The 142,325-nt window shown below is 36.4% G+C and overlaps 5 protein-coding genes and 1 pseudogene across 7 annotated transcripts; 2 read left to right on the top strand and 4 right to left on the bottom strand.

The window, feature by feature from the left end:
• Window positions 1–26,540: 26,540 nt before the first annotated feature.
• On the bottom strand, window positions 26,541–32,631 carry LOC129269093 (uncharacterized). Its single transcript, XM_054906545.2, has one exon. The coding sequence runs from the start codon at window positions 32,382–32,384 to the stop codon at window positions 30,213–30,215; it is 2,172 nt and encodes a 723-aa protein (XP_054762520.2). The 5' UTR covers window positions 32,385–32,631; the 3' UTR covers window positions 26,541–30,212.
• Window positions 32,632–41,252: 8,621 nt separating this feature from the next.
• Window positions 41,253–42,324, bottom strand: LOC129270152 (uncharacterized; annotated as a pseudogene).
• A 9,255-nt stretch (window positions 42,325–51,579) lies between these two features.
• LOC129269824 (transmembrane protein 180-like) lies at window positions 51,580–69,850 on the bottom strand. Of its 2 annotated transcripts, none has more exons than XM_064105320.1 (5): window positions 69,754–69,850; window positions 58,342–59,265; window positions 57,047–57,201; window positions 55,972–56,055; window positions 51,580–55,550 (listed from the first exon to the last, which is right to left on the bottom strand). In XM_064105320.1, exons 2-5 carry the CDS (start codon window positions 59,245–59,247, stop codon window positions 55,271–55,273), a joined length of 1,425 nt encoding a protein of 474 aa, XP_063961390.1. In that variant the 5' UTR covers window positions 59,248–59,265; window positions 69,754–69,850; the 3' UTR covers window positions 51,580–55,270. The 2 variants fall into 2 exon arrangements, with proteins under 2 accessions (XP_063961390.1, XP_063961391.1); XM_064105321.1 differs by lacking the exon at window positions 69,754–69,850 and adding an exon at window positions 61,328–61,466.
• On the top strand, window positions 69,535–94,152 carry LOC129269825 (nucleolar protein 11-like). Its single transcript, XM_064105319.1, has 16 exons — window positions 69,535–70,080; window positions 77,797–77,910; window positions 78,818–79,099; window positions 79,463–79,631; window positions 80,180–80,295; window positions 81,498–81,576; window positions 82,384–82,534; window positions 83,609–83,735; window positions 84,542–84,649; window positions 85,952–86,139; window positions 88,528–88,653; window positions 89,718–89,819; window positions 91,290–91,368; window positions 91,699–91,788; window positions 92,434–92,541; window positions 93,434–94,152. Exons 1-16 carry the CDS (start codon window positions 69,952–69,954, stop codon window positions 93,560–93,562), a joined length of 2,097 nt encoding a protein of 698 aa, XP_063961389.1. The 5' UTR covers window positions 69,535–69,951; the 3' UTR covers window positions 93,563–94,152.
• A 6,345-nt stretch (window positions 94,153–100,497) lies between these two features.
• LOC135155842 (uncharacterized) lies at window positions 100,498–101,782 on the top strand. Its single transcript, XM_064106123.1, has one exon. The coding sequence runs from the start codon at window positions 100,500–100,502 to the stop codon at window positions 101,187–101,189; it is 690 nt and encodes a 229-aa protein (XP_063962193.1). The 5' UTR covers window positions 100,498–100,499; the 3' UTR covers window positions 101,190–101,782.
• A 1,433-nt stretch (window positions 101,783–103,215) lies between these two features.
• Window positions 103,216–118,977, bottom strand: LOC129269092 (serine hydroxymethyltransferase-like). Of its 2 annotated transcripts, none has more exons than XM_054906544.2 (8): window positions 118,800–118,977; window positions 111,158–111,437; window positions 110,421–110,779; window positions 109,566–109,778; window positions 108,855–108,968; window positions 107,648–107,770; window positions 106,823–107,050; window positions 103,216–106,349 (listed from the first exon to the last, which is right to left on the bottom strand). In XM_054906544.2, the coding sequence occupies exons 1-8, from the start codon at window positions 118,840–118,842 to the stop codon at window positions 106,180–106,182; spliced, it is 1,530 nt and encodes a 509-aa protein (XP_054762519.2). In that variant the 5' UTR covers window positions 118,843–118,977; the 3' UTR covers window positions 103,216–106,179. The 2 variants fall into 2 exon arrangements, with proteins under 2 accessions (XP_054762519.2, XP_063961388.1); XM_064105318.1 differs by lacking the exon at window positions 118,800–118,977 and adding an exon at window positions 114,971–115,188.
• Between the last annotated feature and the right edge of the window lie 23,348 nt (window positions 118,978–142,325).

Raw genomic sequence — 142,325 nt, 5'->3', positions numbered from 1 at the left:
GCTTCACTTATTTGCGCAGAATGAACGTTTTAATTACCGGTAACTTATCTGAAGCCTACAAATATGACTCCAAAAGAGGCACAATGCTAAACACACACCCACCCACCCTCCCCCACACACACACACCCATCAATATAAGTAACAGGGCCATTATGCAACAATTCCAAATATGGTAATGGGGGTGGGGGAGAATATGTGGCCCCTCCCATCTTATTTGGGATTGGGTTAACATTTGCAGTATGAATTTCTCGTCTTCCACTTTCTCTGGGTTGGTAGAGTGGTTGATATATCAGGGTTATATCTTCCAATTTATTAATAATTTCAGCTTTTTTGTTCAGATTATGGAAACAGAAACCGATAAATTCAAAAAGATTGTTGCAAGAAGGACACCATGATCAACTGCTTGTCTTAAGACTGAAACCATGATCGACTGACTTAACGAGAATGGTGTTTTTTTTAGATGGAAACCATAACAAACAACTTTATTTCTTAAGTTTCAGTTCATATTTTGATAATTTTCTTCCTTCTATGGTGGTATTTGTTGGTGTTTTTTTGGTTTTACCCACAAAGTTTGGTTCTAAATTTCCTTCCTGTAATACAATCTCCTATTATACTTGATTATTGCCTGTCAAGGAAATAGGCCCAGCCCGCACCTAGATGTGCCAGGCATTAAGGCTTTGATACCTGTTCTGTTTGGTACCTGAATTCTTGATATCCATTTTTTTTAGTTCCTTCTCAAATATCAAGTAATTCTAACATTATTCCTAAAGATGCTGGAGGATTCGGGCCATTTGATACAGTGATTGTTATTGTTTTATTTCCATATGAGTAACGTTGTTATCGCATCTACGTGACAAACTTCCCAGTCAATGAGTTGTCTTTTGCAGGAGAAATACCAGTATAGGAAAACTTTTTTAAAACGTGAACAGGTGGTAGTAATAAATCCATGAAACTAAATTGTATCCATCATTCATAGATTGTATTATATCCCACATAGATTAGATCCTGTATAGTGATTGGTTCACATAGCATCATGTGACCAAATATATTTTAACTATGATGTTGCGTGACGTCAGACCTCGATATATTTTTCGCTATACCAATATTCTGTAGTCGTTATTTCAGAACACTGGACATTTAGCTAAACACTCGGGCGTACCGGTCAGCAAGCTGTCTCTTCTGCCGGGCAAGTCCCGTGATGCGTCGGTGCAGGCACTAATTAGGTTCCGCTGAGTGCGGTGGCTTGAGGAAAAGTAGGTCATTCAATTCAAGTAGGCCCTAAACGGACTCTGCAAGATCAGCGCATAGATTTTGGTTCTAAATTATTAAAAGTAGAATATAAAACAAATATATCAGGCATTTCCTTCGAAAGCTTAGTGGGAATGATCAATCCTTGGTTGGACTGGCAAAACTACTATATTTCCCTCGGGGCTTCTCCCCTCGGCAAAAATAGTAATTGCCAGACCAACCTCGGATAAATAATAATTCCACTCTACTTTTCAAAAGCCTGATATATTTGTTGAATGTACTTGTATGTGAATGACCTTTTCAGCCATTTACTTTATTATGGACAGTACAGAAATGGAATCTTTTTGTCGTACTCTGCTTTAATTCAATATTCATTTATTGCCCATTAGTTGAGTGAATATGAATTGGCTACATTTTTCCAATCAAAAAGAATTATTCCACTGATTACATTTAGTGCACCATTTAATAGGCATGTTATAGGTGGGGGCTGATTGACGTCACATCCGCTGGACAACGACAGCACTGACCTTAGTGCGATGAAAACAAATGTCAGAAACGGCACTGAAAATTTCAGAAAGATTTGTAAACTTCCAGATAACGAAATGGGTGAACTCGATTATCACAACGTTCAGCACAAAGTATGAACACAATGTTTGTGTATGTATTATGCATTGTAGGCATGCCAAAACGCGGTGCTGCTGTACCGGTCGCTAGTGCTTTGTTTTCATCAGCCGGTCAGTTGCGAGGGCACGAGATTGAAAATGTCCGGATGTTCGCCCCGGCCTATATTGAGTCTCTGGATTTCCATGATTTATAAAATAGGAAAAAATCCATAGAATTCAGGGAAAAAACACGAAATTTCACTGGGTTTTCAAAACAACTCTAACTCTGGGTCACATGCTAAGTATGTTTTAATAATAGCTGGATTTATAAAGTGCTTTTTGCATGAGGATATAAAGCGCTGCTATTATTACCCTGGCTTTAGCTCGAGCTACCATCACCGGCGCTCAGTGCATGCAAGGAATCACTCCTTCCGGGTACCCATTCACCTCACCAGGGTCAAGTGCAGCACAGTGTGGATAAATTTCTTGCTGAAGGAAAACACGCCATGGCTACGATTCGAACCCACGACCCTCTGTTTCAAAGGAGAGAGTCAGAACCACTAGACCGCGATGCACCCATAAAGGTCATCTGTTTCATAATGTACAGATATTGAATCTACCTGTTATAGTGTTTGTATCCTCTGACAAGAGCTGTTTAATCAGTTAACAACATAATACTGATTGGCATCATGTGATATGTTTTTAGAATTCTTGAATTTATTTGAAATTTCAAAAGTTTAAACAATATTTACCACATGTTGCTAATAACCATTCCTTTTAAATGCTATAGGATTTTTTATTATACATGTAGATAAGATAGTAAAGCTTAAATTGATTAAATGACTTGATTCCTTAAAAAAGCGTTGGAAATGCATGGGGCCATTGTGCATACTCTGGAGTGGAATATGAATCAATACATGTAAACTCTTAATTGGATATGTCATCAAAGTTTTATCTGTTGTGCCATGAAGACATGTGATTAATGAGGGAAATTTGATATTTATTATGAATGCACATTTATTGTATATTAGATGACAATGAGCACATATAATGGTAGATTGCTTACATGAAATTGAACAAATTATTAAGAGCATTAAAGCAGGTGCTGTAGTAAAAAATGCAGTCGTTATTAATACGTAAATGCAGTTGTGCTCAAAAGTTAGTGAACCCCACCACAAAATGCACTCCTTCGTGCCGAGTGTTAAAACACTACAATGTTCGGCGAGCCAAGAGAAACAAACTTTATGGAATGTAATATTTTATCACCTGACTTCACAATTCAAATATCTAAAACATGGTAGAACTTGAACACTTCATTTTCATTTTCTGGTGGGATTCACTTTTAGCACCACGTAGGGCAGTCTAAAAATTATATGCAACGCAGTTGTATTAATGCACGCATTACTAAAATGGTACTTCATGCGCACCTTGGATGCTGTACATGGGTTACACTTCGTAATTCCGAAGGTTTTTAATTCCGAAGGATCTTTATTTCGAAGGTTCGTAATTCCGAAACACGTAAATTGCCTATACCTCGATGTTCGTTAATCCGAAAACGTAAAAGGGTCCGTTAATCCGAACATTTGTGGCGTTATTCCGAAGGTTCGATAATCCGAAAACAGAATAAGATTCGATGTTCCGAAGGTTCGTTAATCCGATAACGAAATAAGGTTCATTGTTCCGAAGGTTCGTTAATCCGAAAACGAAATAAGGTTCCTTGTTCCGAAGGTTCGTAAGTCCGAAAACGAAATAAGGTTCGTTAATCATTTAGTTTTCGGACTAACGAACCTTCGGAATTACGAACCTCATTTCGTTTAGGATTAACGAACCTTCGGAATAACGAACCTCATTTCGTTTTCAGACTAACAAATCTTCGGAATTACGAACCTTCGGAAATACGAACCTTCGGAATATCCGAACCTTCGGAATAACGAAGCTTCGGAATAACGAATGTATGTGCTGTACATGTACCTCTGTACAAAAAAAGAAAATGTGCAGAAGTTGTCGTTATTTTCAATCATATTCACGTTTCATCATCATATTATACATAAAGTCCATGATCTTGATTTGAATATACCATAATTATTATTGTTATTATTTATTTGGCAAATAATCCAAAAATACATTTCAGTATAAACAATACAAAATAAGAAATATCAACCATTGGAAACGCCAGGGACAGAAAAGGTTGACTGAATTACTGTGTCATAACCATGAGGATTATGTTACCAAGGCTGTAGATCGAGGTGAGACCGAAATTCAAGAGAAATTCTATGTATATGAAGGTGCATTTTACGGCATTTATGACAACCATTAATGTGTCATGTGGCATATTAAAGATGGTTTGAAATTACAGTAACCTAAAAAAAAACAACTTTAGATTGAAGCATATATCACAGCCATTTTGAGGTCACAAAGGCTTTTCAAAATATGCAATGCAGGTGGCACTTAATGGATGCCGATATGATGACTTACTTCTTTCCTTGACCTATGAGATTTTGTACACAAAAGGCAATGCATAAATTAAAATATCCAACGATTGTGGCCATATAACAAATTGTGAAATGGCAAGGAGAGGGTAAACTGACCAATCAGAAACCCTCTTATGACCCGTCTTAAAATAATTGATTGTGTAGTGGTGAGGAGAATGAATTTGACCAATCAGAAACTGTCTATGGACAATGAGCTCTTGGCGTTTTGTAGCACTTTTCTCTCTCTCATTTTCTAGCTGCTTTGTATCCATTCTGTAGCCCTGTTGAAAAACGGATGCAATACGGTGAAGATTGTCCATTTAGTTTTCTCCATGGACTTTATATGAAACTACTGCAGATCAATAAGTTTTGTCCATTTAGCTCACTGTGATGTCCTGATGTACGAGACAAACTATTGCAATGGTCTTAATTACTTCATGCAGAGGTTGTAGAAAATGTTTTATTTCTATCCACCTACTTAAAAACTACTAATGGTAGAAAACGTGAGGTACTGTAGAGTTATAGTTTGCATAAATTGTAGGTGTACCATTGCATCACACCAATAGTATAAAGCTCTCCTGTAGAGAATATTTCACAAGTGCCGGTTGAGTTGATCTCCACTTCAAAAGTGAATTATGTAACTTTGGTGTATGAGAGGGAGACCCCTCTCATACAGTGGGCCAAGGGGTGAAATGTACTTTTGTGTGTTTCTGAAATTGAGTCTGATCATATGTTTTGGTACCATGAAAGTTCATCAGTGTCCATAAAAAATATTGAGAAATTCAAATTTTCTTCTCATCACTTCGAAAAACTTACTTTTTTTTTTGACAATCCACTCTAGACTCTATGAGCCTTTATTTTTACGTACAATTTCCAGAGTGTTGCAAACAACAGTTGAATGTCTCAATACCGTACTCGTTCCATTGTTTGTTGCTTGGTAAGAAATACAATTTTTTCAGGTTTGAATTTTAACCAAAGTTAAACTTTTGAAATGTTATAACTTTGAAAGTAAATGGGTCCATTACATGAAACTTGGACATTGGGGTACTTTGACTTTTGATATTGTCTTCATTTTATTTCTGCTTGCATGAATTTTCACAAGTAGGAAAGTGATGTAATACAGTCATCCAACCAAACTGTCCCCATTTTGTCCTCATACCTTCATACCAAAATTGCTACTTTGCCATTCATGCAGAATGTAAAATTGTGTTAAAAATAAAATTTTCTATATATTTTTTCTTTCAGTCGGTTTTGATTACTCTGAGAGCAAGTTTCGGTATGCTGTGTGCCAATTCATTTGTGAATGTAAAAATATATATATATCACCTTGATAATTATTTGTTAATAATGTGTAAATACTTGTGTGTAAAATAAATTTTTGAATGAGTGATAATCTGTCATAGATAATTGTTTGAGTGTTTGGTTTTTACCCCCATGACAATATCAATTTTAGTTTGACTTATGGAGTTGGTGGTTTGAGCAAGAAATATTGAATTGGGAGAGTATGATAATAAGATCAATATGTTTACCTTAAGGATGCATTTTCATAAGTAGATTTGATTGATTGGTTGGTGAATTAAATTGTTGATTTAGCGGTTGATTGGTTGGTTGGTAGGTCCGTTGTTTAGTTGATTCATTGATTGATTGATCGATTAAACATTGGATTGATACATACGTTGAATATATATTGGTCTATATTGAATGATTTGTTGATTTATTGACTGACTGCTGACCCATCAAAAAGTGGTTAAAATACATAAAGGAAATGTACTATCAAATGAAAGCTGAATTGCTTTCTCTGTCTTAATTTCAAGGCTTCTTTGGGGGCTATAAGCGAGCATTCCTTGGTGTTTTAACATAAAATCTGTACCAAATATTTTCGTATTTAAACATTTGAAATTGCATCGATTTCGATGATTTATTTTATTGAATTACATTTTTTAGATATGTATTTCCTTGGTTGAACTGCCATCTCTCAAAAAAGTGATTTGAAAATGATGTAATAGCTCCGTTTATAGTAGGTCCATGCTTTGGCAGAGTAACAAGCGTTGGTAAGGTCTCTGTGGGTCCGTTTCATAAAACTTGTTATAAAAACAAATTTCCAATAGCAGTTTAATTAAAGCTATTGAAATCATTCAGTTTGATTGGCTGATAGTAGCTTGTTACAGATATTATGCAATTGATACTATTTATGAAACAGTGGCGTCGCAGCTCATCGTCACTGGGTCAAACGAACCTGTCACACCCCTCCCCCGCCCCCTCCTAGTAGCAAAAAGCTAGATCCGCCACTGGTAGGTTCGTGCCTCCAAGAAAACTTGAATATTTTCACGCTTTTGCATATACTATAGTCTGCTTTGCAAACCCTTCGCTCAAGGAATTGGTGTTGGTGTGAATGTGTAGCCCACAACTTGTGTACAGAAGAAACAACCAATTGCATAATTATGCTAGTCTTGTGTGAAGATCGACTTGCATATTTCAATCAGGGTCTGTGCCTGCAGACTAGCTTGTGCACTCACTGAATTTGTTACAGGGTCTCGTTTCATAAAGACGTGTTGTTATAACACTGAAATGCACAATTTTTATTAAAAGATTACCATCAGCCGATCAAATCAGATAATTTGATTTTTTTTCCTTCTGCAAGTGCATTTTATGAATGAAAGTTTCATAACAGCTGAAAAGCTGTTTTTGCAAATTTGTAACAGGTTTTACGAAACGGGTTTAGGTGCTCAATACAGGGGTGATCAATGGGGGGGGGGGGGCTGGGGGCACAGTGCCCCCAGCCCCCCACACACACTTTTGGAAGCACTGAAAATGTGTCCTTTTTTACTCCAGAAAAATGCCCCCTTACGAATGTGTACTGTGCCTCTTTCATCGGAAGAGGACCTGTTTTAGGTGTTACCAAGTGCCCTTTCTCGTATAAGTGGGCATTTTTTTCCTCCAAAAAATGCCCCCTCACGAACGTGTTCTGTGACCTTTTTACCTGAGAAGGACCCACTTTATGTGTTAGCAAGTGCCATATGTCATATCAGTGCCAAATTTTCCTCCAAAATCCCCCTCACGAACCTGTTCTGTGCCCTTTCACCTGAGAAGAACCAGTTTTATGTCTGAGAAGGGCTTCCTTGCCTTCTTGTTAGTACCCTTTCTCGAATCAGTGCCCCTCACGAAGATGTCCTGTGCCCCTTTCACCTGAAAGGATTCGTTTTATGTGTTAGCAAGCGCCATTAGTGCCAAATTGTACCAAGAAATTTCCCCTCACGAACGTGTTCTGTGCCCCTTTCATCTGAGAAGGACCAATTTTATGTCTGAGCAAGTGCTCCCGTGTCTTGTAAGTACCCTTTCTAAGTAAGTACAACATACACCAAAAGTATGCACAAAATCCAGAATTTCAATTAACAAAATGAAAAAGCACCGCAATGATCAGCTCGGTCACTTCACTCCCTCACTTTTGAGTTTTTTTCCAAAAAGTTTATGCGTGCTGCCACCAGCGAAAAAATTCTGCATACGGCCATGTTTAAGATGCCCTTTTCGAAAGAAAATGTGCCTTTTTTCCCTGTGCCCCCCCCCCGGCCCAACTTCCAACTTCGCTCCGCCGCCCCTACCTCAATATGGTTTATGGAATTGAGACCAAGTCCGATAGGACAGGGACATGAGAGGGACCCTATCATGTCCCTGGATAGGGTTATCAAAATGATAACTTAATTTCCTGATAGAGGATCGGAAGTTGTAGTATCTTAACTTCTTCCGTTTGTTTTTAGACTGGATAGAACAAGAAGAGCAGTTCCGCGTTGTTGGTAGCAATAACCATGTTTATCTCGATTCTACGACCAATTTGTACCGGAGTCTAATATATCTTGTTTAATATCTTCATATTAACATGGTCAAATCGAATATATAGCCAAACCCCAAAACCTCAAATCTATGCTCTTTATCCTAATTATTTTCTTCATAAATTTCTGAACGGAAAACCACTATCATGGTGGCGGCGCCACAGTGGCGCCCCCTATGACCGTCCCAATGAAATTTCAAGTAGTGAAGGGGTTAAAAATAAAATAAAAAGGAGAAAAGGTATTTGAAAAATAGTACAAAAAGTAGTGGGTCGGGTCCTGTAAATCTATAATATATGATACGAAATTCACCTTATAGAGCGTGTTAGTCCACCCTCCCATATCAGAATATTTTTATCGCCGCCCCTTCCTTATCCTAACTATATCCCCGATCCTATGTCTTATGGGAGAACAAAATCATTGGAAGAAACAAAATGAAAGTTTTAGGAAGATTGAATTAATAAAAATACATTTATGACAATTTGATTATGGAGATCATTAATTGGCAATGCTTGTAAATCATTTTTTTTACCATTACCATTTCTATAAAAGTATTGCTATTGCTATATGTACTAAAGTGGATTTTTTTTCCCTTGGCATGGGATAGGGCCTACATCAGGATTTTTTCTAAGGGTGGGACCAGACGACCGAATTAAACTAATATTTTTTTCTGAATTGTATTATGGAGAGACACAGTCATGTTTCAGACCTCTTGTTTATATTCTTATTGTCCCTTTCTTATCTTTTCTGTTTTTTGTTTTCCTATATAGTTCTCTTTTTTTGTACTAAAAAAATCATAGAAGGGGCCGGGGCGGTCGCCCCTGCCCCCTGTTCTCGGAAATTAATATTGACTCTCCACATAAATACTCATTAAAATATACAGTGCGTATAAAAAAAAACGGGACAGATTTGAAAAGTCTATCAAATTTTTGTTTCAAATAATGATGTCTATATTTTAGTGTTAATAGATGCTCTAAGGTCTTATCTTTGAAATGCAATTTAAAAAAATAAATTGTATTCATGCTTGAGCGAACACATGACGTTTTTGTTGGGGGTTCAAAAAGAGGCTTGCGCCAGAATTGCAGAATATGTGTAATACAATGATCAGACTTTTTGCTAATCAGGAGACTTCCTCTTGACCTTTTCATTATCTGTGCCACAATTTTCAAATTATGCTGTCAAATTTCATTTACAAAGTTATTTTGTTTTTTCATTTAAACTTCTCTTACCTTTTAATTTTCCTTCATAAGTAACTGAGGAAAGAAGATTTTTTTTGTCAACCCAAGCAAGAAGATTTGAATTATTAATCGGGAAAACTTGTGATTATTCAAATCGTTTTATTATGTGAAACAAATTATGTTATGTACCTTTAAAAGACATGAATCAATTTTTCAATCGGTCATTAATTCCTTGACCAAGTTTAATTGCTTGACAGGAAACACAGGAAGGGATTCATGTCTTTCAATGACCATTATGTATTGAGTGAATTTGAAGGAGCTAGATATGGCAGATCGAGTAAAATGTATTAAAAAGTTGTGAGCGAGCGAAGTGAGCACGCAAATATTCCCACTTTTTTAAATTACAATATCAAAGTTTGTGATAGATTTTGACATAATATTCAGAAAATAATATCATATTTTACTTTCTATCTTTCCTTTTATTTCCTGTCCACTTTTTTCTTGGTCATGATTTTTTTTAATTAAGGGGGGGGGAGCAACCCGAGCGCCCGCCCATCTGTGTGGCTTTGTTCAAAAGGAACCATAACCTTTGTAGCACATAATGAAAGGATTTGAATAAAAAAATCCATGCTCTCCCATAATTCGGTTGTAAAGAAAAATTTTAGCTTGAAGAAGGAATATTCAAAGCTAACAGAGAGCATATTAAAAAGAAATAACAGAATAATTCAAGCAAATAAATAGATCTGAAAATGAATTTTGACCGCATGATTTGAAAATTATGGCAAAGATAATGAAAAGGTTAAGAGGAAGTCTGCTAATTAGAAAGAAGTCCCATCATCATATTACTCATATTCTGCAATTCTGGCGCAAGCCTCTTTTTGAACCCCCAACAAAAACGTCCCGTGTTCGCTCAAGCATGAACGAAACTAATTTTTTTAAATAGCATTTAAAAGACAAGACCTTAGAGCACCTATTAACACCAAAATATAGACATAATAATTTGAAACTAAAATTTTATAGACTTTTCAAATCTGTCCCGTTTTTTTTATACGCACTGTATAGGCCTACAGATTCATTGACTGAACATACGAGACATCATGTAGCCTACATGTACATGTATTTCGTAGACAAGTCTTCTTCTCGTATTTCAATGTCGTGTTGTTTTTTTGCATTGCGTTGCCCCCGAAGTAAGGAGATTCTTTATCATATCAGTATCACGATAAGTGGGAGTCTATGGTATCAGCTTGTAAACTGAGAATGTAGGGGAAGGTTTGCTAAGTGGGCTTGAAGTTGTTTTCTTCCAAAACAGCTAGGGCAGACGAATTATTTGTAACAAAAGCAACATCATATTAACTCCATTTTATCACTACTAGTATAGGGAGTTAATCATGTTAATTCCGTTGAAATTTCCATTGTCGTATATGACTTCTTTCGGTAAGAAAAATCAATAAATCTGAGAAAAATGGTAAATGGGCTTTGCGTGTTTCCATGAAAATCAGATATTTTTAATAACTTCTTGTGATTAAAAAAAAATCATATCTAGCTGAATCTGGAAATTTATCACACAGCTGCATAAGCGTTGAATGTTTATGACCTTATTTAAATAAAACAAGACAGATCATAATAGGCCCATATATATCTATACATACGGTGTTTATTATTTTTTTACTGTTACTTTGTAGAGGTTTCAACTATGCTTAATTCATTGAAGAATAAATATTTAAAAAATCAAACTTTGTTGCGTAAGATTTTAAACACTTGATTAAATCATGTACAGTAAAAACGCTGTTTGAAATTTTTTGAAAACGCCGTTTACTACATGTATATGAATAGTACAGAAGTTTGAACAAGTGTTTAGTGAAAGTCTCATTTTCAATTAATTAAACATGGATGTTTAAACCACTGTAATGTTCATACGGTAAACAACTCTGTATAAACTATTAAACAATGTTTTTTACTTTGTGAAAGAACTACTGTAAAGTTCACATAGTATACACCGTTGCTTAAGAATATTAAAAAGCATTTTTACTGTGTAAAGTCGTCTGGTCATTGGAGCTTTTATCCGCTATATAAACGGGGGATTTATTACATTAAAAATTCGGCAATGAGAAAGTTTCAACAAAATCGGACTAACAATTTCTATTAGTAGGTGATTTTTTTCCAAGTAAGTAGGGCTCACTCAAACGGAAATTTTTGTCGACATTATTCACTTAAATGCCTAACATGAATTTGTTTGATGGCTATATTGTAATGGATTTGTTAGGATATAAAGAAATGAATTATAGTAGATATAAATATGCAAGCGAGCGAAGCAAGTGAGAAAATTTCTAATAGTAGGAAGAAAATGATGACAAAAATCGTCTTTCAAGGGGTGTGTAATTGTGAAATGCAGCGAGTGAGCGTAGTGGGCGAGCCTTGAAAAGTTACTTAAGTCGTTTAAAATCATGTGCATAATTACAGAGGATGATAAAGGTAAATTATCAATAAATTAAATAACAGAAAAAAGGAAAAAGAAATATAAAGAGCAAATAAGCATTAAACAGTTCATATTTTGTTCAGTGAAAACTCATGAGAATAAAAAGGGAATCATTATTATTAAGATTGAGGGTGCTAATGAACTGATTATAGGTCATCACAGGCCACAGTATAAACTTCTAAAAAGGTGGAAATAGCACCATGATGCAAATTAAGAGAAAAATATTGCAGAAAGGAAATATTTTGATAATCTTTAAGATCATATTGGGAGGTGATGCAGCATTCCAAATTTGAAGCAAAAGTCATATTTGAAATATTTATGAGATTGTTAGGGAATTAATGTGATTTAAAGTTTTGTATAAACGGATGAAGTGTGTGGGAAATATTGCTGTTCTCTTTTGCCTCTGTTTTTTAATTAGCGGCATTGATTTGGTCAATGTCCTCAGTAACTCATGGTACACTTAACTTGAAGTATAGAGTATACCTATATTTTCTGTACAAATAATTCCCCTCTTCTACAAAGATGATCGGATAGTCATGATAGTAATGACTCCCCCCCCCCCCCCATCCACGCCAGTGTATTCAAAGGGTGTTTTGATTGGTTTATTATCAAAGTTATAATCATATTTAAAAGTCATTGGTATCATACGATTCATAAATGTGGACGTATTCAAACCATACTCTCATGATGCAGGGGATATAACATGCTAAACGTACACTGTAAAAAAAATATTGGGTAAAATTTTAACCAGCGCGAGGGTAATTATGCGTCCAACCAATTTTGGGCAGTATTTTCCCCAATGCGGGAAGCATATTGTCCAGTAAGGTTATTTAAAAAAAAAAGCAGCAATTACACACTGGATAAATAAAAATGCCCAAAATAAATCCCCAATGTTGGTTGGACACATAATATACCCTCATGGAGTATTTTTACCCAATATTTTTTAGAGTGTAGGGACTTGTCATGGACAAAATCTTGTAAGATTAGACTGAGGGGCTACCGCGCGATAAAGTTTTCATTTTGGGCAAATTTAATCACTTAGTTTGATTGCATTTAAGGATAAATCCACGCATTAACAGTGTTATTAATCATTTGATGATTAAAAAAAATATAGTTTCTGTCTTGAAAAGTGAGGGAATGATTGTACATGCCACCCCCCCCCCCTTCGAAAAGTGTGGGGGATGTATATCCCCCTTCCCCCGGGATTTACGCCCGTGGCCCCTGTAGTGCCTATATTATTATTATTTTTTAAAGAATCAGCATGGGTTCCCGGTGTTATTCAGAGAATATTTTGTCTTCTTTTCCTTTGATCACTTCCTATAGATTAGTCCATTATCCTTCCGCGTAGGGTCAGGTACTGCATTTCTTCCCCGGATTTCTTCGATTCCTGTTCCCATAGCGTCCTTTTCCGTTTTGCGATGTTCTCTTTTTTTATTGTAAATAAAACAAGGTTAACGGCAGCATTAAGAGGAAGACGTGATTTTACTGAATGAATCTGATAATAACACAGACACAGTTAAGAATTCAGAGAGGCCTAGAGCTTCATCATTTTTAGAGCGTACAAGTGGTGATTTCGAGGAACTTGTTCCCCCCTTTAAAATTGTCCTATGAAACTTTTAAACAAAAGAATTTCACCGGAAAAAAATAAGGAAAATACCTTGCAAGTATATCGACTCCCTATCCCTGTACCACAATAATGGCCCTGACCGCGGAATCGGGGTTGGGGATTATGATCAGCCCCCACTTTTTCAGTAGATGTATTCAAAGCGTAAAAACTGACCATTGTGATTTATTTCATGGTCAGCCCTTCCATTGCCTACTTCCAAAATCATTTAGTGGCCCCTAATTTGAAGAAAACAATCAACCTTTCAGTCGTTAAAGTAATTCAAGCATTTTTTGTTCGCGCGTATACATGATCCCATGATCGCGTACTAGCGGACCCAACATAAACTGGCCGCACGCCACCCTTTAATGACTTCATTTTTTGACGAAGTTAATTTGATTGTGCATGTGCATCCATTGTATCAGATTAGTGAATATATCTTCGAGATAACTGATCTGCCGAACCGTAAAAGAAATTAATTACCCAGTACATGCATATCGTGTTCTCTATGATCCCGAAGTGAGTCGATCAGGTCAAATTTATCCTAAAGTAATAGTAACAATAATAATAATAATAATAATAATGGTAATAATAATAATAATAATAATTCAATTCAATTCAATTCATTTATTTTCTCTTTCAATCTTTTTACATTTACAATGGCAGTTCAATATACATATTTACAAAATATAACATTTAAATCATTTTTTATAATACAATAATACCATGAAATCGAAAGGGACGGATACCAACTAAAAAGCAGAGCTTGTAGGGTGAAGGCCCCCTTTTATAAGTAAATTTTATGAATAAAAAATAAGATAAAATAAAGAAATGAAAATAAATGATTCAGTATACACTGTATACAGAAATCATAAAACGATTAAACATATATACAAAGAGAAATTAATAAACACATTTACATATTAAGTTCTGAATTACATTACTTTGGGAAAAAACGATAATCTAATATGAATTCAGAAGATATTTTTTAAGTTTTCTTTTTAAATTGTGTATTGAATTACATTGTATAATAATAATAATAATAATAATAACAAATAATAATAATAATAATAATAAGATAATAAAAATAATAATGATAATAATGATAATGGTAATAATAATAATAATAATGATAATAATGATAATGATAATAATAATGATATATAATAATAATAATAAAATAGAATTCATTATACAATTAATAAATTGTAAATGTTTACATAATCATTTTGGTCCGTATTCCGAAGTCCGGGGAGCGTTCCATCAACATTTTCGTCCGACAAGTTGTCAGATTTTACATCTCTTCCTCATTTTGATTGGCTGAGAAGCAGTGTTACTCTTTCATGAAACGCTCCCCAGGTTTAACTGAGGCCATGATGTAATATTAACTCTGTGTTAAAATGTAATTACAGGGGCATAACATTTCAAAATTGCGTTTACATTACAGGGGCCGCAAAACAGTTTTGAAAGTGGGGGTGGCTGACCATGCTAAAAATCACAATCAGATGGTCATTTTGACGTTTTTGTACACGGTTTTTGAGAAAAAAAGTGGAGGACTGAAACCCACTTAACCCCCCCCCCCCCCCCCCCCCGTTTCCACGGGGCCTGTGTTATTATGTTTCATGTTTCTTTACTTGGCGTTTTCCTCATATTCTAATGGTGAAGATAACTATTTCGATGATCATTCCCAGTAGTGAAATGGTATTGTTAGAAATTCCTGTCCCAATTAGATATCCAAAGCACAACTGCATGGCTATAGTCTCCATATAATTATGTTTGGTTCTTCCAAGGGCGGAAATCTCTCCCCAAGGTAGGGGGGACCAGGGGCTGGAAAATTTGACAAGAAAAAAAAAAAGGTCATCTCGTCCAAAATGCATCTTTTATCTCGATTTTGAATGATGTATTTCTTCCCATCATAAAAGATCACTGGATTTCTCTCATAACGTCAGCAAATCAAATTCAAAGTAATGCTCCTAACATATAAGATATACTACATGACATGGCCTCCACCTATCTCAGTGAACTCCTTAAATTAAAATCACCCACCCAGTCTTACGGGCTTCGTAGTTCCCATGACACAATGCTCCTCAGTCTCTCACCATGTAAAACAAAGATTACACTAGGTGACCGTGCCTTTATCAGTGCTGCACCCAAACTCTGGAATAGTCTCCCTTCCTCAATAAGAAATGCATCCTCTGTCAACTCATTTAAAACTAAACTGAAATCCCACCTCTTTCAAGAGAGTTTTTAATAAATAAGTCACTTTTTTGTTATGTATTTTGTAGAAATAATTAATCTTTACTTATTTTTCTTCGATTAATTTAGCGAACTTAAATTTACTTCAAAAATTTTTGCGTATTCTGTTAATAATTGTTTTTCTGCTTATCTGTTATATTTTGTAATGCGCAGTTGAGTATATCCAAATAGAAAAAATTGCGCAATATAAATTTACAATTATTATTAATTATTATAATGATAAAATATAAAGATAATTGAATTGCCCTTTTCATGATCCTATGAATCAATTGATTATCACGAAGATGTCATTTGAAAATTAATGGTGATCTTATCTCACGGTAATGAAATAAGACATTAATTAAAGATGTCTCTATTAACTAACCAAGGTTACTAATTATGATCTCGTATTTTATATACTTCAGCCGTCAGAGTCCAGTGGATTTTAAATTATCAACATGTCACGTGCAAAAACATTCATAAATCCATCCGAGAAGAGGCCAGCTAATTAGCATTCTGCTCACTGATACACAAGATTTGGAAGATATTATTAAGAGCCGGTACTAATTTGGTAATAATATCGCGTAATTCCTCCCCCTTTGAATGTGGCGGTATGAGGGTTTGGGGATTTATGATAGAATGGTCCGTTAACCACCTACACGGCCACTGCTTTAGAGCGTGGATATCATCAAAACCGATGAGATGATATTGCGGGCGATATTGATGCGGATTACTTGAAATTATTTCGTCAAATTGAAGATGGCTCTTCATCATGGCATCATGACAGTTCCATTGATATGAATAAGGGGTTTAAGAGCGAGATGGTTATCTGCTAATGGGGAGGGGACGCTTTGGAACTGGAATTTAACATGATAACGGGGGGGGGGGTGTACGTCTTCGAGAACTAACGCCTGAAAATGAGGGGCCTTCGGGAACGGGGGGGGGGGGGGGGAAGAAAGTCTCGGTCGATGAAAAGGTTGAAAAATATAATTTATGTTCGGGATCTGCTGAGGAGGCATGAAAAAAAAGGGTCTTAAAGGCCGCACCCCCTTCGGATAAACATGACACAGTCACTTCCTCAGGACCGATACCAAAGTAACCAATATACGCATACCAACGATCGGTTTGGAGTCGGTTTGTCGATGTGACTGTAGTGTTAATTCATTTCATTTCATTTACTGGTTTTTGCTACATTTTTCATTATCATTCTGTATTCTGGATCGTATTGTCTGATCCCGGTGCCTGATGTATGTACGTAACTTGTGCATACCTAGTTATTATAATAATGCATAAAGCATTTCCATTTATTTGAAAGCAGGATAAAAGAGCAATGTAGATTAAATGCCTTGCTCACGAGCAGAGGTGCCGCGGCCGGGATCGATCCCCTGACTTTCAATGTAGGCGCCTTAACGGTATGTCACACCGAACATGCCGACTACCAATCGACTGATGGTATTGTGTCATTGGTGTAATATTTTTGGATAGGTCTGTAGTCAGTTGATTACGATCACTTTCTATTACCCCCCCCCCCCCGTCCCCCTCCGAGTCCAACGGTGCCATCTCATAGGTTCTCACCCATGTCACATCCACCCTTTTAAGATAACGAATGCCTGCACTTTTAATTACCAAGAATAACGAATTATAAACCGCGCCGAATTATCGGTTCCATGACGTTTGCTCCGGCGACAATTGCAATTGTTCCGCTGTAAATTTCAAACACTGATGGAATAACCAACTTCAACCCTGGATTTAACACTATACACTACCCTAAATCTAACCTTTAAACCTAACTTAAAACCCTATTGCAGCCCTATAGACTAGACCCATTCTGAAAAAAAGAGTCATATATAAACTTTAAGAAGCATTTTGGGGTAAAAGTTGGAAACCGGACTATTTCACACAATTCAAATATGCTGAATCTGATAAGATCGGTTCCCAAGCTAATTTCACATGTTTTGACCACTTAATCTGCATAAACAAAATGGCTGCCAAATTGAAAATTCAGAATATTATTTCGACAATGTTCTTTAATTATATTCGCTTTCACAGACATGAATACTGCAAAATCCTTCATACATACGTGTACCTTTCTGGAAAACTTGTTATTTTTGTTTGCGGCTCAATTAATTATGCAAATTTATGCATATTTTGGATCATTATGCTATAATTTGATAATTTCAGCTCAAATGTTTATATTTTTGGTACAAATAGCATTTACATCATTATAAATAATTGTACGGCCCTTAGAATATAATATCACAGTGAATAATAATGTATTTTATTGTTTTTTTAATTTCTTATGTATTTCTTTGTATTTTGTACCTTTTGTTTTGTACATGTTTTGTTATGGGATCTGTCAAATTATTGATTATCAATGGCAGAAAATAATTAGCTTCAATGATTTAATTATGTAATCACTGTTTTATTCGCATATATCCATGGGCATAAACAGATGCACCCACTCCCACACCCTCATCTGCATACAAAGGTAAACTCCTGCACGGAGGGCCTTCCCATTTAAAAGCACACTGGTGGAGATCCAACGAATTTCATGAACCTATCTGTATTCAAGCGAATGTCACTATTAATTGCTTATATTTTTATTACAAAATGGTATCTTGAATTATGATGTCAATCAATTCATTCATATTTACAATTTTAGATGAATTATTAAATTTGAATCATAACAGTACTCTAATTCTCAACTCCTAATAGTCAATCAGTTGCATTTAATATCCTTTGTAGTTATGTTCCCGACCAACAGAATCTGATCACACACATGTATATATATTTAGTGTGTTTTTCTTCAGCAAAATGAAGTGAAAACGGTCTGCTGAAAATGAGATGTCCTGTGTTTTTCTCCATTACGCTCATCAAATTGTCCCAATATTGAACAAAAATTCTCAGAACTGAACCCACATGTAATCCATCTAATTTCTCATTTTGCCTATCAATTAGACCGTTTTCCGTGTTTTAAAAGCCAGACTGTGATGTTCTAAAGTTCCACAATAAGTCACTGCATATCCTTTTAATAACAATTTTTTTTTATCATTGGACTTCATTAACGGATTACATGTGCATCTCCATAGTATATCTTTTCCAATGTAGTACTGCACCTGTCCTATCAAGGATTGCCGCTTCATCCAACTTAGAGGCATCCAGCTTCCCCCAGCTTGATATACACCTTTACCTTCGGGGTGTTGAATGATCAATGTCAGTTATCATCGATTTGGTGTTCCATTGGATGGCTTGATTGATAGGGCATGCAGCCTCATATTATAAAAGTCATCTCTAATTGTTGAAATCAAACCAATTTAGTACAAGTATTCTGCGGAGGCAGTTCGTATCGAAGTCGTCGTGTTTGTGTTCTTGAGATATGTCCGATTCTCATGTCACAGATCCATAGAGAAAACCTAAACTTTTGTCTTAAGAGAGAATCTGCTGTCTAACCAGATCTTGTTTCAGGTGTTAAAATGCTCGGAGTGCACCTTTTCAATACCGCAGGAATTGTGTAATGTCTTCTAGGCCATTTATCGAACTTCTAATATTCACACATCTTCATAAGATAGACTATTTCAAATTGATAATGAAGATATCTTTCAGAGGATGGTGGGTTCCTGCTTCCTGGCATGTTTGGCGTTCCTGTAGGTGATTATTAATCCACTTCTTTTGATCGGTATTTAACCCAACAGCATCCAATAGCTTACCCAGCTCTGATAGGCTGCATGCGAGTCTGAGATATCACCATCAAAGTCTAGGTCGAGAATTTCTTCGATTGTAGAGCCAGGATTTCTCTTTCTATGAGGAAAGCAGTTGCCTAAGTTATGTTTAACTTGTCAACCGGTTTTGATACCAGTGAACATGTCATTCTTCTTGGGAGACTGTTTTAGAATTGATGATTCTGCACTCCAATGGCAGGTTTCCTCTTACCTTGCCAACAGAGCTGTATGAAGCTGTATTCATTACTGGCATGCAGTCTCATGTGACTACCCTTTGATATGGAGTTCCTTGGGAGTCTGTCCTTGTCCCTTGTTCTTCAAACTGTACATCACTCATCTTGGCTCTGTAATGTGGCAACATGGTCTTGGTATACACTTATATGCTGATGACATCCAGCTGTATACCTCACTTTTAATCAAAAAGGTAAATATACAGAGGTTCGTGCAGCTGCTGTTGTTGGTGCTGCCATTGAGGATTCGATTTTGGATGAAGGTCAACTTCCTGGAGCTTAACAATAAAAAGCGAAGTATCTTGTTCTGTCATCTCCATATATGCGTAATTATAATGACTACAACTCCAGTTTTAATAGGTGAGGAAGCTATATATCTCCAGTATGCAAGGCTAGATCTCTTGGCGTAGTCTTTGATATAACAATGAGCATGAAGAAACACACATCACATGTCTACCAATCTGCACATTACCTGCTCCACAGAATTGCTGAGATCAGACATTGTCATACATGTACATGAGGTGGTGTAGAAAATATCATCCATGACCGGATAACCTCTAGACTGGACTTCTGCAACTGTCTCCATGCTGGTTTACCTTCAACAGGCATCCCTAGCACTTTTTAACCATAGGACACACTGAAAATTTGTTCTGCATTGAGCAGTGACTGGGCAGGAAACCTTGTTTTGCCCATGTTTTAACCATGGAGCTAATCTGTGTTTAGCCCCATGTTTTTATCATTTCCTCTTCTGTATTCAGTATCGTTCGTCAAAGAATCTTCCAAGGCAAGGATTGGATAAAAGCTGTGGTCTTCAGTTATCACTTTGATGGTTGACTTGGGGAAAATGTATCGTTGCCAAATAAATAAATAAATCGGTAATGACCAAAAAAACTAGTAAGTGATCCAGTAATACAGACCCTTTGCATTTATTACAAAAAATTGTTCTTTGGTTAACTGCCATGATTGCAGTTCTGATGGAGCTGAATCAGAGATATAATTTTGCTACAAGGATAATAACAATGTACTGATACTTATATCCGATTAATAAACTACACTGCGTAAATCATACGTTTAATTGAATATTTGATCTGTTATAAAACATTTTAATATATCTATTTCAAGAAATTTAAGTTCAGCATGATTACAGGTTTTCCAACTTCTAAACTCTTCTTTTCTTACGGGTTCATTGAATTTGGTAATTGTCATGATTATAGGATCAGCATCAATCTTTTTATATTGTACTATACCTTGCAAGTATATTCCTTTCTATATACAGGTGTGGGTGTGGGAGGCTGGGAGCAAGTGTGTGTATTTGTTCCTGAGTACAATTAACAGTTGTGGCAAAAGAAGTTTATTAAATGATTCAATCATTGAAGCTTAATATCTGCCATTGATATTAGTTTTTTAAAGATCTCATATCAAACATATACAAAGCATATGGCAGAAAATACAAGAACACAAAAGAAATATCAAAGAACAATAAAATACATATAAAAATTGACTTGAGTATTATATTTAAGGGCCAAACAATTCTCATAATGATACAAATGCTATTTGTACCCAAAATAATAAACATTTTAGGTGTATTAATTATCAAATTATAGCATAATATTGTAAAATATGCATAAATTTGCATAATTAATTAGCCGCAAACAGAAATAACAAATTTTTCCAAATGGTACATGTTAAGTATGCAGGATTTTGCAGTATCCATATCGGTGAAAGCGAATATTATAAAAGAATTTTGTAGAAATAAGATGATAAATTGTCGATTTGGCAGCCATTTTGTTTATGCAAATTAGGTGGTCAAAACATGAAAAATTGGCTTGGGAACCGGTCTTATCAGATTCAGCACATTCAAATTAGGTGAAATAGACCGGTTCCCAACTTTTACCCCAAAATGCTCCTTAAACTCAAGTTCTCCCCATATTGGTCTTGTCTACTATATCTTAGTCTAAATAAAGCCATGAACAATTGTCGCAGTCCGAGCAAATGTCGTGTCACCGAATTCTCAAGTGTGTGTTTTTTTTTTTTTTTTTTTTTTTTGGGGGGGGGTGATCAATTCCAAAGGACCTCATGCAGAATGATTTTTTTTGTCAATTTCATGTGAAAAGAGAGTAGGTTCCGATTTCTTAAGTTTAACTGAACCAAAATGAAATTTCTGTGACACTGTAAACAATAATACTTTGAGGAAGCTGGAAACTCTTCCTTAAAATAAGGGGGAAAATAAATTATTGATCAAACATTTTTCACCAATTTCCCGATAAAATTCCCCAAATAGTGGAACCTAAGTGAAGTGACCATATATGGATATATTTCTATATAAATCTTCCTATTGTAAATGTATAAAAAATATTTCAACTTCTTAATTTGAATATCATAAGCCATTGCACCTGAGCTGTTATTGCTTCTGACGCGAATAAGTCGGTATAACATGATATAACATCAGTTGTTTGATACAAATCAGAATTTATATCAATACAATACATGCTCCTCCTCATTTTGCCGAGATCTAGGGCTCCGTAACACAAAAAGGATTTTCGATGAATTGCAAATATGAAAGAATCGCACTGATTGGTCCCTGGTCAGTATTTTAAACCTAATGCGCGTGTAACATTGATATTGATTGGTCAGTTCATTTAGCGATTGATCGCTAATCTTTGTATTACGGAGCCCAGGACGTGTCCTTATCAACATAGATCCGAAAAAAGTGGAACAATCTATCTAATGACATCAGAAATGCACCATCTTTAAAGTGCTTTAAGACAAAACTAAGAAAAAAGCTTACGTCCTGTCTATTAAGTGATTTGCTTAGTTTCAGCGTGGGGGTGATTAGTTTGACTATTAATAACGGTTTCATTTGATATAATGTGGATATAGTTGCCCTGTTCCCCCATTGTTATGTATTGCAGTAATTTATATGGAATTTTTTGTAAAGTATAATGTCTTTCTTGTCTTCATGTCAAGATGAACTCGTCACAAGCTTTTCTTACCGAGTTGCTAGCTCCATTGCATTGTTACATTTAGAAATGTATTCTGTGCGGGGTGATTAGTTTGACGATTAATTAACTGTTTCATTATTTTGCAAATGTGGAAACAGTTGCCCCGTTCCCCCATTGTTATGTATTGCAGTACTTTATAATTATGGAAGTTCTTTTTAAGTGTAATGTCTTTATTGTCTTCATGTCACGGTGAACTTGTCACAAGCTTTGCTTACCGAGTTGCTACCTCCATTGTACTGTAATTTTTATGTATATCATTGCTTATAATTTTGTTGACAAAAAGGTGAATAAATCAATACCGTCACTATTTAGCAAATTGAACGAGCGTGATAAGCGGTCATTAAAATGGGAATATATAGTTGACAATTATCAGATATGAAATGGTATTACGCAATGGTTAATATGCAGGTACCTAGAAATATAGTAACATCGATAAAACCTATTGTTGACGAACACGGAACAGAAGTTGGTTGTGAAACAATCCATGCCCCCCCCCCCCTCCCTCTCTCTCTCTTCCCAACCTCTCTCTCTCTCTCTTTTCTCTATCGATAGCCCTCCAGGACTCTCCCCATCCACTCTCTCTCCCTCCCCGTCGCCCCTCTCTCTTCTCTTTCTATAGCTCTCCGGGACCCCCCCCCCCTCTATCTCCCCCTCCCTCTCCTTAGGCTCACCTTTCACTCACTCTCTCCCTCCTTCTCTCTTAATCAACACATGAAATTACAATTGTTATCTAGTTTTTTTTAATGTATAAGTAGGTTGGCGGTTATTGTAAAGAAGTAAATTGCCAATAATGCAATATTATCTCATTAAAAGAATTTGTATTCCACTCCCTTACTTCTTCTTATTCCTCCTTTTCTTCCTTCTCCTTCTTCGTCCTCTTCTTCCTTTTCTTCACGTTTTCCCTTCTTCTCGCTCGTCACACACTTTTCTTCCTCCTATATCTCTTCCCTCTATATGCTCTCTCCATATCAGTTGTAAAGGTGTGTGCTTGATCCTTGTACTATTTCATTTTTTTTCTCTGCAGTCACCAATAAATCGTTTTATGTAAATTTTATTGTTATATATATATGTTTTATATTGTGTATCTGTAATTCTTAGTCCTGTACTTCGTCCTAAAAAACGAGTAACCTGGACTAATTTTCATTTCATGTATGCAACTTCCCTTTGTTTTGAATAAAGGCGATACTTAAAAATATATGATTCAGCTAAAAATAATTCTATATTTTTCTAAACCAACGAATTTAAAATAACTTTTGTATTTCATACAAAGATAATGAAATATAATTAGGTAATGGGGACATCGAAAATTGATTTTTGCATAATATCCATATCCGTAAACTATTAAGCAACTTTAAATTGTTACTTCTTTCTAATTGTATATCCAAAATAAATGAAAAAGGAAAGGGAGTGACCTGAAAAATATACGAATTAAAAATTAAAAACTAGTTTTAAACCACGCCTCGAAATGATAGTAAAACTGAACAAAGCAAAACAAATCCTGCAGAAGTGATCTCGAAACATAGTCTACAATAAAATTTGATGGTCAACATTATGTTTTTCATAAACCTGATGGCTGCACGAAAGGTAAATCATCTACCATCAACTCTAGAAGTCAATGAACCTGAGACCCAACATCGCCGACTTTCACGGAAAATAACGTATTTTCCGGTTTGATTCAGGATTGTGTTTCAAAAGCTTTGAGATCAATTTTCTTTTCAGGATATAGCCACTCAAACATCCTTTAGAGGCACATGGTAGAAAACTGAAGTGAGGTGTATGTGCTATAGGATGCACAGTTCAGGATGCTACATTTAGATATAAAACTTAACATTTTGAAGGAAATAGTTATAAAACACTAGAGGAATGCAATGTTACTTATGAGAAAAAAAACGAGAGGGTGTCTAATTTCTACCATTTTGTAATGCGATAAGTACGGGGATAAGTAAAACCAACAGCTAATCAATTTTTAATTGAGAATTGTTAATTTTAAATAACAATATATAAATTATTCTTTAAAGAAAGTCTATAGATCATAATATTGAGTCATCCTTAATTAATCAACCACTCATCACCTAAATGATATATTACTTGATATTCCAATGAATCTGCAATAAAAACAATCAATAAATGGACCTGTCATAATAGTGAATCAACCTGTCTGACAAAATAAATAAATTCATCACTCAGCCATAATAAATAAATAAATATATAAATATATATGTATATATATATATATATATATATATATATGAGGGTGTGTGTGTGAGAGGGTGTGTGGGATAATATATGTGTGGGTGTGTGTCATATCAGGAATCAATAAACCAATCAACCATACGTACATACGTACATACGTACATACGTCATACAGAGAAACAAGCAATTATTCAACCATACAATTTAACAATCAATCAATCACTTAATCGAACGACCAATAGTTCAATGATTCGCTCAGATAATCGATAAATCATTCAGTCATACAAACAATCAATATATCGATCCACCAAACAAACAACAATCAACCAACCAATCATTCATTCGAAAAATAAATCAATCAGTCATACAAGCAATCAATAAATCATTCAGCCATACAAGCAATCAATAAATCATTTAGTCATACAAGCAATCAATTATTCAGCCATACAAGCAATCAATAAATCATTCAGTCATACAAGCAATCAATAAACCAATCAGTCATACAAGCAATCAATAAATCATTCAGTCAAACAGCAATCAATAAATCATCCAGTCATACAAGCAATTAATAAATCATTCAGTCATACAAGCAATCAATAAATCATGCAGTCATACAAGCAATCAATAAATCATTCAGTCATACAAGCAATCAATAAATCATTCACTCATACAAGCAATCAATAAATCATTCAGTCATACAAGCAATCAATAAATCATTCAGTCATACAAGCAATCAATAAATCATTCAGTCATACAAGCAATCAATAAATCACTCAGTCATAATTACAAGCAATCAATAAATCACACAGTCATACAAGAAATCAATAAATCAATCAATAATTGATTTAATAATCAATAAATCAATCAATCATTCGTACACCCAATCAATAAATCAATTATTCAAACACCTAATCTATCTACCAATCAGTCATTCAAAAATCAATAAATCTTTCAGTCATCCAAACAAGCAATCAATAAAACAATCGATCAGTCATTTAAAAAAATCATTCAGTAAGTAAACAAGCAATCAATAAATCAACTGCAATAACAATTATTGTTCAATCACAGGGAACTCTCGTTCCAATCGTCTAGAGATGCAGGTCTGTATGCCTATCCTATCTTGTTATCAACATAATTACGTTCTGTAGCGAGTGATATTTTATTAAAGAGGTACTTGAATTTGTATCTGACTTTGTATATCGTGTTGATGATTCAAGTTTATGTATGAGGAAATAGTCGGAAATAAACTTTAACCGAATTACACTTTACCGAATAGTCAGAAATAAATAAATAAGAAGTAATATTTAGAAACTGCGGATGAAATAATAGATCAAACGATGAAGGAAATAATGAATAGTTGCGTCCCATTACATTGGTAGAAAAGTGACAGTGCCATGCATTAGTGGAATAATCCGACATGCATGAAGACAATCAACAAATAAAATTAAGCATGTTCTACATGAAACCACTGCCATCAGGGGCCCGTTGCAGAAAGAGTTGCAATCAATCGCAACTCTAAGAATCATGCGCAACTTAAATTTCCAACCAATCAACAGCGCGCATTTGGGACTTGCGATTGATTTTTTGACTTGCGTTTAGACGCAACTCTTTCTGCAACGGACCCCTGATCAATCTATCAATTATAACAAATCATGAAAAATAGACACACACACACGATATCATTCACCCATGCTCAACCACATCATTCTATTCCTACGAAGAAATTGATATTAGGCTACGCTGAACAAGCAGATTGAGATATTTTTTCAAGATTTTCGGAATTTATTTCATCACCGACATAATAGACCAAACAAGACATATGGATTATCTGATAGTATTTACAAATAGAAACAAAATAATTATTATTGCGATACAAATATCGATCGATAATTCGGCAAACAGAGAGTTCGTGTCGATTTATGACACTTCAATAAGGATGAACATTGCTCAGACTGCAAAGACACGTTATTTTCTATATAGTTCTTAAACTGTATACAAAGAATGATAATCGACGAACAAAGAAGTTTAGGAAGATTCAAAGATCCAATAGAAATAATTATTTATGCATGTACATTTATATACATTAAATATTCCTTTATGACATTAGTTCATTTCAATTCAAAGTATTTGTAATCAATTAATATCATTAGATTAATTCATTAGATTTGTAATGACCCCCCCCCCCGCCCCTCTCTTTCTTTCCATTACTCTATTTCTCTTTCCCTGTGATTATTTCTCTCTTCCTCAATCTTTTTTGATATAGAATACTGTAATTACGTTTTTGTCCATTTGCTTTGTTATATTGTACTTCATGAATTTTTGTAAATTGATCCCTTTCAGCATGTGCTGCTGGTCAATTTTATGTGCATATATATTTACATATCTTAAAGTTTCACGTATTGGCTTCAGTAAGGTAACAAAATAATGCTGATGATAATGCTCTGATTGCCAATAAAGTGTTATCATCAGCATTATTTTGTTATATGATTTCTATGGATCGTCTCTCCTGGTTTGAATATTGAAAGTAAAACGAAACCAATATACACGTCTTTGTTCTTGTTTCTCGTCTTTTCCAATCCCTACTGGAACCAGTGAAAAGGGCATATCAAATTGGAAATTTCTACTGAATCTAGTTACCAGGGCCCGGTACCACAAAGGTTAACGATCAATCGCTAAATGAACTGGCCTATCAGGATCATCGTTGCATACGCATTTTGCTCCGTAAACTGACTAGGAACCAATCAGAATTGATCTTTCAAATTAGCGATTAATCATAAACCTTCGAGTTACGCGGGGCCCTGGTCATATCACACAATTCACCTAATCGACTTATTTACTTTACATGATATGAGTAAATAATCCGACAGATTCATGTACATTATGTTCACGCCATTCAGCCACCTGCAAAGTGTGTGCGGGTTTGTAGATGTGGGTTAGGGAGTGTGTGTGTGTGTGTGTGAGGGTGTGTGTGTGTGTGGATTACGTGCGTTTATCAATCAGATGCGTTTATCAATCAGTTTGTTTATGTCTGGACCAACATTCAACCGTTCTCAATTGGATGATGTAAAAGTGCAATACAAAATATAAATACTTGCTTCGGAGCAAAATTGCCGTATCCGAGTTTCGAACCCTAGATTTCCATGCATGTAGGCTTGGTCACGGGATTCAGACCACTCAGCCTGCACGGCAACCTTCACCCGTTGGTTTCTGTCTTTTACCTGAGCGTATGTTAAATTTGATAAAATTTATCACATTGATATTTCTGATATTGTTGGGACAGTGTAACATGACAATATCTATTTCACTAAGTATTTCCGAAACTACTCTTGCTATACTTGGAATAAATACATGTATTCATAAAAAAACTAATATTACAGAAATGTCATACTTTTCACAAATATACAAATAAAACACAATCAATTTAAAAATGATTATTATATCAATTGGTCAATCTCCACTAGATTATAGTCGGGATATTTTTTTAACCGATGTTGCTGATATTTAATAATTTAATTGGTGTCCTATCACTTGAATACTAAAACCGTTAGATGAAATATAGAGTATACATTCCAACAGAAAACACGGGTCTTGTGGTCTAGTGGTTAGAGCATTGAACTTATAATCGCAAGGTTGTGAGTTCGAATCCCAACTCTGCCATTTTTTCCACTTTCATTGTCTCCACTTTGATAAAAAGGTCCGAGAGAAATATCTGTCGTCTTCAAGGTCAGCCACTATGACTGATTAAACTAGACGTAATATGTTTTCTAGGTAATTGGTTATATACCAGCTTGGCGTTCACCAGCAAAAGCTGTCCTGCCAAGTTTCTACGGGAGTTACCATAAAAAAAGAAACAGAAAACGGTAAACAGTCTTCAAAACAGTAAAGACCAGCTTTCTATTGGTTCTACAGCAAATTTGATCTGTGAATACAAAAGAATAAAAATATGTACCATTCACGGGACAAGATTTGAAATTTTAACATCTAAAGATTCCTTTAATCTACTTCTATTAGCTGATATCTCTTATTTGTCCTGTAATGTAAATAAATACAATTTATTATACACGATCGTTTTTAACTTTGTATGAAATTGATTCCTTTAGATATACGATTGATATCAATTGCAGGATCATGTACGAGAGCACTTGGTGTTATTCACAAAACTGATGCACTTAGTTACCACTGATTTTATAAACGACTTTTGATTACTATGGATGCTGAAACCGGACCCCTCTACCATCCATTTTGTTATCTGATGTAGAATCATGCAATGGAATCATGTTAAGTGCAAATGTAATGTATATATTGACGATGATTTTATCTGCCACAATTTCATTCAAACTATATATATATATACATATATATATATTTATTCTGTTACTATATTCAGACAACTTTTAGCCCATACCTCAGCTCCTGTGGCTCGTGATGTTTATAAACTCGTTTTTATCTGTCGGTTTTCGTATCAATAACAATTCACTTTTTATTGTCAATACTATGGAATTGCTTTATTTCTTTGAGGAAAAGTAGGCAGATTTCAGAAGGGAATTAATTCAAAACATAAAGATTGTCAACATTTTGGGAGTTCTTTCACGAGCCATTTCATTTACCAGCCGATAACACTAAATTATGTACATGACTTCATATCTGCATGTATGTATACACTATTTCTATTAATGAATGTTAACTTAAGCTGTACAGAAGATAATACAAATTTACAAAGACAAGCCAAGTGAAAAATATACACCATTGCAAATTATGCTTCAGTAACCTTAGTAATGTCAGATTTGCTCGTTTGGTAACTGTTTGTATTTTTCATTTCCCCCTTTCGATTTAAAATAAGCTGTTTTGTTCAGGATTGAAATAAGCTACATTAGACCTAAAATTATTTCTGGATCAACGAAAAGAATATATACAAGTACACATGATACACAATGATAAGGGCAATAATGATGACAAAAAAACTGATGTAGGTGTCTCCAATAATCGAGACTTGATACTTTGACCATTCAGCATGTTACTTAATATTATTGACGTGTAAAACGACTTGTATCTCTCACAATGTTCGCGGTTGATGTCCGTCTAAGAGGTTTAAATGCTAGTTTTTCAAGATAGACATTCATCTATCCCTTGATGCTTATAACGCATGCACTGTAAGATATAAACTTTCATTCACAGCGAAAATTTCTTTATTATTCATGTTTGTTAGCATAGTAAGATAGTATCAGGTGTGGATGATACCCAATGGAAACCAGCAAGTTGACAATTAGGAAACAGCCCATCAATCATTCCTTGTTGGTGCGCATTGTGTTGAAGATCGAACAATAGATATTTCAGTAACAACTTTAAACTCAAATTTGGTTCATGTTGGTTCTCTAATATTCATAACATTTTAAAGTACTTTCCTGGATGCTGAATTCAGAAGTTTTTGCTTTCAGGAATTGGCATAATGCGGAAGAAGATCCTCCTCCTCTTGAGGTCTTAAATAAGGTGTGTTTGAAATTGATGTTTGGTAATCATTCCCTGTGGCCCGACGGGTGTGCTGTGACTCATGGTGTCTCATGCAATCCAAGTCTTCGTAGTTCATTTCTGCCCCATCGTGTTCTCTGCTCTTGTTGCCTGAAGATGCGTCGTTTGCCAACATCTCTTGCGGAATAAACCCACCGTTTGGCCCTGGAACCAGTTCTGGTTGCCATGACATATCGTTCGCCTTTTCGTCTTTCGACCGAACGTTGGTAGAACCTTTGGCCCTTCCCGACTCGCCGTTCCGTGATTTTGTCACGCCTGTGTTTCCAACCATTTCTTGGTAGGCTAATTCAGGTCCCGATGGCTCCATAGGCACCTCGACATGTAAATTATTCGAGCGCATACCGAAAGACCCGTTCCTGATCGGGTTCTCAGATGGTTGATCAGGAAGAGCTCGAGTTGTTTGGTTTGTAGATGGCGTAGACCCTCGATGCGTCCCGTTGGTGAATGTCGTGGTTCCTGCACGATAAGTCATTTGTGAGCTCATTCTTCGAGGTTGTGCTGAACCTAATCTGTTTTGTTTCCTGTTTCTCGCAATTAACATGAGGATGAAAATGACACAGAGTAGCCATCCAACCCCAGCGAGTGCAGATATGCCGAAGAGAAAAGCTGAACTCCTAAAGATTGAAGAGCTGCCAGCTTGTGACTGGAGTGCTGTGCTTCCGTTGTTATCCAGAAGACAGTCATCTTTGGTCGGTACGTTACTGAACCGAATTTGGGTTGTTGATTCACCAGCAGGGATGTTCGCAACAGGTGTGTCCTCTACAGCCAAGCTGGCCAAACAGGTCACAGAGACACCCTCATCGGTGCTACTGATTTGATCTACCCGAAGACTGTTCTCTGTCGCTGTGAATCTCGGAGTAGTATCATCCACCATGATGCCATTGTATCGCCACGTAATTGCTATTCTGGTTCGGGCCATTGAACGGATTTCTAGACTGTGACTACAAACGAACGTGATGTTTTCACCTTGTTTCACTAGTGGAAGTTTAGGCCATATAGCTGCAGTAAGTGTTCCGTCATTAGGCATGTAATTGGTCACCACGGAAGGGAGGGTTGCTTCACCATTTCCATTACCATCACTGTAAACGGGCATTCGTGTTATCCCAACGCCAAAGACATTTGCTGCCTGACAAACAAGGTCTGTTCCATTATCTACCGGTGAGACAGGTCCTATCGTCATCAATCCATATCCAGGAAACGTAAGCTCAAAGTTCTGTTGAGTGCCCATTGATGTTTCCAAGGAGCAATGGATGTCACTAACGAACGGTGGGCTAGAATGAGCGAAAGCATGAAACACGATGTTCCCAGTGTTGACCTCTTCTGTTTTTCTCAAGATAGCAACGTAAGGTCGGTGGAAGCGGCACGATCGCTCCACACGGACTCCTGCGCCGTCATCATAGAACAATCTACAGTGAAACTGGCTGCCTAGCTCTTCTTGTCGTGCCCTGTATACAGACGTTGTTCGAGTATCAACCTCGTATCCATCAGCAACCTTAGTCCCATCTTTATACCACTGCACAGAAACAGGTGGTGTTGTGTTCTCTGACCGACAATCAAGGTTCACATCAGTTCCTACATCTACTGGTGACGCAGAACACAAAGGAAAGTAATCAGCAGGAGGGTACTTAACTGTAAGCGGCAGGTTTTCTGATTGAGATATCAACACTCCCGAGCCATCGTAGAGGATACAAGAATACCTTCCCTGGTCTGATTTAGACGTTTGTCGAATCACGAGATTCAGATTTATTTGCGTGTGAGAATCCAAGCCTCCTTCGATGGAAAATCTCTCAGCATCTTGCGGATCGGTTAGCAGGACCTGTGCGTTGTTGGCCAGGGTGTACTGTGCGACCTGCTGAAGACTCGATGAAGACCGTGGGTATCGAGACCAAACCACCTTGCCACCAGTGCTGAAGATGTTCTCATCGGATAGCTCATCACTGAAGCAGGTAAAGGATGTTTGCGTGCCTTCACTGACTGTAGCAGAGTCTGTGCTCACAAACAAATCGGCATTCACCATCAGAATCAAAGGGCTCATCAGGAATAGGGAATATACAATTCTTGACTGACAAAACTTCATCCTGACAGCAAAGATGAACAATGACTGTAATAATAAACTCTGTTTGAAATATACTGGCTTCACTAGAATGAAAAAATCGATCTCTTAGCTAGTTCTTAGTAAAATGTTCGCCGGTAGTCCATAACACAAGTAATTTCCAACTGACAGCAGCAGCATTCAATATCATTACTACCAGCTAAAATGATGATTTTTATGACCGATGTCTAACTTTATATACCTCTCACGAATACACGGGTACAAGCAATCAGGATTAATCATAATAAGCTGCTCACTTCTTTTATTGAATGGTTCGAACGATAGAGAGCGCACTCTTACTTTGAAAACAAATTTCCTTGATATTCTAAAACATCGATGTACATGTACCGGTAGATTTATGCATGCACGGAGAAATAACTAATTAACCGTTATGTCTATTAAAAAAAAACTAGATGGGCGTCACTTTCGCAATTTGATACCATGCTCTCTCGGATATGAAAATATGTTGTGAGATATCGCTGAATATCAGTTATATAATATGCCTATTTTGATTTGTTTTGCATTTGCCTTTTTTGTTCATATGGAAATTGAATAAATATTTTGAATACCTAATCTTGAATGTACTTCTTAAAGGTCAAGTCCACCCCAGAAAAATGTTGATTTGAATAAAAAGAGAAAAATCTAACAAGCACAACACTGAAAACTTTATCAAAATCGGATGTAAAATAAGAAAGTTATGACATTTTAAAGTTTCGCATATTTTTCTCAAAACAGTTATATGCACAACTCGGTGATATGCAAATGCGAGAGTCTATGATGTTCATCACTCACTATTTCTTTTGTTTTTTATTGTTTGAATTATACAATATTTCAATTTATACAGAATTGACAATAATGTAAAACTTGACTGAACTACATAATGTTAAACAATGTTAATTCCACAAGTTCAGGGAGGAATAAAGCTCGATTTCAAATGACATGGGTGAGAAAATCAGAATATTTCATATTTCAGATAATAAAATACAAAAGAAATAGTGAGTGCGTGATGTCATCAGTCCCCTCATTTGCATACTGGCCAGGATGTGCATATAACTGTTGTGTGAAATTAAGCGAAACTTTAAAATGTCATAACTTTCTTATTTTACATCCGATTTTGATGAAATTTTCAGTGTTATGATTATTGGATTTTTCTCTTTTTATTCAAATCAACTTTTTGTCGGGGTGGACTTGTCCTTTAATTCATGTCCTCTACACAGTAAAGAAAAAACGCTGTTTTAAAAAAACTATGCCTTATCGTAATTGTTTAAACAGTTTTAAACAAGTGTTTAAAATCTTAAACAATTTTTTTAAATTATGTTTAATTCTCAATAAATAAAGTACAATTATTAAACAGTTAAACAACTATTGTAAGCTTCACAAGGTAAACAGCGTTGTACAAAATTTCATCTTATACTTGGCCCTACCAAAATTTAAATCCAAACTATCCAATCTACAACTTTCCTCGCCCCTATATCCACCCCTTATTAATCCTTATATAGTTAGCTCTAACTCTTCCCTTTTCTTTACATGTAATCTCAACTTGCCTGACTTCATAGCTAGGCACCTCTTCACAAAACACACAACCATACGCACGCACCCACTGCACCTCCCCCACACACCCACACATTTTGTAATTTTGCATTTTGATGAGTAAGATAATGTACCCTCGTCATGATTTCCTAGAAACAGTCCTTAAAATGTTCTTATTTCATGTTCCTATGTTACCAAGTTTTTAGGTTCTCGCTGTGCGCTCGTATGATTAATCGTCATTAAATAAATAAATATATACATATATGTGTATATATATATATATATATATAATATATATGTATATATATATTTATGTTACATTGATATATTTCTAATGCATTATGTTTGTTATGTTATGGAAAAATATATCATATTTCTAAATTCAGTCTAATAGAAATATTAAAAATAAAATTTCCATGAAGGTTCAATTTTGGCACAATAAAGACCCTAGAAAACAACACTCACAAGTGTTCAAATAACACCCTAGAGATTGAACATAACGCCAAAGAGTGTAAAACAAACAACCAAATGTGCTATGTAATAACACCCACAGGTGTTGAACGAACGCCAAATATTTACACCGGAGTAAAATGACTGGTGTGGTCCTTCATAGGCGGCGGAAGCGGGGGGGGGGCCTAAATTTGAGGGTTGGGGGGACGGTCCCCCCCCCCCCTTTTTTTGTTGCTTGTCAAACATTTTCGCGATCCCCTCCTAAAATTTAGGTTGATAACCTTTTTTTTTTTTGGGGGGGGGGGGGGGGGCTTGTCAAATATTTTCCCTGTGTCCATCCAAAAATTTCAGATGCCCCCCTCTAAATTTTTTGGCTTCCGCCGCCAATGTGGTCCTTGACAAATCTATCAACACTACAGTTTTTGTTGTGTATAGGTCAACGTTGCAGGGCGCCCTTCCAAATGTACCATCTAAGCGATTGATGGAAAGATAATTATGTATCACCGTATCAGGACATCTACCCCCTGGACATCCACCCTCCGGACATCTACCCCCTTAGGACAAGTACCCCCTAGGATTTCTACCCCCCGGACATCTTCCCCCCGGACATCTACCCCCGGACATCCACCCCCAGACATCCACCATGGTGGATGTCAAAGGTGTGATATATTGCATGTATCACACCGATAATATTTCTGAAGCATCACATATTCATTTATTCATTTATTCATTTATTCATTTATCCATTTATTTATAAATATAATATTCATATTAATCATTTTAATTGTAGAAGATAATATACACAATCTGCATGAAATATTTACAGATTCGTTGGGGTCTACTTAACTGAAAAGCAAAGCTTAAAAGAAGTAGACCTCCTATAATTCAACGATAATCTGATTGAAACCTAGCAAATCAGCAAAACTGTATAACTTTATATAGAAATCAACACTGTTACACAAATTTAGGTACAAATACAAAATTATAAACGTTTAAATATTGAATTTAACATAAACAACACTACAACCACTAATAAGTAACAAAATTCCACGAGATATTTGATGATATCAGTATCAGATTTAAGAATGGATTTTTCAAAGAATAATTTAAATCAGTTTATTATTTTTATCATTGAATAATAATTATATTCAAGCAAAAACGTATTACTATACAATGTACTCGATGTTTTTTCCCTTTTTAAGGTTGTCCTACCATTTCCCTTCTCTTTGATTCTTTCTCTCATTGATCCGATTTTGATTGCACCTTCTCTTTTATGTTATCATTATAGCTCTCCCTTCTCATGTCATCTTTTTCGTATCTTAACTCCTATATATATGTTTCGTTAGACTATTTTTTAGGGAATCTGCAGACTTGAAAATAAGGCTTGATCTCTCATACATATGTTACTTAATTTGTAGGCCTACTCCAACAGAAGCCTCGTTCAGACTTTGGATCCTAGTTAGAGTAAAATATTCTAGTATGCATGGCTTAAAATTCAAAAGATATTTATCTTGTTTCCAGGAGTATCTTAATTGGTCATGTTGGTCGGAGTTGCTCTGTCCAGACGGGCACTCCAAACTTTCCTCTGACTGAGCTTCGTCCGACCCTTCCTCCGACCAAAACAGCCTACGTCTTGGTCGTGATAAGATAAATATCTTTGGGATTTTAATCCATGCTTGATAGAGTTTTACTCTGACTATAGTACTAGGAACCCACGTCTGAACGAGGCTATAATCACCCAGATCACTCTGCCTGTTCTGTGGTTGCGGTGCGATATACAGTAGTGCGTTACGATATAGCCATCCATAACAGTATGTTACTTCTGTGATACCATTTATACAGTCATTGGGTATATAGTATTCAACTTCATATCGATCCATTTTCATATCCTATCCAAACACCAGTACTTCATATAAAAAATTAATAACAAAAATAGGAAGTAATATATATGTAATAAGTTCTATATGACGTATATCCTAACAAATATAGGAAGTAATATACATGTAATAAGTTCTATATGACGTATATCCTAACATATTGTATAATTTAGGTATGTTTTTACTCTTGGCTTGCTTCGCGAACGAAGATTTATAAAGGCAGTCCACGTCGACTGCAGGCACGCATGTGACTCACAAGGCCAATACGTGATAGACAGGCCCGGCCACAGCGGCCGCAGTCAAAAGTCACGTTTGGTGTGGCTGCTGAGGCTTCGCGATTCTTTCTGCGGCGACGTTTCTCCCTCAGGTGATCTTTTCGGGATTCCTCGAAAGAAGAGGCAGCCTGATGGACTATATGTCGCCAGCTAGCACGGTCAGCAGCCAGAGTAGACCACTGGCAATGATCGATATGGCATGTACCGAGGGACTTCTTCAGGATGTCCTTGAAGCGTTTCTTTGGAGCCCCTCTGTCACGATTGCCAGTAGAAAGTTCGCCGTACAGGGCTATCTTGGGCAGGCGATGGTCTTCCATTCTTGAGATGTGTCCTGCCCAACAGAGCTGAGTCTTCAGCAGCATGGCCTCGATACTGGGGATCTCCGCCTGTTCAAGGACCTCAACATTTGTGACATAGTCGGTCCAGTGAATGTTGAGGATGATCCGGAGACAGCGCTGATGGAAACGCTCCAGGAGTCGCATGTGGTGGCGGTAAGTTACCCACGACTCAGAACCGTACAGTAGGGTGGTGAGGACAACAGCTCTGTATATGCTGATCTTGGTGCCCCTTTTCAGATGCTTATTTCTCCAGACCCGCTTGTACAGTCTGCCGAAGGCACTGTTAGCTTTGGCCAGTCTGTTGTCTACTTCCCTGTCAATCTTGGCGTCTGAAGTAATTGTACATCCCAGGTAGGTAAACTGGTGAACGCTCTTCAACACAGTCTCGCCAATAGTGATGTGAGGAAGGCGGTACTCTTCCCGGGGTGCAGGTTGATGGAGGACTTCCGTCTTCTTCAAGCTGACTTCGAGTCCGAAGAGTTGAGCAGCCTCCGCAAAGCAGGATGTCAAGCACTGCAGGGCTCTTTCAGTATGGGCAACGAGGGCAGCATCATCGGCAAAGAGAAGGTCTCTAAATATTTGCTCACAAGTTTTTGTGTGGGCCTGCAGTCTCCTGAGATTGAATAGACTGCCATCGAGGCGGTAGCGGATGTAGACAGCCTCGTCTTCATCAAGACCTTCCATGGCCTGCTTGAGCATTACGCTGAAGAAGATACTGAACAGCGTCGGTGCAAGGACACAACCCTGTTTCACACCGTTTGTGATTGGGAAAGATTCGGAGTGATGGCTGTTTAACCTGACTTGGCCACGCTGGTTTTCATGCAGCTGGATGATCATACTGAGGAACCTTGGGGGACAACCGAGGCGTTCCAAGATTAGCCAGAGGCCCTTTCTGCTCACCGTGTCAAATGCCTTGGTTAGGTCGACAAACGTTATGTACAGTCCTTTATTTTGTTCCCGGCATTTCTCTTGGAGCTGACGGAGGACGAAGACCATGTCTGTGGTACCTCGGTTTGCTCTGAAGCCACACTGGGTTTCTGGGAAGTGGTCTTCTGCGATGACAGGTACTAGCCTATTCAAGAGCACTCGGGCAAAGATTTTTCCTGCGATGGACAGTAGAGTGATACCCCTGTAGTTTGAGCAGTCAGACCTTTCCCCCTTATTCTTGTATAAGGTAATGATGACTGCATCGCGGAGGTCTCCTGGTAGCTTGCCCTGTTCCCAACAACAGGCAAGGAGTTCATGGAGCTTGTTGTGTAACACTGGTCCTCCACATTTCCATATCTCAGGTGGAATTCCATCAACTCCTGCTGCTTTGCCACTCTTCATCTGCTCAATGGCTTTTGTAAGTTCTTGCAGAGAGGGCGGTACATCCAGTTCCTCCTTGACTGACAGCTGGGGGATGCGGAGGGTTGCTGAGTCCTGGACAACCCGGTCAGCTCCAAAGAGTGCCTGGAAGTGCTCAGACCATCGGGTAAGGATAGATGTCTTGTCTTTGAGGAGTGTCAGTCCATCCGCACTGCGTAATGGACTCTGAACCTGGTGTCTGGGGCCATAAACAGCCCTGATGGCTTCATAGAAGCTTCTGTAGTCACCAGCATCGGCGTACTGCTGTGTTCTTGCTGCAAGTTTGGTCCACCATTCATTTTGCATCACACGAAACTTACGCTGGAGGTTGTTGCAGATGTGACGGAAGGCAGCTTTCTTCACAGGACAGGACGGATGTGACAGGTGGGCCTGGTGGGCCGATCTCTTCTTTTCCAGCAGTTCCTGGATCTCTTTGTTGTTTTCGTCAAACCAATCTCTGCTCTTCTTTATGGAAAACCCGATAGTTTCCTCAGATGACTGCAGAATGGAAGCTTTAAGCGAGTTCCATAGTGTTTCAGGAGAAGGATCCTCTAGGCAGCTGTTGTTTTCAAGCTTGGCCTGTATGCCTACCTGGAACTCAGCTTTCACTTCAGCTGACTGTAGCTTGTTGAGATCAAACTTTTTCCTGCGGGGGCCTCCCTTTCTTAGCTTAGGTTTGAAATGCATCCTGAGTTTGCAGCGCACTAGGCGATGGTCAGTATGACATTCTGCGCTGGGCATCACTCTGGTGTGAAGGATGTCGTTTAGGTCACGTCCACGCACTAAGACATAGTCAATGAGGTGCCAGTGTTTAGAACGAGGATGCATCCATGTTGTCTTGAGACTGTCCTTTTGCTGGAAGACGGTGTTGGTAATGACAAGTTGTTGTTCCATGCAGAGCTCCAGCAGCAAGCGTCCGTTGTCGTTACACTTTCCAACACCATGCCTTCCGAGTACTCCTTTCCAGGCGACATCATCCTGTCCTACTCTAGCATTAAAGTCGCCGAGAATTAACAGCTTGTCGTCTGCAGGGGTGCTTTGGAGAAGTCTGCGGAGTTCCGAGTAGAACATGTCTTTTTCTGCAGGATCGGCTTGAAGAGTCGGAGCATACACACTAAAAAGTGTTGCATGCTGCTTGTTCTTTAGAGGCAGGCGCATGGACATGATGCGGTCGGAATGACCAGTTGGTAGGTTTTCCAGCTTGGAGGCGATGGAAGATTTGAGCATGAAACCAACGCCAGCTAGACGTCTTTCCGTTGCAGGTTTCCCTGACCAGAAGAGGGTGTATCCAGCGCCCTGCTCATGTAGGCTGCCTTCTTCTGAGAAGCGGACTTCGCTTAGGGCAGCAATGTCAACATCAAGCCTTGATAGTTCATGCGCGATAAGAGCAGAGCGACGTTCCGGTCGGTTGCTGTCAGTTCGGTCAAGCATAGTTCTGATGTTCCAGCATGCTAGTTTCAGTGTTTGTACACCCTTACAGGTGGGTGTGTACCTTTTTTCTTTGTTGTTGTTCGACCGCGTGAGAAGATGCCCGTTGACCGCGGCTAGCCAACTGGGTGATGAGAGACGAGCTTTGGTTAGGCCACCTTTTCTAGGCCCCTCTCCGTGTGGAGCAAGCAGTGCTGTCCCTAGATAAGGCTGCTCGGTCGTTCAGGGTGCTGCCGAATGATGCCGTCGTCTCTGGGTCAACATCAGGCGACCAATATCCTGAACCGCCTGCATGCAGGATTGGAACTGCGGCTTCCAGTGACATCTTCCACCTGCCGATTTCGCCCCTTTCCCGTCGCTACAGGGCTTGGTAAGTTTGGTGGCGTTTTGGACATGGACATGTCCTTTATGCCTGCGCTATGGAGGTTTAAAGTGGAGTACAGTGTGCGCAGTCCTGGCCCCACCCTTTACACCCGGGGTTCATCTGCCATAGCCTAGCTAGCTGGGACGGTGACAGCGAGGTCCTCGAGTCGTAGGTTTTACATCAGACTTTCCTTGTCCTAGATGAAAGGCCTGCCAAGGCTGGAGAGTTCCATCTACCCTGATTTGCTGGATGGCCGCTGTTGGCTCTCCTAAGCCAGCGCCCTTTAAGATGGATCTTACTTTTCATTCCATCAGGGTGTCCAGCCACCCTCCACACCGAAACCCAAAAGGAAAAGGTGGGGGAGACGGTTTAGTCGCCGTCGACTCGACCCTGAAACAGGTAGTACTGGCTTCCAGGTTACCAGTAGCAGAAAACTGTCAGGTCTCCAGACCTGACAAGCCTCCTGACCTGACCTGAAGCAAGGTATGTATTTAGGTATTTAGGTATGTATGTATGTATATATATATATATATATATATATATATATATTATATATGTATGTATATATATATATATATATATATATATATTGGCAAAGAAGCTCAAAAAGCATTGAAGCTAGAGACGTAGCCTGTATTTCTTCAACTTTTATTAGTACAAGCTTTCGGCCATTTAGTTGGGCCTTCTTCAGGTATCTGAAGATGTAAAAGACATAATGGCTTAACAATTACCATGCATATATTTGGATTAATTTACTAAATATAGGTATATCTTAAAAGAAAATGTTTTACATCGGTAATGTTTAATTAGGATTATCCAATAGCTATTAAAATCAATTAGGTTTACGCAGATTTTTATTACAAACATTTTTTTGAAAGTTATGTGTGCTGTATAATACATGCATATATATGCATGGTAATTGTTAAGCCATTATGTCTTTTACATCTTCAGATACCTGAAGAAGGCCCAACTAAATGGCCGAAAGCTTGTACTAATAAAAGTTGAAGAAATACAGGCTACGTCTCTAGCTTCAATGCTTTTTGAGCTTCTTCGCCAATATATTACTCACTAAAGCACCCACGCAATGTTTAGGTCCTTGCTCATCACAATTGTATACATATATATATATATATATATATATATATATATATATATATATATATATATATATATATATAGTAGTACATGTATAACTTCACACATTTATATATATATATATATATATATATAATAAAATAGGGGACCTACCACGCAAATCAACTGAAATGGTACATTGAATTGGAAAAAAAAAAGAATTTTCTTTGATCCTATCCTGAAGTTTGTTTCTGATTGGTTAAAGACTCAGGTTCATCATTAAACCACTAATCTGAGTACAGCGACAATGGCGACGACAAAATACTGTTCCTTACCGACATGCAGTTGTGCTTTTGTTGAGCTAGACCGTACGAAATTTGGGCCGCAGGAACTCTCTTTGGCAATTCGAACTGTTGCAGATCTGCGTTCAGGAACCATATTGATAATTGGGTCATCGGTAACCACAAATGCTATGCAAGTTACTGTTGTCTCTCTGAAATCTTCATATTGTGCATTGGTGATGAAAAGGATATTATCTTCTGTCTCGGTGGTAATAGTATCATCATGTTCCCATTTGATCTCTATTTTTGCAGTAACATGCGAGTGGATGGTAAGGCTGTAGCTACACACAAACGTAGCATTTTCTCCAGGAGTGATCTCTTGTTCTTTGGGCCAAATTGTGGCCTGGAGAACTTGACCGCCTGGCATATAACCGGTCACAACGGACGGAATAGTATTTTCTCCGTCCTGGTTATCACTTTGACTGTAAACTCTCATACTGGCGTCTGCAGTTCCGAAAACATTTTTGGCCTGACACACCAGTGTGCTACCATTATCAGTTGGAACTACAGGTCCAACGGCTACCACCCCATAAACAGGAAACTCTTTATCGAAACGTTGAGGAGTGTCTGAAGATGCTTCCAGTGTGCAGTTAATGTCGGATGTGAGAGGTGGATTAGATACAGCTAGTAAATGCATGATATGTACTTTCTCCATTTAGAGATTCTCCTCCAATTCTTAAAATAGCCACTCGCGGTTTACTAAATGTACTGGATCGAAGAACCTCAACATCAGCTCCGTCCACGTAATGTAGTCGGCATTCGAATTCGCTTCGTAATTCATCTTCACGGGCCTCATAGGTCGATTTCATTTTGTAACCAGTCGGATTGGCATCTGACACCTTCTGTCCGTCCTTATACCATTGCACAGTTACATCTGGAGTAGTTTTCTCTGATGTACACACAAGTGCTACTCCGGGGTGCTACTTCTCTGGTGATGTCATTTGGTGTCGCTGTGCAAAGAGGATAATGTTCTGCCGGGGGATATTTGACAGTCAATGGAGCATATCCAGATTTAACCAACATACTCGCTGAAGAATTGAATAAAGCGCAATAATACCCAGTACTATCAGTCTGGTCAATCCGTTGAACTTTTTGAATGGTCAGATATTGTCTGAAACGTCCGTTTGATAAGATTCCACCTTCAATATTGTATCGTTCATCGGGGTTATCGACTAAGATCTCAATTCCATTCTCATTTGTCCACCGTGCTATGACTTGAGTAGATACCGAGTATCTCGTGTTTCTGCCCCATTCAATCCGACCGGATCGCAATTTGTCTTGAGAGATTTGCGATGTCGAGGAACATTCAAACACTGCAGGGGTGCCAAGGCTAACCTCAGCAGTGTTCCCGCTATAGGTCATATACAGACTGGATTTGGCATATCCGATATATGATGTGATGAAAATAATTAAAGGAGAATGAAACTCTTGGAGCAAGTTAGCTTTTGTGAAAGCAGAAAAATCAAAGAATAAGATCAACAAAAGTTTGAGTAAAATAGGACTAGCAATATAAGAGTTATGAGCATTTGAATGTCGAGATCACTAATGCTATGGAGATCCTCCCATTGGCAATGCGATCAAGATCTATGATGTCACAGATGAACAACTCTCCCCTTTTGGACACTGAAAATATACCACAAACATCTCTTTTTGCTCATTCTAATCATATGACAAACGATTCATCAATGATATAATGTTGTGAAACCTCTGTACTTGTCCTCTCATAAAGAGAACACCTCACCTTGTGATAGACTCTATAAAAGTGAGAATATAAGTGAAATAAGTACTAAAGTAACGAGGGAGTTGTACGTGTGTGACGTCACAGATCTTGGTCGCATTGCCAATAGGAGGATCTACATGGCATTATAGTGATCTCAATATTCAAATGCTCATAACTTTCTTATTATTCATTCAATCTTCCTCAAACTTTCAACAATATGTTTCTATGATTTTTCTCTTTGATATGGATTCAGCTGGTTTCAAGGGTTTCATTCTCCTCGCACAAGCCTTTGTATATGCTAGCCATCATCACCCCGGATCATCGCTAGAAGCCTTCGACGGTAATAATTATAGAGCTTTGATGTTTATGACGATTATAACTCATTCACAGTCAAAGACTCTGCATGCATGGTTCTACAGCATCCTTGCTGCTCACAGATTTTAACATTTCATAAATTCATGAATATGTGACACAGACTAGCAATAGGATGAATGTTCCCAGTTCCGAATACGCATTCAATATGGGACCAAGGAAATAGATGCAGCCTTCCTCTTACACGAGAATATGAATATTATGCTGCATATACAAGTTCAGCCCTGTCCCAGTGCAGGCGAAATAGAATAATCTCTTAAATTGAATTCCCAGATCAGTGCACTGAACAGCTGAACCATGGAGCTACGACCTACGACAAAATGGAAGAGGGTTCATCATTGCGTAGAGAGTTTAAGTATGCAGATTCAGACCCTTTATGGACAGCATTATTGTGATATATTTTCTGTTTTGTCTCAAGAGAAGACTAAAACTTAGTGGAAAGCTTGTTAAGACAAAATGAAGTATAGATTCGAGAATATGCCCACATGATCCACTTTGAACTATTTAGGGATTTATTCTCATAAATTATCTCTCATGTCTCTAAACACAGGGTTTGTACTTTGTACATGCAAACTAATCAGAACATAATCGAGTTTTTTCACGAAAGGAAACACTTCGGGAGGAGTACCAGCTAGGGGCAGGGGACATTAGTGTTCATACGCGCCATACCAGAAAAAAAAATGAGAAGAAAACGAAATCTGCACAACGCCCATGATGCTGCCAGGGTGTAAAAACCGGGGTAATTAGAAAGATTATATGTTTCTGAAGTAAAAAAGGGAAAGAAAGAAAGACTCAATTATGGTGCGCTAAAATGGAGAGGGGGGGGGGGTAGTGAACTAATTACTCCAGTGCTCCAGTCTTTTCTTCGTTACTTCGTATTATTATTTTTTTCTTATGTTTCTTAATTTTTGTTTTTGATGATGATCCTTCAATGTCAGGATTTTATATCAATAAACTTTTGAATTTGAATTTTACTGCTTGGCTCTGAATGTTCTTCATCAATATCTCTCAAATTCTCTGCCGCACCTGCACCGCACCCGCTTGATCAATGAAGAACTATTATGTACCTTTTACGAGGCCTCCATCATCATCAAGCCTAATCGCTCACGATAGCGGTCTCCTGCATTCTTTTAAAAAATCTTGTTTTGAAAAATGTATAACACATCTTGTTGATATTTATTTACAATATTTATACTATGCGACTATTATTATTTGTTATATGTATTACCTTTGTATATTGTATATATGTATTTTGTAATTCTGATACTGATGTGAATGCAGAAATAAATAAAATCAAATGAAATCAAATATCACCAAGAATCTTGACTAGACTTTCCTGAATAGAATCATCACAACAGAAATGACATTCTGTTTTGTGACTATTTTTTTTTTTCAAAAGATCATTCCTAGCCTATCTTTTCCGATAGGATCATAATTATGATTGGCAATTATTCCGCATCATGACTAATAAAATATAATATAAGATTTTCTCATAGCGCAGTTGTCTAAGATTACAAATGACCTACTGCATGCACTTAAACTTATTCAGACGCAATGGTTGTTTGAATATCCAATATTAGTAGAATATTTTGAGGTCCATGCAATATTCTTTTATAACACGGGTGTCTAAAATTATCAACATGACTGCACTTCAATATTCCAGAAATATTGTTCGAAAGTTCACTCTCAGTAGAATATTCTGAGACAATAAGTGTTCAAAATTGTTCCCAGTACAAGCATTTTGGCGCACTTGGTAAGAATTGAACTAAACATAATGTAGGCCAATATCTAGACTTTTCACAGTTCATGTTACATAAAAAGCTCAATAGATTCGTTCATAGACAAAATAGGCCTAGTTAACAGATCAGAATGCATCCACTTAATTAGTTTGCATTGCCAAAGTGAAATAAAATTCACTATTTAAATAATGTGTGGCAGGGTATTGAGGAGGGCTACCTAATTTGTTCATCAATTAATCTGGAGTTTTGAGACCAATGCCTCTCTCTCTGTGATGCTCTTCTTTCTTTCTCATTCGTCCTTCCTTTCCCTTCTTTTCCCCCTTAGATGAATAGGGGAGTAGGCGTTTATGAGTCCAGGAAAATACATTCATAGCCAGAAAAGTATTCGAATAATGCAAGGGCGTAGGCAGGGGGGGGGGGGGGGGGACTGCACGTGCATCGATCCTCCCACTGATGCAGAGGAGTTCCGACACTGGCAAGTATAGACGAGATTTGTACCCCGGACTTCGTCTGCTTTCTACAGCTGATGTTCCAAACTTAAGTTCCATCTCCCTAAGATGTGCACCCCCATACCAATTTAGTTCCACCCCCAGGATGTGCACCCCCATGCTCCAACCAGCCCATACGCCCTTGTAATGAAAGGTTTTTGTACAACAAACTTATCAATACCACCCAGCAGTGGCGTATAAATCCGGTTCGAGCAGGGGGGGGGGGGGGTGATAGCAATATATTGACCTGAAAAAAATGGGACACCTAAAACACAATGGAGTATACAACCCTGTCCATTACTCTACTACACTGTAAAAACGCTGTTTAAATATTTAAGCAAGTTGTTTTAGCCTGTCACTCTATTGTTTAAACTTTTTGAACAACTATTTAAACTTTTTGAACAACTTTTTAAACTTTTTGAACAACTGTTTAAACAACTTGTTGTTAGAGTGTGCTGCACAATGTGCTGCACTCAACACAGGTGAGGTAAATGGGTACCGGTAGGAAGTAATTCCTTAAAAAGCTGTGTGCGCTATGAACGCCTAGCTTAGCCGGGTAATATGGGAGCGCCTTGAGCACCTAACAAGGTGGATATGTGCGCAATATAAATACCCTATATTATTATTATTATTATATATATTAGAGTGACTCGGCTAGGCTTAAACAAAGTGTTTTTTTACTGTGTATCTATCAGCTAAAGACCTATCAGGATTTTTTTTTCGATGGCTATATTGCAATGGCTATGTTGTGATATAACACATATAGATGTCTATTTAATATCAATATGCGATCGAGCGAGCAAATTTTCAGTACTGTAGTTGGAAGACAGAATGGTGTCAAACCAACCAACTTTCAAAGGGTGTGTAATTAATTTATCACATCAAGAGCTGTGTATAAAGGGGGTGTATAACTTTGTACAAGATACTACCATCTATCTTTTTTTTCATGAGAGTTAAAGCTCTTTTACGATTTTCGATAGATATTGTAATGGTTCTGTAATATAAACAGATGATTAGCGATTAATATCCTAATGCGAAGCGAGCAAGCAAATTTTCAATAGGAAGACGAATGAAAACAAACGTGTCTTTTAAGAGGTATGCAATTAAGGGCAAATGAAGTGAGCGAACGTAGTGAGCGAGCCTTGAAAAAGTTGCTTCAGTCGTTTCAGATAATGTGCATAGGTATATTAAAGAGGATAATAAGGGCAACTTATCAATAACGACAACTTTACAAGAAAAGCACAAATAAACCAAGTTGTTACATCAAAAAGAGAAAATTATGATTAATCAGTCGAGATTTGTTCAATGAAAACCTATTTTCTCTCTTGATTAAGGTGAGATGAGAATGGGGTCATGATTATTGGGAATAAGGGTGCATTATGACATGGGCGGAAATCCCAGGGGGGACAGGGGGGACGTGTCCCCCCTACTAAAAATAGTAGGGGGGACACAATATCAAATGTCCCCCCTACTATTTTGGTCTTTTATGATGGTAAGAAATGCATCATTATAAATCGAAATAACACATGTATTTTGGGACGAGATGAACTTACTTTGACGATGATAACCATTTTTTTTTGCTTGCCAAGTTTTCCCGCCCCTTGTCCCCATAGGCGGATCTAGGGTGATTTACATATCTTGTTCAATATGGAGTTCGAATATCAAGTTTGGAAGTCAATATACAAAACATATTTCACCTCGGAAATCGAACTTTCATTATTCTGTGTAATTTACAAATTGGTTTTTAAAAAGTGCTCTGTAAAAATGTCAGTTTTATGGTCTGAATGTTAACATTTGCTGCTTGCGCTGCGCGCTCGCAAATTTTGATTTATCAGGTACCTATTATTTTCGTGTATTCCATAAAGACTCGACGTTTCGGGCAGGTTGACTGTCCGTCTTCACTCCTGAAGACGGACAGTCAACCTGCCCGAAACGTCGAATCTCTCTACTGCTTCTACTCATCATCTCCACTCGCCGACTCAAGCCAGCAACTCATCATCCATCCTACTACTCAAGCTGTTTCTTCAACTCATCAAACTATTCTGGTTTACAGTCCTTTTCAGGACTACTTTCAAGAAAGGAATACTCTACTCTCAAATCTCCACTTTCTCGCCTATCCAATTCCTTTTCTTCCTCTTTCCACTGTTTCTATAACACTCCACATGGTGTACCATAAACCACATCAGCGATTGTACATGCCACCATTCAAACCTTCAAACAACATCACGCTCACGCATGTTTATTCAGATACTCAACTTGTTCTCTGATTTAAATCATTGCCCAGTTTCAGATCACAATATCAAAAATTGTCTGCTCGCGCTTTGTGCTCGCATTATTAATGTAGGAAGACCCCATATTACTCATCCTTTTTATGATTTACAAAACATGAACAGAGTGGGCCATTTTTTGGTCTATAAATTTCGATTTTTTTTTCTGCTCGCGCTTCGCGCTCGCATCAATCGTTAAATTATATAGCTATCCTGTTCACGATTACAAAAACTGATTAAAAATTTCAATTCTTTCTTTAGAAAGTTCAAAATTTTTCAGCTCGCGCTTCGCGCTCGCATTTTTTGATTGTTGAAATATGTAACGCCTTCATGGCTAAGTGCAAGCAGTCGTTAACAGGTACCTTTTCAACAGGTACCAGTTAAAAACATATTTAAAAATTTTCTGCTCGCGCTTTGCGCTCACATTATTTATACTCATCCTTTTCAGGATTTACAAAACATGAATAGAGTGTCTCGTTCAGTAAATATTATAGGACTAAATCTCGAAATTTTCCGCTCGCGCTTCGCGCTCGCATTATTTGTTTACTTATATACCTATTCTGCTTGAGTTACAAAAAGTGCTTAGAATTTCCATTCTTTAGGTGAAATGTCAAAGAAAATTCAGCTCGCGCTTCGCGCTCGCATTATTTGATTGTTAAATGCTACTTTAACATGTATCTTTTCCATCTGTACATTTTTGCTCGCGCTTTGCGTTCGTAGTAATTATTAAGTTGCATACACATCTTTTTCAGGATAAAAAGAACAAGACCATAATCAGTTCAAATTTTAGGAAAAAATACATAAAATTTCAAAAAAAAATTAGCTCGCGCTTCGCGCTCGCATCATACAAATAAGGTTTATGATATTATATATTAATTTATAAGAATAAAGCTAAGAAGTGACTAATGAGGACTATCCTTTCAAAGAAACAAACAAAAATCATCTTCGAGCTGCCGATCGGGGAAAATATGGCTGAAACAAATGTCTGCCCCCCCCTATTGGCGAAGGCTGGATCCGCCCCTGTGTCCCCCCTACCTTTTGGGAGAGATTTCCGCCCCTGCATTATGAAATGATTTAAGGCCATTACATGCCAAAACATAAACTTGCAAAAACTCGGAAAAAGCACAATGATATATGTTAAGGAAAAGACTGCAGTTTCGAAAAGAAAAAATCTCTAAGATTCTATTTGGAAATGTTTTGAACAAAATTCATACTTGAAATATGTTTTAGATTGTTGCGTTATAACGCATGGGCGGCGGAACCGGGGGGAGGGGCACTTGCCCCCCAAAATTGCTCGTAGGAAAAAAATGCCCTTTTTCAAAATGTAATACCCTTTGTGAAATAAACAATACATTTAAGGTAAGAAAATCATATTTTTGGGGCTCACGCTTCGCGCTCGCATCAATTATTGTTTTGTAAGGTACTCATTCTGTCATTGGTAACAAAATGCTTGGAATGTCAAATTTTCACGTTAGAATATTATGAATTTGGGCTCACGTTTTCCGCTCACATCAGTTATTGTTTAGTAAGGTACTAATTTTGTTCTTGGTTACAAAGTGTTTAGAATGTCCAGTTTTCAGGTTGGAATATCACAAATATTTAGTACACGCTTCGCATTATTCGATTCAGTGGCGGACCGTGACCCGGAGGAGACAAAGCATTGGAGGGGCACTGCATTGTTCACAAACAATACAGTGACCCCACTGGTGTACCTAGGATTTTCCAGAAGGGGGGCAAATTTTTTGGAGGATATTTCGTCCGCGAAAAAATTGACAAGCAAAAAAAAAAAAAAAAAAAAAAGGTCTTCAACCAAAAATAAAGGATTTCTTACCACAAAAAAATTTGACAAGCAAAAAAAAAAAAAAATAGGTCTTCAGGTTCAACTGGATCAGTTGTGACTCGTCAGGGGGGCAGGGATATGTCCCCTGCATGAGTTTTGACTCGTCAGGGGGGCAGTCTGCCCCCCCCCCCCTCCCTTAGGTACGCTAGTGAGTGCCCCTCCAATGCTTTGTCTCCTCCGGGTCACGGTCCGCCACTGATTCGATTGGTTTATCAAGTACATTAAATACTTATTGTGAAAATTAGTCTGAAACAATGCATCATATATATTATAGATACATTTCGATTATCTCCATTAGATGTGAAGATACTTCTTGACTGTAATTTCTCATTAATATGATATATATAACAATATCATATTCCGCATGTTGATTACAGATGAGAAAAGAGAGACAAATATGTAATGCATTCATTCCAAGAAAAGGTTAATTTCCCTTTAAAAAATATATAATTTTTGTTGGAACTGAATGCATTATCTCTTTGTCCATATATATATATATATATATATATATATATATATATATATATATATAATCAACAAATAATTGAAGAACAGCCGAATATCAAGTTTTTATACTAGTCTAACAAACTTTTGTATATAGGGAAACAAGGGAAACAAATTTCACATCTTTTATATCAATGATATGACAAAATAAATCTTCACCCTTCAGAGGGGTTAATGATGGTGAAGGGGCATGATGCCCCTTCTGATCTGGGCCCCACCGCATAAAAGTTACTCAACTATGGCATCCAATGGTAACTTGCACTTGATTGACCGTTAGGCATTGTTACCATGGTAGTTACTATTGGTTACCATAATAGTAACTTTTATGCAACAGGTCCTCGGAATAACTTCCATGTGACCAACTTCCCAGTGCACCGGTTGATTGGGCAGAGGGACCTTCAGCATAGTTACAAGTTTGCTATTGTCTTCCTGGCCGCCAACTGATGCATGGGAAGGGGGGGGGTGGGCTGCTACCAAATATTGAATTTGTATAAAAAGAGTTTCAGAAAAAATGTAATTCAAATCTAGAGGGCTGGTATTCGAATCATATCTAATTTTGTGGAATTATTACGCATGGATGTGAAAGAGCAACTCATCAGCTTTCCATTGATGCCCTATTTGTGCCATTTGTGTCATGCATGACAAAATTAAATGATGCTGAAGACAACAGGTGCAGATACCAATTTTTCCAAGTTTTTGTTTTATGAAACGCACTGTACATGATGTAATTTATTTCAACTTTGAAATCCTTTCATCAATCACAGTGGAATACTTGTCAGTAAATTCTGATTTTAAGTTATAACATTTAATATGTTTGAACTCAAACCGAATGAAGGGTCATCTTTATTGCTTTAGCCGATCGCAGTGTTTCTGATAAATGGTATGAGGGTAGGAACATAGCATTAGAAATCCATGGTCCAGGGAGCGAGGGGTGCTGGGGGGGGGGGTACTTCAGCACCCCAAGGTTTTTCAGGGGGTGTTGCGTATGTAATTTACCATAGACAGCACAAACCTGAAAATCAGATTGCCAAGCAAAAAAAAAAAGGGGGGGTGGTTATTGCTCCCTAATGAAAGAGATTTGGGCGCAATAACCATTTTCTTCTTTTATTTTACTTGTCAATTTTTTTCTGACAATCTCCTGAACCCCCCCCCCCCCCCCCCCCCATTTATAAATCGTTCCCACAGCCCTGCAAGTATCTAGATCCAATGACAGAGTGACAATCAAATGATATTGCAAGATTTATTGTAATATTCACTGCTTACAAAACAAATGCAGCCTTCCACATGAGGAGTAATTTATCAAATAATCTGTAATTTATGCAACCCCCCAGCTGCACACTATAAAGGCCTTATGTAAGTTGTGTAATGCTGAGTTGTGTAAAACTGAAGATGTCACAATATCGCAATCACCTCTCAAAAGTACCATGCCTTCCAATTGAAGCAAAACGAGGCAAGAACTGAGGAAATGCTGCTAAAATTTAATTAATATAACTAATATAATTTCTTGATCTTTTTAATCATTCTATTCATGATTAATCAGTGTCTAAAAAGCCACTTAACAAACTCAATCCTTGTACAAATTACGATCATTCTGGAACTTGGGAAACTACTTCATAGTGTCATTAATACATGTATGTAATCTAACATCAAATGTAAATAGAAAATATACATAAAGATGAATATTTAAATATCTTTTTGTAAGATATGAAATAGTTAAAAGTATTGATGTATGAAAGACTTTCAAAAAAGTATAAGTTAATATTTCAGTATAGAATTTTTCAGAAAACATTACACAACAGCATTGCATGCTGCATCGATGAAAACCAAGTATGAGGAACAAATCTACCTTTGACTATAGAACATACTAGTAATATCAGCATTTCAAACAGATCTTAGTGGTTTCTTTTTGTTCAGCTTAACAAATATCACTATCAAGAAATTATCAACAGCTAAGAAACCATGAAAACTCAAGGAGGAATGGAAAAGATAAGTCTGGATATGCAACGTTATCAAAACATAATCTGGAAAATATACCCATTCACTTGGTGTACAAGAAGTTGGTTTACAAGTACTTCTCAAAACCTCTAATACCAAATTAACTAAATCCGTTTAGCCTACTCTCAATTTCTGTGCGGTCTTCTCCACTTCAGTCTATATGCAAATGAGTCTAATGCCCAGATCCACTTCATATAATTATTGTGCGTTTTGTCAAAATAAAAATTTAGTTCAACAGCTCACCTAATCATATAGACTAATGGGGAGTTGCAAGAAACTCACAATTGATCGCAATTCAATATTAGGTCAAAAAATCAATTGAAAATCATGCATTTCATTGCAAATTTGCAATTGATTGATGGTCTCCTTCTTGCATCAACAAGTATAAATTGATTTGCATTGGTTAAAATTGATTTATCATCTGTAAATTTGCAATTGATGGCAAATATTTTCTGGCAACAACCCCCAAGTACTGGTAAACTACGTCAATACTGAGCAAAATCAGACTTTGTCTACTTATTATTTTGCACTTTGTTAAAATGAAATTTAAGTTCATATGCAGTTCATTGAAGCTCGCAAAATAGCCAAGGTAAGTTAGGATTAAAAATAGTTACATGTCTGAACGGATAAACTTGCAGAAGACTGTTGTCCATTACTCAAATATGTGACCCACCACCCCTTAACCACCAATATGTCACCAGGTAAGGTTCTCTGTAAATAGCCAAAATAGTAATTTTGTCTCCTAAAACAAAAAAAAAACAAAAAAATAGCTCATCTGAAAGAGCATTTTTCTTCTTTATACTGTAAAAACTTGAAGTCGTGAAGTTGAATAAAGGAAAAGATACAAGAGTTTTTTGGACACTACTTTTTCGGACTGATTGGAAGTTTCACTGAGATTACACAGTATGCACATCTCATGCTTGAGTGAACCCCAAACTTCGAACCTTGTTTTCTACATATTTTTAAAGCTCTTGCTGAAGTTCCTCTGCATGCAATCAAGCACTTGTAATGGTTATTGTTGGTCAGTTTTAACATATCAAGTATCATTTTGAAGCTTAGGAAATGAATTTTCAAGCTCAATAAAAATCTCAATATTCATTTTGGTCGACGTATTGTTGGTTTTGGGGTGGCAGGTCACATATTCACCCAAGTCAAAGCATTTTCTGAGACCGGGGCCATGTAACATATAGCTTTAAGTGATTGACCATGTGAATGATTTTTATGATCGATCATACACAATAGTCAATGCAATCAATAAACTGAAATCAGGGCCCCATCTTACAAAGTGTTACAATTGATCCAATCAATCGTAACCCTATGGAAATCCATCATTTTTTCTACAGGAAATTTGCACAATGTCCTTTGTAAACAAAGAGAAGCGCAGTAAATTTTCAAGAAAACAAGGAATGCATGAATACACTGTACATCATAGTTAGAAAGTATTTTGAACATGCATGATAGATGTTGAGGTTGCTGGCCGTCCATAGTTGATGTGATTGGTCGGATCAATCGTAACTCTTTGTAAGACAGGGCCCAGACCTACGCAATCAATCGTAGAAATCAGACCTATAATCAATTGCTAAGTTTTATGCTACAGGGCCCAGGTGGAAGTAACATAAAAAGATCAGATTGATATTTACAGTCGATTGTAACTTTGGTACATGGTTTGGCAGTGAACTAGTTACGCTTTATAGTACAATCGACTTTTAATAATAATAACAATAATAGCTGGATTTTTATAGTACTTTTTGCCTGAGGATACCAAACGCTACTATTATTAATCCAGCTTTAGCTCGAGCTACCATCACCGGCGCTCGGTGCATTCACGGAATAAATCCTGCCGGGTACCCATTCACCCCACCTAGGTCGAGTGCAGCAGTGTGGATAAATTTCTTGCTGAAGGAAACCACGCCATGGCTAAGATTTGAACGCATAGCCCTCTTTGGAAGGCGAGAGTCGGAACCACTAGACCACGATGCGCCCACAAAAATAATGAATAGTTCATAACATTTTAATGAAACGGAATATGTTTCAAGGTAATCAAACCACATCCTCGGCCTGAAAATTGTAAACAGAGTCGTTGGTATCTATACACTTTACACTTAAAAGATGTAGATCTATATGATCTTAATTTAACTTCATATTTACCTGATAGCCAAACTGTATAATACCAACGACTCTGTTTATAATTTTCAGGCTGAGGATGAAGCTTAATAAATGAAACGTGTTCCATTTATCAAAACGTTCTGTTCTCTTCATCATTTTTGTCTTCAAGTTAATACTGCGTCATTCTTTTGGAAATTGTATCTGTTATGTTACAGGCCCCATATAATACAAAAACGTGTAATATACCCTTTCAAAGTTGAATCTCTTCTCCCAAGTTTAACAGGGTTCTGTACTCCCAGGAGATTCAATCATGCAATGGCAAACTTTATCTAGAAGATGGAATGTTAATATTCTACCATAGATATGTTGACCACACCCTAGTTTTGATCAAACCTGAGCATATTTCTGTTGTAAAAGACAAATCATGCAGTGGCAAACTTTATCAACAAAGAAATGGTGTTGCTATGAGCTCACCATTAGGTCCTGTACAGGCACATATTATCCTAACAGAATTAGAAAAACCTGTTATTACCCCCCCCCTTTTATATACAGATGGAATGTTAAAATTCCACTGTAGACATGTTAGGAGATTCAAATTGGGGCGAAATTACCTGTACATGACGCAAGCACCCCTGATTTGTCTGGGGCTGCGACATTGACCATAGGCAGCACCCCTGGAAATCAGGTTTGTATGCTCAACAGTAGAAGTTTGACCGAAATCCACTTCATTTTGGAGCGAAAACCTTGTCATTTTTTTTCTTCAAATGTAGCATCCCCTCTACAATAATCGTTCCCAGGGCCCGGATGTAAGCTGAACTATGTTTCGACGTGCTTGGCAACGGTAATATGACTACTACGGATGGTGTAGTTTCTCCAGACAAGGAGTTGTAGTGACCCGATGACGATTGGTATGAAACAAGCCAGTATAAACATGGTTCCTTTGAGCTCGGTGGTGTGTTGGAGTGAAAGTTTCTCATCCTGTAGTTCTTTGTAACCATAGCGATTGAGGATGTTCACTACCATCATAGGGGCTAGGGAGGATGCTGGCTTGGTGAAGAGTGCATTGTAGCCGAAGACGCTCGATGACAAAGGACTCCTAGTTACACAAATAAGAGAGTGAAGCAATCAATCAATAAATGAATTAATCAATCTGGGGGGGGGGGGGGTGTTTCACAAAGGGAGCCGAGCTTAAATGCTAACGCACACAATATGTAACATGCAATCTTATTTATTAATACACAGTAGTGAGCGTCCTAACATGATTTGACCAATGTGGTGATACCTTTAAATTTTTTTAACCCCGGCTGAGTCAGATCAAAAGACGTTAAAAGATGGGAGTTGCTGAAGGGATAGAGCAAAGTCAATATGGCGCTGCACAGAGGCTGCAGGGCCCACGATCAATTGGGCAAAATTACTTCTTGGAGTATTGCTATTTAAGATATCTATTTCAAACAATAAAATATGAATTTTAATTTCCATAATTTTTCCTTAAATCTTAAGTAAATTTAAGTACTTACGATCTCTCGTTTCTTAGTTGATCCTCGTCAATGATGTCAGAAAGACAAAGATTGAAGAATGAGAATATTGCATCAGGAAGGCTCCTGTCAGAATAAATTGAACATAGAAAAAAAATGTTATTTGTTCAAGCTGAGTTGGAGTTCTGGTAAGAAATCTATTTTCGAAATGAAATGATTAGAAGCTATCCTAGGGTGATGATTCTATGCCAGAATGCTTATTTATACCCGTAACAAAAGTTTTATCAAAATTCCTGAAAAATTGTTTGGCAGATATCATCTATTCTATGATTTTCATTATCATTAAACTAATTAAAATAATGAATCATCAAATAAAATCTGCTAATCGTGATTGTGGACACTGTGTGATTCAGAGATAAGGAAACCAAAATCAGAGGTCTTTCCCGTTATGTATAAAATCAGTGAAAAATGGTAGCTTGCTTCTTGAACCTTACTTCATTTAACGCGAATGTTGTTGACTCATTTGAGACTGAAGGATTTTGCTATAACACACGTTTTCCATAGACTAAAGCCTGTGTATATGCATACTCAGTCTCCACTCTCCAATGGGTTGAAATATGCAAAAATGCGATGGGTTCACTTTGCATGCTTAATTAGCAGTGGACACAATTTACAATTGAAAATGAAAGAAATAACAATGAAATAATAATGAAAGAAATGAAAATCTTACTACTTTTTCATATCTCAAAATCTGTTTTCTTTAATCTTTATCTACATGAACATTCTGCTTGGAACATACTATTTGAGAAAACATACAAATGCCAATTAAGATATATTGCAACAAAATGCAAGTTACTAAATAGGTTCATTATTGCAGAATGAAATAATCGCTAGAGGTTATTCATTTGTCTCGCAATCTACTATGGTCAACAAGGAAATTCGTGATCACTCTCGCAAAAAGTGTTCACTAAGTGATCACGAATTTCCTTGTTGACCATAGTAGATTGCGAGACAAAATGCAAGTTATTTAGATTGAGCATATCTAAGTTGAGTCAAAATCAAAAAGAAATGTTTTATCTTCTATTAAAATGAAAATATAATATTACTTCTAATTTACCTGTCCATTATAAAGAAGAATACCATGATGTGTGTATGCTGTGCTCCTATGAGGAACATGAGGATTGCTGAACAGATCTTGAAGTAGAATGACCAGACAATGATCCTGTAATAGCCATACCGTGTGACGAAAATGCTCAGGAATAAGACTAAGAACTGAAGAAAACAAAAAGCAAGTATGAAAATACTGTACACGATGTAGTTCATCGGCAGCCAGTTACAAGACAAAAACAATACAAAGCTGATCAACAGTCCAACACTCTTGTTGACTGTACATAAAAACAGGCAAAAATTGATTTTTTTTTTTTTTTTTTGTCCAGGGGGTTCTTTTTACAACCTACTGCCTAAATCTACGACAATGAATATATATGCTTTAACATTCCAGTGAATGGGGGTTTTCCACTTTTTTTTCCAGGACTCTTTTGGGCATTTTGGGGGCAAAATCGCCTCCAGCCCCCATGTATTTTTTTTCACCCTGGTTACATATATTCTAGTCTAATGTACATGCAACTTTTTTAGTTTTGAGATTACTACATTATTAATAATACTATAATAAATCAGCCTATAATTACATTTGTACAGGGAAATTGAAATGCAATGAGGGGGAGAGTACATGTACTTGTTTTGCTATTTGGTAACTTAAATTATATTATCGAATGTATCAAGCAGTGAATTGTTGTCAACAGGTGGGCCTATATTAAAAGATATGGGTTTCGGGACCTGAAAAGATTGGACTTGTTGAGGATTTCAGGTGGTGCTTATTTGTATTTGCTTTAAAGGACTAGCCCACCCCAACAAAAAGTTGAGAGAAGAAAAAAATCACACTAACATAATGCAAAATCAGATGTAAAAACTGAAAATCTAAAATAGCTTTGCATAATTCCACCAAACAGTTGTATGCACATCCCGGTTGGTACCATTTTTAAAAATTTCATCATATTAATATGAATTTAGTCTTCATTATATTCATAACGTGATTCAAGATCTAGTTCCTTCTTGAATAAGTGGGATCGCCATTGTTGTGTATTGTTAAATCTGCAAAATTTGACATATTCTGTAAATAGAATACATACATGTAGAAATGGAGACTTTGTGACATCGACTGTTCTTAATTGTACATTGTGCATAAAGTAAACTGTTGTTTAAAAATAAGAAACAAAACTGTAAAATGTAAACTTTCATATTAAACATCTGATCCTGATGAAATTATATTGTAAGCCTCCTTTGATTTTTTTTCTATTCCAATCCACTTTTGTTGGGGTGGTGGGCCTGCCTTTTAAACAAGCAGGATCTTACCTGAGGAAGGATAAAGGTTGTACCAAACAAAGCGTTCCTGATGACCTGAGACAGGTCCGTCTCTGGAATGAGTTGGGTGACAAAAACGGCCAGGAAGTTGGCTCCATAATCCATGTGAAATATCTGACAAAAGTTGATGAATACAAATATCAAGAAGTTCCTGTTGAAGATGATCTGTTTGGCCTGGCTGTATGATAGGGAGAGAGAGCCATCTTGCAAAGTGGGGCTCAAGGATTTCTTGTCCATGCTCAGATGTCCGGAAGCCCCCAGACCCGATGGCTGAAGTTCAAACCGAGTCCTTACGTTGCGCCCTGTGTAATGCATTGCAGCCCAACTGAGAAAGGCTACAAAGACACACCAGAGCTGGAATGCATGGAAGTTGTTCAAGTTGTCAGATACAAACTGGCTAAAGAGAACAGACGTTGAGCCCACGATGGAAGCCACTTGGCCATACCTGGTCAGTCTCACGCGGTCCTCGTGTCGAGTGGATATCTCGGCGAAAAGGGCACAGTGCGATAAGAGCACGAAGGTGAACAACGCATCGTAGCAGCACAAAGAGACCATGAGATGGACTCCAATTATCCATTCATTGGCTTTGTAGGTCTTCCAGGGAAACCATGGCAGGAGAAAGCAGACGACAAACAGCGGCGCTCCGTACATGATGGCATGACGACGGGAGCGGAATGCCTTGATGTTGGAGTTGTCTTGCCAGTATGCAAACAATGGATCATTGACAGCGTTCCATATCATGTAAACCACCTGTGCCACATGGAACCATGACTCTGATATGTGGTAGTAATCGGTGAAAAGTCTTACATAGTAGAACCGAAAGATGGAGTTCATCAACACAGCTGCCAGGGAGGTCATGGAGTACGCAAATGCGTTCCTATCAACCCAGTTCCTCATCCTGAATGGTACTCCAGTCTACAGATTAAAAAGAAACAGAAAAATGTTAATAAATCTGCAATTAAAATTGACTCTAATGCCCGTTAATATTGTGAAGTCCGGTCTTATTAGGGCACGGTCTCTAAACTCTGTTAAAGTTATGGGAAGCCATTACCAGGGTTCCCAGCTTTTCAAGAAAACAAAATTCCATGATTTTGGAAATTCCCTGATTATAATTCTTTAAATCCAATGCCAGTTTTGCATGTTTTCTAAGTTCTTGCAGTGAATTTTGAAAATTCCCTGATTATAATTATTTAAACCCAATGCCAGTTTCACATGTTTTCTATTAATAATAATAATAATAATAATAGGCATTTATATAGCGCCATCTATCTAGAAATATTCTATTCCGAGGCGCGTTATTATTATTACCCCGGCTTTAGTTCGAGCTGCCTTTCAGCGCTCATGCATTCAAGGAATTAATCCTGCCGGGTACCCATTCACCTCACCTGGGTCGAGTGCAGCACAATGTGGATAAATTTCTTGCTGAAGGAAATTAAAGTTATTATTATTAAATTTAAATTTAAATTATTAAAGTTGTTACAGTGAATCACAGGTAGGCCTACTTGAATTTTCAGTATAAAAACAACAATGTAAAACTAATTATCTAATTGGTACCACCATTTTTCCCTGACTGGAAAAAGTAAAATAATTTTCCCTTATTTCCCAGATGGGCTGGGAACCCTGATTACATTTCCTATCTTTACTTGGATCTTTTCCCATTTTGAATGATGAAGAAAACTATTTCAGTAAATACTCTTATCAGTCAGTTCGAGTGTCAAATCAAACGAACTGAAATTTGAACTTGTCCCTGTTAGATACCTGTCGCACTAAGCTATCCATAAACCACAAATTAGGCAGTATAAATTGGGTGTTTGAATGTTTTGTCAGCCAAAAAGAATATGTCAGATTCTTTTTTTTAACAAGATTGACATTTATTTTAGCAAAATTAGTTTCGAAACAACTACGAACTGGTAATCATATGGACATTAAAGTTTGTGTAACTGGGTATTGTACCAAAAGCTAGTATCATACACACCAAATTATATGAGCCTAGGTTAAGTGAAACTGAAGTTATCGTGTTTACAAGGACTGCAGAAGGGTAAGATGAAATCGTCAGTGTGACCTTGACCTTTGGACCTCTAAATCAATAGGCTTCCTGGGATCCATGCTAGTACCATACACACCAAATCATATGAGCCTAGGTTAAGTCAAACTGAAGTTTTCACGTTTACAAGGAAAAGTTGCTGCACCCAGCAAGCATTCACTTCATTCAGACAAATTCAGGAGGGGGGGGGGGGGGTCAAGGGGTTAATGAGGGGGGGATTTTCAGGCCATTGCATGATAATCATATGATACGGACAGACGGACGGACACCGAGCATGATCGATACCATACCACCATATATATACTGTATACGCCTGTCTTGGACAGGTGTATACAAATAATTGCTAATAAATAAGACTGATAATTAAAAAATCTATGTCAATGTCAAAATGGTGGGAAAATATTGAATTCCAGGAATATCATGCAATGGCCAGAAAATCACCCCCTCGTATCATTAACCCCCCCCCCCCCAAGCCCCAAGAATACGAATTTGGCTGAATGGTTGCTGGGTGCAGAGCAATGATAATGGGGCACCATTTTTTCTTTTTTTGCATGTTAAATCTGAATAATCGATTATTTTTTCATTAAAAATCATATCTCTCAAATTTTCATGACATACAGTAGTCTAGCTAGTAGTATGGCAGTGAGTCCAAACTTCGTGCGTGTCCATACTTCGCGGACGGTCATTATCTAAAAAAACTAGCCAATATCCTTAAAATCTGACGTAATCAACGTGAAAAGCGACCTAAAATTACCCTTTGGTGTAAGTTTCTTTAGGATGAATTCAGTATTCATGAAAATATTGGCAAAAGATCGGCAAATTTGTCACCTTTAGCGCCCGTTTTGAAGAAATCTGATATTCTCAACAAGCATCACGAGATCACCATTTTGCAAGCAGAAATCATAAAAAATGTGAGTTAAATGTGGTACTAACCGATTCTATAGCATTTTGCCATCAATCTGATATAAATATTTCACTTTTTGAGCTTGAGAAGTTGAGTTTTTGTTTAAATGTCCAGAAAACTTTGGTCCGCGAAGTTAGGTCAAACTTTTTCTGAACGGTTTTCCAGCACAGCGCGCATTCGCCGATCGGAATAGAATTTTGAGATCGCGATACCGGCGAATCCCCTTGACCTACTTTACATTTTCGTCCATGATTTTATAGTTTACGATCTTGCCGTCAATGTGGTTACTATTTCTTGAATTGGTTTTGTATAAATTATGAATATTTTGTGAAAAAAATTAAGCCTGATGAATATTTTTGAAAAGTGCGCGAAGTTTGGACACCCCATCATAGTACTAGTACACCTAAACTAGTCTCGGGAATATATCAAATAGAAATTATCAACTGAAAATAAATCGTGATATAGGCCCCGCTCGAGAAAAACTTGTAATCGATCATACCTCAAATAGGTTGCTAACTTCAGCTCACTATATATACTCGTGATATAGGCCCCGCTACTGTGTTGAATGGCTTAGAATGTCCGTTCGCGGGGCCTGTTTCACGAGTATAATATTATAATCGTTATATAGGCCCCGCACTACGGCACTTCAGGCACTCCAACACAGTAGCGGGGCCTGTATCACGAGTATATTATTAAGCTTGCATCCTAAGATAATCGCGAAACTGGCCCCGTCCAATGCGCCTTTTCCAGCATTCGCACGTGTGTGGGGCTCGGATGACGGCTATTAGTATACTCGTTATCGAGGCCCCTTGCACTGTTATATCATAGAAAATAACGTGGTCCTGGGGCTTGTTTCCCCGGCCGGTGAGAATTATCATGGGCGGCGCTGGAGGGGGGGGGGGGGGGGGAGGGCCTCCAATTTATTTTCCAAATAAACAAGGAGAGAGAATAATAAAAATGTGTATGTATTTATTTCAATCTATTTTAATTGATAAATTAATCATTTAATTGATTTGTTTTCAGTTTTTTTTCTTTTGTGATATAGAGAATAAGAGGTATCATTCGTTTTTTTAATCATTTCTATGTGTGGAAGTTCAATCATTTCAATCTATTTTAATTGATTAATTAATGTATTTATATTGATTAATTTAATGTATTTATATTGATTAATTTAATGTATTTATATTTATACATTAATCATTTAATTTATTTGTTTTCAGTTTTTTTGTCTTTTGTGATGTAGAGAGTCAGAGGTGTCATTCATTTTTAATTCTTTCTATGTGTGGAAGTTCATTTATTTATTTATTTATCAATCTATTTTAATTGATTGATTAATGCATTTATATTTATTCATTAATCAGTTAATTTATTTGTATTAATATTTTTCCTTTTGTGATATAGAGAGCCAGAGGTATCATTCGTTTTTAATTCTTTTTATGTGTGGAAGTTCATTTATTTCAGTCTATTTTAAATAATTGATTAATCAAGGTATTTATATTGATTAATTTAATGTATTTATATTGATTAATTTAATTGATTTATATTTATACATTAATCATTTAATTTATTTGTTTTCAGTTTTTTTGTCTTTTGTGATGTAGAGAGTCAGAGGTATCATTCGTTTTTAATTATTTTTATGTGTGGAAGTTCATTTATTTATTTATCAATCTATATTAATTGATTAATTAATATATTTATATTTATTCATTAATCATTTAATTTATTTGTATTTTTTTTTGTGATATAGAGAGTCAGAGGTATCATTCGTTTTTAATTCTTTCTATGTGTGGAAGTTCATTTATTTATTTATTATCTATATATCTATTTATTATATGACGATAATGACGATAATAATATGGTGAGCTTTATTGTATCCCTGAGGAAGACGTATGTTTAACGTCGAAAATTTGGAATTCAAAATAAACTGTTGGAACAAAGTACAATGCATTACCACTTTGCCTCATTAATATCTATTTATTATATATATATATTTGTTGTTATCTGAGACGCGTGCGTAGGCCTAGGTCTTATGTTGATACAGGCTCGTACATTTCATTTATTTTTATTCATTCTGTAAGTTCTTGTGGATATACAAAATGATGACGGCAATCATTATAAAGCTCAGAATATCTGCTCTTTCACCTGGTATCCTCAGAAGATTCCTCGATCATTCAGGCATGAATGACTTTAACAATTTGAAGAAAGTATAGATATACAATCTAAATTTAAAAATAATCGTTTACCTTTTTTAATTAGTCGTAGTTGAAGGGTGTTATAACCTTATTTTTTGTTACATAAAAGGAATATATATTTTATTTAAAGGTCAAGTTCACCCCAGAAAAATGTTGATTTGAATAAATAGAGAAAAATCAAGCTCGCATAACGCTGGCAATTTCATCAAAATCGGATGTAAAATAAGAAAGTTGTGAATTTTTAAATTTCACTTATTTTTCACAGAACAGTGATATGCACAATTCATTTGCTTGCAAATGATAAAGTTGATGATGTCCCTCGCTATTTCTTATGTTTTTTTATTGTTTGAATTATACAATATTTCAAATTTCACAGATTTTACAATAAGGGCCAACATGACTGAACCATATATTCCACATGTTCAGGGAGGATTTAATCATTGTTTCACTTGACAATGAGAAAATTTGAAAATATATTTCATATAATAAAATACTAAAGAAATAGTGATTGGGTGGCGTCATCAGTTTCCTCATTTGCATACCGACCTGGATGTGCGTATATAACTATTATTTTGAATTAAACTAAACTTCGAAATGTTATAACTTTCTTATTTTGCATCCGATTTTTATGAAATTTTCAGCGTTATGATCGTTCGATTTTCCTCTTTTTATTCAAATCAATTTTTTTGGGGTGGACTTGTCCTTTAAATTAATTTTTTTATTCATGTATTTGTTTGTATTAAACTTTTTGTTTTATTTGATATTAGACCAACAATTATCGTTAATTTCTCTTTTTTGTGTATGGATTTGATCTCTCTCTCTACACCGTACATTATTATATATATAACAAACTATATTTTGTTACCTTATAATACCACTGAAGCCAATACGTGAAACGTTTATATATATATATATATATATAGAGAGAGAGAGAGAGAGAGAGAGAGAGAGAGAGGGCCTAATACATTACTATTTCAAGTTCTCCTTCGTATTGCTTCACTTATTCATTTCCTGGTTTATTCATTTATTCGTTCATGTTTGTGCTGTTTTGGGAAAAAATGTTGTCTATTAATTGACACGATAGGCCTACCCCGAGAGGGGGCAGTATACCCTGACGTGAAGTTGATGATAATTAAAGCAGAAACTAGAAAAAATATTCTTAAAGGTTTGCTGAAAATATATTTTTTTAATTGCCACGCATTTTGGTTAAGAAGTTCGCTATTCTCTAATCAAATATTTCCATTCTCACACTTTAATTAGTGTTTATTATATTAAATTGTATTCTACTCATTAATGTAATGAATGACTTGCTAAGATCAATTGTAATGTCACTTTCACCTGCCCAGTAACCTGCACAATCAAGGTACTAATGGATAATTTGTTTTTCTGTTCCAATCATGAAGAAGCAAAAACGAAAATCAGCCCCTTAGTTTGGGGTTTTTGGAAACCCCCATAACGAAATCACAACGAGAATAACGTGTTATGATTTGGTTTTTGTATATCAAAAAACAGAAAAATTAAATTAGAATTTTTTTTGCCGCTTTATCTGATTTCTCATTCTAAATTTGTGTATTTATATATATAAAAAAAAAGAATATCAGAACATGCCACGATTCGTGACCTCACTGTCAACTAAGTATATGTATGATGCAACTGCATGAAAAACAGCGCCTATAGAATTGTTGGATGTCGCCTAGCAACAGGATACTATGTAAGTGGTAATTAAACTACATGTAAATCGATGTAAAATATTGATATTTACAGATGAATCCAACATGACCAAGCAATAACATTTTGGTTATATATCCTAAATATAATGCTAATCAAATAAAGCTAATTTCTTACCCTCCAGAAACTATTAGACGAAACTGACAAGTTAACAAATGTCACTTAAACACAACAGTCATATCATTTCGTCTTCAAGAAATATTATTTTACAAACAAAGAAGTTTATGAAGCATGATCTGATTATTAAATCAAGAATTATGTAAATCTCAAATATAGAGAAATAAAAAAATATCCACGCAAATCATGTTCGATAAACGATCAAGCAGGGCACTGGGAACGATTTTTAGTAGGGGGTGCTATGGGTTTTGTTTGAAAAAATGGCAAAAAAGAAGAAAAAACATTACACTCCAAGATGATGGGGATTTTGGTAAAAATTATTGCTCCTAAATAAAAAAGAATTACAATCGATTATAGACCTATAATTTTATGCTCCCATCAATTCAAAGAACACAACGGTTCAAGGAAAACGTCAATTATACTAAAATCATTTAAAATGCATTATTATCCTTTGTAATGGATCAAATTCAACAAGGAAAGTTAAGCGTTGAACAAGATGCCCCCCCCCCCTCCTCTCTCACTCCTACATGTCAGCAGTGTTTAAAAACATAACCTTTTCGTGTCGATATATATCAACAAAATTCATCTCGAACTTCGATTGCAATTCGCATCCTATTTTCAAGTGTGAAAAAAAAATCAGCTCGCGCTCCTCTTTCATATCCTGTTCATTCGACACTGTAAAGTCCTTTTCCCATTTTCAGTTCAGTAATTGAAATATTAAATAAAGGTTTGTTGTTTAGGGTTAATAAGAACTTAGTGTGCTCCATTCATAGCTTTTAACACATGGATTATAATTTTTTTTTTTCACAGTTAGCGGTCTCGTTTAGTTCGGCCGTATAGTCATGGTAGGCCTATCTCGTTGGTAAATATTAAAGTAAAATGTACTTAAACTTCCATATCACAACGCCCCCCCCCACCCAAAAAAAAAAACACTTACCTTTTCCTCTTTGAGTGGCCGACCAGGGATTTCATGAATGGCAATGTGTCCAACCGGCCTGTACGGCTGTACCCCCGCCCCTTTAAAAATACTGAACCCGTACATGTGTGTATATTTTTTTCTGACGCATTCAACCAGACAGACCTATGCGCCACCAACTGTCTTCTCAAATTTGCGCTCCCCCCCCCCCCTACGAAATCTCGGATCTGGGGGACACATTAAACTCCTGAAATAAAATAACACAGATAAGGAAATAGTAGAATAATCCGTGCATGAAAATAAATTATAAGAATACATTGAGACACTTTTCCGAAATTATTAAATCTTTTAATAAAATCGGGGGCGAGGGTGTATGAATTAGTAAATAAATGAATACCATATAGGCGAAGAAAAAAATGCAATATTTGGATGGTGAATTAATGAAATGACGATCGATCAATAAATGTTTTTTTTTAAATAATTTGTTGATGCGATATGCCGTTATTTCAGGCCTACTACCATGTATACCAGCAAACAATCGAAATCCATCATTTTTAAAACCATGCCATCAAATACAGTTACAAACAATCTTCAAGTGGATTGATTAAAATGAAAGCAGGATGAGAAAATAATTTAAGTTGATAGGTTAATTAGATGAAGAAATACTGGGATATCAATGAACGGTATTAGTAAGCTTTTTAAAAAATGAAAGATTAATAAATTGATATTTAGGTAAAAGAGAAAACGTACTTAACGTACTTAGATAATATAGATAATGATAGGCCTATCCCCAGTTGTGGGGGCCGGGAGGGGGATAAGTCTCAGTAAAATATAGATTAAATTAATTATAGCGTAGATATCCCTCAAGCAATATAAAATTGACCAAAAGAAAATTAATACATTTTCCCCGAATGAATATGCCTATTTGTTTTCTTTTCTGAACTTAAAAGGATGAAAAGCGGGGGGGGGGGGGGATTTATGAAAGGAATGAAAAAAATACAAATTGATAATACGCAGGAAGCCGGATGAATGATTCAATATTGAATAAGAGAAGAAAGCAGATTTGAAAAAAATGTATATTGACTTCTTACATCCAGGTGATTATAAATAGATTATGATACATGAATGAATAAATGGATTCATTCGCAGCAGTACGTCAAGTGAAAGATTGGGGGAAATTATACAAGAACTATATAATTTAATTATTAATGACACCTCCCTCCCCGCAAAAAATAATTCAAATGAAATGCTGAATAAAACGAGGTTATCAAATAACTAGCAAATACAATTTACGATGGATAATGGAACAAAAATAACTATATATAGGCCCAACGTTACATCGAAAACACTCCCAAAAAATTAGCAAATGAATGAATCATTCACGGATTTATCAAAAGTTATTCAGAGAGCAGATCTTTAAAAGCAAAATATTAGCAACACGAGGGCGGCGTCAGGTTGTGAGGGGCCTGGTTGATTTTTCTCTGAAAACTGGAAGGATAACATCATGCCTAAAACAAGTCACTCATATGGATCCTACTCCATTGTCATGCATAGTTTTTATACTCACTTCTTTATTATTCCCCTTGTTTTTTGGAAAATAAATTGGAGCCCCCCGGGCCTCTACAGCGCCGCGCATGATATCACTCACCGGGGAATCAAGACCCACGACCACGCTATTTTCCATGATATAACAAGTGTAAGGGGCCTCGATAACGAGTACTGTATACTATAATAGCCGTCATCTGAGCCCCACACACGGCGAATGCTGGGACAAGCGCATTGGACATTACAAAAAAACTGAAAACAAATAAATTAAATGATTAATGATTAATGAATAAATATAAATACATTAATTAATCAATGTAAATACATTAATTAATCAATTAAAATAGATTGAAATAAGTGAACTTCCACACATAGAAATAATTAAAAACGAATGATACCTCTTACTCTCTATCTCACAAAAGAAAAAAAAACCTGAAAACAAATAAATTAAATGATTAATTAATCAATTAAAATAGATTGAAATAAGTGAACTTCCACACATAAACATAATTAAAAACGAATGATACCTCTTACTCTCTATCTCACAAAAGAAAAAAAACCTGAAAAACAAATAAATTAAATGATTAATTAATCAATTAAAATAGATTGAAATATATAAGAGAACTTCCACACATAAAAATTATTAAAAACGAATGATACCTCTTACTCTCTATCTCACAAAAGAAAAACAAACTGAAAACAAATAAATTAAGTGAATAAGTCCATTAATTAATCAATATAAATAGATTGATAAATAAATAAATAAATAAGTTAATAACTGTATCAATATATTAGTAAATCGACAAAGAAATTTCTGAAGAAGTAAATACATGGGAAATACATACACATTTTATTATTCTCTCTCCTTGTTTATTTGGAAAATAAATTGGAGGCCCCCCCCCCCCCCCCCCCACCCACTCCAGCGCCGCCCATGACAATTCTCACCGGCCGGGGAAACAAGCCCCAGGACCACGTTATTTTCCATGATATAACAGTGTAAGGGGCCTCGATAACGAGTATACTAATAGCCGTCATCCGAGCCCCACGCACGTGCGAATGCTGAGAAAAGCGCATTGGACGGGGCCAGTTTCGCGATTATCTTAGGATGCAAGCTTAATAATATACTGTACTCGTGATATAGGCCCCACTACTGTGTTGGAGTGCCTGAAGTGCCGTAGTGCGGGGCCTATATAACGATTATAGTATTATACTCGTGAAACAGGCCCCGCGAACGGACATTCTGAGCCATTCAACACAGCAGCGGGGCCTATATCACGAGTATATATAGTGAGCTGAAGTTAGCAACCTAGATATTGAGGTATGATCGATTACAAGTTTTTCTCGAGCGGGGCCTATATCACGAGTATGCCGAAAATTTTGTGAATTAAAAGAAACTACAAATGGCCATGCCATGGCATAGCATGGGCCAAAAATATGGGCCCCGCCCCCCTGCCCCAGTGGGGCCCCCCACTGGCACTGCCGGCCGGCCCTCACAATCACATACAATATACATGTGTCATGTCACTTCATTCAAATTTCAAATCATTTATTTCCAAATTCCAGGCAGTGCCAGTGCCAGTGGGCAGTGACACTCACTGACAGTGTTTATATTTTTTTAATCAATTGTCACGACCACCTGCAGCTGCAAGGCCCAACTTCCCACCTTATGATAAGTGAGAGATTGAATTGAGTAATTGAGTCTGAGCTAAACAGATACAGAAAACTTAAGCCCTTATTGCCTTAACCTTGTATCATGGAATCGTGTTATTTCTGTGGGCAATTGCGTGCTTAAGAAATCGCACGCGCTCATGCTGCCTTAGTTGTGTGCCTGTGGCATGGAGAAAAACCGACTCCCGTCTTCTTACTTCTATTTCTCCACATGACGGCCAAGAGCTAAGCCTTTAGTATTCGGGTAGTTACGACAGGCCACTGGGTCTTGGGGTGACAGTATACTTACAAAACCAAAAACTCGGTCGAAAAACGGAGAAACTTCGTGGCGAACAAACGTCACCACCACCAAAACACACTGTCACGTGACACCATACACGTACGTAGACGTGCATGTGATCGAGAGCGAGAGTACGAATACCGGTACGGTACAGCATGCCTGCATGGTGAGAAAACTCGGACAGTAACTGCCGTATTCGGGAACAGCATGGTGCACATTGCCGCAGGAATACCTCTTCTTAGCGTCATTGACGGAACTGAAATACTGGATGTTATCCAGAAAAATACAGCTGACACATTTTTATTGACATCAGATAGATCAATAACTATATTTAAGGTAGAGAAAATACACTTCGTAATTTTGCTGAAATTATTCAGTGTAGACTGTAGTCCCGCGTGTATGTATTTTTGTGACCTAAGCCAACACAGGGTGCTCTCATTTCTTTTCTTTCTTTTTTATTGACTCTCGCCTCACAGCCTATCTCGAAAGGGCAGGAGTTCTAGGGGATGAACAGGCTGGTTTCCGGGCAGGTTATTCAACCACTGACCATGTTTTTGTTTTACACTGTTTAATTGATTTATATTTGTCACAGACTAGTAATAAGTCACTAGACTAGGCGACACCGCAAATAATACTTAGGCCTACCCGTGTTAATAAAGTGGGACTCCGCTCACGCGCGTTTGGGCCTCCCTAGCTTAGAACTAAGCACTAATATCACCTTAAAAACTAAATCTACAAGGTATGTATAATCTATTTAGTAATTTGATAATGTTTAAACGGTACTCACCAGTTCTTTTGATGTATTTTCTCCAGAATTCCCACGGATTTGTCCCAAATCTTGCGACAAACCATGTCGCGGTAGACAGCTGTAGGCCTACATTTTTTTTATTTATAAATAAAGCGCCCCTTACGATAGTTGTTAACAACGCGGCCAAATCGTTAGGTTTTTTGCACTGTGTCCAAGGCTTTTTTATTTTGTTTGATTTTTTAATAAATATTTTGTTCAATAGCGATTTTTACGTCAAATATTAAATTTATATCACAAAATATTTTTTAATTGTAGAAATATACATAATATTATGCAATAATTTATTCTATATATATTTTGTAATAAAATTTATAATTGTTGCGGTCTTTAAAAAAGGATAGTCGATTGATCAGGTGATGACCACACGTATCACGTGATCTGAAAATCAGCTTCATACCGCTTTGATCGCACTCGACGGTGACCGGACTGACTGCCAAAAAAAGATCGAAAAATGACTCAAATGTAAGTTTCCCTTTATTTTATTAAATTCAAATTAGGAATAGGAATATATTTAATGGGCAATCTTTTAATAAATGATAAACAAACGAGGACAAAACTCATATTTTGGGAGTAATATCATACTTGGGTGCAGGAAACAGTACGGTTAGAAGTTCTAACCTGTTTTTAACGCATTGTCGCCTATGAGGTCCATACATGCTAATGTTTGGACCTCATTGGTACTAGGAGTGGTAATAAGTAACAGAAGAAACGATTCTGATTTGTAATATATTGTTTGTGCATTTGTTGATTATATTATTCTAAAAAAGCCTTCGATCTCATCGACAGAGCATCCCTATGGCCTAAGCTTATATCTAATAATATAAATGGGAAAATAAGAGTGATTTATAATCTCTATGATAACGCAGTCTTGTGTCAAATTTAAGAACGAAAGGTCAGACTCAGAGTTGTTTAATTGCAATATTGCCAATGGTGTACGCCAAGGAGACAATCTATCCCCACTTTTATTTGCAATATTCCTGAATGATTTTGAATTTTATTTGAGCCGCAGTTACAAGGGTTTAAGTTTTTTGGCTGATAATATTAGGATGTGTTTAAGTGATGATGATGTAGAGATTTATTTGAGATTGTATGTATTACTTTATGCTGACGATACCATGGCAGAGAGCCCACCTGAACTCCAAAAATCCCTGGATGCTTTAATTACGTAGCTATTGTGACATATGGTATCTTACTGTCAATACAAGCAAAACTAAAGTGGTTGTCTTCTCTAGGGGTAAAATTAGAAACAAACCCACCTTTAAGTTTGGAGAAAATGTTTTAGATATTGTTGATGATTATGTGTACCTTCGTGTAATTTTCAATTACAATGGCACTTTAAAAAAGCAATCTCAAAACAACAAACTTAATTTTGGGACTCCCTACTCTTTCATACAGAAGGCAAAGAGCAGAATTAATTCAAATCTTCAAAATCACAAGAGGTATTGATCGGATAGATCTGAGTAGCCTGTTCCATCTTGATGAGAAAAGGACCAGAGGTCATAGTATGAAATTCAGGAAATACAGATGTAGATTACAGACACGGCAAAATGCTTTTACAGTTAGAAGCATTAATAACTGGAATGCTTTGCCAGATGAAGCAGTTGCCAGATGAAGCAGTTTCTGCCACTAGTGTAAAAATGCATTTAAATCTGCAATCTAGAGGCACTGGAAATCCCATCCATTAAAATATTCACCATACCAGAGACAACCCTACGTGACGAGGGACAAATAAGCTTTATAGCTTTATGTCTCTACATCCAAGTAAATCCAAGTTAGTAAGCACGGCAAAAAGAGCGATGTTTAGTGTACTAAATAAGGTCAAGAGACTAAGTTTGCCAGTTGATATTGCTTGTGATTTATTTGATAAATTGGTAGTCCCGATCGCTTTGTATGGCAGCGAGGTATGGGGATTTGAGAACTTAGTGCATATAGAGGTATTTTATAGAAGATTTTTACAGAATATTTTGAGAGTTCATAAATCTACAGCGAGTTGTATTGTTTATGGTGAAACTGGTCGCTATAAGCTGTCAAAACTGGTAGGAAAGCAGAATGATAAGCTTCTGGTGTAGAATATTAACTGGGAAACAAACAAAATTATCTTTATATGTTAACTTGTATAAATTAGTTAACATTTTACATGATGATATAAATAAACCCTTTCATTCGAAATGGATCACCAAAATTAGAAATATTTTAGACACCTGTGGGTTGGGAAACGTTTGGGCACAGGAAGACGTTTATCCTAAATGGCTAATCCCTGCTCTAGAGTTACGCCAAAATGATATGGCTTTTCAAGACTGGCACAACAACATTTTTGAAAATAACCAATGTGTAATTTACAGGATTTTCAAGGACACCCATAACTTTGATTTGATTTGATTTATTTTATTTCCACATTTCAAAACAAAAACAAAGTATATACAAGTATAATAATTTTTTTTTTTCAACATTACAATACATAATAGGCAAATATTTTTTTAAACATAATGAATAATGTACATAAATCATTATAAAATATCAACTGTACTGTGAAAATTATATCTATATATACATTTCCTTTAATTACTGAACATATATATATATATAGAAATGTGGGAGACCTCCATCTTAAGCTTGGAGCTTGAAAGTGATGGAGGCCTCGAAAGGAAAGGGGATAGAAAACCAGACTGTATAGTGCAATAACTTAGAGCCTTATCTCATACAACTTAATGAAAAAGATATAACATATCTCTGTAAATTTAGATGTGGCAGTCATTGCGTCAAGGGTCGTTATGAAGGTATTCCTAGACAGAATAGATTATGTCATCTTTGTAACCTGGGTAAGATTGGTGATGAATTTCATTATTTATTTGAGTGTTCTTACTTCAAATTAGACAGAAGCAAATATGTTCCCTATCAGTTTGCCAAACATCCAAACACTTTAAAAATGCATAGTCTATTTAATACTAAAATTCCCAAAACACTGTCAAAACTTGTCAAGTTTGTTAATATTATTATGACACAGTTTCGTAGATAAGTACCAAATGTATATACCTGTATATTAATCTGTTATTATATCCTTTTTCTATCTCTTTTTGTTATTCATGTGTTCAACAGTATTATCTTTTGCATTCAAGGCTTCCTTCACCTTTTTGCCATCTTGTTATAACTTTTTATATTTATTCATGTTTTGTTATGTATGTACAGTACGTATGCATACTATGTATGAATGTATGATGTAACTGTGTATATTCATGCTCATGATGCTTGGAACATACACGTATGATCCTTGGGTAATGCCAAATGTATATGTAACCCTGCTATATGATGGGATGAAAGGTCATCTAGGGGTCAAAGGCCATCAGCCATAGGGGCCACAAGGTGAAATTTATTTTATTTATTTATTTATTTCGTTTTGTTTACCCAGGGTAACCCCATCAGTGGACTAAGCACTGTTTTTCTTGGGGGCCCTGCATACAAGTAACAAATACATGTACATAATAAATACAAACAATGAGAAACAAGGAAGAAAATATGTTCAAAGAGACAAGCAACCTGCAGGACATACAGACATACTGAAATACATGTGTGTATAAGTAGAACAAAAGTCAACATATTGTGCATATGCAAATCCATATAACTATATATTCCCTATGATCATATGATTATTGATTAATTTTGTGTTTAAATATTTGTTTGCTTGTCCCTGGAACCAGCCAGATAGGGGTAGTTATTTTAATTCAGTAGTTTCTCGCTCTCCAATAAGATGTAGCGAAGGATTGCCTCGAGACTGCACTACGGGTACCACTATCCAGCTGGTTCCATAGAATGGCAGCACTATGAGAAAAGGCCTTTTTTCCAGTAGTCCAGGATAGAAGGGGTCGAACCTTGTTTTTCTATATATACAATGTTTTTTTATGGTTTCTTGTCAATTCGAGGGTGCTGATTCCGAATCTGAATGATGCCACTCGTGTAACCTTGAGCATTTTCTGCAAATTGGCAAAATCCAATATGGCCGCCAAAATATTCAAATTACCCATGAAAATCATAAAATTGTCCACACATTGGCTTTAAAGTACATGCAATTGTGCTGCCGGAGTGAAATAATATCTGAAAAAATGATTTTTGTCAAAATATTTATTTTCTTGATATCAAAATGGCCGCCATCATAGACCCCTGTACAATATGAATGGGGAAAATTAATTTTTACAAAATTGAGCACTGAAATGCAAGTAATTATGATCTATGAGTGAAGCAATGTCTGTAAACATGATTGCTAACGATATATATCATTTGTTATGTCAGTTATGTGATAAATCCTGTATTTTGATATTCAAAATGGCCTTCAAAAGCCCTAACACTATTATGTACAATGTGAATGGTGACACAAAAAAATCACAAGAGTGAGCACTAAAATGCATTTTGTTGAGATAAACGAGTGGAATATTGATTAAAAACATTATTGTTAACGAAATGTATTATTTAACATGCCATGTATGTGATAAACCCTGTATTTTGATATTTAATATGACCGCCAAAGGCCCTAAAATTATGATCTACGATGTGAGAGAGGACAAAAACAATCACAAGGTGAGCACTAAAACGTATTTTTTTGTGGTAAATTAGTGGAATACTGTCTTCAAATATAATTTGCAACGAAATATATTATTCGGGTTTCATATTTGTGTTAAATATTGTATTTTGACTTTCAAAATGGCCGCCAAAAGACATTGACTGTATTATGTACAATCGATCTGGGAAACCAATTTTCACATGAGTCAGCACCATAACATGCATATAATTGTGATTTAAGAGTAAAATATTGTCTGAAAACATAATTCCTAACAAGATATATCATTCATTCTGCCAGGTAGGTGATAAATAATGTATTTTGAAAGTCAAAATGGCCACTACAGGCCCTAACGGTAGGCCTATTATGTACTTTGTGAATGGGAACATATCATTTTAACAGAATTTGGCTTTGCTTGACTAAATGGTGTTGCATGTATGAGTGAAATATTGTCTGAAAATATGATTTTGTAACCAAATAGATCATTTCTTATGTTATTTAGGTGATAAATGCTATATTTAAATTTCAAAATGGCTGCAATATGTTTCTTTGTGGAAATTATCTTTCCCCATTCAAATTTTAAATATTAAGATAAGGGACTATGGCGGCCATTTTTCATTTTTAAAAGGCTGCATTCATCACCTTTATGACACAAGCTATGATATATTTCGTTAGAAATCATTGGGTTTAGACAATACTTAACACTTACATCAAAATTAAGCCATTTTCATAGTAAAAATTTTGTCAAAATTATCTGTCATCAGTTACAATGTACATACTACTTTGGGCTATGGCAGTAATTTTGAATTTCAAAGTAAGGCCTTTATTACCTTCTCAACCATTATGTGATGTATTTAGTCAGAAATCATGTTCAAGACCAAATTTTACCTATACATCACATAGTTACGTGCGTTTTTGGTTCTCATACTGGTGATGATTAGTTTCCCTATACGCATGTTACAGAATTTGTAGGGGCTTGTGCGGCCGTTTTGAAAGTCAAGATACAGTATTTATCACCTATGGGAGAGGAAATGTTATATTTCATTAAAAAAATCACGTTTTCAAACAATATTTTCCTTATACAACAGAATTATATGGATTTCATAGTCGGGCAAATCCTAATTCTTTCAAAAGTATTTGTCCCCATTTACATTGTAGATAATACTGTAAGGCCCCATAGGGGCCATTTTGAATTTTACAATACAGCATTTATCTCATGCATGAAAAATGAAATGATATGTTTCGCCAGAAATCATGTGTTTAGACAATATTTCACTCGTATAGATTACAATTACATTCATTTTATTGTTTTTACTCTTGTGAAAATTAGTTTCTTTATTCGCTTTGTTCATAATACAGATAGGGCCTATGGCAGACATTTTGAATGTCAACATGCAGCATAATTACCGAAATTGCAAGGGAAATGATATGTTTCGTTAGAAATCCTTGTTGTCAGACAGTGTTACACCAATATTTCGCAGTTATTGGCATTTTAAAGTCAAACAAATTCAAAGGTTGTGAAAATTATTTGTCCCCTTTTATACATTGTACACAGTATAAGGGGTCTATGATAGCCATTTTGAATATCATAATACAGCATTTATCACATTAGATAGTATACAAATGACATATTTTTGTTAATAGTCATGTTTTCAGACAGTAGTCCACTCGCAGGTCACAATCACATGCAATAATAGTGCTCTTGTTTGAAAAAATATTTTCCCCATTCATATTCTACATAATAAAGTATACAGGGGTGATGGCGGCCAATTTGAATATCAATAAAATAAATATTTTGTCAAATATCGCTTTTCCAATTGGTATTTCACTTCTGCACAACAACTACATGCATTTTATAGCTAATGTGTTGGCAATTTTATGATTTTCATGGGTAATTTGCATATTTTGGCGGCCATATTGGATTTTGCCAATTTGCGGAAAATGCTCAAGGTTACAAGAGTGGCATCATTCAGATTCGGAATCAGCACCCTCGAATTGACAAGAAACCATAAAAAACATTGTATATCTTAAAAAACAAGGTTCGACCCCTTGTCTATGGGGCCTATCCTGGACTACAGCCTGTGTGCGTACAAGCGGTACCACTACACCATTCTGGACTGAGTTTCTAGTTCTGTACGAGTGGACATTACTAGATCTTACTACGAGTTCAGAGAGATATATTGGCGCTTCCTCGTTAAGGATAATGTGCATTGTTTTACATCTATGGTATTTCCACCTTTCCACCAATAATGAGGATTGAGGACTCGTGTCATCCTTTTTCTTTTGAAGTTTTTGTTCAACTTGTTATCATTTTTTTATTTCTGCAACAATTTTGGGCCTTACATCGTGTGGTACAGCGGAACACCCAATGAAACAGACTGAGACAGAAGCTTACAATCCAGTGGTGGATCCAGGGGGGGGGGGCACAAGCGGCCTTTGCCCCCCCCCCCCCTTTTACAAGCAAAATTAGAATTTGTAATTTAAAAATGCAGTTGAAAACAGAAGTGTGCCCCCTCTTGTAAAAGAAAAGACCTTTTTCTTTGCTTGTCAAATTTTTCATCAGAAAATGTGCCCCCCCTCCTGGATCCGCCCCTGTGAATGTCTATGGCAAAGGCATCGATTTTGATTGTGCACTGGAATCAAGAATCCATCTCGTCTATAACCAATCATTCTTGTGTGTTTTTCTTGATCATAGCCTCAAGATCCAAAGCCCGTACAGAGCTGGGTCAACAAACCTAGCGCTCATTTCACATGCTCTTCAGTCTACTTGCCAGAGAAAGATGAGTTTCTCGCTGTTGTCAATGAGAAGGTATCCTCACTTTAACTTTAATAGTTCATTTAAAACTTTAGTGAATAGACAACATGTACCAATTTTTCATTTTCTAAAATGAAAATATTATGTTTTTCAATGATGTAAACTCCAAATTCCCTGTTCCGTGGAATAAATTCTGACTGCATGCCTGTGATGATGTGCAGCTCTTGGGTGATTTTTTTTCTTGTTGGAGCACAACAACAAACCTTAAAAGAAAAAAAATTTTGATAGCAAATTATGTCACCCCTTTATTCTTAATATTTCTGATGTAAATGCCCATTGATTTGAATTTGGTTTTCCTTTTTATTATTGTAAGATTTTTGGTAACTGAATTTGTTATAGAAAAAACAAGAGATGGAGAAATGATTACAAATCTAGTCATTTTTTTAGTTAAATCATTTATTCCCACAAGATTTGCATCTTCAAATCCTGTTTTATAGAAGACGAAGAGGAGATATGATTACTGTGTACAAACTGTGCAATGGAAAATTTGGGATCTCGAGTGACACATTTTTCACACCAGCAATCCATTCAGCAACTAGAGGTCACAAGTTCAAGCTCTTCACAGGACGATCTCGGTTGGAACTTAGGAGCAAATTTTTTAGTCAAAGAGTAATTTCTGACTGGAGCAAACTGCCTACAGAAGTAGTGGAAGCAAAATCAGTGGAAATGTTTAAACATCTGTTGGATAAATTTTGGTGGGGGGAAAGATTTAAAACCTCCATTTCTCAAGCACGTAAAATCTCACAAGTTTAAACTGTCTAGATAATCGTCAATTACCAGAAGCTAAGATCGGAAAACCTACAGGAGAAGTCCTTCATTTCCGTACCTGATGTGATGTGATGTGATGTTTTATTTTTCACTTTTGATTCTTTCCATTGATTTCTTTCATGTTTTACTTCAGCAACTGTACAAGTGGTCATCCGAAAATGCCACCCCTTTCAAGGGAAAACCAAAGACACTGAAGAGCTCTGTATCCAGGGTCTTCAGCATAGAAGACGGGGGCGCCCTGCTCCTGATGAGTAACGGTTCTGTGAGATCGTTAGATGATGTCTTTGGTGGCAGCAGGGAAGTCGGTGAAGGCTGCGTTGAGAGAGACGAAGAGATCAGAGATGCATGGATATGGAGACAAGGAGTCAATGAAGATGCAGTATTGTATATTGTATGCCTGGTGCAGAAGTCACTGGTAAATTGATTCTTCTTACCAATACCTTGGAAAAGATATGTGATCTCTGGGAAATTTTTCTAATAATAATAATAATAATAGCTGGATTTATAAAGCACGACTGGTGATCCTTTCTTGTGGTAAATGGTATACACCTACATGTAAATGTTCATTGACGATGTTTAGCGTGCAAGAAAGGTTCACCAGTCGTTCTTAAAGTCGCTTTTAACTAATATGAGCAGCTTTATGCAACACCCACCGGATCTAAATCCTTGATGGTATACCGACTATTAACCTTGGTGTTACAGACTTTCTCATGAAATCAGTGTTTACTGCTTACCATTTATCTTTAAAGCCTCTATCGCAATCCATCTTTCTGTACAGAACAAGAAGCACAATATTCTCCTCATACCGGTTCGGCCAGGAGAAAAGCAAGACAAGCCAGATGATGATGTAATCAGATTACAATTTGATGGTATCACCAACGAGGAGTGCCCTCTAGAATGTGCGACATTTTTCTCTGATGAGACAAGCGCTGTACTCTATACTTTATGTGAGTATCATGACTGGGAGAAGTATTTGTATTGTATCCAGGGCCCCGTCTTACAAAGAGTTATGATTGATCTAATCAACCTCAAATATATGGAAATCCACCAATGTCATGTTTCTTTCTTCTTGAAATTTGTACAATGTCCTTTGTTAACAAAGAGAAGCACACCAAATTTTCAAGAAAAATATGAATATATGAATGTACAACATATCTAGAAAATATTCTAAAAGAAACATGTATTTTAGATGTTGACGTTGCTCGCTTTCCATGGTTATACATGTAGTTGATTTAATCAATCGTAACTCTTTGTAAGACCGGGCCCAGTTGTCAAGTACAGGGTCGGTATTCAATTAAGACTAGTAGCATTTTACTTGGCCAAACAAAATGCTTATAAATACTTTTATTCAGATCTTTATAGTGTATAATCCAGACTGAAAATAGTATGATTGTCAGATGAATTAAAATCTGACTGACAAAACATTGTAAATTTCAGGCAAATGGCAATTTGGGATAAAAGTCCTTATCATGAATTACTGCTTCGTTATTTGCAGGGGAAGGAGGCCGACTTTGCAGCTCATCAATCTCTGCATCCGATCTGAAACGATTCAAGGACTCGCGTATTCTACCATGTCATCACAGGTGTACAGTTAATGGAAGTCCGGGAAAGGTAACTTCAATACTTAACCTGTTGACTACTGAGTTCTGTAATTCAATAGGATTTGTACAGGGTTCATCCGGTTCCAGGAGGCAATGGGTTAATAGTATTCATCTTCTACAAAACTACCAAAGTTTTAATCTTTCGTTCATGGTTTGTTTAAATCTGGCTGCTAAGGACACGTATGTTAGTAATCAACCAATCGGAGGGTCAGTATATTTGCAATTTGCATCCTATCCAAGGGACTTGCCAATGAGGAACAACTACACTGGGCGGATGTATTACCTGGAATAATCAATTTGTCCCACCTTGTTTGTTTGTTTTATTTACAATATTCACATTGACAAAAATTTGTGTTACATTTGCAGATAGTAATAGATAATATGAACGAAACATAAACAATATATGTTTGAAGTGGATTCTTGCCCACATTGCATTGAACTTTCTGTCAATTGTAAAGATAACTTTCATGCTGAAATTGCTCAATAGCCGATCAAAAGTAAGTATTCTGGGGAATTCATCATCAATGCCAAAGGTACCTTTGTAGGTAGGTTTTATTTGATTGGGGGCCTAGGTCAACTTAACTGGGAACTTTTTTTCATAAATTTGGTCTTAAAGTTACACAAATTCTTATAAATTACTGGAACATGGCAATATTTGACCAAATTCTATGAGAAAAAGCTAAGATATACATGTAGGATGCTAGAGATAATCCACGAATTAGGGCCAATATCGCACAAGTAGCAGATGAGTGCAATATTGTCCCTAATGACATGACTAATACTTTTTCTAGTATTCCATGAAATAAAGCCATCCAATAAGGTTATGTAATACTGAAACCACTTCCCATGATAACAGAAATGCTTTCAGTTTGAAAAAGAAATTAACAAAAATCACTTTGATCATTGGATTGCAATTCTCACAGAGCTAGAGCTCTTTATGAGCTCTTATCAAATATTATCATATCATATTATTGCATTGCATTGCTTATTGGGTGTGTTGTCTATTTTGGATAATGAATATTGTAGAAACATTGCACTCATTTTTTTTCCATTTATACTAGTAATGTAAAATATGTTGGGCAGGTAATATGCTAAGAATATTGCATGCTGGAATAAAAAAGTTGCTAGTTAGTAGTAAGTGTAATTATTATTATTAACCATACCAAAAAATAGTGATTGAGCAAACAGTTGTGTCTGATGATTTAATTACAGGTGAGGATAGCAGCCATTGATGACAGGCATGTAGCAGTAGCTGGGTTGCAAAGCACAACAGTGAAAGAGAAATTAGAAGGTAATATCTCAAATGAAAGAGAACATGGAAGTTCAGTGATTGAGTCATGATCAGGGGCCTGTTTCATTAAACTTTATATAATGACAAATTTGCAATAAAAGTGTACATCCACTGAAATAAGTCCATTTGACTGGCTGATAGTTGATTTGTGATAGAAATTGTGCATGTGCTTTTAAAGTTGATATATTGGACTTCATATTTTTGATATATATTTCAAGTTGAAAATTTGCTTCATAGCACACTGGAAGAACAAGAGGAGGGAGGAAAAGGATGATTGTTTTTTTTCTTTCTTTTCATCTTTGTCTGTAATACATCTTTATTTTCTATTTTCTATTTGCTATCTTCCTTTCTCATATTTTTTTAATTGTTTGAACATATCTTCCTTTCTTTATTCTTTCTTTCTTTTATTTTTTTTCTTCCTCATTCGTCTTTCTTTCTTGTACTCTCAAGACATACACTTCATCCGTTCAGCTGAACAAGCTCAGCATCCCTTAGTTAATGTTGGCCAATGAATTGAAGGAATTCCATTCTAGTTGAGTATACAGAAGATTGGGATCTATATATGTGTTTCCCTTTATACTAAGTAGTTATGTATGAAAATAGTGCAAGGAGCTTTTTTCCATTTATATTCCTCATACTAAAATGCTTGCTGAGGATTGGTCAAAGGCAAATCATGTAATAAAGTGTAGTTTCCCCACCAATCATCACTTTCGTTGATATAGCGTTTTGTGATTTGCAGATCATGTGATTTATTTCCATTTACCTTGCTGTAACCAGTTATATTCTCTTTTATCTTCTTGTTCTTAGCCACTCTGTGCATATGGGAGACAGTGTATGGTACTTTACAGTGTTCACATCCGCTAAGTCTAGAGGAGGAGGATGATGATATCATTTCGTTCCTTGGTGTAGTCAGCGGACATATACTCCTATCAACTAGGAGATCTGTCATGCTACACAGGTGAATAGTAGAATGGGGGGTCCGATGTACGGACACTTAATATTTTTGAAGTCTTCTTTTTTGTCTTTGGATTACACTAAAAATATGAATTCAATGAGTTGTAATCATCTTCTATTTGGTTCTGTATAATATTTCATTTTGTACTAAAAATTGATGAAAATTTGCTTGTAAATTTTTCCAAATGACTTTCTAAAACTTGATCGTCCGGACACACAACAACTGGGTACACTTGGATATTGCCCTTCCAATCAGGGGTCTTTTAGTATACAGTGTATCTCACAAAAAAACGAAACTCGGGCAGGGTGCCGTGGCCAAGTGGTCTAAAGGCACCTGACTAGACACATGGAAGTCCAGGGTTCAACCCCTGGCCATGGCACCTATGCCCGTGAGCAAGGCATTTAATCAATATTGCTCTTTTATCCTGCATTCAAATAAATGGAAATGCTATATGCATTCTTGGTAACTAGGTGTGCACTTAAAAAAAATGACACCGAGAATTATCAATGATTTATCATAACTTTTTAATCACAAATATTATGCACATTTGACCAAGATGAGATGGTCAAGAATTAATTAAGTATTGTTTCTTAAAATAGTGATTGAATTCCGATATTTTCATTAAATGAAGACATTTTGCAGACTAGCTGTTGCGGATTTACTCAACACTCCATTAGCCATGCACAAGTTCTTTTGATAACTGTGCAATAGCTATAGAGTACCGAAGCGATGACGTCAGTTGCCATGGTGTCGTGGCGGCCTGGTTCAAAACAAATGAAACCGGAGCATGTTTCTCATAGGAGAAAATGGCTGCTAACGGAAATTCATCGCTTGCAACCTCAGAATGATGGTTATTTTTGCAATACAAATGTGTATAGACGATCGTCAGCTGCGAACCTGTTTAGAACCAGCCGGTTCATTGTCATGACAGTGACGTCCAACTTCGGTACTCTATTATCATCATCATCATTATCATTATTGTTTTCTTTGTTATCATTATCATCATTATCATAATCATTACTGTTATCATCATCATCATCATTATCACTATTATCTTTATTTTATATTATATTCCAGGTATGAGTGCTCAGATGGAACTCTAGCTGCTGCTCTGGGAAGGCTCACCGCTCCTGATCAGAAACAAGATCTACCTGTTTTGGGACTAGATTGGACTAAATCACTCGTTGACGAGACACCAGTCAAGGTAAGAAAATATGTCTCTGATATGAAATTCTAAATTTTTCCTATGTTGAAAAGCATAGCTTGTCATTTAGAATTCAATAGAGTAGAGTGTTATGGATATAGTTGTTTCATAGTTTGTTGGTACATTTTTGTGTCGACCAGGTAAAAATAAACATACATTTTGCCAGCCCCCTTGGCCCCCCCCCCCCTCTCCACAATAAAAAATCATAAAAAACAGAACAATTCTGAAGCAGGGAATGGGCTGAAAATTTCAGTATGTCATCATTACATTATTATTTGTTTGGCGTCACCTGTGCCTGGGAGGTGAAAAGCGAACTGAATCACTGTGACCCGCAGGTCTCTCCTCCCGATGTAACTGATTGGGGGAGTGCAGGTGGACCACTACATCAGGGTTTCCCCCTACTCTTATACAAATAGTTCCGTGGGTTCTTAACGTGCAAAGGTGGTGACTCTCCTCTACATGGGGCCTCTATTTAACATCCTATCCAAGGGACATTGTATATAGCTTTCTGATATCCAATCACAGAATTTGTAAGAAAAAAATAACATGGAGAGAGTGCGCTAGATATCTAAGAATTTAACATTTTATTTTTCACTGAGAATCAGCAGTCGAAAATTTTCAATGGCTACTACACTTCTGTCAGATTGGCATGTTACAATTTTAGCTTTAGCCCCGCTTTGAGCTTTTTGTTACGGTTTCTTGGTTTGGAAATAACTTGCCCCCATTCAGATTTTATTTTTTCATTGCTTCTCTGCCTCCCTTGTTAAGTCATTAATGATTTACGGACGGTTTATTTTATTTTCCAGAAATTGAAAGGAAGAAAATCAACCACCATCAGCAAAACTCCCTCCAAATCAAAGGACTGTGATCAGAAAATGACTGCATCACTCGCCAGTATCTTTGATGAATCAAAGGTGAGTATAAAATGATATTAGAAGATTGATTGATTGATTGCATTTATTCTTTTTCATTCCAAACTTTAACAAAAGTTACAATGTATAGCAAAACACAAAAAATATAATAAAGATACGTATGATGTATTAATGATGATAACAATAATGACATATATAGTAATGATCATGATAATACTAGTGATGATAATCATTATAACAAAACTAATGACGATGATGATGAGCAATAATAATGTTAACAAATATGATCGTGCTGACAATAAAAATGATAATAGAAATAGAATAATTTTAATAATGATAATAATGGTAATGTTGATTATAATAATGAGTGTTAATAATGATTATAATTTAATGAAAATGATGATGATGATGTTGGTGTTGATGTTGATGGTGGTTATGATGACGATGATGCTAATGATGATTATAATGATGTTGATGTTGATGCTGGTGATGATGATGGTGACGATGAAGATGATGATGATGGTGATTATGATGATGATGGGGATAATGATAATGATGGTGATGTTGATAATAATGATGATGAAGATGACAAGGGATGTGATGATAATGATGATTATGGTGATGATATTGATGGTGATGATGATGGTGATGATGATGATGATGGTGGTCGTGGTGGTGCTGATGTTTGTGATGATGTTTGTGTTGATGATGATGATGATAATGATGGTGGTGGTGGTGATGTTTGTGATGATGATGGTGATGATGATGATGATGGTGGTGGTGGTGGTGGTGCTGATGTTTGTGATGATGTTTGTGATGATGATGATGATGATGATGATGGTGGTGGTGGTGGTGTTTGTGATGATGATGGTGGTGAAGATGATGGTGATGATGATGATGATGGTGGTGGTGGTGGTGGTGCTGATGTTTGTGATGATGTTTGTGATGATGATGATGATGATGATGATGATGGTGGTGGTGGTGGTGTTTGTGATGATGATGGTGGTGAAGATGATGGTGATGATGATGGTGATGATGGTGGTAGTGGTGGTGTTTGTGATGATGATGGTGATGATGATGATGGTGATGATGATGATGATGATGATGGTGGTGGTGGTGGTGCTGATGTTTGTGATGATGATGATGATGATGATGATGATGGTGGTGGTGGTGGTGGTGGTGGTGGTGGTGTTTGTGATGATGATGGTGAAGATGATGGTGATGATGATGATGATGATGATGGTGGTGGTGGTGATGATCATGATGGTGGTGATAATGATGATGATGATGATAATGATGATGATTGTGTTTTGTTCTTAATCTCTCGCTCCCCCTCCCCTTCAGACGATGACTTCCAAATCTTTTACAAGTTCAGTGGAGGAGTACTTGAAAGCCTGCAGGGACATTCAACCAGACAGTACTTCACTGACACTCATTTTCAAGAATGTAGTGAAAAGAGTTGAATCCAATCCTTCATTCTGGTGCTCCGAGGCCTTACATGATGTTATTACAACCAAGGCAGTAGCAGCAAGGTGAAAGATATGTTTTGATTAAAATCATTTTTCAGGGAATAAGTTTATGGGATGTGGTGAGTCCTAGAAAGGATGAGAAAAGTAGATAGAGGTTGTAGTGAAATGGAGAGGCAAGAAAGTGGAAGGTTGAAAAGTAGGGTATTCATTTGTGAGATGAGTGTCGTCTTATAGGGATGGTCCGGGCTGAAAATGTTTATATCTCAATAAATAGAGTAAAATTCACAAAGCAAAATGCTGAAAATTTCATCAAAATCGGTTAGCAATAACGAAGTTATTGAATTTTAAAATTTATCAATATTTTGTGAAAACAGTTATATGCACATCGTCATGAATATTCATTAGATGGGCTGATGATGTCACATCCCCACTTTCCTTTTTCTTATGTTATTACATGAAATCATCATTTGTTAATTTGTTCATACATGTGTAAATGATGTGTCTCCATTATGATGAAATAAGTTGCGGCAATAAATAAGTAATGCATAATCAGTTGTCATTCCAATTGTTTTAGTTCTTGGTAGAAAAATTTGAATAAACTTTATTTCATATAATAAAATACAAAAGAACAAGTGGGGATATGACATCATCAGCCCACCTAATGAATATTCATAAAGACATGCCCAGGACTGTTTCATCGGAATAATGCAAATCTTTAAAATTCAATAACTTCGTTATTTGTTTTTCGACTTCGATCAAATTTTCAGCAATTTGCTTTGTGATTTTTACTCTATTTATTGAGATATAAATATCTCCAGACCGGACCATCCCTTTAACCCTATAGCACCTACAGATTCCTATGAATAATGGCAATTACTCACTGGAGGAAACAATAAAACTGGTAATAAGTAGGCATTGTTCCAAACAAATTGAATAGTTTTTTATAAATTTACTTTTGTTCATTACAAGTTATATTTATTTTGTAGCATAGGACCTGTTGAATAGAATGGTACATGGCAAAGTTCAATCAGATGTACGAATATTGACCTTTGACAATCGTTTGTAGAGCGAGAAGAAAAAAAACAAAAGTTCGGGTTTCAGCCGCCCCAGTCCCACGCCTTCAAAAAAATGTAAAGTATAACTGACAGAATACTAAAGTTTTCGCCAAATCTTGGATCAAATATGTCAAAAATTAATTCCAACTCACATCTAGATGTCACTCTGTGTGATATCCATCATTTTGATGAACATATAGCAACGCCCGAGCTTCTTCGGCGAAGTAAGTGGTTTTCCGAGACATGGACGCAGCCATCTTTGCTGAGATCGACTGCGCAACAGTCTGGAACTTGCTACACACCGATGCATGTCAATCGGTTTTTCTCTATTATACTCAATAGGAGCATACACTTTTCTATGCAGATCTATATAGCAGCCAACCTATACGGTATGCACACGCAATATTACCACGGTCAATCATAGACAAGAGATACTATAGCGCAAAGAAAACGTACGGGCGGTTAAGGGCGGTTTATTGTGTAATAGGAAGGGCGGTCTTGGGTGGTTCAGGTGCTATAGGGTTAAAGGGGAAGTTCACCCTGACAAAAAGTTTGTTGTCAAAATAGCAGAAAAAATTAAGACAAATTTTGCCAAAGGATTGAGAAAAATCCATTAAAGAATATAAAGAGTTATAAGAATTAATTATTTGATTTGTGACGTCATTTGCGAGCAGCTTTCCTACATATCGTATGGTAAAATATGAATGAAACGTCATTTTATCAGAAAATAGTTTTTACTGTACCGTAATTATGTTAATAGACAAATGATTTCACACCCGTTCCTAAAAAGAAAACAAAAATAAGTCATCATGAACCATTTAAAAATTGAAATAGATGCATTTTCTTTTACATAACATATGGGGCAGCTGCTTGTATATGACGTCACAAATCCAAAACTGAACATTCTAATAACTTTCTTAATCTTTAATGGATTTTCCTCAAACCTTCACCAATATTTTTCTTTATTTTTTCTGTTATTTTTACTACAAACTTTTTTTTAGGGTGAACTTCCCTTTAAAAAGGACTGTAAATTAGACAAATTTATAGGCTTGAGTAGTTGGAGAGATGTGAGAAGACTGGCTTGAGTCGACATGTGGAGTTGTCTTTGTTATGTTTACTCTTTCAATTCCTATATTCATATTTTTGTCAGTACACCTCCCTATCTTGTTGTTTTATTTCCCCATAATAATAATGAAAACAATAGCTGGATTTATGAAGCGCTTTTTGCCTGAGGATACAAAGCGCTGCTATTATTACCTTGGCTTTAGCTCGAGCTACCATCACTGGTGCTCAGTGCATGCAAGGAATGACTCCTGCCCGGTACCCATTCACACCTCTCCCCACCCCATGTACCTATTAGGTGATATTTTCATAATGCTATCTGTTTTATTTTCAGTTCCTGTCCAGAATTTGTGGCAATGCTGGCCAGGAAGCAAGAAGTGTCGTTGCTATTAGACTGCCTCCGGTGCATGAGGGATTTGCCTGAGCTCACGCTTGTACAATGTCTACAGGTCTTTTTAAGGTAAACACACACATGCCATGATGCCCCTCCCCCCTCTCTCCCCTCCCCCTCTCCCCTCCCTTCTGATCTTGGCCGACTTCTGGGGGCTGCACCAGAATTCGGCATGCACATTCTTAAGTTCTAAAGTTACCATTTTTTTCTAGTATAACAAATATTTTATAAGAATAGTTATTTCTTAATTACTAAGAATGAATATGCAAATCAATTCCTGGAAAACATATGGCGATTTCACCTAGGTTTAAAAAAAAATTCTTCGAAGGTGTTATCTTTATAAACATTTTTATAGGTTTTCACATATAAAAAGTAGTGAAGGCCACCTTTTCCCTCTATTTTTCTTTGGTTTTAGAATTCCTTAGGTATTTTTTTTAATCTTTGGTTTTTCTTGTTTTGATATTCTTTTAATGGAAATTATTGGACACAATTTAACAAACAAGTATACATGTAACCTTAAATGACTTTAGCAGACCTATTTAAAGAAAAATATAACTTTTATCAATTTCATCTTCCATTATATTTATTCACAAAGCATAAATGGGCCATTTCTAGTTAGACATTGCCTCGTAAAAAGTCCTATGGTGTCACGACGCTATTCCTGTATGTCATTAATTTAGTCTGAAGATTTGCATGGGACTACAAAGAAAAATTCATGCAATTTTAACGTTAGTTTTGTACTTTCCACAAAAATGTTGTGTTACATTGAGGGGGTTTTAAGCTCAAACCTTGTTACTAAATTATGTGTGATCAATGTCATTAGATGTATACTCATAAAAGGACAGGCCTATTCCCCCCCCCCCCCCCGAAAAAAAAGAAGAAGATAATAGTTATTTTGCTAATGATACAATTATGTTTGCGTTACAAAAAAAGTATGCCTTTTGTTTTAGAAAAATATTGTTTTCACTTTCCATTTTCATTTGTATTTTAATTATTTATTGATTTTCTTTATGTTATCTTAATAATATTCAATACTGCAATCTCAACTAGCATCATATATGATTTTTCCCCCGATAGATAGTGTAGCAGGTTTGAGAATAAAAAGTGTATTCTTTACACACTTTTTTTTACAGTATCGATGAAGACAAACTACCTTCTTGCATCGAAACAATAGAGACCGATATGAAGGATTCAGATGAACAAGAAGTAATGCATCCGGCCAGAAGGACTTGTGTGTATCCTTATCATATTTGAAAAAAATGCATCAAATACAGCTGCATGCAAAATTATCCAATCCCCATGGTATAATGAGTACCTGTATACGGGTGAATCTCCTGGGTCTACAGAAACCTGTTCGACTTAGAATATGCTATTAACATGTTTTGATTATTCTGGGCATCATCTTACAAAGAGCTTCAATTGATCCTATCAACATTAAATATATAAAAATCCATCAATGTCATAATTTTTTCCTCAGGAAAATTGCACAATGTCCTTTGTAAATAAAGATAAGCACAACAAAACTATAAATTTATGAATGGACACGTCATATCTAGAAAATATTTTGAACTAACATGCTTTTTAGATAATGACGTTGCTGGCTTACCATAGTTGTGGTTGATTGGATCAATCGCAACTCCTTGTGATACTGGGGCCTGGTGTGAAATAGTGCTTCAAGTTCGACAATTATTTGACTTTGATATGAAGGGTTGACTCTGCAGATTGTACTGTATTTACCAAATTTCAAGGCAGGAATGAAACAAACCAGCTTATTAAATTAGCATTAATCATGTTCATCCATGTGAACAGGTGTGGTCGTCAATCATCGAGCAAATTAATATCATTTTCATACATGTCTGTGATCACTGAAGCATGATTTGTAATGTGTTGATGATCATGCCTTGTTTCATTCAGGTTATTGTTTAAGGTTATTTTTTGTGTTCATTTTATGTAAGATTCATAGTATTTCAATTAGAATTACTAAATAATTGTAAATAATTGGAAAAAACATAAAATCTATAAAGCTGAAGGGCCACCACTCAAGATCACCAACATAATAATAATAATAATAATAGGCATTAATATAGGGCGTTAATATTATTACCCTGGCTTTTTTATAGCTCGAGCTGCCTTTCATCGCTCATGCATTCAAGGAATTAATCCTGCCGAGTACCCATTCACCTCACCTGGGTTGAGTGCAGCACAATGTGGGTAAATTTCTTGCTGAGGGAATTTACACCATGGCTGGGATTCGCACCCATGACCCTCTGTTGGAAATGTCATGGAAATTTTTATTCAAGAATTCTTCACATCAATCTACTCCTTATTTAACGCTCAATACACTTTTCACTATGTGACAGTTTGCTATTCTGAGTATGTGTGTGAATGTCAGTAGTGTATCTGCATGTTTTATACAATCTTCATTGTGTATATTTGTTTCATACCCAACAAGTGCTTATGCTTTTCTTTTGGTCCTTACCATGTTTCATTTAGTCTGACCTCCCGATTATCTAATGATATTATGCATATATGTACTTTGAATATGTTTGGCTAAATGAATATATCTTGAATCAGTTATTTTATTGGATTTTTGTTCAAACTCATTTTTTTTACCTCAACTGGTATGTATGTTTAGTTGGCTATACCAACGAATGATTTTACTGCATGACATTGTATTTGCTTTTCCTTAGCCTAGTTGTGTTCAGAGATGAAGTCCTATCCAAGCCCTTCACAGATAGCTTTCTTCTTGATGCCGTCAGGCATTTACAATTCAAAGAAGTAACTGTAAGTATACAAAAAAAAATTGAATTGAAAGAGGATTTCACTATTACTCTGCAATGCAATGACAAGAGGAAACTATCACTTTTCATCGGGAGGAGAGACCTGCGGGTCACAGTGATTAAGTTCGCTTTATGCCTCCCAGGCACAGGTGATGCCAAAAAATAATAACTAGCTTACCCAAAGAGTTTTGATGACCTTTTGCTTGTCAATGAGACATTTTCTTGAGAATGACCCATTTATTAATGCCATGATTTTTGTTTTTGTTATTTTTGGTTTTTTGTCTTGATATTTTTCTAGTGATGTCTTTGTTTCCTCTTTGTCTTGGTTTTACAGTCATTACTAAGGTACCTTCACTTCTTGTTGACAACCTCCTTCCCAGGAGGGGATGACTCCACCTCATCATCAGCAGTCTCCATGGATAATGTAAGTGATATGGAAATGAGGTTGTTTTCTAACTTCCAATTTCTTAAGTGAGATAACAATATGCATCTAGTCAAAATAATTTGCAAACCAACACACTGAAATATAATGCACTGTTTGGTGTGGGAAATATAAGTTTGAAAGAAGCTATGTATTGCTTGCATTGTCTTACAGAATTAACCAAGTGTTCTCATTATAAGGGCTTAGCACCACTGCACTTACCGATGCAGAGAGGATGTAAAACGGAAAAGAATCTTGTCATCCGTTGGAAAACGTTATGTACTCTTTGCATACATGTTTCTTACGCTCTATATCCATCGAGCATCCGTCAACTGTGACTTCATTGTTCACCCATTTTGTCCATTGTCTGGAGTGGATGAAAAGGGATGGAGCCACCCTGAAATTTTCCTTGTTCGCTGTATCCATTATGAATACGTTTGTATGAAAATTAAGTACAATTTAGCTATGAAAACCTGTAGATTACATCATGTTTTCTTTCATATAATTGTTGTACGAATCACACTATCGATTGTTAAGAGGAGGGGGCATGATAGATTGTGGCCGTCCTATATTTATACCTATCTATCAAATATTTTCTTGTAATTTTTAGGATTTTACCAGATCTCGTATTTTTCACCCTTTGTAAAGGTTGTAGATTGGATCGGTACACTCCTAGATGCCCACTTTGCTCAGCTGGTTCTCTTACCAGAGGTCAGGCCTCTCCTCACTAATCTTAAAGATGCAGTCAAAGACCAGGTAAATATGGTAGTCTGCCTTCTCCACTCTTGATTATCCTTGATAGTGTTTCAATCCATTGTTTATTAAAAAAATTGGGAGATGGGATGATTTATTTTTCAGAGACTAAATTTTGTTGTAACATGGTGTAAGAAGAATACTGCCTCTTATGTACCATTTCATTTCTTATTTTTGTACCATTTCATTTCTTTTTTGTTCCATTTCAGAAATATTTACTTTTATGAAACTTCTCGACCCATATTCTGAATATATTGGCAATGTAAGCTAGCGCTAAAGGCAATGTAAGCTAGCGCTAAAGGCAATGTAAGCTAGCGCTAAAGGCAATGTAAGCTAGCGCTAAAGGCAATGCAAGGAGATCATGTCTTCACTACCATGCTATTGGCAAAGTGTGCAGTACACAATGATCGCTCAAGCTCATGCCGTTGTGATGGCCCTGCTACGTCACTGGGCCAGCTGCGAAATTCATTGTGGATGAAACAGGCTCATACTAGTCTAGAATTAGAAGCATACACTAATAAACCTGTCTGTTAAGATATGTTGCCTAAAAAGATTATTTTTTTATTTCCATAAAAATATAAAAACAATTTACAACATAAGCATATCAAATCATGATAAATAAGATATATATAGGCCTACTGTACAGAGGATAAACAAATGACAAACAGAGAGAATACAAAATGCATTATAAAAATGTGATGGGCCAAAAATGTTAATCAAAAGATTAAGATTAATTCTTTTCCTAGTATATTTATACCCAAGTTTCTGTCTTGTTGTATCATTAATACATGAAAAAGTCAATGTTCAACAAGCATCTCTCTGTAAATAGATTGTTGTCAACAATGATCTACTTCGTCCAAACTGTTGATTTGTATTTGGTGTTGTCTTTTCACAGGTCCAGTTCTCGGCTGAGCTCAACATAGTCCGCAATCTCCTACATCATACGCAAGGTGCGAGAACCCACATCAAAACCACTCCATCGAATGCAACAAAGTCGTATAGCATAGAGGTCCTTAAGATGTAGTGTTAGACTGGTCTCCAGCTACACTTCACTGATAAATTGCCAATTGGTCTACACCAAGTTCGCCTACCATACTTTGTTTTCTGGTTGATCTATTGTGTCGTCGCCCCACTTGGAATGCTGCCACAAAATGTGCTGATTAGCCAACCCTTTTTCATTTTCGGCTTTTCATTTCAGGCTAATAAACATATTGGCATATGCCATGTCCATGTTTTGGCAAAACAAAACTTTAGAATAACAAATATTGAGAATTACAAGTGTATACCATCTGTAAAGTTCATCCATGCTGCTATATGCCTGTGCAAACTTTTAGAAAGTAGCAGAGAATCTTTCCCACTATTTTATACCACCACTTAATAGATGAATATCAATAGTTTCTTACAACAGTTTAACAATGCACAATTATAACAAATTTTCAAAACGAATAATAGTAAGGGTTAATTAGGGGAAGTAGTATGTCACATATCCATCTACTGTCCAAAACTGTTTAGCTGTTGTAAATTATCCAGCTTGTGTACAGTAATTACCTTAAGTTGACTATTTTCTGAGAAAACAATTTTGTTATTAAAATACAAAGGAATGTATTATAATTACGCAAATTGAGTTTTGAGTTTATTTTTATCTTGGTTCTTCCCAAGGGTAAAGAAATCATGTGTTGGTGTGAGTGTGATCAGTTAAGAGAGAACATTTTGATTATCTGTGTATCCTCCAATTGTATTTGTATTATGTAATACAACTGATACAAAGATTCTTGTCATTTGATTGGTTGAGAGCTATTGAATATTTGATCCAATTTATGCTGCATGTATATTGTCATTTTCAATTGCATGGTACGCTTGTGCTCTCTCTCCCTCAGTGTGTGTAAGTGTGTCTATTTCATTTTTTTAATGTGTTTGTGTGCATGAAGTAAACGCACCCTACTATGCTGGCTGCCTGCACTTAAAGGGGAATCCAACCAAAATAAAAACTTGTTTTTATAAGAAAGAGAAAAATCAGACAAGTTGATAGGTGAAAGTTTGAATAATATTGGACAAACAACGAGAAAGTTATGAATTTTTAAAAGTTGTAAATATTGGTAATCACTATACCCATGGAGACTTCAAATTGGCCGCATATGGGATGTCATAGTGATGTAAGGCAAGGACTACTCTTCTATGTACTCCAATACATATTATGGCTAAAATGTCATTTTTCCCAAAAGTTTGATTTCAAATTATATTTTTCTTTCATGAGGACATAAAACAATATACTACCTGGGTTATATTTAGATTACTGCCCCAGGGGAATGGGTACTTAGGAGAAAACCACAAATCCCCGATAATAAAGTACATGGCCTATGGAAAAGTTGTCCTTGCCCCTTGTCATAATTTACTTACCCAGTTGCCAATTTGAAATCTACATACTATTAGTGATCTCAATTTTAAAGCAGCTATAACTTTCTTATTGCTTGTCCGATTTCTTTCAAACTTTCACAATTCTGTATAATTTATTTTTCTCCTTCCCAACACAACATTTTATGGCCAAGGCTGGATTCCCCTTTAACCTTGATCCAGGTATGAATCAATGCTCGTCATCACAAACAAAAGCAAACAGCTGCTGACATATACGAAGAATAATCCGTTGGACCCAGGTAGGCCGATCAGAAAAAAACAGAGTTCCTGTATTGGCCCACTTACATTATTTCAATTCAATCTACTTATGTTCTTTTACTTATTTTGTCAAATAACAAGATCTAGTAGTCGTATAAATCGTCTGTTATACTCTCATTGAGACTGTTCAAACTATTACACAAAGCCTTACAGCTTCATGCAATAGTTGAACAGAACCTAAACTCGACTGAGGATAGATCACATAATGAACTCATGTGCATGCACAATTTGTGTACTGATCATCTTGCTTAGGTTTCATGTCAAAGGTCATAGGGTCTTTGAACTTTGACTATGTTGGGGCTATAAACACTGAAATCTTAACCAAGGTTAAGTTCTTGAAATGTCATCATAACTCTGAAAGTATATGGATCTAACTCATGAAACTAGGACGTAAGAGTAATCAAGTTAGTATCACTGATTGTCTTACATGAGTTTTAGGTCACATGATTAAGAGGTCAAAGGTCATTGAGGATCAATGAACTATGACCATGTTCGGGGTAATTTTTGAAATTAAGTTCATCAAACTTGGACATAAAGGTAATCAAGTATCACTGATTGTCTTGAATGAGTTTCAGCTCTCATAAATATGGTCATAGGTAGTGTTGGCTGATTTAAATCACGTTGATTTAAATCATGATTTAAATAGCGATTCAAATCACTGAATTTTTTTAATCATTGATTTATATCACTTCCATTGACACGTATACAAATGATTGACAATTTTTTTTTTAGTTGTGGCAGTTTTAATTTCTTTTTACTTAAAATAGAAAGATTTTATCAACTTTATATTATAAAAACATAAATAAATCCTTCCTATCTACTCAAAGCAATTAAAATCATGTCAATAAAATCAGGTTGATCTTGCAATGTAGCCTATAAGCAGTTAACACTTAGCCCCCTACTTTTTATCAGTGAACTTACACAATTTTCTCTATGAAATTCTTCTTTGTTAATAGAAAAATGAATTTTATTTCTTATGTCACTGTGTTTTCAAATGATGTTTTCAGAGAGCTGGTTGTTGGCAGTTCTTCTATTTTGATCATTCACATGAACTACTTTTGCCATGTCAAATGAAAGATTAATATTTTCAATTTGCAAACTGATAACAAAAAAAATGTAACACTATATTAAGTAGCTATCAGTATTATAAGCTATGCCAGATTGAACAAATTAAGCTTTGCAGTGGTTTTTATTCTTTGATTGAAAAGTTATCAAACTAATTACCTATCACACATACTTTTTTAGAAATAAACTATTGTTTAATTGAGAAAAATATAACTGTACACCCATAGCAATGGTACTCCCGAACCAGAAAAAAATATGTAAAAAAGGGGAATTTAAAGAATAAACCCTGAAATTATACTATTATATGCCTGAATTCCAACAGAGAATTTAGCCGATAGGGTTTGAACCAAGGCCTGATCATATTTTCTGTACAATTGTGCTTCATTCACCGGGTACACTGAGGAAGGTTCAATAATGCACAGAAAATGCTCCTGCCAAACTTCACTAAATCATGGCAACAACCATACATATAGTGCCCTTTGCCAAAAATTAGTATTTATTTTTATACATTTCTCATTGAATGTGTTGAATTGAGTGCAATAATACACAAAATCTGCATTTTCCCTGGTTTTATCCCATAGTTAAACATTTTACATTTTATTCTTTAACATGTATTTAAAGCTGTAGAACCTGTGTTCTTATTCTTAGCAAAACTGCTAAGAACTGCCAAATACTAGTAATAATTTCAGGTCTATTTTCCTAAAAGAAATAATTCAAATAAATTTGCAACTTTTCCCCCAATAAGTCACAGCTTTGTAAATCAATGCTTTAAACAGTCAAAAAGCTCCGAACATGACTCAAATGACAAAGGAGGTTCAAACAAACAAAACGAAATGTTGTTTTCTTGATTTTCGTCCCTTGGCTTGGAAATCGAGAATGTTTCTCTTTGGAGGATGTGAGTCTCTGAGTCATGGAATTCTTCCAAAGAAACTGATCATCATTTCATGTTTGAATAGGAGCACTAACTTTGAAGTGTACCAAGGCGGTTCCCCATTTTGGACCAAACCAGTCAGTAGGAGCTAAATACCCTACACGAGAGGATGCAGAAAACAGCATCTTCATCATGACTTACATATTCTACATAAATTCTATTTTGAATGGATTTAATTATGAAATAGAATAGAAGTTAATAATAATTTTAGTTGTGAAATATATGATTTTGAAAATAATTTCAGTGTAAGGGTTAAAATTTTGGTGTTTCCATTTTGTTATAGAAATTTTTATTTAAAAAATAAAAATATATAAAAAAAATCCGATTTAAATAAAAAAAAATCTTATTTAAATCAAATATTTTTTTTTATAAAAAAAGGAAACAATTGCCAATCCTGGTCATAGGTCATTTAGGTCAGTGAACTTTGACCATATTGCGGGTATCAACATTGAAATATTAACCAAGTTCAAGTTTTTGAAATATCACAACTTTAAAAGTATATGGACCTATTTCACGAAACTTGGACATAGGGGCAGTCAAATATAACTGATCATTTTCATGAGTTTCAGGTCACATGATAGGGATAGAGGTCAAAGGCCATTGAGGGTCAATAAATTTAGTATTATACTATCGTATGAATTGTGTTTTTTGTGAATAATTATTCATCTTATTAATTGTTTTCAAAGTCGGCACTGCTGCTATATTGGATCGTGTCATGCAGGCGAGACTGCTCGAGACATTCCACTTGTTTGACAAACTGATCATGCTTGTATACACTTTGAAATAATTTGTGCCTGAGGTTATGGGTATTTAGGACAATGATGATGAGGGAGACAATGAAAAATAATATGAAGAGGATGATGAAAGTGATAATAATTATGATGAAGAATACACTAAGTTGAGATTATGATGGTGAAAGTGGTATTTATCATGAAGGTGAGGACAAAAAAGTGATGGTGCTTGTGGTAGTGGTTATGGTGATCATGATGATAATGGTTCGATGTTGGTATAACGATTATAATTTTGATTGTAGTGTCAGTTTGATTCTTATGTTAATGGTGGTGATAGTTGTGATAAGGACATGATAAAAAAGAACAGTGGCGTACAGATATAGATGGGGAGGGGGTGGCTTGGGGCGCTTGCCCCCCCCCCCCAAAAAAAAAAAAAAAAAAACACGATCAAGATAAAGAGAGAGAGAGGGAAGGGTGAAATATGATATTATTACTGAAAATTATGTCGAAATCCATCACAAATTTGATTGTGTACTAAAGGTGTTGAAAATTTTGCTCAACTTTTTTTGGCTCATATTGCACCACTGATAAAGAACATGCTGGTAATGATGGCAGAATTAAAGGTTAAAATGATCTAGTCATTACTAACAATGGTTTTGGTGATGATGGCGATAATGAAAGTGATGATGATGACGACGACGATGATGGTAGTGTGTGTTTTCTAGTGTTTTGTTCGTCAGATTTTGCATTCCACTATATTCCAATTTATGATAATCGTGATAAAAGTTAATAATATTCTGCACGGCTGATGTATGAATAAAATGATGAATGAATTGAAACACAAAATGAATAGAAAATGTTAATGGAAGGTATTGTCCAGGGGCGAATCCAGGATTTTTTGAAAGGGGGGGGGGGGCATATTTCCCCGAGAAAAAAAAAGGTTCACTTTTAAAAGGAGGGGGGCACACTTCTGTTTTAACGGCATTTTTACATTACAAATTTTAATTGTGTCTCTCAAGGGGGGGGGGGGGGGGGGTACGGGCCGGCTGTGCCCCCCTGGATCCGCCAGTGGACTATTGTCATAATTAGGCGCAGCACTTGGGATATTGATTGGGGCAGGCAAGACGACCAAAAGGGATAATTTTTTTTTCAATTGAATAATGGGCAAAGTAGAGCTGTACGATTTATGTATTTTAATTTTATCCTTTTATTTCTTTTCTTTTTCTTAATTTTCTTTTTACTACTTGAAATATCATAGGGGATTGTTGCTTCCTGTAGCTCCGTCCCTGGTTACAATGCCAATAAACAGTATTCCATGGACAGATCCAGGGGTTTCCAAAAGAAGGGGTACATTTATATTTCTGTTCAGAAAAAAAAACAGACGAGCAAAAAAAAAAACTCCCGACCGAATGGAGATAATTTATTTCACGAAATATTTGACAAGGAAGTAAAATATATCAAAAAAGTGGGACATCTTGATGTGCTCCCCTGTCCCTAGTTGACCTGCTGCTACAGTGTTCAATTTTAAGCTTTAATTGATGTTTCTCGGAATAAAAAAAATTAAAAAAGAAGATAAAGGAAACAAATGACCTGCGCTTGGTTAAAAAAAATTTCCCCTTTTCTTCTTCATGTGTCTTATTTTTTTCGTCTCATTGTAATTATCCTCCTTCTTTATCATCTACTTTCTTCTTCTTTCCTTTTTCTTCGTCTTCTTCTTCCTTCGTCCTTTCTCTTCTCCATCTGCTCTTCCTCTTTTCTTTTATTCTTCGATCATCTTTTCTTCTTTAAAACTTTTCTTATAAACTTTTCACTATCATCTCCTTCCTCTTTTTTATTTTTCATTTTGTTTTCTATTCTTGTTCTTCCTCTTCTTCCTTTTCATCTGCTTTCTTCTCCTTTTCTTCCTCTCTTTTCCTTCTTCTTCCTCCTCCTCTTCTTCCGTAGTTTCACTCCTCATTCTACTTCTCCTCCTTTACTTTTCTTCTTACTTTTTCCCTTCTTTATCTATACTTCTTTTACTTCTACTTTTCACCTCTTCTCTTCTTCCCTTCTAGTCTCTTTCCATTATTTATCTCTTTTGGAACTATTTATGATTGAACCGCTGAATTTCTGTGTTGTTTCTTTATCATAATACACATTCATCCAATTATTTTCTTACGATTATCGTTGTACTATCTCTTGACGCATAACCAAAGTTCCTTTTAGCCCAATCAACAAACACAGGGTGTGAAATCACAATCATTCGCCACGTGCGGCCAAATTGTATATGGCGCCTCAATTTTCTTTGGACATGTATCATTTTGGCGCCACAACACGCTGGTATCATTACATTGGTGTGCAAAACAAATGAGACACCATCGCATCAACCTGCCTGCTGTGCGTTCGCATATGTCATCATACACACAAACACACATAAACTCACTAAACACACTCGCTACGTAGCGACGTTCGACAATCCACGCAAGGCATCCTGATGTAGCACACGCACCGATTCGTTGATTGAAAGCATATTGGATGCACATTTCTACCGATGCACACTACCAATAGATCCTCGTCTAAGGTAGATGAACATCAAATATTCCAAAATGGCGGCGCCTCTCTCATATCGTCGCTTTCTTCTGCTTGCGAAAAATGTCTTTTCATTTAGTGCATATATAGGAATCATCATTGCTTTCGTTCTTTCTTCTTCATCATATGCTTCGGATAGCAAGGATGTCGTAGGGTATAATCCTACAGGCCCACCTGAACTCCAATTTTGTACATTTTTCAACAACCGCGCGCCGGAGGTTCAACCCGACTTAAAGAACTGTACTTGGTTTCGTGAAAACAGTTGCTGTAGACAGATCGAGATTGATGTCACATTTAGAAAGATGAAGTCCCTTCCTGGCGCTTCCAAACAATGTCAACGCTACATCAACTATATCATGTGTTATATATGTTCTCCTCGTCAGTATCGATTCTACTTCCAGCAGCGCCTGACCGTCTGCGAAGAGTTCTGTGACGACCTACTGGAACACTGCAAAACCGCCATGTTGAAAGGGAGTCCTATAGGGGACCTGTACACGCAAGGAAAAGACTTCTGTACGAGCAGGCGAATGGAAATTGGTAAATTGGAAGATGGAAAGTGTTTTTATTTCAACGAGAGCATGTCGGACGTGCAAATAGGAAACAAAGCAGCAAGATTTGCGCCTAATTCATACAGTTTTGTGCTAATGTTCTGGGTGATTTTAATGAGCAACTCTTTCTGGAGATGAACTGGATTTTTCAATCACTTGCCAAAATTTGAATTTATATAGGCCCTATGCAAACAATATTGAGCTGCTGAATAGTTTCGTGAGGGAGCGTCAAATAACCATAATCATTATCATCATTACAACTGGCGACTTATGAGTGGCGGTATACGAGTAGGAAAATCATTCGAGTCCAACTTCATCATATTCGGTCTGTAAATATAGGGTAGCTGTACATGAACATCCAAGACTCTACAAACGATAACGCGTATTTTTCCATCTCTGGCCTGTTTATTCGACATCTGGGATCAACGTTCAACCTTCAAGCAGATTACGATCTTGAGAAGATACATTAAAAAATCTGTCTCTCTTCTGAGTCTACTTCACCTTCCTGATGTGTGCGAGGAATATATATAGCTTGGCATTATAACTGGACAGTGATGGTTACAGCCAACATGGGATCATTAACTAGGTGAAAAAAAATGATGATCCCTAGTTCATGCTGTTTTTTTTTAAGTATCCCCCATTTGATCTATTTAGATTCTGAAATTCTGGACAGACTACCTAAGTAAAAGTAGTTTGTTTCTCGATTATTGAATACATAAGTGTATTTCAACATAATTAGTATAAACATGTTTTCTATCCTATATATATATATATATATATATATATATATATATATACATATATATTTATATATATATATGTACACATATATATTATATACATATATATATACATATGCAAATAAATATATTTGCTATGATTCAAGAGATAGATCTCAAAGGAAAACAGAATACATTATGACGTCCCTGTTGTCTACTATTCTTTACAAATTATGTTTTAAGTTACCTAAACAAACAAGTATCTTATATTATTAAGTGAAGAAATCTGTCATTGACTCAATTCCCTCCCACAAAACCCTTTCTCTTTCTTTCTACCTCTCCCCTTCCTCCCACTACCTATCTCTCTTTATCTACACCTTCCTCTCCCATCCCCCCCTTCACTTTATTTTCCTTTTTTCCTGTTGATGTATGGAGTTTGAAAGGCCATCTCTTAAATAAAAAGCAATAATATTGCCAAAGTGTAGCTGTACTTATATTGAGAGCAAATGTATATATTGGATTACTTGTTGGTATACTAGATAAGTTCAATTTTCCATATGTAGTAGAGAATGTGGATCTATTGTCCTGTGTGGCTTGCTCACGTTTTAATCGTCTATGGCGGTCGAAAAATGTAGAAAGTAAATTACAAAAATATTGTGTGTGTTTGTCTGTAAAGCAACTGTAAGTATTAAATTTTGTATATACAGGAACTTGTCATGGCCAAGGAATTTTTTAATCTTTGTAAGAAAGAGCATTATCAAACATAGATACCAAACTTTATCCAGATGTAAATATGATTTCTTTATTTCATTCCTCTTAATCATGGATCAGAAATACAGACTTTAATCTATCAAATACTTAAAATTAAAATGTCACCTTGTAGAGTTAAAGGCTGAATTTGAGAATCGTATCAGAAATCACTTGATGTAAAATAAACTCTTAGTTTTTAAAACTATTTTGAATTTTTACTGTACGTGAAGCTGTTAAAAACTAGAAAAATAAATTTTTGTTTTGACTAGTTGAAAAGTTTCCATTCATTTCATGTTTTCTGATCATTAATAATATTTTAATCTTAACCCAACGCTTATTTTTTTCACGATCATCACATCGTAATCTATCCAAGTGCCCAAATTAACAAATCTTAATTGGCTATTAAAATTGGAAACATCTTTGAAGTTGAATTACAGTGCACGTCTGGAGAATGACTTGCTGCTATTGTTGTGTATTTTGTGTCGTTTACCCAAATATTTTCGGATAGCAAGGATGTCGTAGGGTATAATCCTACAGGCCCACCTGAACTCCACTGTTGGCAGCGGTGTTGGTAGAAGTGTTAGTAAGTGCTAACAAAAGCTTCTTTGTTGACATTGACCCAACAAACTCTTCTTTTTAGAACTCATCACCATAATCTAATAAAAAAAAAAAAAGAGGTTCATAGAACACAAATATACATGAAGAAATTTTAATCTTTAAGAAAAATAATTACATCTTTATCAGCTGATAGTCCAACAAATCAGCTAGTCTGACATAATTACACATTCCAATTGCAAACCGTATTATTTCAATCTCTCAACTCTGATTTTATTATATAATAAAACAACAGAATCCAACAATTTTGTGGAAATTTTGGCAAAGTAAGTAACATTACATTGAACAGTAAAAGTATACGATATAAAGCCTAGGCCCTAGACTTGTCTTCCTCTTTACTGTGGGATTGAAAACCTAGTCGTACTAGGAATTCCTTGAATGCTTCTGATCAGCAAAGCCGTGCTAAAGCTTGGGTAATAATATACAGCACTTTGAAACATTAAGTACTAATAAAATGTTTCATATTATTATTCAATATCAAGCGTTTTACGAACTGACGACAAACTCTAAGGATATCATGAGCTCAAAACATATTTGTCTTGCATTTAATGAATAATTTAAATCAAAAAAGCAAATTATGGAATGACATTAAGAACTTTGGTTTGTAACAAGATCAAAGAAATAATGAGCACACAAAATTGACAAAAGCTAATACATACATATGTAGAGGTTACATGAATGCAGAAGAAAAACAAATCTGTCATTTCAGTTAACAATTGTCTATATTGTTATAAGCTACTGAAATCCTTGTATCTGATTGGCTGAGAGCTAATTAGTAAGGGAAAATAACTATTTGTTTCATGAAATGCTCCCCTGCAGAATTGTACATAAGAAGATGATTATGGCCCATATTCTGAAGTTGGGTTCAACTTAAACTCAGGTTTAAAGTTGTGGTTTAAGTATGGATAGCCAATTGTTACATAAATCACTAACAGAAGAGATATAATATTTCAGCTCATTTGGCTCTCAAATCATTTATAATTGTCTAGGAAGTATATTGATTGTCTTCACCATCGATGAATCAGGAAAGAGCACCATAAACGTTAAGAAACATACAACTTAATACAAATTTTGACACTTTGGGCTTCCCATAAGTTTAGCAGAGTTAGACCATGGTCTAAGTTAAACCTGACTTCAGAATACGGCCATTGACTCTGAAAGAGAAGACTGTATCAATTTTGTAAACTATACATGTTTTAATGTTACACATACAATACAGTACATGTAGTAGAATAGTCCATGTTCAATGATGTCTTTAACTCTTTGCGCGCTGAACCCCTCTGTGCTGGATTATTTTCAGGGAGGGAAACAATGCATTGTTTGAGCGTAAAATCCGAAGTTTGCGTGACACCGAGTGTGCATTTCGCATGGAAAGGGTTAACAAGTCAATATTTTACATGTCTAAATGGAGACAATACTGCAATATAGAATTAAGTAAATGTCAATATAGAGAGTTGGAATGAATCTTGCAAATTCTTGCAAGTTTAATTTGAATCACATATCTACATGTATTCACAATATACACATGGGAGACTTTTGGTGCATGAATATGTGATATCCATTGCATTGGAACCCACTTTCTTCTACCTCAGTCACATTTGCTCTACGGCAGCCTTTTTTTTCATTTTCATTCAAACCACCTATCTGTAGCTAGTACAAAAAAAAATTTAAATGGCTGTTTTTTTAGTCATCGTACAGCTGCCTTAGAGCAAATGGGACTGAGGTATCAAGTTTATTGTAAAATCAAAAATTAATATCGGATTAATGAATAAGAAAGTAAACTGAAACAAATAAAATATCAGTAACACAAGTCCAGGTTGCCTATTAACATATTCAAGACATAAATTAAAAGAAAAAAAAGGCAATTGTTAAGCCTTACAACATATTAACAAGTAAGTATTAATGATGATTTCCACATGATTGCAACATCACAACAAAACAAAAATATAACTTAAACTTTTCCCCAAAAGAGTCCGTTTCTTACACAAGGTATACATAGACTATGTGTAATTCACACCTCAAAGTTGATCGATTCTGGCCATCTCAGCATATTTGACATACGGCTAAACGAGATGTAAGCCGGCATAAACCACAATACTTCTTTCCAATAGTATCAATTAACGATTTAAATACTATCTTGTGTCAAATATCCTGAATTGTATCTCATCAAGTACAATGAATACCTGCTCATCTTCAGATTTTGTGTCAAGAAAGCTTAAATGCCATTTTCATGACTCTTTTCTATACATCGTCATGTAAAGTTACTCTAAAAAAAAATGACAGCCTCATTTGCTCCTCTTGTGGATAGTAAATATCCATAGACTATTAAAGCTACCATTTTGCACATCCACCCCCCCCCCCAGCTGAAAATCAGTTTTTGGTTAGGAAATCAGTATTTTCAAAGAAGTACATAAGACAACATATATAACTGAAACTTAAAATCATCAGTTTTCATCTCATTTTTTAGTACTACTCTAAATACTGAAAATCAGTACTAGTTCGCAGCTCTGTCACTAATATCTCTAGTAATAGGGTACTGAAATCCTTGCAAAGAGCCGAGACCTTGTCAGTCAAAATCAAAAAGTCATAAACCGCTTATTGATGTAATTTAGTCGCAAATACACATGAACCTTTGAGATATGTATTATGTGACTAAACAAAGCAGGCAGTGACAATGGAGGGAATTGCATTGAAATAGCTAGATTACATGGCACAAGTCATATTTCAGATTACAACATTCACCAAACAGAAGAACGTAATGATATTGTTGCACTTTCTAGGCTTAAATCACTTTATCAATTGTCACTGGTGGGGAAGACAAATTTCAGAATAATAATACTATAAAACAATGTCCCAACATAATACACCATGGCATGCTTCTAATATGTTAACTATTGATGAAACGCAATTTCAAAGTGAACACTAGTTCAAGGAGTCCTTCAGTCTTACAAATAAGCAAACAACTGCCCATCAAAGACTGCGCTGTAAAGCACTCATGGTTGATTGGTCCAAAGAACTTCGTCGATGAGAGCTTGATGAATGCTTTACAACACTTCATGACCCGGTAATGGGAAGCTGTCAGCGAAAGACTCGACCTCCGTTTCCAGGGCGGCGAGTTTGGATTGGAAGTCTGAATCGGTTGTGACATATGTCTTGAAATCTCGCAGCAAAGGTCCGGAACAGTTCTTATTTGCCTCCGCAGTTAATTTTAAACCTGCACAATAAAAAAAAAATACAAATTTTCAATGGTCAATATGGCTAACATCTTTGTTAATTGAAAAGAAAATACAAATTTTCAAAATTCAATATGGGAGACATCTTTGTTAATTCTAAACCTGTGCAATAAAGAAGTTTAAAAAATACAAATTTTCAAGTTTCAATATGGCTGACTTCTTTGTTAATCAGAGTTTGGGATATAGAGGGCATAGCTGTTTCTGATCTCTTTAGGACAAAAATAATTGCAATGGAAAGAAGGCAACACAATGGAGTTATCAATGTAAAAGAAATTAATAAATTACTAAAATGTGGTAATGTGACACTAAAATCACATCAGTACTACTTTGACTAAAAGAAGACGATGACATATATCCAATCATACAATAGATCTTGAAACCTTGTTCATCATCAATCAGATACAAACAATCGACATTATCTCTGAAAATGACTTTGTAATGACAAATTACTCACCCCTGTCCATGAAATCCACCACCTTCATGAAGTCATCAACCTTGAAGTTCCTGGAAGTGAGGGCCGGGGTGCCGATCCTCAGACCGCCGGGCTTGAGGGCGCTCTTGTCTCCCGGACACGTGTTCTTATTCAGAACGATTCCGACGCGCTCGAGGACGAACTCGCCACGAGCTCCGTCCAGTCCAAGGGGTCGTAGGTCAAGGAGTAAAAGATGCGTGTCAGTTCCGCCTACAGAAAAAAAAAGATACTCTCATAACTAATTATCATAGGATAAAAAAAAGTTGTCCACAGCCATTAGTTGAGTTGGTGTTCTTTTCCTTTTATGTGCATTCCATACTCTTCTGTTTTGTATTTTTGCATATTGCATTCTTGGTTATTTTTATTTTATTTTTCCTACGTTCCTACGGGTAAAATACGACATGGCAGAAGCAAGTGGAGGATGACAGTAGGAGGGTGGGAGGAGGGCGACAGAAGAATTGAATCGTGCAAAGTAGAGGGAGGGGCAAGGACGATTGCCATCAGGTTGAGGTTAATCCAGTCACCCCTGTACAAGGTGGACAAAACAGCAAAGGCTTAAGTTAATATACGGCCACCGAGGCCATGCTCTTCTTGGGATGGCCTAATAATTGACTCATCACTTCTTAATCGGCCTTAGGTATTTTTAGGTGCCTTTTTAAATATTTCCCATTTGTGTTCTCATATCAAAATGTGCCCTTTTGAAAGTGACCTTGCCTGTCCTAAATATATTCAAATTCAATTTTAAAGAGTAAAAGTGGATTAAAACTTATGATCTGACTTTTAAATTCTCTTGGGAGTGAAACGAACCTGTACAAATAGTGTAACCTCTCTTAATCAACTCTGCAGCCATGGCTTGTGCATTGGCCACAACCTCACGGGCATACTGCTTAAACTCTGGTTGTGAAGCCTGCAATAGTGCAACACCAACGCCTGAATACCATGTGAAAGATAAGATAGATATTGAAAATGAAGACAACACAAACGCATGTACTTCTGTTTGTTGCGTGGACGGAGATAATGTACATGCTTTTGTTGAGTGAAATCTAAATAAGAGATTCTTTTCCTATTTGACAACAATAGCTAAGTTTGAATACAATGTTGACCTACAAATAACAGAATTGCATTTTCTTAAAGCTCACAAGGAAACCGGGCTAGATTTGTTTCTTACAATTACTTTTTGGTGCATTTATAAATAAATACTTATAAGAAATAAAACAGGAAAAGATTGTCAAGAATTTAATTTGGAATATTTGTTTGAAAAAGAAATATGTAACGTGATTTTGAATGTTCAATTATGAATATAATAAATGCCCATGGTGGGTTTAACAAATAAACACTTCTGTTGGAATTGAATGACACCTTCATATTCACCATTAGCTATCAAACAATCAATGTTTGCTTTATTCTGTTAATACTACTTGTGGTAACCTCCTTTTGATACACAGTATATACACACTCATGACTTTGTGACACATAGAAAAGATAAAAGATAGATGCAACAATTGATAACCATATGGTTCATGACCAAGAGTGAAGACAGTCAATTTGTACAGATACCAAACAAAAAATAAATAAATGAGGTGATTACTGCTGCAGACTACCAGTACACCACAAAACCATTTTTTCTACACAATTCTCAAACCCAAAATGGATAGCATAATCAAAATGCTGCAAAGGATGAAATGTCTGGATCAAGTTGTGAACAGTTCATCATTGAACCATGGCGCGTTTTCGTTCAGCATGAAATCAACCCACAATGTGCTGCACTAAATCCAGGTGAGGTAATGGTAAAATAATAAATAGTGGTGATATTTTTACCTGACTGCTAAGAAAACGTGAATGCTTGCTGGCAGTAGGAAGAAATTGCTCAAATACTTGAGGGCCCGATCAAGGTAGCCAGGCTAAGGCCGGAATAATCATGGGAGAACAGCTTTTGGATCCAAGGTAGCTTCCCTGGTATTAAAAATACATTATTTTATTATTATTAATTAAAACTTTGAGAAAAGGGTCTCACCTCCGACGGCATGCATGTGTGGTCCGCCTTGAAGACCAGGGAAGACGGCTTCATTGATTGGTTTCTCAAGGTCATACATCACCTCTGTGCCATTCTTCAGAACCTTACGCACACCTGAAACAAGAAATGATCATCCCTAGGTGAAGGCCCAAAACATCTTTCCATTACCGGTATTCAAACTTCCCCTCCAAGCCTTGAAAATTCCGGAGTAGAAATAACGATACTTGTGCACCTGTCTCACACAGATGTGATATTAACCAATTGCCAACTGGATTTGGGTTACACTTGTACAAAGTCTATGGGAATGACAGATTTCAGTATTCAATGGGTTAAGCATTTACATCAGTTAGAAATAAAAGTACCCTGCAACATTAAAACAATAGTTCACATTTTCAAAAGAAGACCCACGTCATGGGTCAGGAAGGGGGGAGGCAGTGCCCCCATTAGTAAAGCACATTGAGCATGTAATTAAGATGGAAAGTGCACCATAATAATAAAGCTTGAGTATTATCCTCCTAATTCAGTGGGACACATATGGGTAAATACTTTGGTACTAAAATAAAAGCTAGAAGCATTTGGTTAAAGAGAGATGCCCAATTTCACAGGGTCTGTTTTTCATTAACAATGATGCAACATTTGTAACTACAGTAAGTCCATTGCAACTGGACGAAAAGGACACAAGAGGGTCAAGACTTTTGAATTTTGTATTACCTTTGCGATAGAAGATGATCCCCGATCGAGGTCCTCTGAGAGTCTTGTGTGTCGTGCTTGTAACGATGTCGCAGTACTCGAAGGGGTTGGCTACGACTCCTGCAGCGACCAAACCGCTGACATGAGCCATATCAGCCATAAGGTAAGCATCGTTCTCTGTGGCAATCTCCCTGAATCTCTTGTAATCAAGATTCCTAGGATAACAGCTCATACCTAAGAGAAAGATAATGAATAAAGTGATAAATAATCTTATAATATCCAATGCTATTGTTTGCTATCTGGGGCTATCATTAAGATCTCCACCCTAATTTGCTACACTCTATAACAGTTAAATTGGGCCATATGAGAATTTCAGGGTTTTATTTTCAAATGCTCGAGGGATTTGAAGGCATTTGGGGGCAAATTTGCTTAGATCCCTTGAGTAATATTTTTCCAGTCCAGCACCTGACCTGCAAAGAAAGAATATACTTTGGGTTAGGGTATAGTAGCAATCACTCTTATTGCTAGATTAGTATTAGCCGCTTTCTTAATCCTGTTTCTTCACATCAAGCAAGTCTTGCACAATTTTTAAGACCAAATTTACAATACCCGGGTATGCTGCTCCAGAGTTATGTATCATATGGTGAGTGCATATCAGACCCGAAATTACCCAAAATGAGACTTGATGTAAAATCAATGGCGAATTCCGTTTCGAGCCCAAACTCACGTGGCAAGCGAAATGCTTGCCGATTTTCTGCAAGATCACAAGGTCGACAGCCCAGATTCTAACGAAGAACTGGGAAACCCCTTTTAGACTCTATGATCTACCACAATAGACCAGCCAACAGGGGGAAAATTGTAGTTTGATAGACTCACCAGCAATGATCATTTGAGGACGGAACAATCGAGCATTCACGGCAAGGGCATCATAGTCAATGAGTCCAGTCTCCTGGTTCACCCGGTACGGCATGGATTCAAAGAACACCGAAGTCGCAGAAATCTTCTTCTTGGGCGTCATAAATCCGTGGGTAAGGTGGCCGCCGTCCGGAAGATCAAGACCCATGATGCGCCCGTGAGGACCGATGACCCCTGTGTAGACAGCAAAGTTTGCTGGAGAGCCGGAGTATGGCTGGACATTGACCCCCCATTCCTCATCCTTTAGCCCAAAGGCAGCTAAAGCTCTCTTCTGGGTCAGACGCTCCATTTGATCAAAGAATTGGGTACCGCCATAGTATCTGGTTAGGGAAAACATGTAGGGTTTTAGTTATTCAGTCATCGAAAATATCAAAATATCTCATATTTTAATCAATAAAATACCAATATACAAAAATCAATATAATTTTCAAAATGATAGTCGAGCTCTTACACAATACATGTAACTACATAAAAATTCCAATCAATAAGGATATAAATCAGTAAAAGATTTTATATTCTATATAAATTTTGGTTCCAACTGAAGCAAAGTGGGCCGGGGGGAGGAATACATGTTAATGGAATTCTTGGCACTCCCCCCCCAAAAAAAAAAATAAATAAATAAATAAAAAGGATCAAGCCTAAATTGAATTAAGATGAAAATGTATATTCCTGGATTAATTTCACCAAAAGCTACCCACCTGTTTCCGGGGTAACCCTCGCAGTATTTATTTTGAAGGCAAGATCCGAGGGCCTCGAGGACGGCTCTGTTCGGGAAGTTCTCCGATGCAATCAGCTCTAGGCCTTTCTTTTGACGTTCCTTCTCCTTCAAGATGATGGCGTACATCTCGGGGTCATTCTCCTGTAAAGACTGGTGTCCAAACCAACGGCTCCCGTCGCCGTTGCCGTTGACCACTGCCTTGGCGGTTCCATTGACCGCCCCACTGATGGTCCCATTTGCAGGTACAGTAGCCATTGCATCTGCAGAGGATAGGAAATATATGAAAAGTTTCCTTCTGAGCAAGCAGCTCTGCAACATAAAGAAATGATGACTCGACAGCTAGGGGATAAACATATCAGAAGATACATGTGTCATGGAGCTGCACATCCATGAAGTCACTGTCTTCAGAATTGAGAAGAATGCAATCCCGGGTGCATACCTTTGATTCTTCCCTGAAACCATCCAGGCATGGATCACAAAGGCTATTGATTGTTCTACACAATCTGAGGGTCTGTCTGAAACTTTGCCAGACATAGCAACAAGTAAACCAAATTCCAAGAGGGAGGCCCATTTATGAGGAAGTAGGCATCATTGCTCAGAAATGAAATGTGCATAGTTTTTACACTACCAAAGCAAAGCTGTCAAACAGAGCTAGAATTGAATTCCAGATTACTAAACATGTAACCATTTCACATAGGCAAGGTGATGTACTCCAGTACCTGTAGCTGGAATTTGGGTCACAAACAGGCAACCGCGTAGCCAGGATTTCATTTTGGAGGGGGCGGTAAATGCACGCAAAGCGTGCCAACACTTACAGAGCGCGCGAAGCGCGCTCCCTAGGGGGTGGGTGCAGGGAGGGGGAGTTTCCCCCTCCCATGCGAAGCGGGAAGCTTTCGGTGTTTCATAAATTAAAATGAAAAGGAGCCGTTTCTCTTGTCTCTAGTATCCATCTATATCAGCCCCAATTCAGTTGACTATATCGTGATTTTGAACCTTGTTTTCAAAAGTAATTGTGGACGCACAAAAAAGGGATAAAATGGAGGAAATTAAAATAATATTGACCCCGCGCGAAGCGCAGAAGCTAAAGCGTTTTATCATTTTTTTTTAAGAAATGAGTCCCGAGAAAAGGGTATTCTCTAATTTATCAGTATTGAATACTTCCCTTGGAAAGATCAGATTTGATTACAAACAATTTAGCGACAGTGCATATCTTTAACTCGAAAAACAGAGAAGAAGGATGTGTGCCGGGAGGAAGATATTCCTCCCCGCGCAGAGCAATGAAACTCTGAAATTTCAAAGCTAGGGCGGACGTTTCGTCAATTGTTTTCCCTCTAAGATTATTGAACTTCATTAAAAGGAAAATGGTGCGCAAAAAGTTGAAACTTTTGTGATTTATTGAAATTATATAAAACAGGATGATGTATAATTTATTTGACTTAAATATCCTGATGCGCTTCATTTTGAATGATAAAGAAATTTAAGTGTCATTCAAAATTTCAAACTGAGGGCGCAAAACAGGACAGGAGATGAATGTGTAGGAAATGACATGAAGTTTAGTAGAATTTGATAAAAAAATATTGTACTTTTTTAATATTTAATACGACACAAATTTTATACCTTCCTCTTTTTAAATTAGGAACCTGTTTGCCCCCAATTATGGTTGTATAGTAATGAGCCTGTTTGCCCCCAATTATGGTTGTATAGTATTAGTAATGAGCTGAAAAGCGGGAGAAGTTGCCTATATGGAGGTGACGGCAGAAATTGATATAAAGATTTTACTCGCCCGGAGCCGACCCAACTTGCGCGACCAGTTAAAAAAAAGATAACTTCATGTACTTCGGTCTATCCTTACTCTAATTTCATGCCCTAAAGTATATATTTGAACTTTAACTGGCAAGAAACACATATAGCTGAGATGGAAAAACAGGGTTAGAGAAAGGGTGAGGGAAACAAAGGAGAACTGCAATATTGTCATTTAACCGCGCGCAGCGCGGAAGCAAAATTCATATATATAGATTTAGAGCAAGAGTGAAGGAGTTTTTTTTGGAGAAAAAAAATAAAGAATAAAAGGAAAAACCCACAAAGCTACCTTTCTTCCCTTTCCTTCCTTCGCTTTTCCTTTTTCTCCTCTCTTTTTTCCCCTTCTTTTTTTTTCTTTTTGGGGACGTTTTGGGGGGGGCGACCGCCCCCATCGCCCCCCCTGGCTACGCCCCTGCAAACAGGTGACTTCTTTAGAAGAAACTGAGAAAATCTTAACGCCATGTCAGGCAAGTATGATGGTGCTACAGGGGATAGCCCCCCCCCCTCCCAAATTAATTTCTAAAGTGATAAAAGAAGTCTGAAGGAATAGGCCTTTGGGAAAAGAAACAACTACATGTAGGTGACTTGGTTTTTTAACACTCCAAATTCAAAAATTTATCTTGTTTTTGTTTTTGGGGCCATCATATCACCAACCACCCCCCCCCCCCAAATTTAATAGGGCTGCTTCACCCTTACGTTTACGTCATGGGAAGCCAGTGAGTATCCTTCAATGTAAATGCAGGTCATGCGTGTCTATAAAACAAACAATCCCAACTACTCAACAACACAATGAACTCGTATTGATTTTATATCTGTACGAAACCTGGTGCTCTATGTACATGTACAACTGTTATTGGAATCATATGATTCCATTCACATGTATACTGTACATGCAGGTAGGGGCGGCCCCAGGGTATTCTGATTGGGGAGGGGGCAAGATACTTTTATCTGAATTGAATTACATTTACAGGATAGAATAGATTTACACAACTTATATCTCTCTCCTTTCTATGCTCTTCATTCCAATTTATTAACTACTTGGAAATTAACAAGGGCACGATTGCCCCCACCCCCATACATGTTCATTGCCCTTGCATGACTAGGCTTGAAGGCTATGTGACAATACCTCATTTAAAATGTACATGTACTGTAATGCAATTGTCAAAAACAAAAAAAATCATAGGTTTTGTTCTCAATTCTTAACCCACTGCAATAATAGGCCTACTGAAATGAAATAACAAATGATAAACAATGTTTGGGAATTTAAATTACTTAATGAATATGTATCATGACAGCTTGGGTATGTGAGCTGTATTATTCTGATGATATGTAATAGTGGAGGAATATAAAAATCACACAGTGAAATGACAGATCATATGACCATAGAGCTATTAACAGAGTCTCTGCATACATGTACATATAACTGTGAAAGGGTGGATCTAAGGAACATATAAAACAGGCTGACAACATTTCAGCATTTACATGTACTGTGCTAACCATATGGTAAAAAACAAATCACTTTTGTGGATTTTTAGCAAGACACAGTGAGAGAGAAAGAGAAAGAATCCTACATGTACATGTAAACATTGCACATCAATTCCTTAAGATCATAACACAGTGCATTACATCACTGTTATTATCCTACGCATTTGTTCAGTTGTACAATATATGGCATTGCTATGATAAATTAAGAATGAAAATCCAAACAAGAATATAATGCAATTATCTGAAGCTCTATACATGCAATCATACATAAAATAAGAAATAATGAAATCAAATACAATCATAAACTTCATATAGCTAACATACAATCAATGACATACCTAAATTAGATGCGTATCATCTTCTCTGGAGGTTACTCTTCCCCCCCCCCCTTCCCCAGATTCTTTTCAAATTTTCTCCAGATGATGGATATTTATGTAGGTCTATTTAATCAATAATGAGATAAAGATTGTGAATCTCTTGTCAAGAAAACAACAATACACATACATACCAGGCACAAGGACTCTAGCACGGCATTACATGCACGATACCTGTTGATATCTGGCACTGAACTGAATTGAACTCACCTACTACATACAGGTAGCTCTTTCAGTGTTCAAATCACAGATCTGTGCATTTACTCTATGCACATATCCTAGGAGTCTGACACACACACACGCAGTCCAAAGTACTATGTACACATGGTGTACGTGTAGATCCTAGGGTTATATTTTTCTTCTCATCCCTCTTTCGGGGGGGGGGGGGCTGATAAATCTCACTTGGTGGTTCAAGACTTCAATTTTCATTCAATTTAAACTACTAAATAGCCCCCCCCCAAAAAAAAAAAAAAATAATAATAATAAATAAATATATATATTAAAAATAAAATAAAAAAATAAAATGAATAAGTAAATAAATAAAGAAATTAATCCAAAATACATGTACATAATATCAATCTATATGTATTTAGGCCTACTGATATTTCATTTATTTACTATATTAATAAAGATAGTTATTTATTCATTAACAGTTTTAACTTTATTTTTTAATGAGTCATGACATGATGTATTTATGAAAGTATTAATTAATCATTCATTATTTAAATATTCTTCTCTTTAATACTTATTGATCTATGGTAGTTTAGTATATTTTTTCATTTCAATATCCATTGTTTTATTTATTTGTTTTGCTCGTTTCTTACTTTATTTATTTATTTATTCATGCAATCCTTCCTTCACACATTTATCTATTTATTCTAAATATTTGCAGTATGATTAAAGGTATAGAGAATAGATAAGACTTAGGATAAAGGGTAATATTTTCATATATTATGGAGACAAATGTGGTGTACTGTACAATTCAATGATATGAACACAATAGAGTGGGTAATACAATAAAATATGTTTTCTTTTCTGGTTTATCCCCTCTCTCTCTCACTAACATTTACATTATTTGGGCAAGGTACACTGTATATGATGAACTGACTAACAAAAATTATCAAGCATGACTAGAACAAGAGAATATACCCCCCAAACATTAACTAACATGAAACAGACTACATCAAATTCAGCACTCTCCAGAACTTTTAATTACGCTAAAGAATCAGCCTCTACACAACAAAATTTGGGTGGCTTATTCCATGGGTAAGAGAATATTTGATTTTACATCAGTAAGATATATACAAGGTGATGGTTAGAGCTGTGATACATGTAGGGTTTTTGGTTCAGAATCATTGAGGATTAGGGATATAGTCAGATGCCTTAACAAAATTTAGGGAACAGAATTTACAAAAGCACCATTTTTTTGCAAGTGGGTCACATTTATCATTTTTTTTATCAAGAGCATGAAGTTTAAATAGGACCATCCAGGGTGTCCAGAAATGTGTAACTGGCACCCTATTTTAAAATGTTATTTTATGCAAATTTTATACAAAAAACACAAAATTCCTTATCAATTTATATCTCACTGTAGAGAAAAAGTAAAAACCCATTCTTCTGCATATGGCTCATTTTCTGAAGAAGCATCAAATATAAATAGGATTCCATTAAATATTTGACAATGATTCTATTAAAAATGCAGATTTATGCATAATTATTTGCTGATTATGTGTTTTGGGGCATAATTTCAAAGTTTTAAGGACCGCTGTCCCAGCTGGATTCGTGAGTACATGTACATCTACATGTAGTTGTTGTTTAAACTTTTATTCCAGAACCTTCCTTTTTCATCTGGACAGTCGGGCCTGTATTCTGAAGTCGGGTTTAAGTTAAACTCAGGTTTAAAGTTGTGGTTTAAGTATGGATAGCCAACTGTTACATAAATCATTAACAGTAGAAATATCATATTTCAGCTCATTTGGCTCTCAAATCATTCATAATTGTATAGGAAGTATAAAAGGATGATTGTCTTTACCATCAATGAATCAGGAAAGAGCGCAGCAAACATAACAAACATACAACTTAATAAACAATTTGACACTTTTGGCTTCCCATAATTTTAGCACAGAGTTAGACCATGGTCTAAGTTTAACCTGACTTCAGAATATGGGCCACGGAATTATTGCTATGCGCAGTCCAAACACAGTATGTGTTCGAGCTGCCCAGTAAAAGCTACATCATACATGTAACATACATTAGTGAGCTGTCTAACATACATGTAACTTTTCTTGTCTTATCTTTCTCAATTTCTGTTAATGCCCGCAATCATTATATTGATTATTATGACAAATGAATGTCAAGATTGACTTGACCTGAAGATTTTTGCACGGACCTGCAGGTGCAATACACTGGGTAAACACCCTACTCTTTGACGAATAACAGTGTAGATCTATTGGTTTTAACGTGCTCAGGTCTCCTACAGACCCCCAGATCGAATTCATGGAATAAACATTTGCGTTCTTTCCGATGGACGAAGTGTTTTCCAACTGCATTCACACCTGCACTGAATACAGAATTCTGTAACTTGTAAGGCATGCTTACACACAACACTAACGTTAGATAGCATCAGATTTTTGTTAGACGTGTTTCGGCATGAGCAGAAATCATTGATAATGATATTTACGATCTTCTTACTAAAGTTTAAACAGGCGCTCTAGCTTTAAGTTAACTGACTAATTTACGCTGCCTCACTCGACAACATAAAGACTTGACCCATAACTTACTTAACAAAGTTAGAGTTTGATTAACATTACCGGTACTCGTATAGTCCTTACCTAGCTTAGCCCGGGGGGGGGGGGGGGGGGGGTACTCGACCACAAAAGTGGTAGATACATGTATGTGCCGCAGTCAAGACAAAAAACGAGGGCTTTGGAACGGGCTTATTGTAAAAAGGAGGGTCTTCGGAACAGGCTTAGCCTTAGAAACTACAAATGTTTGTGAAAACAGGGGTCCTTGGGCTTGGAATGGTTCGCCTTCATCACTTGTTCACTGCAACCACCCTGCCTATGGGGAATGTACAGGTTGGACTATGGAATGCCAATGCTGTACAGAGCACACACTTTAAAAAACGATTAAAATATCACTTTTGTGACCAAAATTACTAATTTTCATACAGTTGTGATTTATTTTTCATTTGTAACTTGGGAATAATTTTTGTATCCACTAGAGCGCTCAAAAACTTGAATTTTGGGCATATTTTTGTGTACCCCCTCTATTGTTGGAAAATAATATGGCAAGAAAATTTTCATTTTTTATCTCTATTTTTAATTAAGAAAAAAATAATTTAAAGAATCAAATTTACTTAAGGGCCAAGTCGTATAAAGAATAGGTGTAATGGAAACTGTCAGTGTAATAAAATCAAGCATTTGTACCAAAGAAAAAGAGAAAATAAGCCAAACATTGCCATCCTTATTTTGCCACACATGGTGATATAACTGAGAACAAGGTTATATCATAACCTTGTTCATTGAATGAGTGGCCTTCATGTGAGTGCGTGTGCAGCCTCTGGAACGGGCAGAGATTCGAACGTTAAGTGTCTATTTTATTGAAAAGTATTTACCGTTTACGTGCATGCAGCTAGCCGGCACTCGCACAATAACCCGTAGGGCCTTACCCTAACTTAGTAGATTTAATATATTAATTAACTAAAAGTGTGACGTTAGGCCTAACGACAACGTTACACAGCACACACATTCAATCCATTCGACATGTTCGAGGGCATCTCAGCTCACTTCATCATTCACGTCAATCGACGTCACCACCACTCATCCTACGACTACCGTAGGCCCCTAGCCTAGCCCTAGGTTAAAAACAAAACTTAAGACAGTAAAAGTAAAACCATGTCATGTTGTAAGTAAGTTGTAACTTGTAAGCGCTACGCAGAAATTAAGTTCTACTCAGCCTCACCTCCATTATTCATCTTTGCTTTCTTCTCTACCGGTGACTCCATGTTAGACACTATTTTATCTCTCTGTTTCAGGTCAGTCTTACTCGATTTCAACTCGCGGATGATTTTATCCGATCGTAAACAAAACAAGAACAGTCTATATGCCGATGGCGCGGCAAAAATCAACGAGGCGCGCGCTTTTTTGAGTTGAAATAAGACTGGTATTAACCTTTGTTTGAACTTACCGTTGTCGCTCGTTGAATAATGTGACAACTGAAAAATGATCCCAGTCTTTACACTGTCTTGCTCTGATCTGGTACCAACGAATTGTTAACGTGTATTGTATTCTGTGTCTGGTACTCCCGATCGGGGTCGATAAGAGTTTAATAAACAAAAAAATAATAAATAAAATAAATCTTTAGCTTATTATCGAGGAGTGGAAAGCTTTCGAAAGTAGGGTCATATTAATATGAGAGCCAAAGGCCCTAGGTCAAAAAGAAGATATCGGTAAAAAAAAAAGACGCTCTGATCACCGTCAACATGGAATGTCTGTGACAATGAGACCGAAAACTTATTTTATTTATTTCAAAAACGTCACAGTGGTCTTTTTGTCATAAAGAGGAGCAAAACATTTATTATTTTTTTATAGAAAAGATAAAAACCTTTTGTCTACTAATTCCTGATATTGGAACTTGTAGACAGGAGGGGCGAAGGGTCGCATTGTGCATTGTTCCACCTGAAACGTGTCTATATGGAGAAGCAAAATATGTGCCGCTCCCCGCCCCCCCCCCCAAAAAAAAAAGGGATAAAGAAAAGGTCCATCGTACGTGCTAGCTGCATCAGCAACTATATTGTGCATGCCTGCAACGACGAAGGTCTGAGAAGGTCCATGGTCTGACGAAATTACATGATTGTGGAAAGGAAGTTTGTCTCATAGGGTAATATGGAGCAGGGAAAGGAAGAAACGAAGGGAGGGGGAAGATAATAAATATAACAATTAAAGAGAGAGAAAGGAGGAAGTTATACGGGGGGGGGGGGCTAAGGCCGGAAACAAGAATAAAAGGCCGTATATAAAGCGAATATTTCGAAGCCAATTTCGAAGGAAAGGGAGAGAAAAGGTGAAAAAAGCGAAAAGAAAGAAAGAAATGGGGAAAGCGGACGTTTAAAAAAAGAACCTCTGTATATCCTTAAGGGCGGTACACATAGGCGGATCCAGGGAGGGGCCCGGGCCCCCCCCCCCCCCTATTGGCGGAGCAAAAAAAGGAAAAAAGGGGGAATTAAAAAGAAAGGAAAAAAAATTATCATAAATCTCCGCTCGCGATTTCCGCTCGCATTGATTGTTGAAAGATATTAACTCATGCATCTTATTCATAATTACAAAAGTGCTTCAAAATAATGCCCAGTTTTCAGGTCATAATATTAACAGATTTTGCGCTCTCATGCTTAGGAAGAGAAAGAGGAAGATAGTCATCATTTTCATATGATGACATAATGTCCTTATAGAATATGTCCCGGTCCTATGTCAAAACTCAAAGTAATAATAATGAAACATATCAGCTCTTTTTAAACTGTGATCCATATCCACGGTACCTCACAATTTTCCCACAAAGTGCTTGAAATACATAGCTTAAATTGATCCCTTTTCAGATCGGAATATCACATATTTTTAGCTCGCGCTTCGCGCTCGCTTTATTGTTTTTCATGATTAAAAGGTATTTAGAATACCCAAATTCTATAGGTCGAAATCTGAAACATGCGTTTATTCAGATACGCAGCTTGTTCTCTATTTAAATCATTATCCAGTTTCAGATCACCGTCAAAAATTGTCTGCTTGCGCTTTGCGCTCGCATTATTAATGTAGGAAACTTTCCAATTACTCATCCTTTTCATGATTTACAAAACATGAATAGAGTGCCCAGAATTTTTCCGCTCGCGCTTCGCGCTCGCATCAATTGTTTAGTTATATACTTATCCTTTTCACGATTACAAAAAGTGCCTAAAATTTCCATTCTTCAGGTAGAAATGTCAACATTTTCAGCTCGCGCTTCGCGCTCGCATTATTTGATAGTTAAAATATGTAACGTCTTCATGGCTAACAAGCAGCCGTTAACAGATCGTTTTTGTGATCAGATCAAAACGTATATTAAAAATAAATCAAAAAATATCTGCTCGCGCTTTGCGCTCGCATTATCAATATAGGAAAATTTCCAATTACTCATCCTTTTCATGATTTACAAAATATGAATAGAGTGTCCCATTTTTAGGTTTAAATCTCGAATTTTTCAGCTCGCGCTTCGCGCTCGCATCAATTATTTAGTTTTATACTTATCGTTTTCCATTCTTCAGGTAAAAATGTCAAAATTTTCAGCTCGCGCTTTGCGCTCGCATTATTTGATAGTTGAAATATGTAACGTCTTCATGGCTAAGAAGCTGCCGTTAACAGATCCTTTTTTATCAGATCAAAACACATATATTAAAAATTTCTGCTCGCGCTTCGCGCTCGCACTCTTTAAATAAGGCTTATGATATTATATGAATATATATATATCTAAAGCCTAGAAGTGACTATTAGGACTACCCCTTCAAAGAAACAAACAAAAATCGAGCGGCCGATCGGGGAAAATGTGGCTGAAAAATTCCGGTCCCCCCCCCTATTGGCGAAGGCTGGATCCGCCCCTGGGTACATGGCACTGGCGTAAATCCCGGGGGGGATGGGGGGGATATATCCCCCCACTTTTCGAGGAGGGGGGGATGGCCTGTACAAACATCCCCCCACTTTTTACGAAAGAAATGAAAAAAAAATCACAAGAGATAATTGTTTTATTGGTGAAAATTCTTCAAAAAATACCGCTTAACAAATAAAATAATATTATTGAATCATAAAATGCAAATAAAGAGCCAGTTCACCATTTCCAAACGAAATACTTATGTCCTTATTATAACATTGAAGAGAAACCCCCGTTTCTTCCAATTCATCAATGTTGGGGTCTTTGGGAAGGGATTAAGATGGAATGTCAAAAATTTGTTGAATGTAATCTATAATAAAACCATTAAACCATCATGTGGTAAAAAAGATAATAATATTGGAGGGGTATTTTCCATATGGACATACAGTGGCGTAACTACGGGGGACATGGGGGGCACATCCCCCCCCCCCATCGGCTGACCAAAAAAAAAAACGGGGAAAGGGAGAAAAGAGGGAGAAAGGAAGAGAAACGTAGTGGGAAAGAAGAAAATATTATTCATTAGAATGTTATATTATATTATAACTATGTTAAGTTACATTACATATATGAAACATTTTTATCATAACTTTATGAAACATAATTTGCCCAGGGCCTACGTCTTCATTGTTCCTGGTGCTCGCATTGTCTGTTTAACGAGATATATAATCCTGTTGTACTAAAACATCCCGTTTTCAAGTCAATATAAACCAAATATATTTCCTAGCACTTGAGTTATCATTGTTTTATGTAGTGACATATGCTTCTTTTTCATGACTCAAAAGTGATTGCCCCATGTTAAGGTCTTCGTATATATGAAACATTTCATGTCCGTGATTACGTTCGCATTAGTGGATTGGTGAGATATGTCTGCTCTTCATGAATTCCTAAAATCAGTCCTTAAAATGTCCCTTCTTCTGATCTGAATATCAAAAATTTTCAGCTCGCGCTTCGCGCTCGCACCATTTGGTTAATGAAATACGTATGGTCCTAGTTAATTCCTACAAAGAAACCTTAGAATGCCCCACTTCAGGTCTGAATTATCTAAGTTTTCAGCTCGCGCTCACATTGTTAAGCGAGACAGGTACCTATCATGTTTACACAAATTTGATTATAATGTCCCTTTTTAGGTGTGAAAATAAAAAAATTTCAGCTCGCGCTTCGCGCTCGCATTATTTGATCAGTGAGATACATATCCGTTTAATGACATTGTCCTTAAAATGTCTCTATTAGGTCACTCACTCAGTCATTCAAAAATTTTGCTGGTGCCCCCCCCCCCCCCCAATGCCGTGACCCACGGTCGCCACTGTGGACATATCAATGACAATTCCTTGCATATCTAAAAACATGATTGCAAAAAAATGCCAAAATATTTCAGTCATCCCCCCCACCCATCAACACGGATTTACGCCAGTGGTACATGGCATATTTTGGTCGCCTTTTTTTCCACAAAGGAATCGAAGATAGCAAGATCGAGGTCCTGGAACGAAAGATCCTGCATTGCGAGAGTATACCCGCAGGGGGCGAGGGGATCATCTTGACCCTGTCCCCCAGCAAAACTCAAAAGGGAAAATTTACAACAACAAAAAACATGGAAAATGAGAAGGTAAAAGAAAACGACCGTATAGAAACTTACTGGACCCCCTCCACCATAAAAACAAAATAGTGTAGAGGAAAAATTTAAAAAAGTCCGGGGGCGAAACTCATCCCTGACTGACGAGACCCCTGAGGCCTCCCCAAATATTCAAGAGATAGAAAGAAAGCAATACAGATCTGAGGAAAGACATACACGCACTGGCGGATCCAGGGGGGGGGGGGGCAAAGCCGGCCCGTACCCCCACCCCTTTGAGAGGCTCAATTGTAATGTATATATGCCTTTAAAACAGAAGTGTGCCCGCCCCCTTTGAAAGTGAAGACCTTTTTTTTTGCTTGTCAATTTTTTCGTGGACGAAATGTCTTTCTTTTTGTTGAAAACCTTCTTTTTTTTTTCTTTTTTTTTTTCGCTTGTCAGATTTTTACTCGGGAAAATGTGCCCCTTTTTTTTTTAAATCCTGGATCCGCCCCTGCATGCATGCATGAAAAACACACATGGTTAAATATTTTTTATTCTGTTTAAAAGTGGCGTATCGGCTAAAAATTTACAAAGTTGCGAGCGAGCGAGCAAAATATTGCAATTTGAATGACAGAAATCCAATTTTGTAATAATTTGTTATTTTTTTACTAAATTGTAATATCATATATCACTCTGCTTTCCTTCTTTTTCTTTAATTTTCTCTTTTTTTTTCTTTGTCGTGATTTTTTTTTTTTTTGGGGGGGGGGGCAAGCGCCCCAACCCCACCCGTACATCACTCTTACACCAGGCTATTTGCTTTACTGTTTGCCATATAGATCAACTCTGAATATTACATTTTAAAATTTTCGATTCTTTCGATGACAAGGATGCTTTCCTCAACATTGTGTAGGCCTAGCCTCCGATTTCTTTGAATTTAAAAAAATACACTGAAATAGAACCGTTTAAGTTTCATTTATCAACCTTTTCTCCTCGCCTTGTGAAAATTTTACCTACTTTCCTTTTATTTCCTTCAAAATATTGTCATGATTAGCTACATCCTGCAAGTTCAAGATATTCCGAACCACCAATCAATATTATACTGTCTATTTTCACTAGATGGCGCTATTCCACAAAGGCACTGATGGCACTTAGAGTCTTATGATACTAACGGCACTACAGCCACGCTTTTATCTAAAATAGCTCTGAAAAGAGAACACTTATGAGGATAGGTTGAGTAATTGATCAGTGTTTTATTCAAGATTCAAGAAGTTTATTTAATTTCCATAACAAATATAAATTGAATACAGATACAAATCAAAGTATGAGTACAAAATCAATTTTACCTTAGCATAATTATATAACAAAAGCTTGTATAAACAGTAAAAAAAAAACGTGTATGGAAATGAGGGGATCAACTAAAAAGCATTGCGTGTAGAGCGTGGATCCCCTATAGCGAGTTGAATAAATAATTTATATTAAGCAATTGAGAAAAGGCAAAGTAATAAATATTAACTAAATGTGAAAATTCATTCGTATGTACAAATATACAATATTATAAAATGGGAAAGTAAAATATGATAATATAATAGGATTTATAGGCTCCCTTATCATACAGCTGACGAAAGAAGCGCCATTTGAAATTAACTAACTGCAACACCTTCGCTATTAATTACCACCCGTCATTCAAGAAAGTATAAAATCAACAACAAAAATAGTACAAAAAACGCCAACAATAAAATAGAAACAAATAGGGCCTACCAACTATTAACGCCAGCAATAACAAAATTAACACCGACGTCACAGCACCATCTCCCTCACCCCACCCCCACCATCAACAACAACAACAGAGGCAACATCATAGAGATAATACAACTCTATGAACAACATCAACTTAATAGATGCAGAGGGGCAAATAAGTCTCCGATACCTTATGCCCAAACATCGAGGCATAAATCAAGGTAAACAATAAGAGCAACAAAAATTTCAACACCATCAACAAGAACGACAACAACAAAACAACACCGTCAACAGCAATGAACACAAAAGAACACCACCATAAGCAACAAGAATAATGACAAAACAACACCGAAAAAAATCAGTGGTGTAGTATATAGGCTAAAAAAATAGAGGGGTCCAGACGAAGCGAGAGAGCAAAATGTTTGAGCTTTTTAATACAATGATATAATTTTATGATAGATTTTGGCATAATATTCAGAAATATATATATATATATTTCACAAATTTTCCTTTTCTTTTGTTTTCTTCTTTTCTCTCTTCGCCTCGTGAAAATTTTTGAGGTCCGTGGCCCTGAAGCCACCAACGGTACGCCAGTGGAAATCAACGACAATAATAACAACGGCACAACAAACAGAATAATAATAATAATAACAATTATGATGATAATATAATGATAAGATAACAATATAGCATCTATGTGGTGCCGATTATCTATTTGCCTATTCAATGGCACAGTGTATATTACCCCGGCTATAGGTTCAGCTGCGCTGCGCCAGATATTACCCGTTCACCTCACCTGGGTTGAGTGCAACACAATGTGGGTAAATTTCTTGCTGAAGGAAAACATGCTATTACTGGGATTCGATAAAGCACTATGCAATGCAAAAGTCAAACAAACGAAAACGGCCAGCAACGTCAACACCTATTATGCATGATTGTTCAAAATATTTTCAAGCTGTGACGTCTATTCATGTATTCGTTGTTTTCTTGAAAATTCACTGCGCTTCTCTTTGCATACAGAGAACATTGTGCAAATTTGTCGTAGAAAAAAATTATGACACTGATGGATTTCCATATAGAGTTACGATTGATCGGATCAATCGTAACTCTTTGTAAGACGGGGCACAGACGAGTGTTACATTAAAGGACCTTTCCGACCAGCTTCTCAGCCTATCAAAACCAAGGAAAGTTGTCAGATCTGATAACATGTCGGCCACAAGACGTTTGATGAAACGCTCACCATGCATTATAAGATATTACGAGGTAAAATGTCACATTCAGACTAGAAAACACCATAAAGTAGAGTAAGAAAGTCTTAAAAAATATTTCAATAACATTATATATTCAAGGAAACCCAAGGTAACGTATAACAGTAGCGTACAGATGGTGTGGGGTAACTTAGTGTGGGGGGCCCTTAGGGGCGCTTGCCCCCCCCCCGTAAAAACAAATTTTCCACAACAAAGATATAAGATAAAAGGAAAGAACAGGAAAGAGAGAAGGGTGAACCTTGAAGAGTAAATCCATTTCAGCAGCTTCAAAGCTGTCCGGGGATGAAAAACATTCTGTGTATCCAAGCGAGGTGCCATGGTGAAGTAATTTGAAATTTCACTTATATACAATAAAGTTCATGAAACATGATATTATTTTCTGAATATTATGTTAAAATCTGTCACAATGTTTGATTTTTGTAATAAAAATGTCAACATAATTTTGCCCGATATACGCCCCTTCAATCTTAGCTCATTACGCTAGGAAGTATAATTACATGAAACAATAATGCGGAGAGTCATCAGAGAGCCTGGGACAGGAGGCCTATATATTTCCAAGTTAGCCATGTTTTTTTTCCAATAGTCATTTCATCCCCGATGTCAAAGTTTATAATAATATGCATCCAGTTTTTTTCTGCTAAATGTCTTATCCATCCATCTATTAAAAATTTGTAATGCCTTTTTTTTCAAAATTAGATCACCGTGGAGTTATTGCTCTAACTTCCATCTTGTCTCTTTCTCATTCTTGCGAGCTTATGTGCTCCACGTGTCCATGCGCCAAGCTTTGTTTACATATTACGTCACCGAAAGTCGAACTCTTCTCATGAATATTCACTCAATTACAGAACTTCCTTTTTGCGGCTATTTGAAGGTCTCACTGAATATATCTATGAGCGATCTATCCTTGTAGGAACTTTCTCAGTCTGTACGAGTTTGCAGTTAGTTATTTATTGCGTGTGCCGTACAGAAAATGATTTTTGTTTGATTTAATTAATTCATTTCCCCGTCATTTTCTCCAGACTTGCCAATATGGATATCGCGATCAATAATCTTTCGCTGGTTCTGCAAGAATGCCTTTTTCTTTGACGAATTTGGAGAGCGAACTATTGTATTTTTTAGTGTGCGGTGGTTCGTATAATGAATGGGAGATATTTGTCCATGGATTGCTGACTGTATTTGCTGTGTGCCCCTGTCATAAATAGCCTCGCGTGTGTTTCACACTCGCTCTGCCCATGGACTGCGAATGTCCGCAAATTCAAACACGAGAGTACTACTACTAGATTGAGAGAGGATATTTTGCGAAACTGTTTATTATATGTTTGCGGTGTTGTGTCGGATGTGCAGATATCATCGCATCTGCTTGTTTTGATGAAGACGATCGAAAATCTTCACCCATCAAAAAGAGTAGACATATTATGATCTCACTGTCTGCCCCACGGAGGACCTTGTCCTGATGTTTTCAAGCGAGAGGAGTTTACATTCTATTTCAAAAGGCACAATTTTGGAGTGGCCTGTGAGCGAAAGCCCGCGCCAGGATGAAACTGAAGCAGCGAGTCGTGCTGGCGAGTGTCGCCGTAGTTCTGGGGTTCATGTTCGTCATCGCCCTGCAGCAAGCCGGTCTGGAACCCATCTCGGGTACCTTGGATCTCGGGATCCGAGACAAAGATGGGACTTTTCCCGGAGGAGCAGATCTCCTTCCGAAAGCTGGAGGTAAAGCAGACAGCAATGGGGTGGTCATGCTTCGCAGGCAGCTCGAGAAAGTGGACTCGAAGTCTGGAGGGGCGCGTAACGGTACTCGAGCCGATGGGGCTGGTGGAGAGATAGGTGGTTCTTCCAACCGGACAGGTGCATACCCCGCCGCCTTGCCCCATCCGATGGTCAAACGACCGCCCGGTTTCCCGGAGGAAGGGAATTTTTATAACGTAGGACACAAATTTGCCGCGTCACTTGAAAGAACTTACCAAAGAACGACTGATTTGAAATATGAAAACTTTTTTAAGGAGGTGAAAAGTGGGAATGTTGTACCCCAAAAGGCGGAGTCATTGGTTAGACACAAACGTTCATCAAGGTAAGAGAACCCTTATTTATTATATTTATGATACAGTGAACGTGTGATTGCCTTTATGTCGAGGCTCAAGATCAGCGAATTAAGAGATGAAAAATCTTAATAATAAATTTGAAACATGATTATGCCTATTTTGGCTCACCATCATCACCACTTAGTATACTGCCACCACAAGCACCATCACCAACTGTGCACCACACGCATTACCCTTCTTATAACTTCTCCGTGTACTCTACTACTACTACTACTACTACTACTACTACTACTACTACTACTACTACTACTACTACTACTACTACTACTACTACTACTACTACTACTACTACTACTACTTACTACTACTACTACTACTACTACTACTGCTTCTACTACTACTACTACTACTATACTACTACTACTACTACCACTACTACTACATGTACTACCACTGCTACTACTACTACATGTACTACTACTACTCTACTACATGTACTACTCTTCCTACTCCTACTTCTACTACTAGTGGAGCATTGTGGCCCAGTGGATTAGTCTCCCAGCCATGCCATAATTTCCTTCAGAAAGGAATTCATCCACTGTGTGCTGCACTCGACCCAGGTGAAATAAATGGGTATCGGCAGGTAGTAATTCCTCAAAAAGCTGTGTGCGCCCAGTTGTAGGTCCATGGTGCGCCTTAATCAGTTGCCTAGCTTAGCTGGGGTAATAATGATAGCAGGGCCGTTTTTGAAGCACCATGAACACCTGTGCGCTATAATTATTTAAGTAGCCAACATTATTATTATTATTTGTACTACTACTACTAGTAGTAGTAGTAGTAGTAGTAGTAGTAGTAGTAGTAGTAGTAGTACTACTACTACCACTTATACTACTACTACTCTACTACATGTACTATACTACTACTACTACTACTACTACTACTGCTACTACTACTGTACAGCTCCTAATATGTATAGGCCTGCATGTACTGCAATTGATTGAGTCTAAAATTTCCAAAGTGGCCTTATTCGAAATATACATCTATTAAGTCACTTGTTCATGTCACATTTATTTCAGATATTTTTTTCACTCCGATTCCCAGGGCTAACAGGGAAATATATTTTTCCTTCGACAGCCTTTTAACATAAACAAATGGATCCGCAATTCAATCCAGCTTTAAATTCCCATATCACATGAAATGTTGTCACGAATAACTTGCATTGCACCGTTTTATATCTCGCCTTGTATCTGGTGACTAGGGAATGATTTTAATTAAAAGTGCACGTTCTCGAGCGCTCCGTGGGTATATACATGTAAGCAGTACGACTTGCCTTGAATTCAATTAACAAATTAATGTCGTACTGGATATGCATGTAGGCTTACATGTACGTACTGATACCAGTTGAGAAAATGTAATAATTGTGATCATATCAACTGCATACGTCTATTTGAATACTGACTAATGTGCAATGAGACATCAACGCTTGTGAAATTACATTATATAATTTTACATGTTAAAGATATTCCTGAAATGCAATTAAAAAGAATATACATAAGTCCAGATACATGTACCTTTTAGCGGCAAAATACAAAATGACAAAGGTATATTGCGCGTTCTGCGCTCACTCTATTTCATCCTACATTTCCCCCGTAGTTTCTTGAATTACATTTACATTATATTCTCCCTTTTAAAATTCATTTTCCCAACTGTTAACTGCTATATATCATGGCAATACTGACAATTTTCAGTCTCCCTCGTTGGATACAATTAAACGCCATAGGCATTTATATACAGTGATCACACGTAGTGTCTCCATCGTTTGAACTTCTATATCATTACTTTGACATTTACAATTCGGGTATAGAGGGGTTTTATGTTTGTAGAGAAAGTGTGATATGAAATTGTTGTGTCTCCCTCGGGTACAAGACCTCGTTTTATCAGCTGACTCGAGGGACTGTTTTCTGGCGGTGAAATGAAAAAATGGACGAACATTTTTATGATATGATATGAGAGTGTAATGAACTCCTATACATCAGTGTACATTATGATGGATAGATATATATTTTTTTTGAAATGTCGTAGTTTGGAGACCTTCGACTATACTGTCGTACTTTGGCAAAATGAAGCAAGTTACAAAAGTATCATTTGTTGTAAATGAGCAATGTGTGTTCGTCATTTTCCGTGCAATTTTACCAGCACATTTTCTTCAATATCTTTCCATAGAACGATTATTTCTTCCCCAAATTTTGCCTGAAGGTGCAACATACAAAGGGTGTTTCAGAAACAACAATAACTCAAATTTGACTGATGTGTCACTTGCTTCCTTTTGCCAAAGCTGGGTAATATATTTCATTTTAGATATCAGTATCACAAATGGGCATATTTTTATTGCTTTCATCAATCATCATGAGTTCACATTTTTATCATGTATAGAATAGGCCTATACATGATGTATTTTTATTACATGTACAGTATTTATTTGTGTTCCTCAATATATTTTTATCACTGGTTGTTCATTAATAATTATATCTGAACCTCATTTTAACTCCTCATCGCAGTCTTAAAAAAGGAATATTAAGCCAACATGAAGGAATTGGTAATGAGTAGGAATGCATTTGTTCATGAATAGGCTATAGACTTATATTCTTTATCAAGAGATGCTACTTGATTTTTTTTTTATGAAATGACAAATTTGTGCCCGGGCCCAACAATCTAATATCGAATGTGAAGCATGTGTATCAATGGTACAATAACACTGCCTGGAATTGATATTGGGAAAAATACACTAAGCTTGGGGCGATTTTGCCCCCGAAATGCTTAAAAGAGCCCTGCATGGAAATAAAAGAACCCCCTCCCAAAACCCCACTCAATGCCATAGGCGGATCCAGGGGGGCCCGAGGGGCCTGGCCCCCCTATTGGCGAAGCAAACAAAAGGAAAAAAGGGAAAGAAATAAAAAAAATATAAGGGAAAGAAATTAAGAAAAAAAGGAGGGGAAAAAGAGGAGAAAAAAAAGAAGAGGAGGAAGACGAGTTAATGCATTAGATGAGGGGAAGACTTTAAAAGAATCTTTCATGTCACTATGTCCTATATAAAATTTTCGCTCGCGCTTCACGCTTGCATTGCCTGTTAAGAGATTAACATATCTTTTTTCAATATGCAGCTTAAATATCAAGTTTGGAAGTCAATATACAAAACATATTTCACCTCGGAAATCGAACTTTCATTATTTTGTTTGATTTGAAAATTGATTTTAAAAAATTGTTCTGTAAAAAATGTCAGTTTTATGGTCTGCATATTAACATTTTCTGCACGCGCTGCGCGCTCGCAAATTTGATTTATCAGGTAGATCTACCTATCATTTCGTGTACTCCATAAAGTTTTAAACATATCCCTTTTCAGGTCTGATTGTCAAAACGTATCAGCTATAGCGCAGCACGCTCGCATTTTGATTGGCGAGTTATCCCGCGAGTTATATATGTCTCAATATTGATTATACAACAAACTACTTAAAATCCCCATTTCATTACAATTAATCAAAAATCTACGCGTGTTTATTAAACTTTTTCTCTTTTAAAATCATCCAGTTTCAGATCACAATATCACAAATTTTCTGCTCGCGCTTTGTGCTCGCATTATTAATGTAGGAAGATCCTATATTACTCATCATTTTCATGATTTACAAAACATGAACAGAGTGTCCAGTTTTCAGGTCAAAATATCGAATTTTTCTGCTCGCGCTTCGCGCTCGCATTATTTGATTGTTGAAATAGGCGTCTTCATGGCTAACTGCAAGCAGTCCTTTACATGTACCTTTTCGATCAGTTCAAAACGTATATAAAAATTTTCTGCTCGCGCTTTGCGCTCGCGTCAATAATGTAAAGAAGATTCCCAATACCTCATCCTTTTTAATGATTTACAAAACATGAATGGAGTGTCTCGTTATTAGGTCAAAATATCGAATTTTTCTGCTCGCGCTTCGCGCTCGCATTATTTGATTGTTGAAATAGGCGTCTTCATGGCTAACTGCAAGCAGTTCTTAACAGGTACCTTTTCGATCAGTTTAAAACGTATATAAAGATGTTCTGCTCGCGCTTTGCCCTGGCATTATTAATGTAAGGAAGATCCCCAATAACTCGTCATTTTAATGATTTACCAAACATGAATAGAGTATCTCGTTATTAGGCCTAAATCTCGAAATTTTCCGCTCGCGCTCGCATCAGTTGTTACCTATCCTGTTTAAGTTACAAAAGTGCTTAGAATTTCTATTCTCTAGGTAGAAATGTCAAAACTTTTCAGCTCGCGCTTCGCGCTCGCATTATTTGATTGTTGAAATATGTAACGTCTTCATGGCTAACTGCAAGCAGTCCTTAACACGTACCTTTTCGATCAGTTCAAAACGTGTATTAAAAATTTCTGCTCGCGCTTCGCATTCGTAGTAATTATTTAGTTGCATACACATCTTTTTCAGGATAACAAACATTGCCCAAAATTTTAGGACAAAGTACATAAAATTTCAACAACAACAACAACAACAAAAATTAGCTCGCGCTTCGCGCTCGCGTTATATAATTAAGGAATATTATATTATATATTTATCTTGATTTATAAGAATAAAGCTAAAAAGTGACTATTAGGACAACCCCTTCAAAGAGACAAACGAAAATCATCTTCGAGCGGCCGATCGGGGAAAATATGGCTGGAAAACAATTCCTGGGCCCCCCCCCCCTATTGGCGAAGGCTGGATCCGCCCCTGAATGCTATGTTAAAGCTTATCCAACGTAGTAGATGGTAAGCAGTAAAATAGCCCCCAATATTGTCTCAGTATGTGTGTGTGGGGGGGGGGGGGGGGGCTTGTGCCGAGTGCCGGCATACATGTCTTGATTTATACCATCTTATCTATCATTTTTTCTCCACATTTTGGGGTTCAATGTCTACAGAAATGGGCGGCCATTTTTAAAACTTGTTTTCGAATCCCTATTGGATGAATAACATCTTTGAGCAATGTTCTGTGTAAATTCAAGATCTATAAGTGGGACGATTCTTATATATTGATGTATATTGACATTTTCCGACGTATATCATCGTGATAGCTTGCAAAACGCTCCACATTGACTAGAATAGAGGGGCTCATAGACCCTTCCAGCCAAGCCCCATTTTATGCACCCCTCCACGTGTATTCTTCTATTGAAGGGAGGCATGGCTTACGTGATCGCATTATCACTAAACCTTTGATCTTCTTCAAGTTTATCAAAATAATCACCGAGCAAACTATTAGATATCCAATTCCGTTTATCTGTTTATCTCACTTCACAGAACGTCTTTAACGAAATGTTTGAATACATTGTTTTGGATGTCCTATTTCAAGTCCCCACACTCACTTTTTTTTCTTGGGGGCCCGATTAGTTCACCAAAATCATTAATTTCATATTTTTGGGTGCCCTCAAAGCAAATTTGGTGGCCCTAAAACAAAAGAAAACATTACAATTTATCAAGACTTTGGTAGCTCAATCGGGCCAACGAGTGTGAGTTTTTACAGAATTTTGGTAGCCCAACTCTCATTTTTGGTTGCCCCGGGCCACTGGGCCACTGATGATGTTGAGCCCTGCCTATTTTGACGAAAAGAAAATGACGACCTGAAGAGCGGATGTCAAATCGTTTCCAGTCATAAGCTACATGACTGTAATTAGTAATGGTCTATTGCTGAAGATTATCTTTGCGATTTTTCACATCATTGCAAGTCATTATTTGCTATCTGTTCGTTGTTGAGTGGACAAGGAACCCCTTACAATGTACCTTGAAATTATCTGTGAACAGTTTCCACATTTATTTTGGAGGTATATGTTCTCATGAAATGATAAAGACCCCACGAGTGTCAATTACATGTAGACAATAGGCATACATGTACATGTATAACAGTATTACCCCCAACAAAAAAGCAGCATAAACTGATAAAGTGCTGAAATGATGCAAATACAACACTATAGCAGTTCACGATTCAGGTATATACTGTGTACTGTGACAGGGGTATACAATTCAATTTCAAACTGATATGGTTGCAAGTGAGTGAATAGTACAAACAAATTAAGGAGAAAATTCGAAAAAGAAATGAACTCTTTTATACTTGTTTAATGAAACGGACACAATTAGCAATAGAAGTATATTGCTATATAAGGTTTTTTTTCTCTTTGTGTTCGAGACGCCAGCATCGTTGATCAACATTAGTTTCAGTAAAAAATTACCCAATGATATTGTGATTTTACCAAGCCATGCACTATTAGTGTGTTCAATCTTTTCTGAAGCAGTTCGACGTTTACCAGGTCTTAAAACGTCAATATTGACTTATTTTCTGAGATTTTCAAATCATGATGCTTCCGTAACGATATACGTTCTCTAAAGTCGCATTCAAAGGTCGGGTAAACAGGTCACGAATGAGCAGCTATTCAATAGCCTATCTTTGCTCTCCAACCATTGTTAGCAACATGATGATTATATGATATATCTTCGAAATAATTCATACATAAATTATGTCTTCCAGATAGGGCTCCAAATGACACTGGAAAACGGAATCTCATTAATGCATATTTACAGCGAAAGTAAAAACGAAGAAATTCTCAATCTTACTTACTTTCCTTCGCTTATAATTCCATAAAACAGATTGTGTTTGTGATCAAGGGCGGGTCCATGCAGGAATTCATAGGGGTGGGGCACAATAGCTTGAAAGTTGGACGAGAAAATGGAGGAGGGGGGGGGGGGGGGCTAACATGGAATGAACATGCACGGGCCTATACTCTTCTCAATTTCATCGTAACTTTGTTGGTGATTGTGTACGACATACACTCAAAATGGACCAAAATATTACTTTATTTCTGGTTAGGCACATATTCGCCAAGAGATGGTTACCTTTATGAAAACAAAAACAATTATCCCTCTTCAGAAATATGGCAAGCGATGATAAAGAGGAAGAGGGTCTCACACCCTCAATCTTTATGCATGAACCCCTTTCACTTTGGGGAGGGAGGGGAGTATACCCCCTATACATCTCCCTAGAGCGGTACAGTATGTATTGTGGTTGGTATATTATTTTTGTTCATACATTTTGGAGTTTTATGTTGTGGAAGTTTATCATTGATAAATAAAAATAATGCTGATATTAACAAGTCATTGAGTTTTTGCTACACTGTAAAATAATCTTTTAGAATATACAAATTACAGTCAATAATAACAAAAACGATATGGTTTATAGAACTTTGAATTAACTGTTTCCCTTTCAACTGTCAGAGCTGTATTGCAATTGCAATATATAGCGACAATAAGAATAATATAATAGTCAGTTATTGCAGTGGTTCAGCAGCTTTGGTGTACTGCAGTCTTGCAGATTATATTCTGATAAAGATGTGATAGAAATTCTTTTCGATTTGTTATGCTCAATAATCAATAAAATATGATTCGGTTGAAAATTTCCCACGATCCTAATATCTGCCTTTTTTTTAAATATGAAAATACAGTAAAATACTGTAGGCCTTCTAATGGAATGAACATAATTAGTGTCGAATACCAATACATGTACGCTAGGAAGGTGGGAGGGGAGGGGGGGGGGTAGCACACTTGCCAAGTTCTACCCCCCCCCCCCCACTTTTGGGTGACTTATACAGCAACCGACTACAGATTATCTTGCCAAGCCGAATAAATCCATAATTTTCCCGATGTTATATTTCTTTAAGCCAATCCCCAGAAATATGACAGATCGATGCAGCCTTGCCAATTTTCAGTATTATCTTTTTCCCCCTATTTTTGAGAGGAAATGATAATCACAATCAATGACGATCGCAACTATAACTCATCCTTCGTGTTAATTATAGGCGACTTAGAAACGGAGTTAAGTTCTTAAATACAATTATGTCTTAAAATATTACTCTTTCATTGTTTAAAAAAATAATAAGAATCACAATCCACAATCGGTGACGATCGTAATTAATCATTTGTGTTAATTATAGGCGACTTAACATGCTTATATAAACAGGGTTTAGCTCTTAGATATATGATTTTGTATTGAATTATTATCTGCTTCATTATGTATCTCTCCCATTCAACTAATATTTGGTTTGTTGGATTATGAACATGATAACCTATTATTATCGTATAATGGTTATAAAACAAGATAAACATGCATTCCAATTTTATTATTGTTTTATTTGCTTTCGCCTACTAACATTACAATGCCATATTATCCAAACAATGTACTCTACTTTAGTAGATTCTTTTCTTCGTCCGTCATATCATAATGAAAGTTTGTTTAAATTATTGAAATAATGTTATTTTTGCCTTTCTTTATCGTTCCTTGTATTCTATTATTTCCATATTTTCTTGTTTAAAAGTGTTTATATATTTGAAAAGAGAATAATAGATATTAAAAAGTGAATTAATAAATCACATTAAGAAATTTAAAAACAAGACCCTTAAGAAATATGCAAACACTCTAGAAATGACATAAAAATCATTAATTTGTGTATTGAAAAAATGCAAAAAATAAATAGAATTGCATTGTTAACATCGTCAAAGCAAATTTTTACCATGTTTAAACTTTGTTCACACTAAAATCTGGAATGTTATTAAAAAATTGAAAGGTTGGAGGAGTGACACAATTTTCCAAATTTCCAAATTTATCTTACATTGTATATCAGACCTTGCATATAAAGCTGAATCGAACAATCTATATTTCATAGAACCATTTTTAAAGTGGTTAAATGCAACATTTTGAAAAGGTTGTCATTCCCTCAACCACAAGCTTTTCTATTGCTCATTCGGCACCTCAGATTTTGGGGTATATGAACGTCCCAATGTCTTCTAAGAATTCAAAGAGTTTACACAAATCGTTTTAACAATTTTCGACTTTTACAAAATAGATTTTAGAGATTCAACATCGCTGTTGGAAATGTACACATCTTGTTTAAGTTTTAAACAGTACCTGATAGGTAAAAATGTTGAGTAAGTTTATTGTTACTATTGTTACATGTACTATCTCGAAAGCATCAGGGACAGAACGGGGATATATAGGTTAATGATATTTTTCTTTTATTCTGATAACCTACTTTTTGAGTTTTAGAAACACACCATTCAAGTATTTCATTAAAAATGGATAAAGGAACTAACTTAAAAAAATCTAATTACCTGCGTCATTCAAGGACTGGGGCCATTTGCATAAATGACTTATTACAATAATGATAAATTCATCATTATGGTAACTAATTACCATGGTAACATGACTCAGCAGCCAATCAAATGATGGTTTCCATGAAATGGCACGTTTATAATCGGAAATGTTTATGAACCGGCCCCTTTTATCTGTATAGTAAAAAACGGGTTAAAATATCATTTCCTCATCCGGTTTTCAATGACATAAATGTCTGTATTTTTCATTTTCATTTTGGTACTGGCTGGTTTCACAATACCATAGGACATACAAAAAAGGAATATTAATGATCACGAAATTCGAAAACAGAGAAAATCACAACAAAAATGGAAGCGCTATGGTGTGGAATGTAATAGAAAAAAGCCCCAAATAATATGCATCACCAATCATTGCTAATCGAAGGGTCAAGCTAAGGCGGATATATTTATCCAGATGTCCGAAATTATATAATTACAATTTTTCTACCAAAGAAATCTAATTTCACCGGATTTACAATACTGGTCAAAACGTTGTAGAGGACAAAGTACAAAACGAGTTCCTCTTTGATTTTGAGTTGAATTGATTGTAATCTTTGTATAGGTTGGATCGATATTGATCGAAGCAGCTTTCCCGGGTCAGAACTGACAGGGAATATTTGCCCATGCCGCTGACCAGCTGCTGTTTTACGGTTACGGGTTCACGGCTTCGCGCCAATTCTTTTAGATGATAATTATTCTCAAACAAACAGTATAACACCTCCGCCTAGCCTAAGTTCTGATTCATATGTAAATTAAAATCTATAATTGAATATATAAATTTCAGGTAGATTTTGTGCTTTCACGAAAATGCCCCGACTTATTAATATCTGTCGCTATATTCATCATATTCATAATTATTTTTCAGTACTCACAGTAGGCACTTGAAACCTATTTCTTGACCACATACAGTGACACCTTTTAAGTTATGAATATCTTCTTTAAAGTTATTGTTAGTGATGCCAGGATGTCGAAGTTATACTTATTGTGATATTTTGACACAATAGAGTGTTTACATGTAACTCATACTGTGATTTTGGGAGAGAAGCAACTATATAGGCCCATGTCATTATGCCATTCATATAAGATATTTAAGAAGAAAATAAATAACTTACTCCTCAAGAAAACAAAGAACTTGCTAATTGCATATTGTATCAATCTCTTTGAATAGAGTTATTAATACTTCAATGAAGATGAAAAGGATAAACATATACACTCTGAATTCCAAGGATTTAAGATAAATCCAGATCGGCTGTGAATAGTGCATGACCAGCGTTAGATTTAGACCTTGTTGATTTGAATATAAATCTAAAATATTTGAATTTAAACCTTTTGAGATTTAAATGTTAATCCTTAAAATTTAAAATAAATTCAAATTTGGCGCTGGTCACTATTCACAGCCGATCTGGGTTAATTTTAATATCAGATGTGACCATTTGTAGCACTAGCGTACCTACGGGGGGGGGGGGGCACAGGGGGCAGTTTGCCCCCTGACGAGCTTGAAAGACCTATTTTGCCCCCCCCCTGACGAGCTTGAAGACCTTTATTGCCCCCCCCCCCCTGACGAGCTTGAAGCTTTTTTTTTTTTTTTTTTTTTTTGCTTAATTTTTTTCTGGTACGAAATCCTTCATTATTTTGTGATTGAAGACTTTTTTTTTTTGCTTGTCAATTTTTTTGGCGGACGGTTTTGCCCCCCCCCCTGTGGAAAATCCTAGGTACGCCACTGATTTGTAGGATTGTGCTGCCACGTTATCATATTTTTTTACTGCTAAAATAAATTGCATTTCCTTTTGCAGTGATGTCGTGTGTATATGAGCCAAAGTATTTACACTTTATTAGTTGGTCACGTTTTTAACCCAAACTATTGAATCATCACGATCATTCTGCAACTATAAATGAAAAAATATTAATGTATGCCAATATTTTCCTTGAAATATCTCCAACCTAATTATAAAAAGTACTCAAATCATGCATGCATGGCGACAGAATGCAGATATTGTACGGAAGATCGTACTAGTAGCGTACGCACGCAGGGGGGTGGTTACAGGTGTTCAACCCCCCTTAAATTTTTTGATACCAACCCCCCCTAAAAAGTTGGAAGACCCCTTTTTTTTGCTTGTCCAATTTTTTTTATGGTACGACACGACGTACAATTCGTGGTAATTTTTTTTTTGGGGGGGGGTTGTCAATTTTTTTTGAGGTACGAAACGACGTAAAATTGGTGGTGAAGACCTTTTTTAAATATTTTTTTGCTTGTCAACATTTCATTCAGCTTGAACCCCCCCCCCCTTTCAAAAATCCTGTGTACGCTACTGGATTGTACAACAGACGTGCGTGTGTTCTTTATACTATTGACTTGAATGATGATTCCAGGAAAACGCGATTAATCAGATAGTTTTATAGAACAAAGTGACCACACCCCTTCCATCTGCAACAATTATCCAGATGGATATTATCTGTATTCTGATTTCTGGCCAGTAAGAGAAAAGAAATTAAAAAAAAACCCACATTACCTGTATTAATCAAAATGATATTTTAATCTAAAACGCTGAGGGTGTTAGAATTTTGAACGTGGGCCATTATATAGGCCAAAGCCCCCCCCCCCTTCTCCCCATAGAGAAAACCCAATTAAGCAAATACTGAAAACTTTATCGAAATCTGATGTGAAATAAGTAAACATAATAAACACCGACTCAAATGAAGCCAGATGACGCCACACATACACAATTATTATTTTTATTTATATTTCGTTATGATTGCATTCAATTATTATTGTTGTCTTTATTATGTCAAACATGATCCTTGAAGATATGAAATCGCAATTCTAATTCATTGTGGCTCGTTAATCCACAAGCTTCTTTGTTATCGAATCTACAAAAATTGCTATACTTCTATATAAATCTATGAAAAAATGATATTATATTATCCTCAGCGTTGTACATGTACCCTTTTAAAATTAAGCGAATCAAGCGAGATTGTTAAATGCCATAACTTTCATATTTAAAGTCGCACTTTATGAAATGTTTATTGTTCTGCTTGTCATTAATTTTCATCTATTAAATTTAAGTTGTCGCCGGCGGCTCTCTTGTCCTCAACGACGGATATTAATTGCCATTTTTTTCCAAGTATTAAAACGATAGCAGTTGTTTTGTTTTATAGATTGTTTAGATGTAAGAACCAGGTCACTATCGCAATGCTTTTCTGATAACAACATGCTGGTATATACTAGAGTTATTGTTTTGTAATTTATTATCTTAAAATGAAACATCAGATGGAGATGATGGCATATTGGCCAACTTGCTGGTTCAAGGAAGTGCGGTTCAGTACTGATTTATTTTCGTATATATGTGCGTGTATACGTATTATCATGTCTCTTCTTTTTACCTTTTTCCCTGACAAATTGCAACCATAATTTCTCTAAAATTACGGCTTTCAAGCTCGATATCTTTAAATTTGGTTGAGACCACTGTCCGACTTTGACAATATTCCAGTGACGCTAACGTTTTCTCAAGTGTGTCTGACAGTCTTCGTTTTATCTGCGCGAGGAAAATTATGGATTAATCAGAAAGCAATTTTCTTTTATCGAATAGAAAGCTGGGAAAGAAACAAGTACAGGGGGGGGGGGGAAGTAAATAGAGGCGAGAGATAGAGAGATGGAGAAAATGGAGAAATGATGTATGGGGGAGGGGAGGGGTGGGGGTGGGGCGATGTACAGAAATCGTGTATGCATGGGCGGAAATCTGTCCCCAAAGGTAGGGGGACCAGGGCTGGAAAATTTGACAAGTAAAAAAAAAAAAGGTCATCACCCAAAATGTAAGGTCATTTAGTCCTAAATACATGTATTATTTCAATTGTGAATGGTGCAGTTTTCTCCATCATAAAAGACAAAAAAAAATAGTAGGGGGACATTTTATATTGTGTCCCCTACTATTTTTGGTAGGGGGACGCCCCCCTGTCCCCCTGGGATTTCCGCCCATGCGTGTATGAAAGATATTTGTTGAAATTAGCATTTTGCTTTACAACTGTGATCTTGTTGAACTGAATATTTCTGAAATCAATAACGCAAAATATATATATCCAAATCCTTTACTATTATATTGTATATTTTCTCTTTCTTGCAAATTTTTGACATACAGTATAAACTATTTTGTTGAATTCCGTGTGGCAAACACTCTCTAAACACAAAACTGTATTTGATTTTCAAATGCTAATTTACTACCTCTGAGTAAATACATGTAATTGCCATTTTAAAAGGATTAGATTGACTCTGTGGTGTAGATGTGTTACAAATATTAAAAAATAATTTATGAGCAGTGACCGTGAGTGAAAACAAAACCACAATCAAGGTTAGTAAATATCTCTTTAAATCGTGTCGGGTTTTTACTCTTTTATTTGGCAAACAATAAGCTTGTACGTTCATGTAAAACGATATTTCTTGTATTGTTTGTATAATAGGGGAGTGAGGGGGGGGGGTGCTGCCGTTTTGGATGCAAGCATCGTTATGTGTTTATTTTAAACCAATAATATATATATATATTTTTTTTTTAATGGTATAGATATTTTATCTGCTCTTTGCATCCAGGATGCAGTATACTTTCCGAATGAAGGCTTATTTTATGGGAAAAGGTCTCGGATCCTTTTTTGTGCATGCTGAAGAGATATTCGTTCAATTTTAGGGAAATCTTCAAAATTATTTTTTATGAGGTAAAATGATGACTTGAGAGTTTTATAGTGTATACTGATACTATAATAGACAAATTTTGTAACATAGTAACAATACATTTTTTTTTATTGCCATCAGGGAGTCAAAGGTCAATCGAGATTTAGATCATTCTTCGAGCAATTGGTTTAGAAATTTCCCTCAATTATTGCCAATTCTTGATGTATTTTAGAAGTTGTTCCGAATTAAAAACTGATTATATTGAGATTGGTGCACTGCAAAAAATGCGGTGTTAATTTGACACCAGTCCTGAATCTATATATGACCACACCAGAGAGGTGTTGAAACAACACCGATTTGAA

This window comes from Lytechinus pictus, chromosome 10 (genome assembly GCF_037042905.1).
Source record: "Lytechinus pictus isolate F3 Inbred chromosome 10, Lp3.0, whole genome shotgun sequence".
Lineage (NCBI taxonomy): Eukaryota > Metazoa > Echinodermata > Echinoidea > Temnopleuroida > Toxopneustidae > Lytechinus > Lytechinus pictus.
The sequence above is the reverse complement of the archived record's forward strand: the minus strand, read 5'-3'. Positions and strand labels throughout refer to the sequence as shown.

Coding starts and splice junctions, on each gene's coding strand:
- LOC129269824 (XM_064105320.1), bottom strand. CDS start 59,247: ATGAGGAACTGGGTTGATAGGAACGCATTTGCGTACTCCATGACCTCC. Junction 56,056..57,046: donor TTCTTCTTTATAATGGACAG/GTAAATTAGAAG, acceptor TTATTCTGACAG/GAGCCTTCCTGATGCAATAT. Junction 55,551..55,971: donor CAACTAAGAAACGAGAGATC/GTAAGTACTTAA, acceptor TTGTGTAACTAG/GAGTCCTTTGTCATCGAGCG.
- LOC129269093 (XM_054906545.2), bottom strand. CDS start 32,384: ATGAAGTTTTGTCAGTCAAGAATTGTATATTCCCTATTCCTGATGAGC.
- LOC129269092 (XM_054906544.2), bottom strand. CDS start 118,842: ATGGAGTCACCGGTAGAGAAGAAAGCAAAGATGAATAATGGAG. Junction 108,969..109,565: donor GATCATCTTCTATCGCAAAG/GTAATACAAAAT, acceptor TTCTTGTTTCAG/GTGTGCGTAAGGTTCTGAAG. Junction 107,051..107,647: donor AGGTTACACTATTTGTACAG/GTTCGTTTCACT, acceptor TTTTTTCTGTAG/GCGGAACTGACACGCATCTT.
- LOC129269825 (XM_064105319.1), top strand. CDS start 69,952: ATGGTGCACATTGCCGCAGGAATACCTCTTCTTAGCGTCATTGACGGA. Junction 81,577..82,383: donor AGTGAAAGAGAAATTAGAAG/GTAATATCTCAA, acceptor TCTTGTTCTTAG/CCACTCTGTGCATATGGGAG. Junction 91,789..92,433: donor CAGCAGTCTCCATGGATAAT/GTAAGTGATATG, acceptor CCCTTTGTAAAG/GTTGTAGATTGGATCGGTAC.
- LOC135155842 (XM_064106123.1), top strand. CDS start 100,500: ATGAACATCAAATATTCCAAAATGGCGGCGCCTCTCTCATATCGTCGC.